At 42.1% G+C, this 144,179-nt stretch overlaps 3 protein-coding genes across 3 annotated transcripts; 2 read left to right on the top strand and 1 right to left on the bottom strand.

Moving 5' to 3' along the window:
- Positions 1 to 33,816: 33,816 nt before the first annotated feature.
- Positions 33,817 to 34,131, bottom strand: Fez1 (fasciculation and elongation protein zeta 1). The gene has a single exon (XM_035444761.1). The coding sequence runs from the start codon at positions 34,129 to 34,131 to the stop codon at positions 33,817 to 33,819; it is 315 nt and encodes a 104-aa protein (XP_035300652.1).
- A 42,896-nt stretch (positions 34,132 to 77,027) lies between these two features.
- Ei24 (EI24 autophagy associated transmembrane protein) lies at positions 77,028 to 98,502 on the top strand. Its single transcript, XM_027411800.2, has 11 exons — positions 77,028 to 77,184; positions 81,422 to 81,528; positions 87,275 to 87,420; positions 88,872 to 88,932; positions 90,827 to 90,893; positions 91,573 to 91,697; positions 91,976 to 92,095; positions 93,255 to 93,366; positions 94,830 to 94,941; positions 95,338 to 95,412; positions 97,330 to 98,502. The coding sequence occupies exons 2-11, from the start codon at positions 81,487 to 81,489 to the stop codon at positions 97,493 to 97,495; spliced, it is 1,026 nt and encodes a 341-aa protein (XP_027267601.1). The 5' UTR covers positions 77,028 to 77,184; positions 81,422 to 81,486; the 3' UTR covers positions 97,496 to 98,502.
- An 11,063-nt stretch (positions 98,503 to 109,565) lies between these two features.
- Stt3a (STT3 oligosaccharyltransferase complex catalytic subunit A) lies at positions 109,566 to 139,929 on the top strand. Its single transcript, XM_027411795.2, has 18 exons — positions 109,566 to 109,715; positions 112,131 to 112,257; positions 113,541 to 113,601; positions 117,760 to 117,881; positions 118,238 to 118,383; positions 121,132 to 121,222; positions 121,533 to 121,639; positions 122,300 to 122,464; positions 123,761 to 123,941; positions 125,159 to 125,314; positions 126,468 to 126,559; positions 128,545 to 128,700; positions 128,972 to 129,160; positions 130,649 to 130,765; positions 130,882 to 130,984; positions 136,086 to 136,274; positions 137,740 to 137,855; positions 139,026 to 139,929. Exons 1-18 carry the CDS (start codon positions 109,611 to 109,613, stop codon positions 139,062 to 139,064), a joined length of 2,262 nt encoding a protein of 753 aa, XP_027267596.1. The 5' UTR covers positions 109,566 to 109,610; the 3' UTR covers positions 139,065 to 139,929.
- The last annotated feature ends 4,250 nt before the right edge of the window (positions 139,930 to 144,179 follow it).

Raw genomic sequence — 144,179 nt, 5'->3', positions numbered from 1 at the left:
ATGTTTTTGGATATATAGTCATTTCAATGGAATTAGACACTGGGGATCCTGGTTTCTTCTGTTTGCTTTCTGCTGTATCTTAAAAATGTTCAATTACCTGTACTGTGGCGGGTGGGTGTGTACACTAGGGCATGCACGTGGAAGTTAGAGGACAACTTTCAGGAGAACTTGGTTCTCTCCTTTGACCATGTGGTCTCAGGGATGGAACTCAGGTCCCCAGACTTGGTGGCAAAGGCCTTTACCTGCTGAGCCATCTTTCTGGCTCTGTGCTGTATTTTTAGATGCAAATTCAAGGAGAGATGGTTCAGCATTTAAAAGCATAGACTACTTTTCCAGAGGACTCAATTTCAATTCCCAGGACCCACATGTTGGCTCACAACCATCTGCAACTCCAAGTTCAAGGATCTGATGCTCTCCTCCATCTAATGCATGCAAGTGCTGCACAGCCATGCAGGTAGGCAAAACACCCACACACATCAATTAATAAAATAAGCCTCTGTAGCTCATAAAATTGCAACTATCTGGAAAGCTTGTAAAATACAGTTAAAGTACCATAGTAGTAACCATGATGATGGAGGAAATGAATGCTATGGTTTGATCTGAAAAGTCCCCCAAATGTTCATGCATTGAGATTTGGTTTCTAATTCAGTAATGTTCAGAGCTGGGGCTGTGGGGGACGTGACTGGAGCATGAGGGGTCTCAAGTCATCCATGGACTGATAGGTCCACAGTTTGATGGGCTATCCACAGTGATAGAAACTTAGGAGGTGAGACCTAGATAGAGTGTTGAGTCCTTGAGGGCATGCCAGTGGGGCTCTCTGCTTTCCCGGCAGCCATGAGACAGCAGCTCGGGGTCACTGTACCCTCTCCTCCATGACACTCTTGTCTCACCATGGATCCAGAAACAGTCAGCCAAGCAAGTGGACTGACACACTGAAGCGCTAAGTCAAAACAAACCTTCACGCCTTAAAGATGTTTCCTCGGGCATCTTGCCACAGTTACGTAAAACTGACCAGTACACCGAACTGCTTTGTTTTCTTTTCCATACTCCTATAGTATTCTAATGGTGGGTACACTGGTTATAATTTTAAATAACTTTTATTTAGTGTGTGTGCATGTGCATGTGTGTGCATTCGGGCCATGGGTCCTATGTGGAGATCAGAGGTTCCGTCCTTGTACCTTTATGTAGGTTCTGGGGATTGAACTCAGATCTCCAGGCTTGCACAGCAAGTGCTTTACCCACTGAGCCATCTCACTGGCACTATACTTTTTTAATGAATTGAAAAACAAAAAACTAAAATAATAATAATAATAATAATAATAATAATAATAATAATAATAATAATAATAATAAATAAATAAATAAATAAAAAAAGCGGGCAGTGGTGGTGCACGCCTTTATTCCCAGTACTCGGGAGGCAGAGGCAAGTGGATCTCTGTGAGTTCAAGACCAGCCTGGTCTACACGAGTTAGTTCCAGGACAGCCTCCAAAGGCACAGAGAAACCCTGTTTCGAAAAACCAAAAGGAAAAAAGGAAAAAGAAAAAGAAAAAGAAAAGACTGTTTTACAAGAGAGAGACTCGCACTAGCTTTCTATACATGGGTCAATGAGGAATGAAGAATGAATAGTTCTTTCTTCCCTTTTTCAAGAGCCTGGTTAAGAACTTCACATACAGCAACCTTTGAAATTTGCCCAAGTTATCTTTCAAATATTTACTACTGTGAAAAGATAAGCACCTGTAAATGCTGGCTCTCTCTCTCTCTCTCTCTCTCTCTCTCTCTCTCTCTCTCTCTCTCTCTCTCTCTCTCTCTCTCCTCTCTCTTCTCTCTCTCTCTCTCTCTCTCTCTCTCTGTGTGTGTGTGTGTGTGTGTGTGTGTGTGTGTGTGCATATTTATACAAATGGAGAAATCTAAACTGAGCAGACAAAAGCACTTTGAAGTTAAAATTCCTGATTTTCAAGGATGATAGGTATGGTTGCTGGCAAGATCTGTTTGCTGCACACTTCTGCTCTTGATCTCTAGATGGATAAAAAGAAAGAGTTTCTTTACACTTAACTTTTTTGGGGGGGGTGAGATTTGAGGCAGGGTTTCTCTGTGGCTTTGGAGGCTGTCCTGGAACTAGCTCTTGTAGACCAGGCTGGTCTCGAACTCACAGAAATCTGCCTGCCTTTGCCTTCGGAGTGCTGGGATTAAAGGCGTGTGCCACCCACCCTTAACTTTGGGATGGGGACAGTTGTCTTCCTAGGCTGAGCAAAGGTCCTCTCCCTTCCTCTAGCATAGCCAATAGCCTTGCACTGGTCCATCCCCTCCAGGGAAGCCACAGTGCATTGAACAGCTTTGTGAGCTGACCTTTGGCAGGCTTGGTTGCCTGGAAAAATGGAATTCCTATCTGATGCACTGAGCGTGTCACAAAGTCTCAGTATAGGATTTGCTCTTCCTATGAAAGCTGAGAAGATACTGCTATGGATGCTGGCCCTTTGGGGGCTGTTCTGTTTCATATACATACACAGGTAGATGGACTCTGCCTACAAAAAGTGCTTTATCACACATTGCTTCTGCCCCACAGCTCAAAATATCTATCAATGCCGAACAAAGCAGCTTAAGTGGAGAAGGGGCAGTCACTTCCTGGGAGGAAAACTATACCGGATTCTTTCCAAGCAGCCTTGTCCGACCCCAAAAGTCTTGCTTCACATGAACAGTACAAAAAGTACAGCAAGGCCCCACTGACAGAGCGCTCTGATCCAAGGGGCCCAGGTGTGGACAGCTGAGGTAGAAAAGATAAAGCCCAGGGAACTAAAGGGAAAACAGAAAACCCTGCTCATCCCACCCCTCTAGTCCCTCCACACACACCCCCAAAACCTGGGGGCCACAGCAGACAATTGCAATTTTTGCCTTGTTCAAGAGGATATAGATAGATAATATGTAGAGAATTTTGCCCCCATGCAAAGTCATCCTAGAGAAACCTGGGAACTGATGACAAGAGGGGCTCAGGCAAGATGGGTGACATCCTAGACCTGGGGCTGAGGAAGAGGTACTCACTGTTTGTTAACATCTGCAGGTCTTCCACGGAGGGAGGAGAGGATTTCTTCTCGTAAGGGATGACTGTGTTCAGATACTGCCAAGACAAACAGGGTGAGCAGAGCCTGAGTCACTGGAACCTCTTGGGTTGAGGCACAGTGGGCAACTTTCACAGAGACCATGCTTTTCTTTACAAACTGGCTAATACTCATCGTCACTAGCACACCGATACTTCAAAACTTTCTTCTGCCTCCTCATGTATTATCTCTAAAGTAAGGCTTTCCCCATATTAAATTTCCCTTGCCCTAATTTGTACGTTCTTTGTTTGTTTGGTTGGTTTTTGGTTTTTTTCAAGACAGGGTTTCTCTTTGTAGCTGTCTTGGAACTAGCTTTGTAGCCCAGGCTAGTCTCGAACTCACAGAGATCTACCTGCCTCTGCCTCCTGGAGCTGGGATTAAAGGTGTGAGCCACCACCACCCAGCTCATTCTTAATATTCTAACATCCTTTTGGTTCTCAGAACCCTAGAGAGCTTTTCCCCTCCTGGATGATAATAGCAGCAGCAGTGGGTATGGTTTTAGTCTTCGTAGTGCAATTTGAGAAGAAATTATTTGTCTTTTGTCAAATGACATATCCACCCCACCCAAGATCTTGACTGTCAGATATGTTCCCTCCTAAGACATAGCAAACCCTGAGAAACCCACACAGTGGGCATCAAAGACCAGAAAACCAGAGAGACCTTGTCAGGCCCCAAAGGAGCCCAAAGTGATAAGTTCAAGGCCAGGAGTCCTGTCACTGGCAATGGGGCCCTGGAAAGCTGCCTATAACTCTGGGCCTCAGCTCTCCCAGGAACAGAAAGGGCTGTTTAGATGTTCCTAGGCTATGGAATTCTAACCTTTAGGATTCAGCCTCAGCCATTGAAACAGCACACATACTTCATGATCACTTATCCCACAGTTTCAAAGTTGTCAGTGCACACTCTGTCAAGTCCACTACATTTTGTACTCTGTGGGGGTAGGTGGGGAGGCCTTGGACTTCTCCTTTACACCTAGCAACAGATCACAGGACATAACAGGCAAAGGTGTTGAGCTCTGCCTTAATAGCCAGAGCTGCAAGCTGCATCACAGATGCTGGAGTCTGGATGTAATGTGTCTTCCAAGGGTCTATATGCAAAGCCTTGTTCCCCAGGGATCATGGTACTGGTAGGCACCATGGCCCTTTAAGGGATAGGGCCCAGGGGGAGATCATTATGCTGGTCCTTAAAGGATATTAAGTGTTCTCTCTAACTCTTATGTGTCCCACCACATTCTGTCTCTGTTTCTTCTCTCTGTCAAGTTTAACATGGGGCTGCTTGTTCCTATACACAGATGCGACCTTACCAAATGCTAAACCAATGAGTCCACCCAATAAAAACAAATAAGCAAAACTTTTCTCTTTCTAAAGTTAATTGCCTAGGGTATTTCATCGCAGTACCTCAAAGCTGACTACAAGTTACTGACAAATGGGAGGCAAGAAAGAGATGTCACAGTGTGACTTACAATCAGAGCTGGAGGTTGAAGAGGCAGTATTGGTGGCACTCTCAGCTGGCTGTCCAATATGATAGAGCTGACTAAACTCTAAGATGGGATCTATTATGAAACATTTCCCCCAATACACTTTATTCTTGTATATTTAGTTATGAGCTGAGCCACCTCTCCAGCCTGCATTTCATTCCTAAAGCAAACTAATTTCTTAGGTCTACATTTGGTGCTGAGTTTTACTTATGTCCCAGAATAAAAGATCTAAAAACAAAATGGCCTTTGAAAGACATTTCCTGTGTCTTCCTTAAGAGTGGAAGAAAATGTTAGGGCACCTCCCGCTTGCCCAAATTCTAGGGTAACTCTGTTGTTGCTCCACCCCCCTCATTTCTGGTGAGGAAGCTGAGCTGTTAGCTGTCTAGAAGAATAAAAGAGCAAATGGGCTGCACATACCTGTCTGTCGGCTCCTGAGGAGCCAAAGGTCTGGCGGATGCCACTCTGCAGGATGTTGGAGATTCCTTCCATGCTGAAGCGCTAAGGAAGAAACACACTCAAGATGGTCAAAGGCTTCCTGCTCCAATGTCACCACCCCAGGGACTTCTGTGTCCTTGCTCAAATGCTCATCAGCTATCCTATCACACTGTCCTAGATAAATGGCCACAATGACTAGAGAGCAATGTAAGTCAATGGCTTGCACACATAGGCCAGAATTTAAGCAAGAAGAGTTAACAGTCTCAAAGATTCATCTTGGTAAGTCCTTAAAGGTTACAAGACTCCTTTGTGACCGACCCTCTAGATGTCCTCATTTCACCCTGTATCATGTAAAGAAGAATAAGATGGAACAGTGCAACTCTGGAGAACTATGATTCGAAGACGGTAGGGGAAAACAAATAATGCAGCTATCAAGAAGGGTAAGCATCCAAAGTGGCCTGGTCCAGGAAAACTTCAAGAGCCACACGGCCCAGGCCTCATTCAACAGATCAGTGATAGATCTAGGCAAAGATGTGTTGAAAGCAACTTAGATAGTTCTATGGATTCCATCCAGTCAATAACCAATGGACCATCCGGTCACTTTCTGGCATGGACTGCATGGTGACCATTGCTGCTTCACAAAGTTCCAGCATTTCGACTTTGTGGATCACGATTTTCTAGCACCCTTTGGCTTTGGTGTTTAATGATTCTCACTATGTGCTGTGGGAGTTCCCTTATGTCTTCCTTTTGGGAAATTCTGGGCGGGCTTTGAAGGATGAAAATGTATAAAATGGCAGCTTCTTTAAGCAATCCTATGGAAATTACTCTCTAAGTAATTCTCTGTAGACCAGACTGGCCTCGAACTCACAGAGATCCACCTGCCTCTGCTTCCGGAGTGCTGGGATTAAAAGCCTGCACCACCAACGCCTGGCTTCTGTGGAAAAAAATCCCCACCACTGTGGAATCATATAGTGTGATGATTCTGCCAACTCCCATGCAAGTTAACACCAAGCTGCTAGAGAATTTAGATAAGTAACATATACTAGATAAATAAAGGTATATTTTAATAATCAAGATTTATAAATTCCTAAGGTCTACTCAGGCTCACAGTAATGGTTGTCTAGCTTCATCTTTGGTCACTTTAAGCTTTAGTATTTGGATAAACTAAGTCATACAAAAAACTTCAATGTCATATAATAGAGTGTCTGCTCCCTAAAGAAAGTCCTTTCCCAAGGTCAGGCGTTTAGGCAACTCTCCATTCTGTGGAGGGCTTAAAGGAATTTCCTGCTTGCTAAAAAGGGAGGCATCCCTATCTCTGGTAGGAGGAACTTGTGGCCCTTTCAATAACATATGACTGGTGTCTATTCCCATGTCAAGGTCAATGCCAGCTTCCTCAACCCCTGATCTCAAGCCATACCCCAGCTCCCATTTAATTCTATGTGCAACTATAGAGTATAAAAGGTGTATCCTTTTTTTCAATAAACACACTGGCAGTCATCCTGATTTGACCTTAGATCCTGTCTGGCTCCCCTCTCCCTCCACCCTGTCCACACTCTCCACACATCCTCTTGGGGACCTGAATCCCACCTGAGCAGGTCCCCAGCAATTTTCAGCCATTCAAACAGCCCAGCAACAGCCTACACATGCCTCAAAGGGACCAGCCTGGGAAATAATCCATGCCAAGGGCACAGATTCTGAGCTCCATCTTTTCAAGGACCAGCCTGGGGAACTTACTAATGTTTATACAGTATGTCCTCCACTTAGACCAGAGGCCTTCGGGGAAGCTGGGCAAACAGGTGATATCCCCTCCCTTCCTGACCCACTATTTGTCACAGTGTTCTGCACACAGTTGGAACTCAGTAACTGTTTAGGGGTTCGCTGCAGGGTAGGTACCAGGATATGCAATGGTTAGGGCCCAAGGCTGGCTGTGCCTAGTTTTCTGGTTGCTCACATACCTTGAGAGGCATCTGGTTTCCCTTCTCTATTCGGCTGCTCTGCAGGCTCAGCCCCTTCTCTTTCCGCCTCTTTTTCATCAGTTCCCGTTGCTCCTTCTGCTTGTTCTGAACTTCAATGAGCACCGTGATGAAGGAATTCTTCACTTCCTTCTCAAACTCCAGCTCATCTCTGCGGGCCAGCTGGTGGACCAGCTCCTCTGAGAAGTCACGAATGGCACCCTCCACCTGGTCCAGCAGCTCTGTCAGCTCAGACCCAGACATGTGCCTCAGCCCTAGAGAGGAAGATGGATTTGGTAGGTGAGATCTGCTAACAAGCATGAACCTGCTAGAGATGGGACCATTCTTAGAGGGGTCCCCCTCCAACTCTTAGGAGTTTCTCTGAAAGACCATCACAATTTAGGGAAAAGGTCAGGAAGAAAGGACATTATATCATGTATAGAAGAGAAAAACCCAACTCAAAAAGCGGAGGAGAAAAAAATGTCCACAAGGAAGCATGGGAAATCTGTCCTGTGAAGGACATGTCTGGCTGTGATACCTTGCTCTGTCTTTGTGTCTGTCTTCTGTCTCTGTCACATTCACATAGAATATGTTGACAAGGGAAATACTGAGGCTTTGGTATCTGTGATGAGCACTGATATAAGACGTAGTGTTTTTTCCCAAGTAGTCATGGAGACAGCTGACACCAAAATGAACATGACCTGAGCGGGTATGGTCTCATGTCTCAGTCTACACTGTAAACTATGGGAGACCCAGGGAAGACTGGGGAAAGGGAGTGAAAAATGAAGCCTTATCAATCTATAAGTTACAGACATGGATACCTTTAACGTCGTGTCTCTTAAGGCTGTCTGATGTATAATATCTTTAGATCACTGTAGATTGATTGACTGCTTCAAAAAGGGTAGGAGAGCCAGGTATGGCAGCACATGCCTTTAATTCTGGCACTTGGGTATAAGAGGCAGGTCAACCTCTGTGAGTTCAAAGACAGCCTGGCTTACATAGAGAGTTCTAGGACAGCAGTCAGAGCTACATAATGAGTCATTGTCTACTAATAAACAAACAAACAAAATAAAGCAGTAGAGAGATTTAAAATATATATATATATATATATATATATATATATATAGTTGTTTTACCTGCATGTATGTCTGTGTACCTTGTATGTAGCTCGTACCCACAGAGGCCATAAGATGGCATCAGATCCCCTAGAACTGGAGTTACGGGTGGTTGTAAGTAGCCATGTGGGTGCTGGGGAATTGAACTTGGGTCCTCTCCAAGAACAGTCAGTGCTCTTAACTGCTGAGCCATCCTTCCCGCCTAGCTATTTTGTATTTTGAGACAAGGTCTCAGTATTCAGCCAAGGATGGCCTCTAGCTCTCACTCCTGCCTCAACCTCCTGCATGCTGGTATTGCATGTTTGTGCTACCCCATCCAGTGAGCAGAAGGGATTTAAATCTTCCTGACCCAGGGCTGAGGATGGAGTGGGTGATAGAACATTTGCTTAGCATGGAGGAAGCCCTGGGTTCAATCGAGAGAGAGAGAGAGAGAGAGAGAGAGAGAGAGAGAGAGAGAGAGAGAGAGAGAGAGAGACCCATCAGAAAGAAATGATTATGTGTTAGAAGACAGAGAAGCCAGTACCTAGATATTTGCATTGCATGTTGTACATAATGTATTGGAATGTTTCAAATGACACTGTATTCTATAAACACATAAATTTGTCATATGCAGATTAGGCCTGTTAGTAAAATACATATAATAGAGTTAGAGAGCATCTTTAGTTTCACCCCACTGCCCTCCTTCCCTTCTCATTTCTCCTCAGCCTGGGTGTCTGGCTCACTCGGTTGGCTCTTCCTGCTCTGTTTTGCTCTTTGAATTGTCCTCCTCCTTGTGTATTTTGCCATTTCAGTCTGTTTTGCTGAGTGCTTCTATGTTTGGGCCCTTTGTGTGTCTGAGAATGGCCTGACTGGGCGGGTGGTGAATGCAGCTAGGCATCCAAACCCACTCCATCACCCTATTGGCTTCCTTTAGCGGCCCTGCCCTGCCTGCCTCTTCTCCTCAGGACCAGGCAGTTTTGCTTTCAGGATGCGGTGCTTGGTTTTTGTCTTCATTTTTGCCACCTCCACCCAAAACTTAGACCCAAGTTCCCTGACAGACACGCCTTCTCTTTCAGCCCCACCACCCCTATTCATAGAAACCTGGCTGCAAGAGTAGGCCTCCTCCTGGGGTGCAGCGTGCACATAGTCATCCCTAGGACTGCTGCTGATTTTATACTACTTTTCATTTCATGATTCATCTAGCCTGCTCTTTGTATAGCCAGTCATCACTATAACCCTATGTAATGTGAGACAGGCATCAAAAGACTGGCCTCCAGAGTTAACCTCCCTGGTTTCAAGAGCTATTTGCAGTGCCCCTTATAAGGTACAGGAGGTTTGAGGAAAGTGTCGGTTGAAAATGGGGTCTTCACTCTCTCCACTGAAAGAAAGGAAGAGTGCTGAGGACATAGCTCAGTGAGAGTGTATGCATGAAGCCCTGGGTTCAATTTTTAGCCCTAAACAACACACACACACACACACACACACACAGAGAGAGAGAGAGAGAGAGAGAGAGAGAGAGAGAGAGAGAGAATTTCTCTGTCCTCAAACATATATTAAACATTCAAAGATTGAATAAGCCTCCTCTATCTCCACAGTTCAGGAAGGTTTCCTTCAGGGATGTAGGAGCCACTGCTTTGAAATGGAATCATCAAGGCAGATAAAACCTAATCTCCCACTGTTCTGGAAGCACAGGGCCTAACTCAACCACCTGACTCCAAATTGCAAAACCCACTTAAGGTAATGGGTTCCATTCACTTAGTTATAACAAGAGTACAATTTCCTTCAGTGTTTGCTGTCCTTTGGAGGACTGCCTGTGCCGTGCAGCCTGTTCTCATTTAATGCTTACTCAGAAATAAAATTGTTCCCCACCATACTTTTGTGGGGAGGACTTTCTGAGTGGCAAGGAGTTTTTGTTTATAGTTCTATTTCTCCAACTGTAGGTTTGGACAAGTCCCTTAACCTCCAGACAATATAGGTATGGTGTGAAGTTGGTTTCAGGATGGCACACAGAAAACATTAAGACTACTAGCTCTTAGTGTGTGTGTGTGTGTGTGTGTGTGTGTGTGTGTGTCTGTCTGTCTGTCTGTCTGTCTGTCTGTCTGTCTCTGTGTGTGTGTGTCTCTCTCTCTCTCTCTCTCTCTCTCTCTCTCTCTCTCTCTCTCTCTCTCCCTCTCACGCACGCACGCACGCACGCACGCACGCACGCACACGCGCGCGCGCGATACTGGAACTTGAACCTAGGACACTAGGGTATCAGGCATGAACGCAAGGCAAATGCTCTGTCCATTGGTTTTATGGTAGCACCATTGATTGCATGATTGCATCTTGTCAGCTTCAGAGGCCTATTTATTTACTTTAGTCTTGTTTGGTTAGCTTTAGCACATAATTTTTTTTTCTGGAAAATGCTGACTCTTCTCCTGATACCAAATCAGGAAGGTGTTGCTTTTCTCCTGGATTTGCAAACTCTGCTCTAGGACAAAGACCGAGTTCTGTAGTCATATGTAAACAGTAGCTGGTCAGGGCACAGTAGCATAGTCTTTTAAGACTATGGCAGAGCTCTGTGGGATCAAGACCAGTCTGGTCTATATACTGAGTTCCAGGCCAGTCAAAGCATCAAAGTGAGACCCTTCTAAAAAACAATCAATCAGTACCTGGCACTAAGGAGGTGTTTGGTCCTTAGTAAATCCTGCCCAGGGGCCCTCACCTTCATAGGACCAGTTGTTGTTGAATGTCTGTGTCAAGGCCTGCATCTCTTGCAGCAGGACTGAGTCTGCCTGGGATGAGATTTCTCCTCCATCGTCCTCTTCCAGCACCTCCTCCTCTTCCTCCTCAGGATCTGGGGAGTTCTGCATCATTTCTTCGATCTCCTCAATCACCTACGGATAAAGTACAAAACTCCATTCCCTCCTGGGGTTGTTCTAGCTCATTTGAGCACTCAGCAGCATTCCTAATTTGTTCTCTGTCTTCATAAATATTGGATAATAATAAAAATAGACCCCACCAAAGGCTTGCATATGTTCTGTCTTTGATGTAAAGCACTCTCATGTAAACCTCTTCCAAGTGCTCCATTTAGATGAATGCATTATTGGAAATTAGCCACTCTTTCAGGAAATGAAGCAGGGCTGCCTGGAAGTAAACATTTACTTCAGTTTGCTAAGCATTTGGCTTCTAAGTGGGAAAGTATTTTATCTGCCCAACTACAACACAAAACCCAGTCCATTAATTGTCACACTTCTTGTAACAGGGGAGTGAATTGTGGAAAGGGAGGAACACACACATTCCCAGAACAACCCGAATTGGGGAGGAAAACAACTGTTTCTCCAGAACTCTCCTGGACAGGAACCGAAGCTGTCCAGTAAAAAGTGAAACTAAAGACCATAGAATGGCAGAAGGACAGGTAATGTTGGGGAGAAAAAAAACAAAAACAAAAACAAAACAAAACAAAACAATAAGAACCCCAGCTCTAAACTTGACTGTTTTGTTTTTTGGTTGGTTGGTTTGGATTTTTTGTTGTTGTTTTTTGGGGGTTTTGTCTGTCTGTTTGGTTTGGTTTTTGAGACAGGGTTTCTCCGTGGCTTTGGAGGCTATCCTGGAATTAGCTCTGGTAGATCTCTGTGAGTTCGAGGCCAGCCTGGTCTACAGAGTGAGTTCCAGGACAACCTCCAAAGCAATACAGAGAAACTCTGGGGGGAGGGGCGACTTTTAGTCCTTGCTGAGTATGTTAGTTTGAAGCCAGCCTTGTCTACATAACAAGTTCCAGACCAGCCAAGAACAAAGTAAGTCTTAGACATGTTCTTTTATTTTGTGTTTATTTGTTTTGTTGGGGTTGGGGGGGTATTTTGTTTTGTTTTTCAAGACAGGGTTTCTCTGTGTAGCTTGGAAGTCTGTCCTGGAACTCCCTCTGTAGCCTGGTGGCGGGGGGGGGGGGGGGGGGGGGTGAGAGGGACGGGGGAGGGGGGCAGACATTCACAGAGCTCCACCTACCTCTGTCTCCCTACTGCTGGGATTAAAGGCTCGAATCACCACTGCCCAACATTCTGTTGTGTTTTTGAGACAGGGTCTCATTCAACAAGGCTGGTCAAGAACTCCTGACCCTCCTACACCTCCCAAGCACTGTGTTTTCAAGCATGGATGTGGTACCTGTTCTTGACATGATTTCCTTCAATTCCCTATTCTTTTTTTTTTTTTTTTTTTAAGATTTACTTATTTATGTATTTTTTGTTCAAGAGTGCTCTGTCTTAATGCATACCAGAAGAGGGCACCAGATCTCACTACAGATGATTGTGAGCCACCATGTGTTTGCTGGGAATTGAACTCAGGACTTCTGCAAGAGCAGTCAGTGCTCTTAACCGCTGAGCCACCTCTTCAGTCCCAATTCCCTATTATTTACCCATAGTAAATCCTACTTTATAAAATAAAGAGACTAAAAGAAAAAAAAAAATAAACGAATCCCACTTTCACCAGTAGGCACAAAGATGCAATACTACTAAGATGCTCTGGCTCTGCTGGTTTCCAGTGGGATGCATTCAGAACAGCTCGTGAAAGTTTGTATGGTGTCCAGCCCAAATAAGCACTTATTTGTTGACTAAGAAGGCAAATAAAGAGACTCAACACTTCTGAATGAAGAAATCACTAAAACTACAACATAACGAACTCTGTCCCCCAAAGTGAAACATGGTTCTCCCCCTCACCTCCCAAAAAGAGACAGAAGTGTCTCTAAGACTCCTTTTGGAAGCCTAAAACACAGGAACCTCATCTTGTTACTTCTTCTAAAAAAAAAAAAAAAAAAAAAAAAGCTTTTAAGACCTCTCCTCCTGGGGAAAGGAACAAGATCTTCTAAGCAAATTGGGAGCATGGGGGTGGGGAGAGGGAGTTAGGAGAAGGGAAGAAGAGGAGGGAAGAGGAGGACATGAGGGAGCAGGAAGGTTGAGTGGGGGAAGAATAGAGGAGAGCAAGAAAAGTGATTCCACAAGAGAGGGAGCCATTATAGGTTTAAAGAGACATCTGGCAATAGGGAAATGTCCAGGGATCTACAAGGATGACACCAACTAACAATCTAAGCAATAGTGGAGAGGCTACCTTAAAAGCCCTTTCCCCACAATGAGATTGATGACTACTTTATATGCCATCCTAGAGCCTTCATCTAGTAACTGATGGAAGCAGAAGCAGACACCCACAGCTAAACACTGAACTCAACTCCTGGAATTCAGTTGTAGAGAGGAAGGAGTGATGAGCAAAGGGGTGAAGACCAGGCTGGAGAAACCCACAGAAACCGCTGACCTGAACAAGGGTGAGCTCATGGACCCCATACTGATAGCTGGGAAACCAGCATAGGACCAACCCAGGCTCGCTGAATGTGGGTGTCAGTTAGAAGGCCTGGGCAATCTATGGGGCCTCTGGTAGTGGATCAGTATTTATCCCTATTATATGAATGGACTTTGGGAGCCCATTTCACATAGAGGGAATACTCTCTCAGTCTAGACACAAGGGGGATGGTCTAGGCCCTGATCCAAATGATATGACAGACTTTGAAGATTGACCCATGGAAGACCTCACCCTCCCTGGGAAGCAGAAAGGGGATGGGATGGGGGGTTAGTAGGGAGCAGGGGAGGTGGGGAGAGAGAGGGAACTGGGATTGACATGTAAAACAAGCTTGTTTCTAATTTAAATTTTAAAAAAATCTGAGAGGAAAAAAAATCCTCCTCCCTTAAGTGTCCAAGCTCCAGGTATAAGAAATCTACAGAGAGCTGGGCATGATGTCACATTCCTTTAATCCAAGCACTTGGGAGGCAGAGGCAGGGAGATCTCTGAGTTCTGGGACAGTCTGGTCTACAGAGCAAGTTCTAGGACAGCCAAGGGCTCTACAGAGATATCCTGTACAGAAAACCAGAATTATGAAACAGAAACAAACAAAAAAAGCATTATGAAAGAAATCTACTGAGGCTTCACAGACAAGTAAAGCCAGGAAACTAAACACAGTTCCAGGTCTCATCATCAACTGCTACAACTAACCTAGCTTTTAGGAATTGTGTCCATGTAAAACAAACTGAGGCATGAAGAGAAATCAAATCGCTTATCAAAGATACAGAACTTATCAACAAAGCACCACAAGACTGTGCATCTTTCTTCTGACTTGGATGGATGTACCAAGTATGCTCTCTTCCATCTTTTCCCTGTTAGGACAAAAGGTTCCAGGAACATGGGAAGGGGTTCTCATTTGTACCTGATCAGCTGTGAGCAGAGGCTCTTCATTGATGCCAGAATCATTTTCACTCTTCTCGTTGAACTCCTCCTCTTCCTTCTCGTGGATCTGAAGGAGAAGGGAAGTGGCATTCTAACCGTCAGCATTAGATCCTCTACCTCTAGACTAGCTAACTGAAGGGCCCTGCTAGCCTCCCACTGTCTGAAGAGGGGATATGGAGAGAAGTCTGAGTTTCATCTTGTTTCAAATCTGCGCCATCACACAACAGGCATTGCCAGCATGGCCAGAAGACAATAGGGTAGGGGTGAGCAGCGCCATTTGGACTCAAGGGAGTCAGCAGTGTTCTCTAACGCACAGGCAGGTTCTCCTTGGACGAAGCAGGAACCTTCTCACAGTGAGTAACATTACAACCAGCTTATGCAGCAAATACAATTCTTTAAGTAGTGTCAGTCGGGCAGGGGAAAGGGGTGTCCAGATGTTTATCTTAGTGGGTACTTTAAGGGGTTGGTTGTTTCCATTCAAATAGTCACAGCTTTTAGAATGTGATAAAATCCATCTGCTGCTGGAATCCAGGTGTAGTTTCATGGCGGATGAATCAACATGGGGTATATCACATGAACTAAAAGAAAAACTGAACCAGGATGTGATGGCACATGCCTATGATCCCTGTGTTGGGCTAGAACCTCCAAAGCCCCATTCCTCTTTCTCTCAAAATGCCACCCTCTCAGAGAATCTCCCAGAAAGAAAAGGCGACACAAAACCCAGTTCCAAATTCTTGGCAGCTAAGGCAGCTCCTCCCCTGAAGTTGCCAGCAGCCCAAGTCCCCACCTAAAGTGCTCAGTTTTGGCCATACTTGGGCACAAACCTAGCTTACAGTGGACATATCATCACCCCTCTACTACAAGCTATATAAGCTCCCTGCTTTGGTTCAGGCATGTGACTCCTCCAGTATGGACCTCTGGGGCTGGAGAACTCACTCGGGAGTTGCTTTACTCAAATAAACCTGTTCTTTTACGTTTTCAGTTCGACTTGATCTGGCTGGCTTACTGCATTGGAGAAACCCATTATCTTGATACGGAAAACCTATTACCCAGCACTTAGCAAGTAGCCCCAAGGTGATCAGGAATTTAAGACCATCCTTGCCGGGGGTTGGTGGCACACACCTTTAAACCCAGCACTTGAGAGGCAGAGGCAGGCAGATCTCTGTGAGTTCGAGGCCAGCCTAGTCTACAGAGTGAGTTCCAGGACAGCCTCCAAAGCTACAGAGAAACTTTGTCTTGAAACAAACAAACAAACAAACAAACAAACAAAAAGACCATCCTCCTACTATCCCTACCTAGCAACTTGAAGGCCAGCCTAGGTTACATGAGATACTGTTTAAAAACAAAGGAACAACAACAACAAAGCCAGGTGTGGGTGCTACATGGCTTGTAAGCCCAGCTTTGCAAAGGCAGAGGCAGGAGAATTACAGAAAGTCCAATGCTGTCCAGGGTCATAGAGTAAGATATCAAAAAAAGAAAAGAAAGAAAAGGAAGGAAGGAGAAAAAAGTAGGGAGGGATAGAGGGAAGGAAGAAGGCAAAGAGGAGAGATGAAGAGAACGAACAAAAGGAAGGAACAAAAGAAAAGAAAAGAACAAAAAGAGCAAACTAAAGCCTGAGAAAGGAGAATTCTGTTTAGCTCATTTGTCTCATGTCCCCTAAGCACTATAATCCTAAGATTCTAGAAGTTTACAATTATTGAGACTCCAGAAGGTGTCTACATCCAAAAAGATAGTTGTAACAATTAACAGCTCTGGCCTCACTGGCCACATTGCAAATTGTTAACAGTCCAGAGTTCACATTCACATCCTGCACACATTCAGTCAATCAACCTAAGAACCTTTTCTTCCAGGAACCCAGCTGAAAATCACAGGAGTTGGCAAGAGAGATACAGGAAATCCCTCCACAGTGCCACCTCCCATGCAGGAGCCACTCTTCTTTGGTCTCTAAGAACTAACCTGTTGATTGCTCTGTCCCCCAGGACACATCTTCCTATTCTAACAGGAAACCTGGGGTAAGGTCCCAGCTGTCATATAGTCTAGCCTCAAAACTTCCATCTCTGAGCTCTACTTTGGCAGGTACCCTCTAACCATGCACATCCCCTCCTATCTCTGCTTAAAGTCAGGGCGTTGTCATTATTAAAAAAAAAATTAAGCAAATATATCTTGAATGCCATCTGTTCTCACGTGGAGAAGGGACAAGGCAGAGAGGAGAGGGAATCACCAGAGGCAGCAGAGGCAGCAGATGGCAGCATCTATTTCTGCAGTGGAATCCATATGCTTGTGTCTCTGCCAAGACTACCACCTGTGGTACCGCTTGTTTCCACGGCTCCCCACTGGGCAGAACAAAACTCCTGGGGCCACACTTTGTTCACAGCGACATTGACAAGGCCCTGGATTTCATCCCCAGCAATAAAAAAAGTTGATGACCTAGAACTACAGTTCAGGTGTAGAGTGCTTGCCTAACAAGTCGGAATTGATCCTCAGCGCTGAAAACCAACAACAAAAGGCCAAGTGTGCTGGTGCCAGCCTGTAATCCCAGCACAGGAGGGGCTGGGGCGGGGGGGGGGGGGCAGAAGATCAAGAGTTCAGGACATCCTCAAACCATTTCTACCCCAGGAGTTCAAGGCCCAAGCTCCAGGAGACCAAAACCAAACACACAAAAAGGGGTTGCTTACATTTTCTGAAACTGGACAGTTTCATTGCTTTTACTTCACTAATTCAATATTGCGCCTTTGACCCAGATCATATTTCTTCCACAGGTGCAGGGCAGGCTTGTAGGGAAGGAAGGCTCCTAATGGCTAGGCAGCAGTTAAAGAACCCCAGCTGTGGCCCGAGTGCTCCCAGAGTGCTGTTTCCTGTTGCCCTCTCAGGTACAAAGTTTATGGGTCTGAGTCTAAATTGTTAGAATAAGGTAAAGAGATCTGGCCAGGAGGTGGTGGCCATTAATACCAGCACTTGGGAGGTGGAGGCCAGCCTGGTCTACAAAGTGAATTTGAGGAGAGCCAGCACTGTTGCACAGAGAAACCCTGTCTGAGAAAAACCAAACCAAACAAACAAAAAGATGAAGAGGCCAGGTGGTGGTGGCGCATGCCTTTATTCCCAGCACTTGGGAGACAGGCGGATCTCTGTGAGTTCAAGACCAGCCTGGTCTACAAGAGAGAGTTCCAGGACAGCCTCCAAAGCCACAGAGAAACCCTGTCTTGAAAAACCAAAAAAAAAAAAAAAAAAAAAAAAAAAAAGAAAAAAAAAAAAAAAAAAGAGATCTGAAAGGCAATTATAGTCTTAGAAAAGCCATGATGAGCGTTGTCACTGTCGAGAGTACTATAAACATTCCTTGTTTTCTAATTTCTCAGAAATCAGCCATGGGGAGAAAAATAAAACAAGAGGCTCAGCACACACAATGCACCCCAAGAGAGCCCCGACTTCTCCCTTCTCCTCTGCTCAGTCACAGGCTTCACCACATCCGCCCTATTTCAGGTCCCCCTCTTCTGTCTGGCTTCAGTTCTAACTCTCCATCTTGTCTCGCCTCAACCTGGTTCCATCAAGCCTGTGGTCTTTTCCCCTCAACCCTCTCAGACTCTGCTTTGCTGACAGCTTCTGTCACTTCTCAACAAACCTTTTCCCTTCACTCTGGCTGTCACAGACTCCACTTTTCCCCCAAACAGAGGTAATGTCTTGAGCAAAAAGCTTAAGGGAACAAGAGAGGAAGGGTCTTGGAAAACAACAGTACTGAATACTATGGCTTGGTGATGCTCTTCGTCCTATTACGTGACACAGACAAGAGCGTCGCTTCCTTGGCTACTTGGTGGTGATGAGTACAGTATCTGCCCCAAATGATCCACAAGTCTGTCACATGCTGTCCACTTCCTTGAGGGCTAAACCTGACACATAGATCCAGAATGGGCGCTGACCACAGCAAACTTTTCTCCATCTTGCTCTGAGGGAAAGGTGTGCATCAGGATTGCCACCGTGCAATCTAAAGCTAACACAGAGCCCTAACACTTAGACCCCCTCATGCAGCAGTCCACGAAAGCCTTAAGAGTCTGTTGAGTCCTTGTGTCCAACAGCAATTATAAGCTAGGGCCTTTTGCTGAAGCATTCCAGTTTATCCTGTTCCTAGGGAAAAAATTTCTACTTCATAGTTAGCCCCTATACATATTTCCCTCCCCTTCCTCCACTGATTCAAATGTGTGGCTGCTGCAACAACATTAAGAGAACAAAGATACATTTACCTCCAGACAAAAAAGTAGGGAGAATAAAAGAAACCCAACAGTGTGTGCTCAGCCCCAGGAAAGGGCACTATGTCCCTTTTGTGCTTGTGAACAACCAGGAACCATCTGTGTGGGCTAAGTCAAGGGCTCTGTATTCTCATAGCAAGATGTTCCACTGTATTTGGTCAACAAACACTTATTGAAAGAATTATTGAACAAACAACAAAGGGAGGACTGAAGTACAACCAGGGCCTAGATTCAGTCCCATCTCCAGATAATGTAGCCTTTTTGTTGCCTGGAGATGAAAAAGATGGATGAATCTTTCTGTCTTAAATGTCTGTCTCCTCTTGTCTTACAGTCAGTCACTGTCTGCTTTTAAGAAAAGGTTGCCAGGCATTGGTGGCACATGCCTTTAATCCCAGCACTCAGGCGGCAGAGGCAGGCGGATCTCTGTGAGTTCCAAACCAGCCTGGTCTACAAGAGCTAGTTCCAGGACAACCTCCAAAGCCACAGAGAAACCCTGTCTCGAAAAACAAAACAAACAAACAGACAAAAAAGGTTTTGGAGGTCAAAAGATGGTCTTTATGTTATAGCCAGGAACAGAAAAGAATGATTCATTAAAAAACCCAACTAGAGTGGGTAACTGTTAAATAGTAATAGTTACATGTATAATTCAAGGATATAACTTTGACCTAAATATAAGTGCACACTTAGTCACTAAGCATCATCTATGTACAGCTAAGCCACAATGGGCCTCTAAGTGGAGCCCCACATAGTCTTTCTTGAAGTTCCCACATTATATTTAAACCACCTCCTGTTTCCATTTATTCGCAGCAGAAGGAAGGCACACTGAATATTGCTCACACAGTTACCTCTTTTTCCTTCCCAGGCTCTAATAAAATGAGAGTAACTGGATTTAAAATAAGAGTATCTCACAGGGGCGAAATGAGTTCGAGAAAGAGAGCAACCAAAAAAGTGCTTGCTGGGAAGCAGCTGCTGGCCCAGGGGCTGGAGAACCATATTCTCTCCAAGTAGAGCTTCAAAGGTAAATAAATGGATTCACACTGAATACGTCGGAAAGCATGGGAGCGAGGACCCTCAGGTTGGCAGTGTGAATGAGGCTAAGAAGATGAGGACTTGTTATGGTGCTTCCTTGGGGGGTATCTGGACCTCAGCTGTCTTCTAGCAGCCATGTAGAACGGCTACTACAATCAATCCTGTTACCCTCAGGAGAGCTGGTGGCTTCACCGGTGAAGTTGAATCGGTGAGGCTCCTGCCTCAGACACACCAGACAACTTGACAAGCCTAGGGTGGGGGAATCTTAAAAACAAAAACAAAAACAAAAAACAAAGAGCAAACAAACAAACAAACAAACAAAAACAGAGGAAGAGCAGGGCACGGTGGCCCATGCCATTAAATCCAGCACTTGAGAGGCAGAGGCAGGTGGATCTCTGTGAGTTCGAGGCCAGCCTGGTCTACAGAGTGAGTTCCTTGACAGGCTCCAAAGCTACTTAAAGAAACCCTGTCTCAAAACAAAACAAAACAAAACAAAACAAAACAAAACAAAAACCCCTCAGACTCCTGGTGGTCTCTAAGGAGAGGGGCACTTATGACTCAGACATAACAAAAACATTCCCCAATAAGCTTATGTGTTTGATTACTTGGTCCCCAGCTGTTGGGGAAGGTTTAGGAGTTGTAGCCTTGCTGGAGGAAGGATGTCACTGAGAGATTTTATAGCCTACCCTACTTCTGGTTTCTCTTCTCTCTCCCTCTCTCTGTCTCTCACTCTAGCTCTTCTTCCAGCCTGCCAATGCAATGTCATGGGCCTGGCTCAAGCTTCTGCAGCCATACCTTCCCCAACAAATGAACTGCATTCCCTTTGAAACTCTAAACCAAAACAATCCCTTCCTCCCTCAGGTTGCTTTTGTCAGGGTAATTTAATCACAGTAACAGAAAACAAGACAACCATGGAGAAAAGAGGATATCCTTACCAAGAAGCTATGGAGACTGCCCTCAAGCAGGATGGCAGAACGCACTGTCTTGGACACGTGACTTGCTTATAAGATTCCATCAGAAACCTAGAAGGAGCTCCTGGATATTAAAAACGTAAGAACTGTGGTGGTTTGAATAGGCTCACATTTGAATGTGTGGTTCTCAGTTGTTGGACTGTTTAGGAAGGGTTAGGAGGTATAGCCTTGTTAGAGAAGGTGTGTCATGGAGTGGACTTTGTAGGTTTCAAAAGTCCATGTCAGAACTAGTCTCTCTCTCCACTTTCTGCCTTTGGATCAAGATATATGCTCTGACCTACTGCTTCTGTGCCTGCCTGTATGTTGCTATGGTCCCACCTTGATGATCATAGACTAACACTCTGAAACTGTAAGCAACCCCACAATTAAATGCTTTCTTCTGTAAGATACCTTGGCCATTGTGTCTCTTCACAGCAATAGAACAGTGACTAAGGCAATAATAATAAAATTCAGATTTTCTAATGAGGCTGAAGGTTGAGAAAAATACTTTATGGGTAAAATAAATAGGTAGAGAGTGGGTGTGGGGAGTTACAAAGGTTACCACAAGAAATACAACACCTGCATATAAGAATCCCACAAAATGGTGGCATGAGCCTCTAATTCAGCATTTTGGAAGTGGAGCCAGGCAGTTCAGGAGTTCAAAACTAGACTGGGCTCTAAGAGAGCCTGGCCCAAACATTTTCCCCTCCTGCTATAGATAAATAAATACTATACATGCCTCCAGAAAACAAAGACACAAGATCAGGCCTCTTCAAGGCCTTCAGAGCAAACATCATTGGAACCACCCCTCCTGCCAGAGCAACTACACATCTGGACAAAATCTATGAGGCAATTGTTTCCAGGCACTGTATGCAGGCAGTGAAAGGTTTTGGACTAGAAAGAAGTGAGGAAAACTTGGGTCCACTAAGAAGCATAGGAATACCATAAGTAGCAAGTAGCAAGAATTTTATTTGTTTGCTTTTGAGTTTTATTTGATTGGTTGGTTTTGCTGCTGTTTTGAGGCTAGAGGCCCATGTTGGGTATCTTCTGCTATTCATTTTTGAGCCAAGTGAACCTGAAGCTCATGATTCAGTTAGACTGGCTAGCTGGGTAAGTCCCCTCTGACTACACTCCCCATTCCTGAGAATATAGGTGCACAGGCCATGCCCAGCTTTTTACATGGGTGCTGGGGACTTGAACTCAGGTCTTCATGCTTGTGCAGTGAGCATATAGCCCATTGAGTGATCTCCCCAGACCTCTGCATCATATATTTCAAGTAATTTATCCATTTAATCTATGAATGTATTAACCATGAATTTATCTGTACTCTTTTAATTTTTTTTATATTAACTTACTTTCTGTGTTGGGGTGGGACGTACATGTGTGGAAGTCAGAGAACAACTTGGGAGAGTCAGTTCTTTCCTTTCTACCGTGTGGTTTCTGGATATTGAACTTAGGTCGTCAAGGATGACGGTGAGTGCCTTTACCCGCAGAACCCTTACCTGCTGAGTAGTCAGTCTTACAAACTCTGTAATTTTTCTATTTTGTAGTAAGGTTTGTGAGGTCTATAATGCATTTCCTTCCTCACTCCTGGTAGCACAAATGCATCTCCTTTCTCCCTTTCTATAGGTTTATTACTTTTTTCAAACTTTTTAGGGAGACACTTTTGGTTTCTTTGGCTTTTCTCTATTGTTTATTTTTTAGTTGATTCATTTTCTTTATTTTTAAAAGGAGTTACTTATTTGTATTTTATTTGTATGGTTGCTTTGCTTGCATGTTTGTCTGTACTTATGTGCTTGGTGCCTGAAGAGGTCAAAAGAGGATATTAGTTACCCTGGAACTGGAGTTACTCTTGGCTCTTAGCTACCATGTGGGTGCTTGGAATTGAACCTGGGTCCTCTGGAAGAGCAGCTAGTGCTCTTAAACATTGAGAAATCTCTCCAGCCTTCTTAGTTTCTTTTTTCCATTTTCTTTGTTTGTTACATTTCTTTGTTACATTTACATTTTGTTCCTTGTAACGGGCTTTTATCTATACCTCTTCACTTTTTTTTTTTTTTTTTGAGACAGGGTCTCATTATGTGCCCTGGATGTCCTGGAACTTACTATGTAGACCTTGCTGGCCTTGAACTCACAGAGCTCAATCCTCCTGCCTATGCCCCAAAATACTGAGATTAAAGATGAGCAACACTATGCCTGGCTTTTGTTTTGTTTTGTTTCATTTGAGAAGGGAGTAGGAGGATCTCACTAACTTGTCAACCAGTCTTCAGCCTTGAAATTCTGCTCAGCCTCCTAGATCTCTGGAATTATAGGCCTGTGTTATCAAGCTCCTGGTATTTTTATAGAGTGTTTTCTCCAGAGTGCACTGTAAATTTCAGCTATCATAATCTACTTAGAAGAAATATTTTGCCTCTTCAGATAAAGAATTAAACTTGAAAGTTTGTCTATTCCCTCCATTCTTGTGCTATTGTCATGTATTTTATTTCAATTTATATTTATATTTATACTCCACAATAAAAAAATGATTTTTCTGCCAGAAAGGGAAAAAAAGATAATTAAAAATTGTTCTCAGACTGATCAGGCTAACCCCAGAAGTTGGAAACTTGGAAGACAAAGACAAGAGAAGGCTGTGAGTTCAAGGACAGCCTGGCCAGCATAGTGAGTTACACACACACACACACACACACACACACACACAGATTCAGGAAAAAAATTAGAAAATCCAAAGGCCTATCTTTGTTACAGAAATTAAATTCACAATAACTGATGCTGGAGAGATGGCCCAGATGTTAAGAGCACTTACTCTTCTTCAAGAGGACTTCAGTTCAGTTCCCAGCACCCATGTTGCGAGGCTCACAACTGCTTGCAACTCTAGCTCCAAGACAAAACTATTCCCCACCTTTGGCCTCCATGAGCACCTACACACACACACACACACACACACACACACACACACACACACACACAACCTTCTAAAGAAAAGTTCAGGCCCAATGGTTTCATTGCAGTAGCCTATCAAACATTTAAGGAGGGAACAATAGCAATCTAACATAAATTCTTTCACAAAACAGGATAACATCCGCTATATAAATTTATGACCTTATGTTGTATACGTTTGCTCTGAATTAAAACATTCCCTTTGAGAGGGAAGAGGGAGACTTACAAGACTCAGGAACTAAATAAAAAGTATCCTAAGAAATAAATGATATTTGCAAGACTCAGGGAGCTCCCAAAAGTTACAAGAGTCACATGACCCCTCCCTAAGGCCACATAATCAGTAAGGATTGCTGTAGAGGGGATACTCTAGTTGTTCAAGGAGCTCCAAGGATGAAGTTTTCACCAGTCTTCACCCATGCTGGGCTGGGATGCGCTGTTCAAGGATGCAGTTACTTTTGTCGTCCATGCTCCTGTAAGTAACCTCAATAAATGCACTGCCTCACTAAGTTAGACTGGGCTATAATAATTTCTTTGGTTTGTCATCAATGCCCTATCAAAGGTAAATAGACATTTATCCATGTTTCCCTGAAAAAGTCACATGATAGCTTAGAACAAAAGAAAGCTACAAAAAAGGAAAGAGAGACAGAGGAAGGAAGGGAGGGAGGGAGGGAGGAGGGAGGGAGGGAGGGAGGGAGGGAAGATAGAATTGGGCCCTATTGGCCCACAACCTATTATAATCCCTGCCCATACAGGCTGAAATGGCAAAACTGGAAGTTTGGAGGCCAGCCTAAGCTGCAAATTGAGTTCGAGGCCAACCTAGGCTACATAGTGAGACTTGGCCTCAAGCAGGTAACAAAACTTGTCCATAATAGTTCATAACCCATTGCCAGTCCTTAAAAGTTAAATATAGATCTGCCATATGGCTCAACCTTGCAGCCCCCCTGCCCCCTGCCAGGTTTTCCTAAAGAGAAATGGAAGCACGTGTCCCTACAATGATGTAGATAAGAATGTCCAAAGCAGCTTTGTTTGCAATTCTAAAGAACTAGAAACAGCCCAGTATTAATCTATAGATAAGTGAATAAATTTAATGTAGTGTATCTATACAAGTGACTACTATTTAGCAATAAAAAAGAGTCTGGCGGTGGTGGCATACACATTTATTCCCAGCACCTGGGAGGCAGAGGCAGGAGGATCTCTGTGAGTTCAAGACCAGCTTGGTCTACAGAGTGAGTTCCAGGGCAGCCAGGGCTGTTACATAGAGAAACCCTGTTTCAGAAAAACAACAATAACTTTATTTACTTTTAAAAAGTAGTTGCTATTAGACAATGGAAATCAAGGAAGGCCCACCTGCTTGAACTTTTTGTTTATTTGTGGCTTTGTTTTGTGTTTTTTGTTTTCAAGACAGAGTTTCACTGTGTAGCCCCAGCTGTCCTGGAACTCACTCGGTAGACCAGGCTGGCCTTGAATGCATAGAGATCAGCTTGTCTCTGCCTCCTAAATACTGGGAATAAAGGAATATGCCACCACCACTGAGCAGATTGATCTTTTAGAACTATATAAATGCATCACCTTGATTTTTTAACAAAGCCCAAATCATTCTCAATACAGTCAGGATTGAACAGTGTCTATGATATTTAATTCAATTACTTATTTTAGTCACAAAGACAAGCATGAGCAGATAGAGAAACAAACAACTGATTCTTGGCACTGTCCACACAGTGGGAGATTTCGAGGGCTTGAGAAATTGAGACTACCCAGCTGTGTGCATCTACCATGCTAGTGCTTGGTTGGCCAGGCAAACAGAAGAAATTCAGAGTACAAGTCATTTAAACTGGGGTCAGCTAAAGTCCTTCTACTATAATAAAGCCTGGTGATAAAGAAGGATGAGATAAAGCAGACTTCCTCCATCCACTCTCATCATCTGTCCTGTGCTAGACTTAGATAAGAACAATGCCACTGAGCAGAGCTCAAGGCTACCCTTCCCCGAGTCTCTCAACTCTCCCAGAACTATCAGCCCCCTTGAGGGGAATCTATAAGTAAACATGAACTAGGGCAGCTTGTCTTATATATCCATTGGTTTAATTCACAAAATAAGCCGGAAAAGTGGCCAGAGAGATAGCACAGCAAAATCTGCCTCTTGTATCATGACAATTTGATTTGATTTCTATAATTGGACTCACTGCATTATTGCAACCTTCTCCCTTTCATTGTAGGTAACTACGGGGTACTGTTCTTTCACGTGCAGCAACAGAAAATGCCCAGGCAGGAGTTCAAAGAGGACCTGAAACCCACACTCCAGTGTCAGTGTCGATTGTTCTCGAAGTAAATCATAGCCTTGAAGTCACTGTCTTGTCTGCCAATGAAGCCTTCAGGTCCTGAGTATTCTGTATTGTTCATGATTAGAAAACTAAAGAAGGATCTGCAGCCACTTTTTCAACAAATGCTGATCCCTTCACTGAGATATTTTGAGCAGTAATCTGCAGACACAGAGCCCAGTTAGGAAAATACTCTTCCTGCTCTTTTACTCGGGACCAGTTGTTGAGATCCTGGGAAGATTCGATCCACCACTATACCAAAAGCCTGAATTTCATCATTTGCTGAGTCCCCAGGGCTGTGCCAGCACTTCCTGAATACAAAATTGTCAAATTTTCTTCATGACTGAAACTAGAAAGCCAAACAAGGTAGAAATTGTCTTTTAACACAAATAGAGCCATTAAGTGATTTGACCTTTTACTATGAGAAGGCCTCTTGACCATTGTGTAGCCATTTCACCTGGACATCAGCTAAGTGTTTGTATATGTCTCCTCCCACCCACGACCCCTCAATTTTTGTGGAAACTGACCTCCAAAGTGACAAGGGTGGTAGCACCTTGGGATTTCGATTAGACATCGAAATCATGAATGGTATTAATTCCTTATAAAAGAACTTATTTTGTCCCTTCTACCATGTGTGGACCTCACAAGAAAGTGCCACCTATGAACAGCAACTGGGCCCTCACCACAGACTCAATCTGCCAGCAACTTGATCTTAGACTTCCAGTCTCTAGAACTATAGGAAATAAATATCTGCTGCTTTTAAGTCAGTCAGAGATACCCTGCTTTGCTGACTAAAATACCACTACATATAGAGTACATATATAGTCAGCCACCAGGAGCAATCTGGATTTTCTGAGAGAATATACAATCAACTCAAAAAAAGGTATCCAACCTCCTTTTTTTAAAAAAAGTTTTTTTAAAGTGTGTGTGTGTGTGTGTGTGTGTGTGTGTGTGTGTGTGTGTGTGTGTGTGTGTTTATATGAGTGAATGCCATTTGCATGAGGGTACCCTCAGAGGCTGAAGAGGGTATCAGATCCCTTGGAGCTGGAGTTACAGGCAGTTGTAAGCCATCTGACATGGGTGCTAGGAACTGACCTTGGGTCCTCTGCAAGAGCAGCAAGTGCTCTTAACCCATGAGCCATCTCTCCAACCCCACTGAAGTCCTAAGTTATTCTCTGCACTTGAAAAGGAACAAACACAGCACCTTCCTACCCACTGTATATGGGTTCACCAGAGCCCTAGCTTTAACCAGCAGGTTGGAAGGTCCACCAGCGCTTGATAAAAGCATCGCTTCTGATGAGACTATGATGTTCATTTTAGACCGCAAACCCTGATTCTTAAAAATGTTTTTGTTTGTACATCTGGTGAGACGAGTGTCTCACTCTGAAGTCTAGACTTGCTCGAACTTGTGGTATTTCTCCTCCCTCAGCCTCCTGAGTTCCAGGGTTACAGGTATGCCACCAGATTGCCTGATTACCTGATTTAAATATATATATGAAGAGAAGCCTGTGATAGTCACTCTTTTCCAACTTGCTATGTAGATCATGATACAGAGATCAGTAGAAGTCATTTTGGGTTCCAGGAGTGCAGTCACTGGCAGTGTGCTTAACATGTTCATGGTCCTGATTCCAGACCCAGCACCATAAAGATGGAGCAGGAAGAAGGGGAGAGCCTGGGGAAGTGGGTAGCCATTTGTGATGGTTTGAATAAAAATGACCCCAATAGGTTCACAGGGAGTGGCACTAGGAGTTGTAGCCTTGTTGGAGAAGTTGTGGCCTCATTGGAGGAAGTGTTTTAGCTCTTTTGCTGCTGTCTGCAGATGAAGATGTAGTTTTCTCAACTCCTTTTCCAGCACCATGTCTGCCTGCTAGCTGCCATGGTTTCAAACCAGCCCTAATTAAATGTTTTCCTCTTAAGTTGCTGTGGTCACTGTGTCACTTCACAGCAAGAGAAATCCTAACTAAGACACCATTCTTACTCTTTTTATACATAACCATCTCAATTACCTCAGACACACTGGTCTCCTTCCTACCTTATGTTTTATCTTCCTCAATAGCATGTCAAGAGACATTGAGTCTGATGATGCTATATATTGCCCACAATGACTCTGAGCTATGGCTTTAGAAGGCTACTGAGTTGTTGGACATTTCCCTATGGATATGGATTCCATATCTTCCTAATCCTGACTAAATAGGGGGCCCCAGAGAGGTACCTCAGTGTCAGAGTTGTTGCCATTCAGAGCCTCAATGTTTGGGTCCCTCCAATCTTCTGAGAGTGAAGGGATGTAATTGTCTGTCAGAGCATCCCAAACCCTGTAAACAAAGAAAAGCTCTCATTAGCACACATCTGCGGCCTGACCCCGCCTGGAGGAAGGAAGAGCCAAGCCAGGCAAGAGACAGGCTGCTGTGTGTGCCAGGCTGAGGTCATCTGCCTTCCAGCATGCAGGGGCAGCAGCTGAAACACAAAATTCAAGGCATGTCCAGAGGAGAAAGTCATGAGCATGGGGCCCTGTTCAGAGGCTTCAGATGGAAAGGTGTTTGGTTTTTGCTTAGAAATTAATCTATACCACAACCATACAGTTTGTTCCTTTCCCGTAGTCTGAGAGAACCAGAGGGTAGGGGGAGGGGTTGGGCAGATGCCCCGACTGAGTCTCATTAAGATTGAGTAACACATTCCAACTTCAGAGGCTTCCAATCTTCTCTCAGGAATCAGCTCCTTGATATCTAATGTAGGCAAGAGCAAAACACCAATTAACTGCTCACTTCTTTTCCAAAATGCTCCAGGGAGCCCACAGCAACACAACCGTGCCTCCTCCTGTAGAGTTTAAAGGTGCTGTGTTTCCATTATGGATATTAAGGCAAATGTACAAAAAAAAAAAAAAAAAAGCCGGACATGGTGACACTCACCTCAACCCCAGTACCTGGGAGGCACAAGGAGTGGATCTCTATGAGTTTGAGGCTAGTCTGGTTACACATTATGTTCCAGGCCAGCTGGGGCAAATACTCACACAATTAAAAGGGAAACCAGAGGATGACTTTGGGTATCTTCTATTGCTCTTCACCATACTTTTTGAGACAAAGTCTCTCATTGAACCTATCATTTTGGCTAGGCTGGCAGGGCCAGTGAGCCCCCATGCTCTACCTGTCTCTGCCCCAGAAACACTAAGATTCCACAGGAACTCTGCTGGTGCACCCAACTTTCAACACGGGTGCTGAACTCAACACGGGGATCCGAACTCAGGTCCTCATGCTTGTGAGGCAAGCACTTCATCCACTAAGCCACCTCCCCACCCCAGAGCCTGGATCCTAAACCATGGATACTATCCCAATTACTGTCAGACACTATTAACACTCTGTAAAGCCAAATCCCGCCGGCATTGTGGAACCAAGAAGAAAATGACTTTCTAACCACAGCCACTGGAAAGGTCGTGGGTCTGCTCTTAAATCACTGTTACATTAGTACTTCAGGAAAGAATACTCCTTCAACTGTTTCCCTACAGTGCTGGGATTAAGGCCACCACATCTGGCTACTTTGAGATTTAAAATCTTTCTTCTCAGGGACAAGGATGTAAAGCTTTAGTCTTATATGTGCATGGGCCTGGGCTCCCTCTCCAGAACAATAAACAAACAAACAAATGCCACTTTCTAGGAAGCATCCTGTCATTTACTCTTGGAGAAGGGGAGGCTTTGCCTCTTTGGAGGTTCTCAAAGGAGAGTGCAGCTACTTTTATATCCTTGACCAAAGAACAGCTTCATAGAGGACTTCTGGGAAGGTTCTCCTCATGACCAGTTGATTTATACAGTTTCTGGAGGGATCCATGTGGGTGGTGAAGGAGAAAGGGGGCACCACCTAGCTGGGCCAGATCGGCTTGGTTAATACTGGTGATCAGCGGGTGACAGATATCACAGACAGATTGCTTTCCCATCCAATTTTGCAAGCTCCCTTCACTTTCGTTTACCAAATATGCAAGATAAATCAGATTGTCTCTGTTCTTATCATGATGCTGTCTGAGTATGAGCAATCCCAATGAGGTAGATTTGTACAAAGACACATATACAAGTTGCAAGCCTGAAACTGGCAATATACCATCCTAATAAAGACAAAAGGTGGGTGAGAGCTATCCATCCCTGTTTTCCCTTTGCTTTGGCTTGGTTTTCCACTCTCAGTTTGTAGTGGCTTCAAAGAGGTTCTAAATTCCAGGCCCCTCTTTTACAAGAAGGGAAAAGACTGACAGCTTATATAAATAAAGAAGAGATTCTAGGTCAGTGGTGGAGGTGTAAAGCTATAATCTCAGTACTCAGGAGGCCGAGCAGGACGACTTTAGGCCAATATGGTCTACATAGCAAGATCCTGTTTTAAAAAGTAAAAGGATGCCAGGCAGTGGTGGCAAGTACTCTAGAGGCAAAGGCAGGCAGATCTCTGTGAGTTCAAGGCCAGCCTGGTCCACAGAGTGGGTTCCAGGATAGCCATGGCTACACAGAGAAACCCTGTCTCAGAAAACAAAAGACAAAAAAAAAAAAAACAACAACAACAAAACAAAACTGAAAGGGTAAGGAGATGAGGGGGAGAGGAAGAAAGGGAACAAATGAGAGGGAGTGGAGGAAAGGAGAAAGAGTAAGAGAGAGGAAAGGGGGAGATGATTCTGAAACAGTTTCTGAATTCAAAACCAATTAGATAGATAAAATAGATAGATGATAGATAGATAGATAGATAGATAGATAGATAGATGATATAATATATACTATTTAAATCTAGCTCTCCCTTTAAATTTTTTCAACGATGGTCTTGTACAAACAAGACTGTCCTTGAACTGATTATGTAGCATTGAGTTTGTCATCCTCTTGCCTCTTCCTCCAGAGTGCACACGTGTGTGCCACCATACATCTAGGCAGCTCTCCTTTAATACCAGAATCTCTATGCCTTGAATCAGAGAAACATTGATGACAAATCAATGAATTCGCTATTGGCCACATGGTTCCAAACTACAGACAGGAAGATTTGTGGGCAATTACTGCATTTCTTCTGTTTTGCACTATCTCAAGGAATTTCATTTAATTATGAATCCTCTTGTTTTTGTTTTACTCTTTATCTCTAATTCCACTCAAAACACTTGCAGCTTATTTGTGGCTGAGACATCCCTCTAAATAGTAAACCTGAGCAGGTTACCACAACACTAGAGGAGACTAAGGACCGGGTTAGCCTTTGAATCATCCTTTTCCTTTGCTTAGTCACAATTCCACAGCTGAAGAGATCTGGATAGTGTCTGCAAAACAAAGCATGCAACGTGATTCTGTCTTGTTTTGAGATTTACAGAGGTTCTATGTACACTATATGCCTAGAAAGTGCAGTGTTTCTCCCTTCCTCCCTTATACTCCCCCACATCCTCCTCTCCCTCTAGCTCTGTAATTATCCAACCCTAGTCTCTTAGCTGAGGCATCAATAAGGCAGTTAAGACAGAAAACCGTTGCTGAGAAGTCCAATAGTCCCATGTGATGGTAATTAACGTTGAGCGGCCTCTGCTAATGTGCCAGGTGGGAATGAGAAGCTGCTCACTGGGCTTTCACCTTTAATGGGCAGAAGAAGGTTTCGGATGCAAAGAGATGATTAGCTGGAAGCAATACAATAGGAACTGGACTCATTTTAAAATGCCATTTTCCAGAGCATGTCCTGAGTGAGGGCAAAAAAAACAGGCTCTCTGCAAGACCTTAGGTCTTGACCTACTTCATCAAGAGTTCTGGAGGTTTCAAAAATGAGGACCCATGCAATCTGCCACAGTTAAGTGACATGACCAAGGTCACACAGAGAGTATGAATATTAGAATTCATAGCTTCTTTGTTTTCTGGTGCTCGCGCGTGTGCGCGCGCGAGCACACACACACACACACACACACACAAATCTAATAAAGCCCAACAGCTTTTTTTTTTTCTAGCAAACTGTAACTGGCCCAGAATTTTGAAAGAATCAATTGGAAACATTAAAACTCAGCTGAAACATACAACCCACAGTTATAGCTCTGGTCATGAACTAGCATAAATTAAAGAAAAAGAGTGGCTTAGAAATACAGTGCATGGACCTACAAGGTTAGTGATTAGTGCTCATCCAGTACATTCACTAGTATGTTTCATTTAAAAGCACTATTTGATCGCTTACTGCACACTAAGCCCTGTGAGAAGGGGGAGGACATGTAACAATGAATAAGACAGATCACGCACAGCCCCTGTATTTTCAAGAGGGGCAGCCCTATTTGTTTTCAAGTAATCAAGCAAACCTTTCCCCATCAGGTTTCTCAATGTATTTATTACCCAATTACTATAGCTGGTTCTTTCTATTCAAGTCCACAGACGAAAGAGGGGACCTGGGAAACAGCTTAGAGGTAGCACAGTGGTCTAATATGTACAAAGCCCTGGCTTGGAGACTCCACAGGTGTGGGGAGGAAGGAAGCACAGTTGGTCCTGACAATCCAACTACTTGACATTTTTGGTGTTATTTGTAAAGAAGAATTGATGTATCTTTTATCCATACAGGAATTCATGCATTTCTTCTAAATCACTAAAACCCTTTAAATATGCTTTTCCCCCCTGAGATCTCATGCATTCAAGTTGGCCCCCAACTGTATATGCAGCTGAGGATGACCCTGTGCTTCTGATCCCCCTGCATTGAGTGCTGCCGTTACAGCCATGAGCCACAACACTCAATTTACTTGGTGCTGGGGATGGAACCCACCGCTTCATGCTGGCTAGGCAAGCATTCTACCAACAGAGCCAATTCCCAGCTGTAAAACGCTCTTCTTCATGTAACAGACTGCTTCTCTTCCTCACTTCTCCTCAGGTAATGCTTCCCTCCGACTCCTTTCCTTCACAGCTAAGGCCCTGGAACGTGGCTAGAATGCCCCACGGGAAATCGGCTCAAGCGCCCAAAAGCCACATCACCTAGTTCCAAGTTTCTCTTGTCCAGGGCTCTCAATCCGGATGCTGTCTAACTTGGACATATCTCAATATTTGTGAACTTTGCAGGTCTGGGACTTCTATTTTGAGATTTGTAATTCTGTAATTTAAGTGTTTCTTGAGGCAAACTGTCTAGTTTATGAATAGACCATCACAGTTAAATTCTCTTCTGGATCTTATTTTTAATGTCTGGGAAGGTTACCACAGGGAAGAGAGCCTGAAAGATGGCTCAGTGGGCAAAAGCACCTACCACCAACCCTGACAACCTGAGTTCAATCCCTGGGACCCACATGATAGAAACAGACCATTGTCCTCTAACCCCCACACATGCATGATGACACGTGTGTGCCCATACATATACAGAAATACATATAAAATAAATAAATATGTAAAAAGGAAAAGAGAGGGGCTAGAGAGATGGCTCAGCAGTCAAAAGAATTGGCTGATCTTCAGAGGAACATTGTTCAATTCCACACATCCAGTGGAAGCCCACAACTGTCAGTAACTCCAGTTTCAGGGGATTCCACACCCTTTTCTGGCCTCTATGGAGTAGGCACATGTGTGGTACACACATATACATGCAGGCAAAAATCCATCCACAAAATAAAAATAAATAAATCTTTAAAAAATAAAAAAAAGAGAGAGGTGGAGGGGGAGGGAGGAAGGTAGATAAGGGAAGCTAGATCCCCACATTTTTTGGGGGGTGGTTTGAGACAGGGTTTCTCTGTGGCTTTGGAGGCTGTCCTGGAACTAGCTCTTGTAGACCAGGCAGGTCTCGAACTCACAGAGATCCACCTGTCTCTCCCTCCTGAGTGCTGGGATTTAAGGCGTGGGCCACCACGCCTGCCTCTCATTTTCTTGTTCTTAAACATCTATTTTGTATTTAGGAAAACCTGAACCCTTTATTCCTCTAACATTTCAATCCAAGAAAGCTTTCTCCAGATGACTATAGAGAGACACCTAGAGAATAATGTCAGCTGTCACCGAGGCACTGGCTCACTGGTGACGGAAGAATGTGAGTCCTGCCCACGTGAACTTGCAGACAGCAGCTAGCTCTAGCTCAAGAAGCTCAACTATGGGCTTCGTCTGGTGCAGGAGAGGGGAGCTAAGGCTTCTTACTCCTCGTCCTGAAGAGTTTCCTCCTCCTCTTGGATCTGTAACTGGTTCTTCACCGGAGCCAGGTTCTCTGTCTTGGCGTTGTAGTTCCGAAAGCAGACATTGAGCTTTTCATCAAACTCATTCACCAGGTCCTCCATGGACTTGAAGCTGATTATTTCGGAGGAAAAATTCTCAAGCTCAGAGAGAGAAGGGTCCTCCAGGTGGTGAGGAGATGAGCCATAGAGAGACTGCGGCTTTTCCTCTGGGTCCTCAGAGCAACAGGGCCTCAGATCCTCAAACTCTTCGTCAAGACTCACCAGTGGGGCCTCCATTCTGGCACCACAGTACAATGACAACAACTGTCAAGCTCCGTTTCCCTGGAAGAAATACACAGAGCAGTGTGAGTTTGGACTGGGCTTTTGTGCCAGTTCTGCAAGGGACCCGATCACATCTTCCATTACTCTACATCCCCTGGTAAACAAAGACTTATTCTCTTCTGTGCAAAACCTACATTTAAAAAACGAATTATGAAAGTTGAAGGGGATAAGATAAGAGCTTGAAAGGGCCCAGTGGAAAAGTGACTGGGGACAGGGAAGATACAGGAGGGGGGACATGATCAAAGCACATTATATAAATGTGTAAAAAGATTGTGATTTTGTATAATTAATAAACGCTAATAAAATATGTCTAACAAAATAAGAAACAAATCCTGGGGCTGGAGAGACGGTTCAGAAAATAAAATGCTTGCATAAGCATACAACCCTGAGTTCGGATCCCTCAGCATCCACAGGAAATTGGAGTAGAGCAGTGTGTGTCTGTAACCCCACTGCTGTAGGGTGGTGATGGGCAGATGACTCACAGGCCAGACAGTCTAGCTGAAGTGGCAAGCATCAGCTCCAGTGAGAGATTCTGCTCTACAAGATAAGGCAGATGCCCTGAGTACCTTCAATGATGTGATGCTGTCATCTTGACAGGATATTTCTCATCTATACTATTGCTCTGCTTTGGACAAAGTTTCCTCCATTCTTTGGGGGAAAAAACAACAATAAAGTGGAGGAGGAATTGAGGGAGCCCTGTGGACATCAACCTCTGGCTTCCACATGCACCCACATAGGTGAGCACAGCTACACACATGCACACAAGGTTGCAGCTACACACATATCTGCACACATTCACACACACACACACTGTAAGCTTGTGCTATTATGCTACAAGAGCTAGTTTAGATGTTTTTTATTTGTTTAGTTTTTCACAACTTTTTGTATCAAAACCCAACATGACCTAAAATTATTTGACAATGAAACCTAACATGAATATAAAGCTGCTTATGATCTGAATTTATCCACTGAGAGTGTTGTACTGAAGAAATATTATTTTTTTAATTACACAAGGGAATGAGAATGTAAGTTAGTGACAGAGAAGAAGGTTAGATTCTTGAAGCCCTTGGGTTCCATCCCTAGCACCAAAAAATAAAAATGAATAACAGAGCTCACTACCTTGGACCACAGTGGATAAGATGCCAAATATGCAATTATGCCCATCCAAAATTTGATGTAATCTAAATTTTGAAACATGCCCAGGCCCACTGGTCAGGAAAAGGGATCCTGAATCTAGACATTACTCTTCTCATTAATAAATCCTAGAAATGCATAAATCACTGACAGACACTTTGCAACCCAACACTGGTGCTTGCACCTGTAGTCACAGCTGCTCAAGAGGCAGGATAACTTGAACCCAAGAATTTGGGGCTAGCTTTGGGTCTATTGTCTTCCAAGAAATAAAGCCCCAGGGCTATAGATCTTATATCTTATCTTATATGTGAAGATCCCTGTGTATAATCCCTATCACAGGTCTACTCACTTAAAAAAAAATCTACACAGAATATAACGAAGCTTTTAGTCAGGAATGGAAGCTCACAAATATAATTCTAGCACTTAGGAAACTGGGGTTGGAAACCCGCCTCAAGCTCCAGGCCAGCAGAGTTACAGAGTGAGTTCCAGGTCAACCAGGGATACAGAATGAGAAATACCCTGTTTAGAAGATGTGGGGAGGCAGAGAGGGAGGAAGGGAGGGAGGGAGGGAGGGAGGGAGGGAGGGGAGTTCAAATCCACATTCATCTTGGGTATTGCACAATGGCTACACATCTAGGCCTCCTTCTAAATCCCAGCAGCTGTGACTCCCACGCCCTCATCCAGCCCTCTTTAATACACTGCCTTCAACAGTGATGTATGCTTCAGTTTCCACATCCAGGGCCCTTCCCAATTTTAATTTCTTGAAGGCACAGATGTCCTTTGGATATCCTCCATGGCTTTAGCACACTAACTACCCTGCGGCCAAGCAACCAATCAATGTGTACTCATTGAGACGTGCTCTTCTGTCCCATATACAGTTTCCAACAGCATTATAGTCTGTCAGCCTTCTACACATGCCCAACTTCCTTCCTGGTAATGCAGAAAGGGAGCCCAGCTTTTCTCTTCTGGTCGTTATGATTCCTGGTCAATTAGATTCATAAACCAGAACCACACCCAACAGACACCAAAAGTCATGGGGTTTGCCCAGCAAGTGCTCACTCCCCACCTTTACTTATGAAACTAAACTCTATGCAAGGCAGAGTGCAAGCTGGGTGAGAACTGGCCCTTACTGTGATTTTGAGGGAGATCAAGCTAGTTACCATGGCATCAAAATACATCCTGAGCATTTCTAGTTTGTAAAGGAAACATGATGGGATAATTACATGAAAGGCCTAAAGCCAGAAATGGTAAGGCCTGTCTGTATACCCAGAACTCTGGGGACACAAGCAAGTAAATTGGTCCTGACTTCAATGCTATCCTGGTCTATGTAATGAGTTCAAGGCCAGTCAGGATTGCATATAAGACTACATCTCAAAACAAAAAAAAAAAACAAAAAACAAACAAAAAAACAGCAACAACAAACAGGAAGAAAAAGATAAAATAAACAAACAAAATTCTGGGGGAAAATACACTCAAAACTAGATTGAGAAAGGCTAGAGGTGTAAAGCAGTGCTGGAGACCTGATTTCTATCCTGTCCTGGCTAGTTTATTGCCAACTTGAGACACATTAGAGTTATTTGGGAAAGGGAACTCTCAGTTGAGAAAATAACCCCCATAAGATTTGCTTGTAGGCAAGTCTACAGTATATTTTCTTAACTAATAATTGATGTGAGAGGCCCTGCCCATTGTGGGCTGTGCCACATGTCCCTATCAGGCATGTGGAGGTCATATAGAAGCTAGGAGGCTGAGCAACCACGGATAACAAGCCAGTAAGCAATGCTCCCACAAGGCCTCTGCCCCAGCTCCTGCCTCCAGGCGCCTGCCTTGAGTTTCTTTCCTAACTTCCTTGATAATGGACTGTGATGTGGACGCATAAGCAAAAATAAGCCCTTCTCTCCCTAAGTTGCTTTTGATTATTGTGTTTCATCACAGCAATAGGAGCCCTGACTAAGACCATTCTCAACACGGAAAAATGAGATGCTGCCAAGACTCCCAAGTGCAGTGGCTGGTTGAGTGGCGCGTATCCCAGCATCTGATTTCCTCATGAATTACTACAAAAATGCTGGCAGTGAGCTAACACCTTTAGAAGCTCATTGTAATAGCTTTATATTTCTAACTATAGAAACATTTGCTTATATCCAAATATATCCAAAGCATGACTATATTAATATACAATTCATATTAAAATACAGAGATCACTATATTGTATACTAAGTCATTTGAAATGCAATGCACATTTTATAGTTACACTCTTTCTTTGGACTAGCCGCCTTGCAAGTACTCAACAGTCACATGTGTCTAGCCAACACAACCTTACAGCGATGCTCGACCAATTGTCAGTCAGAAGTTCTTCTTCTATGGTGTACGAACACCTACAATCTCTTTGGCAATACCTGCATTTCAGTAAAATTGGTTTCCCTTTTAAGTCACAGTATTTTGTTTTGTGGATTTAGAAACATCATTCGGTGGAGCATGGTGAGGCATATCTATAATACTAGCAGCAGAAGGTAGAGGCAGGAGGATCAGTTCAAGGCCAATCTTGCTACAGCCTGGGCCATGAAAGACCCTGTCTCAAATAAAGAAACAAACAAAAAAATAAACCGGGTATATCGGTACATGCATTCCTAAGTTCTAAGCCAGCCTGATCAACACAGTGAATTCTGGGCCATCTAGGGCTACATAGAGAGACCCTGTCTCAAGTAGACAAAAAAATGTTTTTTGAAGACAGGGTTTCTCTGTGTAGCCTTGGCTGTTCTGGAGCTCACAGAGATCTTCCTGCCTCTAAAGGCATGAGCCACTACTTCCTGACTAAAACTAAATTATTTAAAGGAGAACCCCATAAGTTCCTCCAATTTCCAAACCACTAAGGCATTTCATAGCATGCATGTGTGTGTGTGTGTGTGTGTGTGTGCGCGCACGCTCGTGAACGCGTGTTCGTGTGCCCCTCTTTAAAGAAAAAAGTTCCTGGCTGGGCAGTAGTGGTGAATGCCTTTAATCCCAGCACTCGGGAGGCAGAGGCAGGTGGATCCCTATGAATTCAAGGCCAGCCTGGTCTACAGAGCGAGTGCCAGGATAGGCTCCAAAGCTACATAGAGAAACCCTGTCTCAAAAACAAAACAAAACAACAACAACAACAAAACCCAAAAGCAGTCTTCAGAAGTGAGTATATAACTTGAGGTAGCCATTAAAAACCGGGAAAGCAAAAATGTACTGGGGCAAGGGAAAAGAATACTGGAAAGGACAATAGCAGGACACAAGTGACATGAGGAGAAAGGGGTGGGTCTAATTGGGAATGGAGGAAAGGAGGAGGCAAAAATAACACTAAGGGATGTTTGAAAAGGCCATAAGGAATCATTATGTTTTTATTTACCTAAAATTAATATAATACATGTAAGTATATGCATATACACATATGGTTTAAATAAAATAATGCTACTTGGGGTGACAATGATCCCCTCAAGAGACATAGACTATTTAACCAAAAACCTCAGTACCAGGTATATGAAACCCCCTTTTAAGTTGTTGGTCAAGAGTCCAGTAGATTTCCAAAACAATATAGGCTATCACTGTTGCCCTTGGTTGCCCATCAGAGGTTGAAGGTAAGTCCCTATTGCTGAAGACAGTATGTATTTCAGAAACTTGGGGCTTATGAGCTAGCTCTGACCTGAAAGCCTCCTCTTTGAGGGCTAGCTTTCATAGCACCAAAAGGTGTTATGCAAACTGTCAAGGGAGAAAAGCAACCAATAGTCCTACCTATGAACTGCAAACATAATCAACATAGCATCCTAAGGACGCAACAGTGGCACTCATATCTTGGTGGTAACCAACAGCTATCTAATTGAACTTAGGGCCTGGTCCATAGAAGGGAAATCCTGCCTGGTACTGAAAATCTGGCCAAGTAGCTAAAGACATTATGGATCTTAGAGATGAACCTGCTAGTGCCATTTTACTAAACCAACAGGAGGATCAAGGTCATCCTCAATTATATATCAAGTCTGAGGCCAGCCTGGCTTATATGAGACAATGTTGAAAGAAAGAAAAAGGGAAGAAAGGAAAAGAAAAAAAGGAGAGTGAGAGAGAAAAAATCATTGTTCAAAGGACAAAGATTCACCCAGCCTCAAAAAAAAAAAAAATTCACCCAGCCTCATGCAGTGGAGAAGGGGGAAAAAAAGGGTAAAAAAGTAAATTAATAAAAAAGTGGGAAAGGTGTGGCAATCCTAATGATGGGTCAGAAAGAGAAATTGGCTAGATATTCTGATGTCAGGTGTCTGAGATCTAGGATGACTGAAACTCAGCCTAGAAGAACATTTTAGACAGTGAATGTGAGCCAGGAATAACTCAAGGGTACCAAGAAAGGTGCAGAAAATTCAAAGGATGAAGATAGTGTATATGCCAATAAACACTTCTTCCAACAAGGTCATACCCACTCCAACAAGCCACACCTCCTAATAATGACTCTCCCTAGGAGATTATGGGGGTCAATTACATTCAGACTGCCACAGGAGTAGTCATTATGAAAGCTGCTATAAAATAAAGCCCTGAAATTTCAGACCAGGAGAGAGAGAGAGAGAGAGAGAGAGAGAGAGAGAGAGAGAGAGAGAGAGAGCTCACAGGCTCACATCAAAAGTAGAAAGATCTGTGTCAACTGAGACTATGGTCTGTGATGATATCTGAGTACGTAGACCCTCACTTCCACTTCCTGTCCCAGTCTTATGGACCTCAGCTGTGAGAATTTGGGCAAATGAGGCTCTTTGTGCCTCAATTTCTTCATCTACAAAATGAGATTTAAAATAGCATTTATGGGGCTGGAAGATGTCTCGGTGGTTAAGAGAGTACCTTGCTTTTCTAGAGTACCTCAATCTGTTCTCAGCACCCATATCAGGCAGCTCACCACTGCCTGCCTGTAACTCCAGCTCCAGGGACCCTGATGCTCTCTTAAACCTCCAAGGCCCCCCCCCACACGTGTGTGCATATCACTGTGCACAAACACACATGAGTAAAGCACTTAAAAATAATAATAAATAGGGGCTGAAGAGATGACTCAGTGGTTAGGAGCACTTAGTGTTCTTGCCCAACCCAGGTTTGATATCCAGCACCCACATGGCAGCTCACAATCTTCCATAACCCCATTTCCAGGGGATCCAACTCCCTCTTCTGACCTCCAAGGGGAGCAGGCGTGCAGGTGGTACACAGACATACATTTAAGAAAAGCACTCATACATACAAAATAAATAAGTCTAATTTTTTTAAATAATAATAAAGTTACAACTGAAGGTGATTTCACTTTGCTAAGAAAATCAGGATATACTACCCACATGGAAGTGTGGTTGCCAGGAGTGGTGGCTCTAGCTTTAATCCCAGCATTCAAGAGGTAGAAGCAGGCAGATCTCTGTGAGTGATTGAGACCAGCCTAGTTTACATAGTGAGTTCCAGGTCAGCCAGGGCTAGATAGTGAGAACTTGTCTCAAACAAATAAACAAAAACAAAAGCAAAAATTGTGGGTAAGCTTGTGTCAAATGAAAAATCATCCTCTTCATGATGCTCTGCGTGTGCTGCTTCCAAATGCATATCAAATGGGAAGAAAAATGCTGGGAGAATTTGGGCATCTTTTTCATCAAGGCCTCTTTTTAATTCATTGGGTCAAATTTTCCTGTATCACAGGTCCCAATTTAGAGAGATACAAAAGCTGGTCAATTGACTCCAGATATTTATTCTTCCTTGGAATGTGTGTTTCTCTCTGGGGTTTCTATCTAGCATAAGAAGGTGATGCTAGTTGGGGTGCTGATTCCATACTGCACAATTAATATTATCAACCAGCAGCAAAAGCCAATTCAACCAGACTAAGGCAACTTTAAGCCGTTTGTGGTGTGATGCAACACTGGGTTGATGGTGGCAGAAAGATTAGGAATCAATGGTCCTCCTTGGCTACATAGCAAGTTCCACGATAGCTTAGGCTACATGAAAGCCAGCTTCAAACAAGCAAGCAAATGAACATACTGGATGTTGGAAGATCATATAGATCTTAGGTGTGCTTAGGAATCGGAGAGATGGCTCAATGGTTAAGAGCACACGCTAACTTCAATTCCAAGCACCCATGTAGGATGGACTCACAGCTACTTTTGACTCTAGCCCCCCCTCCCTCAGCAGGGTTGGGGGTAGCAGGGGTATGGATCCAATGGCCTCTTGCTTTTATGGGCACCTGCACTCATGTGCACAAGCACACATAATTAAAAATAATCAAAATAAATCTAAAAAAAGGAGTGTCTATATTTGACTCAGACAACCCCTAGAGAAAAAAATAAAAGATTCATCTACAGAACTATAAAAGAAATGGGCTGTCTAGATGGCTCTGTGGGTTAAAAGTGCTTACTTTGCAAACCTGAGGGCCTAAGTTTGATCCCTGGATCCCACAAGGGAGCTAACTCCTGAAAGTTGACCTTTGACCTCCAAACTGTGCTGTAGCATTTTCATGTCGACACTCACACACACCACAAATACATAGTTGATAATAAAAAATCAAATAAAACAAAAAATATCATAAAAGAAGACATGACTAGCAAGGCTTAGAGTCCAGAAACAAAGCTGCTTGAAACAATCCATAATATATCCTGATTGATTTTCATCAACTCACTACCCAGAGCCTTGAGGTACAATATGGATGATCAGACAGAAGATGCTAAATCTGAGAGCATAATTGGGAATCTGTATCAATACAGTACCCTACCTTAACAGAGCCTTTGTATCTCGGGCTGTGGTAGAGGAAATGAGAGTCAAGCCTCAGGAAGGGATTCACTGGCTTGGAGTGTTGGCACATCCCTTTTAATGCCCCCCTTCCTTTTTTATTTCACTTTCTTTTGGACTCCTCTAGGTAGGCTGCCTTTATTTCCCAGCTGAAATGTCTGAAACCCTCCATCCTTCCATCCTGGCAAGCCTGCTGTGTCCTCAGCCTCAGCTTCTCTCCCAGCCCTCCTCCCTTAAAAGCTAGCGTTAAGGCTAGAGGAGCAATTCAGCTGCAGAGCACTTGCTTAGCGTGTGTGACACCTGGAGTTCTGTTTCCACCTCTCCCACACACATGAAAGTTAATGTTAAGACACATAGTAGTCATCTTCTTTGTGCATCCAAAATAAATAGCTACCCGAAAATTGCAGAGAGAGAATCACAGGAAAGCCATCTTTTTCTTTTTATTATAGAACATAGTACAGGACTATAAGTGTTTCATACAATCTATTCCACATATTCTGATTCGTGATGTAATTTGGAAGAGAAACGCACACACACAGAGAGAGAGCTCAATGGGCACTCGGTAGGAAGCACGTAAGCCTCTCCCTGCAGAAGCCACAGCTTGGATCTGCAGTACAAATCACCAGTCCCTGCTTCACTGAATCGAGTGAATGGTGGATGGGAGCGAGATTTCACGGTGCCTCCCCTGCTGGGCCTCTGTGCACCTCCACATATGCCTGTTCCATCTCCCTGTTCTTTCCAACACTTCCTCTATAGACCAGTTGACTCTGTGCATCCTCTTCCCTCCCCTACACACATAGATCCTTAAAATGTCCTCGGTTATCCACTTCCAGCCTCTCAATGCTCTTCTGCAAACCCTGGCTGGTGTTAGCTGTCCATTTTGCCAGAAAGAATAAATACTCATTTGCACATGGCTCAGCAACCCCTTCACTGGACTCCGTACCCTTCCCCCTTTTCTTCTATTCCATTCACCTCCATTTCAGACCTCCTCTCCCTCTTCTGTCAGAGTAAAGAAAGGCTCTTCTAGGCAGCACAATGGCTGGCACTCCGAGGAAGCCCAGCTCATCCCACGCAGCCCTTGTACATACTCCACTGTCCCTTTGCCAAATAAGACCTGGACGCCTGGAATGGTGAGTCGTGCCAGGAGACAGGATGCAAAGGGAAAGGCAAGAGGGCAGAAGAGCGGATTGTATAACACCCCTTAAGCTGAGCCCCCAATCTGCAGAGCCCAGGGCCCTGAGGACGACAGCCGACTCTGCACACACCAATCCTCTCTGCCACACTCGTCCTTTCTCCGACCTGCTCTGTGTAGTAAAACAATCGCTCCCCCAAGACTGCAGCCAGAGGTTCTGACACTGCGAGAATGCATCGTCTAGGGAAGCCTCCACACCCCGCGGAGGGGTACAAGTAGATTGCAGGGTCAGATTCTTAGGGACAAAGATGATTTTGCGACGCCTAAGATAACCGGACGGGATAACGGTCCTGGAATGATTTATGGGAGCCACATTGCTCCAGCACGATCAGGCAGGGGTTCCCGGCAGTGTGTTGCACAACACACACACACACACACACACACACGCGATACTCTGAGATGATGCTACCAGTACCCAGCATCTCATTCCGGGGCCCTGGTGCTGAGCTCCCGCAAGACTGGGTACTGCCAGAAAGACGGCCCATGGGCCCTTCTTTGGATGTGGATGGGACCCAGTGGGGATAAGAGTCCTGCATACCCCAGAAGTCCTATGAGAGAATCTGGACTCCTTTGGCCTCCTTCATCACCCGGATTCGACTCTCCGCCCGGAGCACCGGGTCTAGTGCAAACTAAGGCTGTCCTTGCCCCCTCCCTCACCTCGAGACCTCACCTGTGTGGGTCCTGGCGGAGGGACGCGGATCCCGGGGCTCAGCCGGACACCCCCATCCACGGCTGGCGGTAGCCGGGCGCAGCGCAGCGGCAAGCCAGCCAGCGAGCGCTCCCCCGCTGCTCCGGCTGCGCCCGGTCCCCACGCTCGTGCCCGGGCTCCCGGAGGCGCGCCCGCACTCGGGCACCCGCCGAACGGGCGCGCCCAGGGCCTGGACGTCATCCTTCTCGTGAACATTCATAGCTTTCCTTGGAGCACGTGGACCTGCCTTTATTAATATTTATGAATTGCCGTTTCTCCCTTCTTTGATAACGGCCCTTCTGCTTCCCACATGAATATTCAGAAGCTTCTAGATGTGGGTGGGGGAAGCGTGCAATCGCTACCAATATGGATTCTTCAGAAGGCCTAACACTATGTTTTGTATAAAAATGCAGGCAAATGGAGTAGATGGGCAGGCGGATGCTTACAGACACACTCAAAGAACCTCTGGCACTTTCCGGACTCCCCTTTCTATTCTTTAGGAGTTGACTTGGACAAGCCAAGGGGTGCACCCTAAACCAGAGTTGTTCATAGCTCAAGGTCAAGGTGAGGGGCTGGATGGTGGGAATGATTTTGTCACCCAAAACGGTGGGATGCAGGTGAGAGATTTGAGTGAGAGGGTTCCAGGAATAGAAAGACTTTAGATAATAGAGGGAAATTCAAGACATGAAAACAAGGACGATCCCCTAGGACCTCGTGAATATATATTCCTGTGCTGTGCATAAATCTGTGCTTATGGATGCTATCCATATGAAATTTAATAAGAAAGAATGCGTACCAAAAAAAGAGAGCACAAGAATGGCGCGTGTGCCTGACGACCCCTCCTACTTTTGGATGGAGCCAAAGGGGTGAAGAGGTAACTGTATGCACACTTATCACCAACAGATCAACATTATCTCTAATAAAATAAAAAGAGTTTTTAGCCATTCTGCCCTTCTGGTATTAGAAACATGAGCATTTTTTTTTCTTATTAGAAAAGGGGACAGTGGGGCTAGAGAGCAAGCTCAGTGGTTAAGAGCTCTTGGCTCCTCTTCCAGAGGACCCAGGTTCAATTCCCAGCACCCACATGGCAGCTCACAACTATCTGTAACTCCATTTCCTGGGGGGTCTGATACCAATGCACATAAAATAAGTTAAATTAATTATTTTAAAAGAAGAAATACAAGAAGAGGGGAGAGTGGTTAAAAGATCCTAAAATGAGAGCCAGTGAAACGGCTCAGCAGGTGGAAGGTGCTTGCTGCATAAACCTGAGAGCTGTGATCTGAGTTCAATTCTGGGACTCCACAGGAAGCTAGGAGAGAACTGAGTCTACAAATTTGTCCTCTATCCTCCACAAGCGCACACTGTCATAAGTGCACCCGTACTGTACACACCATACAACAATAATTAAAAAGTTTTTAATTCTATTTTTCTTTTTCTTCTTTTTTTTAAGCAATGCTTTTGGTTTTGTTTTAAAGATTTTATTTATTTATTTATTTATTATGCATACAATCTTCTGCCTGCACACCAGCAGAGGGCACCAGATCTCATTCAAGGTGGTTGTGAGCCACCTTGTGGTTGCTGGGAATTGAACTCAGGGTCTGTGGAAGAACAGTCAGTGCTCTTAACTGCTGAGCCATTTCTCCGGCCCCAGATTCTATTTTTCTGGTATCAAAAGTCATTTTGTGACCTTGGGAAAATGATTCTCACTGCAGCTCGTGTCCTCATCTACAATGAGGACAATCAGAGCTCCCATACCCGAGGGCTGTTGTGAAATGAAGGGAGTGAATTCATGCAAAGCACAGCTAGGCAAGTGGGAAGGAACAGTGAAACCTGGTTACTTTTCCTCTTTAGCAGAGGCTTTAGTGAAATCTTTTATGCTGGTTTTGTTTGTTTGTTTGGTGGTGGTGGTATCATGCAGAGTACCTTATAGATTAGGGTGGCCTCAAACTCTCTATGTAGCCAAGGGATGACCTTGAACTTCTGATACTCCTGTCTTCACTTCCTGAGGGCTGGAATTACAGATGTGTGCTATCATGCCTGGAATTTTATGTGGTGCTGGAGGTTGAACCCAGGGCTTTGCGCATGCTAGGCAAGCACTTTAGCAGCTGAGCCTCATTCTGAACCCCTAGAAAATTATTTCTTGGAGCCAGAGAGATGATTCAGCAGTTAAGAGCTCTAACTGCTCTTGGAGAGGACTTGGGCAATTAACTGAACCTACATCAGGCAGTTCAACAGCCTGTAATTTTAGTTTCAGGAGATCCAACACCCCCTTTTGGCTTCCAAGTGCTCCTGAAACTCAAGTGCTGTGCATATATACACTCAGGAATAAGCAGTTATTACACAAATAAATACATCTTTTTTAAAAAGTAGACTATGTAATTTTTAGAGTGTGAGAGAGGCTTGTAAGAAAGTCCTGGAACTGATTAACAGTTTGGTCTTTGAGAATACTCAGGTTTTTTGTTGTATTTTTTTGTTTTTTGTTTTTGTTTTTTCTCGAGAGGGTTTCTCTGTATAGCTCTGGCTGTCCTGGAACTCACTCGATAGGCCATGCTGGCCTCGAACTCACAGAGATCTGCCTGCCTCTACCTCTCCAGTGCTGGGATTAAAGGCATGCGCCACAAATGCCCAGCTAAATTAACATTTTCTACCCAACTCCAGGAGCAGAAACCTTCACAGACTTCACAATCTTTTGCTTAGGTGCTGCCCTGATGAGGGTCTTAGCAGCAGTCATTGCTGTCTTCTTTGATGCCTGCTTAGCCAATTTTTTGTTGTTGTTTTGGTTTTTTGTTACTGTTTGTTTGCTTGTTTTTTGTTTGTTTGTTTTGCTTTCTTGGCAGCCCTAACAACCTGCTGCTGTTGAGCTTTCCAAAGTTCTGGTTTCTGATATGTCTTGGCCATTTCATCAGCAAGAGAGAAACCAGCAATAGCTGGATAGAATTTGATTGCAGGGTGAGTTCTTTTCTTTTGAATTTCTTCCAGCTGCCCTCTTTGTGTTTTCTTTTGTAGAGGACAGTGTTCAGTTTATCTGCTGAGGATTCCTTTTGGAAAGGAATTCAGACTTGAATTTTGCATTAAGAAACTGGAAAATCTTCCAGATGGTCTGGCGTAGCAATGGGGAGTCCAGGGTAGGTCTTCTGCTGAAACAGCTCCACCCTCACGGTGAGGGCTGCTGGCTGACTGGAGGAAAGATGGTGAAGAGCTCCATTATCTTTTATTGTTGTTGTTATTTTGAGACAGGGTCTCTCTCACTGAATGTAGGGTTCATTGATTTGGCTAGGCTGGCTGACCAACAAGCTCCAAAAATCCATCTGTTCACTTGTCTTTCCCCTCAGCCCCAGCTATTGTTACAGTTATTCTCCAGTGTGGCCAGCTTTTGTGTGGATGCTGGGATCAAACCTCAAAACCTGGTGCTTGTGCTACAAGCACATTACTGACAGGGGCAATCTGCACATGCGCCCGAGTGCGCACACACACACACATACACACACACACACACACACACACACACACACACACACACACACACACAGGTTTATTTATTTATTTATTTATTTATTTATTGTAAATCTTTGTTCTGTTCTGGGGATCTGACCCAGGACCTGACACATCCTAGGCAAGTGCTCTACCACAGCACGTACTCGAGCCCCACAAATAGGAACTCTGTAGTTTCTTTGTTTTGTTTTTCGAGACAGGGTTTCTCTGTGGCTTTGGAGACTGTCCTAGAACTAGTTCTTGTAGACCAGGCTGGTCTCCAACACACAGAGATCCACCTGCCTCTGCCTCCCGAGTGCTGGGAATAAAGGCGTTCACCACCACCGCCCGGCGGAACTCTAGTTTTAAACAGTAACTTCCTACTACCCTCTCTGTCTTCCAGTAGCCATTTTTCTATCCTCAGCCAAATTCCTCTGAGATAAGCAACTCACTTCACTGTGTAGTCATTTAGGTAGAGTTGCTAATCTGCATAAAACTTTGGGTTCAATTGCCAATATCACATAAACCATGGGATATATGCCTGCAATTCCAGCACATGGTAGGGAGAGGTGAGGGGGATCAGAAGTTCAAGGCCATCCCTGGTTACTGTACTAGCTAGCTTTACTGTCAGTTTGACACAGCCTAAAGTCATCTGAAAGAGGAATTGGCTAGGTAAGATTAAGGGCTTGTTATGAGTGTTAAATATGTCGGAGGGCCAGCCTACTGGATGACACTGTTGTGGAATACTAATTTAAGATGTGATACATTTGCTTATGCTGTGGAGCATTTGTTTAATGGTGCAAAGATGTGTTGCATTCTTTTATGTTGCATTCGTTTAACTCAGTAAAGCTGTGTTACTTTGCCTGCCTAAAACACCTGATTGGTCTAATTAAGAGATGAACAGCCAATAGCTAGGTAGGGGAGAGGTAGGTGAGGCTGCCAGGCAGATGGTATAAATAGGAGGAGAACTCTAGGCTCCAGCAAAGAGTGAGGATTGAGAAAAGGAGGGGAGGAGGATGCCAGGGGCCAGCCACAGAGTAAGAAGGAATGAAAGGTATTTAAAATAAAGAAAGGTAAAAAGCCCAGAGGCAAAATGTAGTTAAAGAGAAACAGGATTATTTAAGTTAGAAAAGCTGGCTAGAAACAAGCCAAGCTAAGTCCAGGCAATAGTAAGAATAAGTAAGAATAAGTCTCCATGTATTTATTTGGGAGCCGAGTGGTGGGCACCCAAAGAGTTAAAAAAAAAAAAAAAAAAGCCAACCACATGGCACCATTCCCTTGATAGATAATCCCTCTTTGAGTTCTTGTCCTGACTTCCCTCAATGATGGACAGTAACCTGTAAGGTGAAATAAACTCCTTCCTACCCTAAACTGTTTTGGCCATGGTATTTGTCACAGCAACAGAATGAAACTAGAACAGCTACATAATGAGTTCTAGACCTCAATAAGGTCTAGAACCACACATGTTCATTCAAGCATGCATATACACACTCACAAAAAGAAGAAAAAGAAGAAAGGGAGGGAGGGGAGGAAGAGAAAGGGGGAAGGGGAAAACAATCCAAAGAATCTTCGAGCACAGCATTTAAAGGTCATCTAGTCTAACCACCTATCTGATACACAAACCAGCATTCCTGTTAGACAGCACTACTATACTACAGAAATTGATATCACAAGGCTGTCCTCAGATGTTCTCTTTTTAAATGGCCTTTAAGGCTACAGATTGGTTTTGAGATTAGAAAATCAATGACAATAGAATAGGAATTATAGGTCAGCATGTTTGATCTTCTTCAGAAACTTCCACGACATTCTGAAAAATGAGTCATCAAGTCTTTATTGAAAACCTATGTATGGATTGGGCATGTAGCTCAGTGGTAGAATATTTGCCTGACACGTGTATGCCCCTACATTCAACACACACTACAAAAAAAATAAACATATTTTCTTTTTTGTGTTGTTTTGTTTGAGACAAGGTTTCTCTGTATAACAGCCCTGACTGACCTGGAACTCATTTTGTAGGTCAGGTTGGCCTTGAACTCACAGAGATCCACCTGTTTCTGCCTCCTGAGTGCTGGGATTAAAGGTGTGTGCCACCATTGTCCTACAAAATTCATATTTTCTTTCCATTTGTTCTTCAGTCTTGTGAGGCAGGGAGGTCAAATTTTATGTATACCTGGTAAGTGTGTTATTTCTGAACTATATTCCCAGCTATCTTTTCAGATAAACACACTATAGGCCAGGCTTGAAATCACCCTGCCTCAACCTCCTAAGTAGCTGAAAAGTACAAATTTATGCCACAGGTCCAGATTCAACTCCATCTTTTTTTTTTTTTTTTTTTTTTTTTTTTTGTCTATGTGACTGAGTCTCACTATGTATCTCCAGCTGGGCTGAAACTCACCATATAAACCAGGCTGGCCTTGAACTCAACAGAGATTGGTCTGCTTCTGCCTCCTGAGTGCTAGGATTAAAAGTGTGTGACACCATGTCTGGCTATCTCCATTTTTAATCTCTCTTTCCTTGTCTCTCTAGTTCTCCCTCTCTAGTTTCTCTCTCCTTCCCTTTCTTCCTTCCCCCCTCCTTCCTTAAGTCAGGGTCTCAGACTATAGCCCATGCTGACCTTGAACTCACTATATAGCATTCTTTGAACTCACAGTAATTCTCCTATCTCAGTCTTCCATGCACTGAGATGTTGTGTAGGTATTTCCTCTGAATTAAAGGATTCTCTCTTGAAGCAAGGAGAGAAGCAGTGAATCAGGAAGTAAATGAAATATCCAAGGCTCAGGAAGTTCCTGAAAGTCACAAGATTCATAAGCCCCCTCTTCAAGTTATATAAGCATTAACAATTGCTGGAGAGGAGACTGACCAGCTACACTGTCTATGAATCATTCAGGGAGCTCCAGGGATACAGCTTTTGGTCACCCACACTGGAGTGAGCTTTTCAGTGACCTTTATCCATGTTCCTACAAGTAACCGTTCATCTGTACCCCAAATAAGTAAATAACCCCAATTGTGCTGGCTCACTGAGCTAGAGGTGTGTGGAATTGTTTCTCTGGTCTGTTGCTGGTCCTCACCTTGGGTGAATAGACCTTGTTCACATCTCCCCGGAAAAGTTACCATATGGGATTACAGGCATGAATCACTACATCAGCTCATCTTCAATCTCTTGTGCTGATTAAAACTCCCTGGTTTGTTATCACAAGGGAGATAGCATATTCCCTAAGTTTCAAAATCTATTCTTAGCTACCTCATCAGCAAGCAATTACTCTCAACCACAAAGCAAATGTGCTGACATGCAGACCATATTACTTTCAAAGAGAATAAACAGTTACATAGACATTGATAGCAAGTCATTGCAGAATAGTCACCTGGTGGAAGCATAAAATACCTGAGCGTAATGACACATGCCTGTGATCTCAGTCCTTAAGAGGCTGGGAAGCAGGAGGACCAGGTTATCCTCAGATACACAGTAATTTTCCTACCTGGGTTACATGAGAACATGCCTCTAAAAACAAACAACAACACCCTCCTCCCCAAAATACACAAACTAGCTAACAAAGTCACATTCCCCAAGAGAATGGAAATTCCTATAGCACAAGTGTAATATTTTTCTTTGGGTTTTGGGAGGGGTCCTTTTTTTTCCCCCTTGTTTTTTGTTTGTTTGTTTGTTTTTTGTTTTGTTTGTTTGTTTGTTTTTGAGGTGGACTTTCTCTACATACCCTAGACTATGTAGCCCAGTCTGGCATCAAACTCAAAGTGATCCTCTTGCCCCAGCCTTCCAAGTGCTCAGATTTCACACACTTGCTGCCACATCTCTCAGAGTTTGGGGCTGGAGATACAGTTTAGTTGTAGATTGTTTACCTACGCACAGAGCCTGGGTTTGATCCTCAGTACTGTGAGAGTTGGGGAGCAGCAGGGGTGGCAGCTAGAAGCTAGAAGGCAGGATCACCAAGAGTTCCGGTCTGGCCAGGCTGAGGGAGACCCTGTATCAAATAAGCCAAATAAAAAGAAAGGGAAACTATGTTTCCCATTGTTTGGGAAACTCTTAGACCTATAGTTGTCAAAAAGAAATCTTCTATGTCCTGTGGCTAAGTGACTTACCAATGTAGATCAGCCTGTGCCCTAGCTGAATAAGACTCAAGATGTCCTAGACAATAGTGTCATGGAGATGGGGCACCTCGTTTAATTAGAGATTCCGTTTATATTAAACCCCAGGACCAACTCCCACTATTTCCAGCCTTAGGCTCATCTATTTCTGCTGCCTTCTACATGCTCAGGTATCACAAATGTAATGATTCAGAAATGAACTTGAAGAAATGAAAATGACATAGAATATTACCATTCCATTGCACTTATCTAGCCAAATAAAAATCACTTCACCACCAGCAAATCTGCAGAGCCCAGCATGCCATGAAAATGCTGCTCCAGGCCACAGCTGTCCCATTAAAGTCCTCAACTTTGAGTCATGACAGTGTTCAGCACTTGAAAATGATGAGAAGAGAGCTCACATTTTCCCTAAAGTCTCATTTGTGGCAGTTAGTGTTACCCACAAAGTCATTTCAGGCAGGGTTTAAGCAGGCCAATCTCTTCTGGTTGTCATACCCTATCAGGTGTGCGCTTACCAACCCTGAACTCCAAACCTTGAAGGAAAGGTGTTCTGAATAGGTCGTGAATACAGTTGCTCTGATAAACACTGCTTGACCAAACTCCCATCAGCCTCCTAAACCTCTCTTAGCTCCATTTATGCACTTCTTTATAAAAATCTAGTTTTAGCAAAAATCCTGCTAAGTCATTTTTTGCAGAGCCCCCTCTTCAATGTCTGTGGACCCTTGATACCTAAGCAAGTTCCTTGTTCTCCGCTCTCCAGATGCTGTCCAGTCACTGTGACTAATCTCCAGCAATAACCCTGTTAGGCCAGGTTACCCAGAACCCCCATGTATCCGTCCATCCTCACCTTCCCTTGTCTGATTCCCACCCTGTTTCTCAGCTATAAATTCCCTCTTGCTTTTGCTATTTTGTGGCCTGAGATGAATTTCTTTTCTCCTACTGCAGAAATACCACTGTCATCCCTACATCTATTAAGATGGCCCTAAAGAAACTCTTCCTTTAACAAGTACTGCAATAAGTATCACTGAATTGCTAAAATTGTGCGTCTGCATGGGAGTGTGTGTGTATGTGTGGCAGGTTCCAGGATTGAGCTCCAGGAATCATTAGACTTAGAGGCAAGTGTTCTTACCTGGACAATTTTTAAGTTCTCTTAAAAATACGAGAGAAGAGAAACTGAGACAGAGACTGGGGGGTGGCGGGAGGGGGCAAGTGATGTCCAAAAATTCTTGACATGGCATGGCATTGAAGCTGGGTTTTGGCGAGCTCTAAGAGGAAAGATCACTGTTGGCTGTTGATGGGATGCCTGGGCCATGAGAGAAGGCAATGTTGCCGAACTGCTGTCTTAGAGACACACAAAGCAGCTGGGCACAAATGAATAGAAAGCCAGAAGCGTTGGGAGGCTTGCCAACCTCCGACTGTTGAAATCTGCATATGCAAATAAATCCAGATTCCTTCCAGGTTAAGAATCCATTCACTGAGTCTAATAGTGGGACAAGAACGAGACACAGAACACATAAATCAAAGGGAGCTCATGCTTTACCTCTTAGAAAAGGCTCCCTGCAAGCCTGAGAATAGCAACCTTCTTTAAAGCCAAAAGAAATGAGTAAAAATCACTCTCAAATCCTTTCCTTACCTTGTTTAGAACAGAAACCTCTACTACTACTTTTGAGACTTGGAAGAAGTCCCAGTGTGGTGTTTCATGTGTTGTGTGATCGTGGGTGATCTAACCGGATCACATAAAAAAGCTTTCCTGAACTGAAGGGGAAGGACTCATTGGCAAAGCTCCAGGAGTCAAGAGTCTGGGCTTCAATCTGGGTAACCTGTGGAAACCCACCTTTTTTTTTGAGACAAAGTCCGACCCTGTGGCCCAAGTTGACCTGGAACTAGCTATATCCACCAAACTGGCCTCAAACTTGGAACAAACTTTCTGCTAAGATTTTGATTTTGTTTTGTTTTGTTTTCCAAGACAGGGTTTCTCTGTGGCTTTGGAGGCTGTCCTGGAACTAGGTCTGTAGACCAGGCTGGTGTCGAACTCACAGAGATCCACCTGCCTCTACCTCCCGAGTGCTGGGATTAAAGGCATGTTTGGCTTTGTTTCTGTTTTTTTTTTTTTTTAAGAGAGAGAGAGAGCATAAAGTTGGGTAGGTAGGGAGGTTGGGATGATTTTGGAATAGCTGGGGGAGGGAAAACATATTGCATGAAAAAAATTTCATTAAAATAGTAAAAAACAAGTGTGAGACATCATACCTAGATGAAAGTTTTCTAAACTTTAGTTTCCTTAAATATATTACAAAAAACTAAAACTTGTGCCTGTTATTTTAAAAATCCATGAATTTAAACTCTATATTTTCCTTCTCTTGCATTTATTAATTAATGGTGTGTGTGTATACATGCTCTTGAGAGGCATGTGTGCACACACACACACATGAGCATACACACATGAGGACACACACATGAGCACACACACACACATGAGCACACACACACACACACACACACACACACACACACACAAAATGGGCATGTGGAGAGCAGAGTAGCAGTTTTCTTCTTCCACTAAGTGGATCCTGGGTGTTGAACTCTAGTCATCAGGCTTGGTAACAAGGACCTTATCCTCCTGAGACATCTCACTTGTCCTAATTTTTCTGTGTTTTGTTGTTGTTGTTGTTGTTGTTGTTGTTTTCAAGACAGGGTTTCTCTATGTAGCCCAAGCTGTCCTGGAAGTAGCTTTGTAGACCAGGCTGGCCTCTAACTCACAGAGATTCTCTAGCCTCTGCCACCCAAGTAGTGGAATTAAAGGTGTGCACCACCACTACCTGGCCCATAGTTTGTTTTTTTTTTTTTATTTAAAAAGGGACTCCAGACTAGTAGTTCAGTTGACAGAGTGCTTACCTCATTAGTGTATACAAAGCCTGAATCCCCACACCACATAAAATCAGGCAAAATGATTGAGGCAGGAGGATCAGAAATCCAAGATCAGTGAGGTCACGGCCAGCTAGGGCTACATGAGATTCTGTCAAATAAAATAAACCTGATCCCAACTTGCCTCCCAACTTTGTTTAAATTTTATTTTTTTACTGTATTTTATTTTATTTTTGTTTTTGCAGTGCTGAGCATTGAACACAGGGCCTTTCAGCAAGCTAAGCAATACTACCACAGAGCTACATCCTTAGCACTGTTTGAAAGGATTAGAAGGATTAGGAGGTATGGACTTTTTGGAGGAAGTGTGTCACTTGGGAGTGGGCTTTGATATTTCAAAAGCCTATGACAAGCCCAGGGTCTCTCTCTTGGCCTGTGGATCAGGATGTAGCTCTCAGCTATTGCTTCAACACAATGCCTACCTGCTGCCATGTTCCCTGCCATGATGATTATGGCCTAACTGCTTAAACTGTAAGCTGTAAGTGAGCCCTCAATTAAATGTTTTATTTTATGAGTTGCCTTGGTCACAGTGTCTCTTCACATCAATAGAACAGTGACTAAGACATCCCCCCAATTTATTTTTTATGATAGTCTTGTGGGATTGGAGAGATAGATCATTGGTTGAAAGCACAGGCTGCCCTTCCAGAGAAATTGAACTCAATTTCAAGCACCCACATTCATGTGGGCAAAACACCAATACTCACAAAATAAAGTAAAACAAATAATAATAAAGTAAGGGTGGAGAAGTGGCTCAGCAGTGAAAAGCACTCAACTGCTCTTCTAGGGGACCTGAATTCAATTTCTAGCACCCAGATAGGACATCTTACCACTGCTTATAACTCCAACTCTAACTCCTGGGGACTCAACACCTACCTCTGGCCCCTGTCGGTACCTACACCTACATGCACACACGAATATGATTAAAAATAATGAATCTGGAAAAAATAATATAAGTCTTTAAAAGGGATAGAATTTCATGTGCCCAGGCTGGCCTTGAACTTTCTGTGCAACTGAATGTGAGCTTGAACTTCTGGTCTTCCTTCCTTCACTGCCCAAGGGTGGGGTTTGCATGAGTATAGCACCATCCCTGGCCTTCACAGGCACCATTTATTTACCTGATCATACTGTGCAGACTGTGACACTGATATGCCATAAGAAAAAGCTTGATCTACACACACACACACACACACACACACACACACACACACACACACTTAAGGGCTAAAGAGATGGCTCAGTGGTTAAGAGCATGTACTGATCTTACAGAGGACTAGGGTTCAGTTCTCAGCACCCTCATGACACTCACAGCTATGGGTAACTCAAGTTCTGAGGAATCTGATGCCTTCTTTTGGCCTGCGAAGGCACCAGGCATGCATTCATGCACATACCACTACACATATGCACGGGCAAAGCATTCATACACAAGAAAAAAAAAGACCTTAAAACAGAAAAGTAGGAATAACCCCAATGTCTACCAAGAAGTGAGCCAAGATATATTGGTATAATCTCTGGCACTTGGGAGGCTAAGGTCTCCAGAGTATAAAGCCACCCTGGGAATATGTAGGGAAGACTCTAAACACTTCTTCAAAAAAGTAATGTTATGTCATTCTGGTGAGTTCTTAGTTCCTTTATTTGTTTTACCTTTACCACATCACCAGCCATTCTCAAAACCTGTCAAAAGATTAATTTCCTACTTAAGTGCTCCTTAGAGATTTCCTCATCCCTAGAAACTATAATAAAAGATGCTTTTTATTTGGCAACGAAAATTATGAATTACACTAGAGGTATAGTTCAGTAGTAGAGAGCACTCCCCTAGCCAGCATGAGGCCCTAGGTTCTGTCTGCAGCATTTGCAAAAGGAGAACAGAAGTTACAAAAGGATGTGTCTAGTTATAATCCAAGCACTGCAAAGATGCTTGGGCTCATTGCCTTCCACAGTGCTGCTTGGTATCTGCCTTAATCTGAGCTTAGAAGGAGCCTATCTGTTCATGTGCTGTGAGATCCTTCATTCTGTTTGCTAGACTCTACTCATTGTCTTGTGCAACCAAGTCTCACTTCAGAACCAAAGAACCTTCAGTAGGTTTAGGTCTCCATGCTCAGGTTGGCATATAGCTCTCCTACACCAACCTCCTGAACAGGATGAAGGAATGAGGGTTGAATTCATGCCAGATTTCTCCTCAGACCAACCAGAGAGCTAAAGGACCAGCTGGACATTTTTTTCTCCTTTTCTCTCCTCAGCAGGATGGAAAGCTGCACCCCCTCCCCTCTTTCTCAGGACTACAGCACCTCCCACTGCTTTCTCCCTTTCCACCCCCTGGCAGCCTCTCTCAGGGCTGCCGGGTTGCCATGCCAATAAGGTTCCCATGGTTACTAGGAGGCACTGCTACATTCCCATAGGCAGCTTCTATCTATTCAAAGAAAAGGGAAACCGTTATTGCCTCTAGGGTCAAACAAATAAATATATAAGTAAAAAGGGACAGAGGCGGTCTCAGCCCAAGAGCCACTGGAGCTTCAAAGAATGTTGTAAAAGTCTGCTGTCTCCAGGCTAGACCTTGGACAGAGTCCTGCTGACTCTCCTAAACCTAGGGAGAGAGGTGCCTGGCACTAGTTCAAGCCCATTGTTTTGCCTATTGTGGGGTCTAAATAGACACCACATTGTGAGGATCATGTTAATATGTAAATAATGGATACATCTGTGCTTTCTGTGTGTCAAGGAAGCTGGGAAAATGCAAAGCAGGCCCTGCCCTCTCCTCAGTTGGAGACAACAATCTTGTCTGATTTTCTCTACAAGGTGCTGTGTGGTTTTCTTCCCGGCAATGGCAGTCTCGGGTTGCACCTTGTTTCTGTTTCTTTTTAAACACAAAATTTCTTTTCTTAAAATAGAAACATGTGACTTTAGTGCAAAATTTAAGTGAAAGAAAATAGGAAAAAAATTTACAGTTTCAAAATTAGAGTATGTTTCCCAGCCCTTGGGAGGTGGAGGCAAGGGTCTCTGAGGGTCAGTTATCCTGGGCTACATAGTGAGTTCAAGGCCAGTGTGAACTATAGGAGACCTTGTCTTAGAAAGAAAAATAAACAAACACATATAATATGTAGCTTAAATGCTTTAATTTTTTTAAAAGATTTTATTTATTTATTATGTATACAGTCTTCAGCCTGCATGCCAGCAGAGGGCACAAGATCTCATTCAAGGTGGTTGTGAGCCAACATGTGGTTGCCGGGAATTGAACTCAGGACCTCTGGAAGAACAGTCAGTGCTCCTAACCGCTAAGCCATCTCTCCAGCCCTTTACTTTATATTTAATTAACATAATTGTATATGTTTGTGGGATATAGCATGATGTTTTGACATACATACGCAATATATATATATATATATATATATATATATATATATATATATATATATAATTTTGAACCCCCAAACCCACACAGTGGAGAGAACTGACCCCCCAAAGTTTTCCTCCAACCCTTCACAAATGGGCCCTGGAATATACCCACCTACTTACCTCTCTTACACACAAATAAATAAATGTAATTTTTAAAATGTAGAAGCTGTAGCTTCAGCTCAGTGGTAGAGCTCTTTAAAACAATACTTTATTTTTATGTGTGTTTGTGTCTGTCTGTATGCATTCATGTATGGAGGTACCCACAAAGACCAAGAGAGGGTGTCAGAGCTCCTAGAGCTGGAATTTGAAGTCTTTGTGAGCTTTGGGACATGGCTCTAGGAACTAAATTTGTTGTTGTTTTGCAAGAGTAGCAAGTATTCTGAAGCAGTAAGCACTCCTAACCACCAGCCAGTCCTCCAGCACTCCAGAAGATTGCTTGACTCAGAGGTTTGCCATTATGAAAAATTTCTCTCTTTTATCAGCAATAAAGAAAAGAAATGGAAGCTGGGACAGTGGCTCACGCCTTTAATCCCAGCCGGGAAGCAGAGGCAAGTTGATTTCTGTGAGTTCAAAGCCAGCCTGGATACAAAATGAGTTCCAGGACAGGTTCCAAAGCTACATAGAGAAACCCTGTCTTGAAAAACAAAACAAAACAAACAACAACAAAAGGACAGGAAAAAGAGAAAAAGAAAAAAAATACCACATGACTCTGACTATTACTCAAAAACAACAACAACAAAAATAGAGTTGCTTGTTACCAAAATCAAAGGTATGGGCTTCCAGCCATTCAAAATGATCAAATTTGGGAAAAGAGAATTGATAGGAAAAATAAAATCAGATGTATTCAAAACTGACCCAGAAGAAGGCAGAGGAAAAATAAAATCAGATGTATTCAAAACTGACCCAGAAGAAGGCAGAGGGTCCAGCTTCTCAGAGCTCTATGGTGAGAGCCTCAGACTGAAGTGTAGGGGAAGGAGGTACAGTGAGGTTGCAGATGGAACTAGAACATGACAACAGACCTGGACTTCAGCAGCTATTTGGGTTAGGTGGCTAAAAACTGATTTGGCAGTTAACACCTTAACCATAGGGGCAACCAGAGGATTAGGAATGGCAGGAGGCAAAAAAAAAAAAAAAAAAAAAAAAAAAAAAAAAAGGGTGAAGGCCCATTTCAAGGCAGCCTTTTGTTACATTACTATATCTGCTGGCTTCGATGTCAATTTGGTACAAGCCAGAGTCATCTGAGCGGAAGGGGACCTCAACTGATAAATTGCCTCCAAAAGATTGGGCTCCGTAGGCCACTCTGTATAGCATTCTCCTAGTTAATGATTGATGTGGGAGCCCTAACCCGTTATGGGTGGTGCCACTCTGGGTTGATGGTCTTGGGTGTTGTGAAAAGTCAATAAGCAGCACTCCTCTGTGGCCTCTGCATCAGCTCCTGTCTCCAGATTCGTGCTCCGCTTGAGTTCCTGTCCTGATTCCCTTGAATGATGAATCGTGAGGTAGAAATGTAAGCAAAACAAACTCTTCCCTCCTCAACTTGGTCATGGAGTTGCATCACAGCAATAGTAAGCCTAAGACAGTTGCTATCTGACCTAGTAATTCTATTATTGGGCAAGTATATACCCATGCCAAATGAAAATTTGTGTCAACATCAAAACTCATACCTAACACCGGGTGTGGTGTGGTAGTTTATGCTTATAATCCTATCACTTGGGAGGTTGCAGAGGGATGTGTCTGGAGACCAGCCTTGGGCTATATAGTGAGTTCAAGGCCAGCCTGGGTTACTTTTCTATCTCAGGAAAAGGGGTGGTGGTGGCGGCAAAAAGCAGGCAACAACAGCTATTGAACTGACAAGTAAAGTGTGGTATATTTACAGTAAAATAGTACTCGATCATAAAAACGAGTTAAATATGGACACGAACTACAACACAGACAAACCTGAAAGTATCATGCAAGTGAAAGAAACCAGACATAAAAGGCTTATTGTATGACTCCATGATATGAAATATCTAGAATAAACAGAAAAAAATCTCAGCATGGTGGCATGCACCTATAACCCTCAGAACTGGGGGTGGGGCTGAAGCAGGAGGATCTTGAGCTTATTAGGGTCAGTCTGGAAAACTTAACATGACCTTGTCTCAAAAACAACATAGGCATAAGACAGGGCGGCAGGGAGTGGAAAAGGACTGAAATCCATCATATCCACGTATGAAAATATCAAATAATAAAATGTAAACAAATAAAGCCAGGCATTGGTGGCGCACACCTTTAATCCCAGAACTCGGGAGGCAGAGGCAGGCAGATCTCTGTGAGTTCGAGACCAGCCTGGTCTACAAGAGCTAGTTCCAGGACAGCCTCCAAAGCCAGAGAAACCCTGTCTCTAAAAACCAAAAAAAAAAAAAAAAAAAAAAAAAAAAAAAAAAAGTAAACAAATAAAACAAAAAAATTTGGAATGGATTTTCTCAGTGTCAAGGAACTTGCCTAACAAGCACAAGACCCTGAGTCTAATCCCCAGCATTGTAAAACAACAACAACAAAAGAAGTAAAATTGGGTAAAACAGGTACACTACCAAAAATCACACATTTTTGGAAGTAATTTCTAGCTCGATAAAACTGATCTTGAGAGGTGAGCATAGTAGTATTTGGTTTTTATCCCCAGCTCCTGGCACAGTGCCCTCAATGCTTTGGAATTTACTGAATAATAGGGGCATCTTTTGTTAGTTATAAGTGTTCATAATCTGCTTCTTTCAATCATATGAGAGTTTGTATAAAGACAATATGAGGGGATTGGAGAGGTGGCTCAGTGTAGAGGAGACTTTGGTACTCTTCCAAAGGGCTCTAGTTTCGTTCCCAGCACCCATGTGGGCAGTTTACAACTAACTGTTAATTCCAGTTCCAAGCATCAACATCCTCCTCTGGCCTCCACAGGCACCCCACACACATATCACACACACACACACACACACACACACACACACACACACACACACACACCCCTCATGAATAAAAGAAAAATCTAAAATTAACCTTATCACAGGTTTAAAAACACACATGAGAGCTAGGATTGGTGACTCACACTGTTAATCCCATCATTCAGGAGGCAAAGGCAGGTAGATCTCTATGAATTTGAGAGTAGTCTGATCTATGTCAAGTTCTAGGCCAAGCAGGGCTATAGAGTGAGGCCTTATCTAAAAAAGAGGGACTAACACAATGGTTCAGGATGTAAAGGGACTTTCTCTGATGCCTGACCTGAGCTCAATTCCTGGAACCTACATGGTAGGGTGGAGCCCTGAGAGTTAGTGTCTGACCTCCATGTGTTCCCAGTGATATTCCTGAATGCATACAGGTACTTTTAAGAAATGTATAAAGTTAGAAAATATGATGTATACAAGTTATAACACATATTAACATATAAATAGAATAAATAGAAATTATGTATATATATATATATATATATATATATCATAATTTGATGTGTGATAAGATTTCTCTTGGTGGAGCCCTAGATAGCTTCAGGATGGTCACCAGAAAGACCAAATCATACTGACTGGGCTGGAATTTTCAGCTCACCCCACTCTCCTCCAGGAACAGGAAAGGGGCTAGAGACTGCCTTTATTACCAATGATTTAATAAATTCTAAATAACAGGATTCATAAAATCTTCTAGGTTAATGAGCATGGCCACATGCCAGCAGGTGGCATCCCAGAGGGGTGTGGGAGCTGGGAGGGAACCTCTCCCTTTACCTCTTTCTTTGCATCTGTTCCACCTGTTTAGGATTTTTATTTTTTTATTTTTAATTTTTATTTTGTCTTTTGAAGCAGGTGTCTCATCCTGTAGACCAGGCTGGAACTCAGTGTGTAACCGAGGTTAGCCCTGACTGGTCATCAGTCCTTGTTCAGCCTCCTAACTGCTGGGATTTCCTACATGAGCCACCATGCCCACTTTCAATTTGCTAAATGTTACTAAGTTATACACACCCCCACCCTCAGCCCTACCTCCACTCCACCCCCTGGTCCCCGAGGCCGATCTTGATCTTGCTATTTCTCTGAGGATGACCTTAAACTCCTGATCCTCCTGTCTCCAGGTTATTACTTTGTTTACTTGGAGACACAGCCCTGCCATGCCTCTTAGGCTGGTGACAAACTCTGACCCTACTGCCTCAGTCTTCTGGGTGCTGGCAGGAATTACAGGAGTGTATCACCCTCCCAGGCAGTGTTTTATACTTCATAATAACCTAGCATACACAAGGTTCCCTTGAGTCCTGTGAAATATTCTAGCAATTATCAACCCTGAGGAGAATGTCACAAGAACCGGGAAATTTGTAGCTGGTTAGCTGGAAATACAGGTGTTTGGGATGTTAACTGACCTCACAAGTGACTCTGTCTCATGGGACTGATCTTGACTAATGGCATCTGACATTAAGTCTAGGTGCAAAGTGTCAGAACTTAATTGAATGTTTGAGCCCAGTTGGTGTCAGGGGGCTGGAAAGGCAATGTGAAAACAGACACATATTTAGTACTACAAAGAACACCAGCATAACTTTATGGATATCTGATTCTAAACTATCACTGTTCTGGGGTACTTTACAATGCTGTGAGTTGTAAGCAACTGATAGTCTCATGGATTAATACATACAAATTAATTCTATGAGAGTCAAGTTCAACTTCCTCATCTCTAACCTTAAAAATGGTGGATTAAGTTGGCCTGGTAGTTCACACCTATGATCTCAGCAAATGAATAGTGGAGACAGGAAAACTGAGAATTCCAGGCCAAAACCAAGCACAGTGCTTCATACTTGCCACCTCTGCTCTTGGGAGGCTGAGCAGGAGGATCACAAGTTCAAGACCAGCCTGGGCCACACAGAGACCCAGTCTCAACAAAATAAAACAAAACAAATAGTAAATATTACTGTCTCTTATAAATTCATTCCAATGGGGTGAGAGACATTGCTCAGTAGTATAACACTAGCCTGTCAGTTTTTTGTTTCATATAAATCCCTAGGGTTTTTTTTTTTTTCTCTCTGAACTGCTTATAGTACCATACTGGTTTTCTCACTAATAATTTATCAAACCTTAAAGTTAAAAAATCTGCATGAAAACTAGGTATGGTGGCTCACACTTACCATCCTACGGCCCAGGAGACTGAAATAGGAGGGCCACCACCACCACCAGCCTGTGCCAGTGAGTTCAAGGCCAGCATGGGCTAGAGAATGAAACCCTGTCTCAAAAGAGAATAAGCAAGCCAAACAACAATGAAACAGACTTATTTTTACTTTCATTAGCTCGTAAGTACAGGACAATTACTGTTGATACCTACTGTTCAGGATGCTTTTGTAGATCAAAGGAGGAATAGGGAAGTAGTTGGGGAGTGTCTTAGTTACTGTTCTGTTGCTGTGATGAAATACCACGACGAAGGCAACTTATAAAAGAAGCATTTAATTGGGGGCTTGCTTACAGTTTCAGAGGGTTAGTCTATGACCATCAGAGCATAGAGCATGATCACAGGCAGATAGACATGGTGTTGAAAGTTGTGTCTGAGAGTGCATGTCTAATCTGGAAATTGCAGGCAGAGAGTGAGACTGGGCCTTGCTTGGGCTTTTGAAACCTCAAAGTGACACACCTTCTCCAACAAGGCCACAACTCCTAATCTTTCCCAAACAGGTTCACTAACTGGGACCAAACATTTAAATATATGAGCCTATGGGAATTATTCTTATTCAAACCACCACAGGAAGGGATCTATAGCTCATGTGTGATGGATGGGATAAAAGTGTATGAGTAGAAGAAATAAAGGAAGGCAGAGAACATCCCTGTGGACATCTGTGAGAAGAGAACCATTGGTTCATCTTAGAAATCATGGTTAAAATATAGAGTTCAGGGGGGCATGTGGTCAAAGAGTTGTGAAGTTCTCCAAAGGCATAATAAGGATAGACAGGATGAGGAGTTTAGATATTATTCCTTTGGAGATATGGGAACCACTGAAGTATTTAAGGCAGAGAGACACGTACTGGCTTTCCACTTTTTAAAGCCCTGTGGTGTGTGTGTGGAGAATGGACTAGAGATAGCTGACTGATAGCAGGGAGACTTGCTATAATCTAGATGAAAGGCAATGGTGGCAGTAGAGTCAGAAAAAAGGGATGGACTTAAGGAGTGTGTGTGTGTATGTGTGTGTGTGTGTGTGTGTGTGTGTGTGTGAGAGAGAGAGAGAGAGAGAGACAGAGAGACAGAGAGACAGAGAGACAGAGAGAGAGAGAGAGAGAGAGAGAGTCAAAACTACTTGGTGATTGTGGATGCCAGTGGAAGTAAAAGAGGAAGCTGAGCAAGACTTGGTCGTGTTTGTAGCCACCTTGTGCTTGTTTCTGAGCTTGATATCTAGCAGGCAGATTTTGTCCTGGTTGTTTATTAGCACTCTCCATGTGGACCAGGCTGGACTCATACTCTGCTTCCTTAGTGTAGGGATTAAAGACTAGCACCACTACACCTGTTCTCAAATCTTTACGTGGCTGATCCCCTTTGTCCCCTGAATTCAGATCTTAACACAATCAGCTGTTCACCTTTGACCCTTTGGATTACCAATGGCAGTTACTCGAGTAGTCATTGGCTATCACTGAGCTCTCAGAAATCCTCCTGCCTCAGATCCAGATTTAATTTTATTCTGTTCTATCTTATCTCATTCTACTTGAGCATGACCTCTGTTACAGCAGACTTCTTGTCTGCTTTGCTTACCACTAAATCTTATTATTTGAAAAGAGCCTGGCAATTAGAGCCTGGCAATAAAAAGGATGTGAGTCTCTTGCCAATTTTCCTCCTATTCTAAGTCCCAGCCCCAGCAAATAGGTTCCAGTGCTCCAAATATGCCCAATAGCTTTCCTGGAACTGCCTATATGGAGTAGAGTTCCCTTTGTGTCTAGTCTTTGCTAACCTCCTTTCTCCTAACACTTTGTTTTCGTTTCATTACCTTGTCTGTTTCCCCACTGGAAGAAAACAAGTTGAGGACATCATGTGTCCCAAACACCTAGCCAAGAGAGATAGCAGCCAGTTAGTAAATGTTTACTGGGATCACTTGGGAAGCTGTTAGAACTACAGAATTTTGGCCCTCACCCCAGATGAACTGAATCAGAATCTGTGTTGCGCCAAGTCTCCAGGCAGTTCATTTTCACAATGAAACTAGAGAAACACTCCTTTAGTGATGACACACAAACTAGAAATTGATAGAAATAGTACTGACCCACAAGGGAAAGAAAGCAGATGTGCTAAGTAAAAGGGTGGCATTGGACACCAGGCAAACCTGCTTGTAAACAATACTTAGTAGACATGTGGTGCATGCCTTATCCCAGCACTTGGGAAGTAGAGACAGGATTGCGAGTTCAAGATCATCTTCAGTAACATAGCAAATTTGAGGCTATCCTGTGCTATATGAGACCCTGTGTTTAAAAAAAACAAAACAAAACAAAACTACTAAAAGGGGGAGGAGAGGAGGAGGAAAAAAAGAAGGAAGAAGGAAAGAAGGAAGGAAGGAAGAAGAAGATAAGAAAGAAGAAAAGAGCCAGGCATTGATGGCACATGCCTTTAATCCCAGCACTTGGGAGGCAGAGGCAGGCAGATCTCTGTGAGTTCCAGACCATCCTGGTCTACAAGAGTGAGTTCCAAGACAGCCTTCGAAGCCACAGAGAAACCCTGCCTCATAACACCCCTCCCCCACAAAAAAAGAAGAAAAGGAGGAGGAGGAGGTGGTGGTGAATGTAGGGTTTGGTGGCAAAAGCCTATAATTCCAGGTACTCTGAAATCTGAGGTAACAAGAGCACAAGATCACAAGTTCAAGGCCTGCCTGGGCTAAAGAGTGAAATTTTGGCTAGCCTGGGCAATTTAGTGAAACGTTGTATAAAAACAAATAAATAAAAAGTAAAAAGAAGGCTGGGGATATAGTTTAGTGGTAGATTGCCTGCCTAGGGCCCTATATTCAGTCCCCATAACGAGGGCGCACGTGTGCGCGCACGCTCGCATGCACACACACACACACACACACACACACACACACACACACACACACACGAGATTGTAAACTAGGAAATGTGAAAGGCCTGATAAAAGTTAGATGCTTAATAAATCACAGAATCATTCTCCTTTGGAAGAGTCCAAGCTTAGAAGCTAGAGTATCTGGGTCCTAGATCTGGTATTATTGACAGGTTGTATGTCACAAAGCCAAAGTAGAAGAGAACGTCCAGATTCTATACATTTTAGCAGCTTAGTGGGGATCTATATCTATATCTTGTTTCTATGTTGAGTTTTGACTATTTTTTAGATTTTTAAATTTCTACACTGGATTATATGAGCCGTTTTCATGACAATATGTAATATATTTTGAGTATATTTCCCTCCATAAATGGCTCCCTTCCCTTTTTGCCCTCTTGCCTACATTAGTCCTTTGTTCCAGTTTTGTTTCTCTTTTCATGTCATCTCTACATGTATTATTTTATGAATGTTTTGTCTAGGATCCATAGATGAGAGAAAATATATTACATACCTGACTTTTGGAGACTGTTAATATGGTTATCTGTAGTTGTCTCCATTTTTCCTGTAAATGGCATAAAACCGATTCTTTACGGCTGAGAAAGTTTCATTGTGTATGTGAATGAACTCCATTTTCTTTTCCATTCCTCTGTTGGTGGACACCTAGGTTGTGGACAGTGCAAAATGGTGTGCAAGAATCTCTGTGATATGGTGACATGGAGTCATCTGGGTAAATTCCAAGGTGTGGCATAGCCGGGTCCTGTGGTAGGTCTATTTTTAAGAAAGTTTGTTCATTTTTTGTTTGGAAGGGTTTCCTAGACTCACAGATGATGTCCTTTAACATCAGATTTCTGAAAGCTCCTAAGGGCTGGAATTACAGACACGCAGCACCATGTGCATTTTGTGAGGTGCTTGAGATGGAAGCTAGGGCCTTATGTACGGTAGACAAGCACTCTGTCAACTGAATTAATCTTCAGCCCTATTTTTATTTTTTCTTGAGGTGCTCCATATTGATTTTCACAGTGGATGGGCTAATTTACATTCTCACCAGCAATGTATAAGAGCACCTTTCTGTCCATTTCCCTGCTTGCATCTTGCCTTATTTGTTGTTGGTTGCCTTGGAGTCACTATGTAGCCTGGGCTGTCCTTGAACTTGAAGCTGTCCTCTGCCTCAGCTGCCCAAGGGCTGGCATTAGGGAGAGTGAGCCACTGTACCCAGCAGCCTTGTATTTTCAGGACAATCAATCTAAATTAAAAACATGAGAAACTTTCCAGTGAATACTGCTGTTTATTTGAGAATAGCATTACAATTGAAATAGAGCATTGCAATGGGAATATGTGTACTGTCAACTGTGTCTGTATTCAAGGCAGTGGGGGCAAATTCACACTCCTCTCTCTCTCCTTTTTTACCCTGTCCCCCATGCCCAAGATTTGTTTGTTTGTTTGTTTGTTTGGTTTGTTTGAGACAAAGTCTTCTTCTGTCATCCCTCCCCACAGGGCTGGCCTAGAATTTGCTTCAACCCTCCTGCCTCAGCCTCTCAAATGCTGAGGTTACAAGCAGGCAGTATCACACTTGGATGAATGGGTTGCTTTTAAAGAGAAATGGAAAGGATTGTGTTGTGTATGTTGAAAAGCAATCCTTGGTCACAATGACTAATAACAAGAGAGGAATCTTAATCCCATCACTGGGGATGCAGAGGCGGGACTATCTCAAGTTACAAGCCAGCTAGGGCTACATGATGAGCCTCATTTGGGGGAAAAAGTGCTGTCAGTCTGAAATTGAGCCAGTAGTTGCTGAGCATAAGTACTTTTCATCTAGGGCTCTGGCAGTCTTGTGATATAGAAATATTCTCAGGAAATGTATAAGAACTTTCCCTTCATAACATTCCAGATAGTTTGCCTGCTTGCTTGATTCTTCCCTCCCTCCCTCCCTTCCTCCCTGCCTGCCTCCCTCTCTGCCTCCCTTCCTTCCTATTAGGAATAAAGTGCAACAGGTTGGGATCGCAGATGGCAGGTCCCCAGTCTTGCGGCAGGTGATAGAGTGTGGTTGGATGGGGAAACAGAGATCTGTAGATGTGACTCATATTGAAAGTTTTATTGACAAGGAGGTAAGAAAATAAGGTAGACACAGAGACAGGACAGAAGAGAAGGGGGAAGGGGAGGAGGAGACAGGAAAGGTCCTGAATGCCCTCTAGAGGAATGGGGGTGGGGTGGGGTGGGAGGGGATGGAAGTGGGTGGACTTTTCTTTTTAAGATCCAGGGTACAGCTGGGCAGTGGTGGCACATGCCTTTAATCCCAGCACTCAGGAGTCAGAGGCAGGTGGATCTCTGTGAGTTTGAGACCAGCCTGGTCTACAAGAGTTAGTTTTAGGACAGCCTCCAAAGCCACACAGAAACCCTGTCTCGGAAAACCAAAACAAAAAACAAAACAAAACAAAACAAAATCCAGGGTACATATACTTGCCATGAGCAGGTGGGTGAGAGGCAGGGCCAGGTTTGCCTGGATTACTTACAACTTTCCTTCCTTTTTGTGAGGGTTGACAAAAGCAACTTCATCTTTATTTTGACAACTTTCACATTCTTTTGGTTTGTTCGTTGTTTTGTTTTGTTTTTGTTTTTGTTTTTTGAGACAGGGTTTCTCTGTGTAGCTTTGGAGCCTATCCTGGCACTCGCTCTGGAGACCAGGCTGGCCTCGAACTCACAGAGATCCACCTGCCTCTGCCTCCTATGTGCTGGGATTAAAGGCGTGCATCACCTGGCCTGCCTGTCTTTCTTATGTTTCCATTCCAACGAGGCCTTGCACTGTTTCACTCTCTCCCTCCCCCAATAAACCCCTTGCACTAACTCTGTTGCCCATGATGGTGTGTTTGCTTAGTGGTATACCTTGGCAGGGCCGGCTGAAATGTACCCATTTTGCCCCTTCCTTCCTTCCTTCCTTCCTTCCTTCCTTCCTTCCTTCCTTCCTTCTTTCTTCCCTCCCTCCCTCCCCCCTCTTTCTTTCTCCATTTTTTTGTTTTTTTTGTTTTGTTGTTGTTTGTTTTTTCAAACAGGGTTTCTCTGTGTTACAGCTCTGGCTGTCCTGGAACTCGCTTTGTAGACCAGGCTGGCCTTGAATTCACAGAGATCTACCTGCCTCTGCCTCCCATGTGCTGGGATTAAAGGCGTGCATCACCACCACTATCTTTCTTTTTCCCTTTCAAAAATGCTCTTCCCTTGTCTGACAGTGGTGTCTATCTTACAGCAGTATTTGAATGCTCTTTGAAAATGAAAGGTATTGAGGAAAGGTAGAAAAACAGAAAAAAAGGAGCACAAGAAAAAGAAACCTCTCACCTTGGGAATAGTTTATCTTTCTGTTGACTTAGAGTCAAGAAATTTCAACATAGAATCTCAGCACAGGAAAGACAGTGGCAGGTGGATCATTGTGAATTCAAGGTCAGCTTGATATATATAGTGAATCCAGGACAGCCAGACCTACATAATTAGAGCCTGTTTCAAAACAAAAACAACATAAAGGAGAGAAAGAACAAAAAATTCAACACAATTAAGAAGGTCTACATAGACAATGAGTGTTTTCCTAAAGAAAACTTGAATGAAGATATTTAAAAACACAACCAATTCATGTTATTCTGGACCTGAACACTTATATTAATAATGCTCTTCTCTCATCCCTACATCTAAAAATGCCCTTTAGGCGCAGTTAGATAATTCAAAGGGTAAAACACCTGTTGCTAAGACCTGAGTTCAGTCCCCAGGACCCACAAGATGGTAGGAAAAAGCCAACTCTGACCTCTGCTTGAAGTGCAGGGGACTAACCCACAGCCTCCTTCACACTAGGCAAGTGCTGTAGCATAGGTCTTTGGTCCTATCTTCATTCTTTGTTTTTCTTTCATCTCTCTCTCCCTCCCTCCCTTCCTTTCTCTTTCTCTTTTTCTTTCTTTTGAGGCAGGGTTTCTCTGCAGCTTTGGAACTTATCTTGGAACTCACTCTGTAGACCAGGCTGGCCTCAAACTTACAGAAATCTGCCTGCTTCTGCCTCCTGAGTGCTTGGATTAAAGGCGTGTGTCGCCACCGCCTCGCTTCTTTCTTTTTTCTTTTAAAGATAAGTTTCTCTGTGTAATCCTGGCTGTCCTGGAACTCATTCTGTAGACCAGGCTGGCCTTGAACTCAGAGACACACCTGCTCCTGCTAGAATTAGAGGCATGTACCAGCATCCAGTTTATTCTTTCTTTTTCAAGATTTGGTCTTGCTACATTATTCTGGCTAGACTTAAACTTGTGGTAGTAAGCCTCAAGCCTCAGTCTCCCAGGTGCTAGAACTAAGAAGCAACAAGCAACTGGCTAGAAAGTCAGAATTTTTTTTTAGAAATAATAAAGTTTGAACAAAGAGCTACTTTATAACTGATAATTACAAGAACCAGATTATTATTAAACCACTTAAATTTTCTTATAATAATAAGATTTCTAAGCATCAGCAGATGAATTGCTTGTTTTAATTAAAAAATAAAATCCCTACAGTATCTTTTCTATGTAGTTCTTTCTAATAAACAGTTGAAGAGATTTACTCACAGAGGACAAAAAAAAAAAAAAAAGTTCGAGAATGTCCCTTCTAGGGCTATCTCTGACTCTGTTGCTTGCTTTTGGGACTCTTTCCTCTTACCAGGTTGCCTTGTCCAGCCTTAACAGGAAAGGGGATGTCTAACCTAACTACAACTTGATATATACCATGGCTGGTGGATATCCATGGGAGGCCAGACATTGTCTGAAGGGAAGGAGGAGTAGGAATGGATGGGGGGGATGGGGCATAGGAAAAGGGACTGGGAGGAGAGGAGAGAGGGGAAACAGTGGTTGGGATGTAAAGACAGAAAACAAGTAAATACAAAAATGTCTCTTCTTGGGCTGGAGAGATAGCTCAGAGCTTAAGAGCACTGGCTGCTCTTCTGGAGGACCAGGGTTCAATTCCCAATACCCACATGGCAGCCCTCAACTGTCTGTAACTCCAGTTTCAAGGGATCTGACACCCTCATACAAATAAACATAAAATAAAATTAAATAAATTATCTAAAAATGGATGTCCCATCTTAATCATGATTTTGTTTGTGTTTTTGATACAGAGTCTTTCTATGTAGCCTATGCTGGTTAAGAACTAACTATGTAGCCCAGGTTGGCCTCACTTTTGCCACAATCCTCCTGCTTGGGCCTCCTGATTGCTGGGATTTAAGTGTTCCCACACATGCCTGGTTTATAGCTTATAACCATCTGAGTGGCAGAGTCAATGGATCAGAAGACTTTTATGAGAATAGAGGCTTTGAGCAGAGATCCTCAGATCCAGATCCATTTTCATCAAAGAAGAGGTTGTTGGCCATGACTGAATCAAATAAGAAGACAAGAGATCTTCCTCCATGGGAGTTTCCATATGTCAATCTAGAATGATGATCATTACCATTATTATTTTGAATCAGGATCTCACTATGTATCCCTGGCTGGCCTGGAACTTACTATATAGACCAGGCTAGCTTCGAACTCACTTGCCTCTGCCTCTGTCTCCCAAGTGCAGTGCTAAATTTTGGACCACTACCATCAGGATTTTTTTTTTTAAAGCAGGGAATATATATAATTTTCCAGGCTGGCTTTGAACTTAGAATCCTCCCTTCTTGATCTTTCTAGTGCTGTGATTACAGGTTTGCACCAAGTACTGAACTCAGCAAGGACTTCTCTTTTCCTGGGGGCTTTGTTCCCTTCTCCATTTTACTGATTTGAACTTTTGAGTTCCCTCTTTTTAAAAGAGAAGCTAAGAATCAGCATGCTGTGGGAAAGGGGGACTTTATTCTGAAATGGTTCTTGAACTTGGTCCAGTGAACTGGAAGAGAGCTGTAGTTTGTCATCTTGACACAAGCTAGAAAATCACTTGGGAAGAGGGCCCTATGAAGAATACGCCTCCAGAGGATTGCCTGTAGCTAAGTCTACAGGGCTTGATTTTCTTGATCAATGTTTGACATGGAAGATCCCAGCCCACTGAGGGCAATGCCATGCCTGGGCATCTGGACCTGGGTGGTATAAGCAGGCCAAACAAGTTTTGGAAAGCAAGTCAGTAAGCAGGGTTCCTTCATGCTTCACTTCCTGCTTCCGGGGCTCTGCCTTGAGTTCCTGTCCTGACTTACCTCAGTGACAGAGTGAAACATAAAAATGTAGGCCAAATAAATTCCTCTTCAAGTTGCTTTCGGACATGGTGTTTTATATAAAAATGTAAGCCAAATAAATTCCCCTTCAAGTTGCTTTCGGACATGGTGTTTTATTGTAGCAATAGCAACCTGACTGATATAAGAGCCAAGAGGTCTGCGTATTTGTTTTGCCACTGACCTTGATATCTGGGTTTCAGGTTCTTTCCACTTAAAAAGCTCCACTAAATAGCTTATAATTATAATCATTTGATTCTACAGGTGACACTATCAATAGCAGCTCTAAGCATTGGCAGAGAGAAAGGGAAATAGGAAGTGAAAAGAAATGAAGAGCTATGGAAGAGGTTGGGACTAGGGAAGAAAAGGCTTCTAGATGAGGCGGATAATTGAGAGAGTAAACAAACAGGCCATTCTAAATCATGCCACTTTCCTGTAAGGGTAATTTTGAGCTAAGAACACTTTAAAAATGAAGCAAAACCAGCAGGTCCTTGTCTTGGGAAAATGCAATCTTTTCCCAACCAAATCTAAAGAAATCCATGCATTGCCTTGCCTTGCCTTGCCTTGCATTTCCTTACCTTGCCTTTCCTAAATGAGACTCTCTCTCCCCACCAATAAGAAAGATTATTCATGCATTGTGTTGCCTTGCCTTGAACCTAGGGCCTAAGACATATTAGACAGGTCTCTACCACTGAGCTACTCTATCAGGTCATGAGGCACTGTTATCCTCCTCTTTCCTTCCCCAAGGCAAGGAGTTGATGCTCTTTAACTATAAGGAAGGTAAGTTGAATAGGAATCTGAAGGGGATGGGAATTTAGCTCAATGATAAAGCACCTGCCCAACATACATGTGTTTAGATTTAAAAAACAAAACAACAGACTATATACAAAACAAACCTTATTAAAATTGAGATTTTTTCTTTAGTTCCCCCACTTCTCCACACTGCCTTTCATTGCACAATGTAGTATAAAAACATTTCGGCTGCAGTCACAAAAAGACAAACATGGTGTGTACTCACTCATATATGAATTTTAGACATAGAGCAAAGGATTACCAGCCTATAATCCTCTTCACCAAAGGTACTAAGAAACAAGAAGGACTCTAAGAGAAAAATGCACGGTCTCCAGAGAATGGGAAGGTCCAGGATCTCCTGAGCTAATTGGAGGCATGAGGGTAGGGGAGAGGGAGCTGGCAGAACGAAAGGAGGAGAAAAGGAGGGGAGAGGAGGAAATGGAGGAGCAGAAAGGTTGAGTTGGGGGAAGAATAGAGGAGAGCAGGATGAGAGATATCATAACAGAGGGAGCCATTATAAGTCCCAGGAGAGATCTGGCACTAGGGAGATTTCCAGAGATCTACAAGGATGACACCAACAATCTGACAATCTAGGCAATGGTGGAGAGGCTACCCTAAATGCCCTTCCCCTATAATGAGACTGATGACTACTTTTTTTTTTTTTAAGATTTTATTTATTTACTATGTATACAACATTCTGCTTCCATGTATATCTGCACACCAGAAGAGGGCACCAGATCTCATAACGGATGGTTGTGAGCCACCATGTGGTTGCTGGGAATTGAACTCAGGACCCCTGGAAGAGCAGATGGTGCTCTTAGCCTCTGAGCCATCTCACCAGCCCTGATGACTACTTTTTATGCCATCCTAGAGCCCTCGTTCAGTGGCTGATGGAAGCAGAGGCAGACTAAATTGAACTCTGGAACCCAGTTGTAGAGAGGGAGGAATGAAGATCAAAGGGGTCGGGACCAGGCTGGTGAATCCCACAGAAACAGCTGGCCTGAACAAGGGGGAGCACATGGACCCCAGACTGCTGTCTGGGAGGCTATCACGGGACTGATCCAGACCCCTGAAAGTGGATGTCAACGAGGAGGCATCGGCACTCTATGGGGCCTCTGGTAGTGGATCAGTATTTTTCCCTGGTGTAAGAAGGAACTTTGAGAGCCCATCCCACGTGAAGGGATGCTCTCTTGGCCTGGACACACGGGGGAGGGCCTAGGCCCTACCCAGGATGATGTTGTGGAATTTGGGGAGCGCCCCTCTGTGGAGGGCCCTACCCTCCATGGGGAGTGGAGGGGAGAGGGGGGAGGGACTGGTGGGGGGGAGGTTGGGAGGAGGGGAGGAGAGGGAGAAGGGATTGACATGTGAAGCAAGTTTGTTCCTAATTTGAACTAAGAAAAAATAAAAAAAATTAAAAAAAAAACATTTGGGCTGGGCTGCAGAGATGGCTCATTGGTTAAGAACACTGGCTACCCTTCCAGAGGTCATGAGTTCAATTCCCAGCAACCACAACTATCTATAATGAGATCTGATGCTCTCTTCTTCATGTATGTAGGCTCTATGTGTAGATGTATACAATAAATATATATATATATATATATATATATATATTATATTTAAAATTTGGGCTGGGCAGTAGTGGCACACTCCTTTAGTCCCAGCATTGGGGAGGCAGAGAGATCTTTAAGTTCAAGGCTAGACAGGTCTACAAAGCAAGTTTTAGGACAGCCAGAGCTCCACAGAGAAACCTTGTCACAAAAAAACAAAACAAAGCCACAACAACAAAAAACAAATCACAAAAAAGCCCCACAATATATATTTGGGTTTTGCTATACTTGGGTATTTTATGCTCTAACTCTTAGGCATATACATCCTATGATGTCTATTCTTGATTGTCAACCTGACTACATATGGAATTAATGAAAGCCCAAATTGCTGGGCACACCTTAAGGGACTTCTTTCTTTCTTTCTTTCTTTCTTTCTTTCTTTCTTTCTTTCTTTCTTTCTTTCTCCCTCCCTCCCTCCCTTCCTTCCTTTCTTTTTTTTTTGTTTTTGTTTGTTTGTTTTGTTTTGAGGCAGGGTTTCTCTGTGGCTTTGGAGGCTGTCCTGGAACTAGCTCTTGTAGACCAGGCTGGCCTCGAACTCACAGAGATCTGCCTGCCTCTGCCTCCCAAGTGCTGGGATTAAAGGCGTGCGCTACCAGCACCCTGCTTAGCCTAAGTGGTTGATGGCTCATATTTTGAGTAATTTTGATGTAAACCTGGCATTGTTTAGTATTTTTTTTTTTGAGATAAGGTCTCTTGTAGTCAAATCTGGCCTTAAACTTGTTATGTAGTCAAAGATAACCTCAAACTTCTCATCCTCCTGCCTCCAACTCCCAAGTGCTGAGACTGCACTGCCATGTTGTGGTGATATATTATTTATGATTTATTAAAGGTTGCTTGAGGATACAGAAAGCAAAGCCAGTCACACTAGTTACCTATAGAAGCCAGGAGGTGGTGGTACACACCTTTAATTCTACCACCTGGGAGGAAGAGGTAGAAGGATCTCTGTTAGTTCAAGGCCACACTGAGCTACACAAATCCATCCAGTCCTAAAGAGAAACTGAAAGACCCCTGTCCCTTAGCCCTTTCTTTCTCAAGTTTGTCTCCTCTTCCTCCTGTCGGCGGCTTCCCCGATCCCCACCCCCGGTGGCCTTTCCCCGCCCGGCCCGAGAACAAACACCGGGTGGGGCCGGCACGAGAATGAGCACCAGGTGGGCCAGCCCGAGAACGAGCACCTGGTGGGCCGGCACGAGGGCAAGCACCAGGTGGGGCACGAGAACAAACACCGAGTGAGCCGGCCTGGAGCCCTGCCCCTGAGCCCCCGCCCCGCCCGAAGAGAAACACTCCGTCCCAAGGTCTCCGCCCCCAAGGTCAGCCATCAGGAAGGGGGGGGAATTGAGTCTGCTGTACCAGACACCAGACCTTGAGAATATGCTGATCTGGAATGGCTCTGTGTCTCATTTGAACCATCCAATGGAAATGATTCTGTATTTCGCCTCATTTGAAAGACTCTGTGTTTCACCTCATTTGAATAACTCTGTACTTTGCCTTATTTGAATAACCCTGTATAGCGCCTCATATACATTGACCAATGGGAATAGCTCTGTATAATGCCTCATTAGAATTATCCAATAGAATCCCTGCTCCTAGCTTGCGCCTTTTTCCCTATATAAGGACCCCTTTCCCTTGGCTCGGGGCGCTTAGCCACACAAAGGCTAAGTCGCCCCGGGTACCTGCGTCTCCAATAAAGCCTCTTGTTTTTTGCATCCAGTTCGTGGCCTCGCTGGTTCCTGGGTGTGTGGGTCTCCCTCTACAAAAGTATCCCTTCGGGGGTCTTTCAAAACAACTCACATAAAGATGATCTCAGCACTTGGGATCTCATGCCTTTAATCCCAGGACTAGGGAGGTACAAAGGGTCTCATGAGAAGCAATTATTCTCCAGCCACATTGAGGAAAGCATAGCAGTCTCAGTGAATCAGAGGAGCAGTGAAGTCTGAAGCAGTCTGAAGATAGCCCCTTTGGTCTGAGCATAGGAAGAGGTAAGAGCTAGTGACTGCTTGCTTTGCTTCTCCCATCTTCAGCTTGAAGCCTGAGCTCCAATATCAGTCCTGGGTCTCTTATTTTTTGAGCTACACCATGTCCTGTGTATTTGGTGCTTTCTGGGAATTGAACACAGGACCTTGTGCATGATAAGTGATTACTCTATTGAGTTATTTTGTTTGTTTTGTTTTTCTGAGATGGGGTCTTCTTATGTAGCTCTTCCTTCCTGGTACTTACTATGTAGCCCAAGCTGGCCTCGAATTCGCCACAATTCTACTCCTCGGTTTTCGAAAGGCTGGGATTACATCCATACCTGGTTTGAATCCATACCTGGTTTATTAGTCTTTAATTAGAAAGCCTCCAAATTAATCAAGGTGACCCCTATTTTAATGTTTCCATCATTTGTTCTTAAAGGATTTTAGAAAGATCAGCATTGCTGCAGATTGAGGAGCCTGGGGAACAGGACTACTGATCAGTGAGAAAGGGGTTTGGAGTGGCGGCAATAGGGGCTAGAAGCCTGAAGCTGTACAACCAGGACGAGCACAGAATCTCAGGTCCCGCCAACTACAATTCCCAGGCTCCCTGGCCACGCCCCTCCTGGGTGGCCCCTCCCTGCCTGCTGGCCCCGCCCCCGCCCAGCGACCAGCAGGGTGTCCGCCCGACTTCCCAGCTGCCCCGTGCAGCTCGGGCATGCCCAGTGTGGGCGCAGCCCCGGCTGTGGGAACGCCGGGGCAGAGCGGGCAGCCAGGCGCGGAGCAGGCGAACCAAGCCTCGGTGGGCGAGCTCCCGGGCCGGAGCCGCCGCGGCAGGGCTGCGGGGTAGGTGTGGGCCGCGGCAGACGGGGTGTCGAGTCGCTTGCATGTCTGGGCCTGAGCGGCAGGGCCCTGGGGGCAACCGAGAGCTGTCAGGCCAGAGCTGGTTGGTGAGGTTTTGGCGGGGGCTGCGGCAGGGACCCCGGCCCAAGGGCCCGGGACGTGAAGGGTGGCGAGGGCAGGCCCTGCGGCGCGCGGCGCCCAAGGCTCGCTCTTCCTAGGTGCGGTGGGGCTATCTTTAGCTCCCGTGACCCGCGGTGAGCGTGGTTCGCACCGTATGCGCGGCGGTAGCTGGGGAGAAAGACGGGTTCTCAAACCAGTTGCCCAGAAGCTCCGGGAGAGAAGGGATCCAGCACTCCCTGGGGCCCAGGAGGCATTCTGCGGCCCGGTGATGAGTGAGGGTGTTTACCTTCTCCCTACCTGGAGTGGGAAACGCCGGCTTTCTGCCTTCCGGGACTTGGGTTTGGTGGCTTGGAAATGAAAGTGCAGGAATATGTCTCAGTAGATGCTTAGTCGGTTCTAAAGACTGTCAAGAATTTAGTGGCCCTCAGCATTTCAAGGTTTAAGAAAGGTGATTCGTCCATGGGATGCTTGGGCTAAATAAAAATCCTCGTTGCAAAGCTTAAGCAAAAAAAAAAAAAAAAAAAAAAAAGTCCTGACTGTGTTGGAACACTGAAGTTCTGAAGTTTGCCGTAATTAGCTTTCACTTGCTGTTGGACAAACAGTTTAAGTTGTCCATCTGTAAATTATTGTGAACCATAAGACGCATCTTCTGTGTTGTAGGAGCCCTTTGTAAATGGTGTGTTCTTAAATTGTGGCAGGTTATTTTTTTCTGAATGCCTCAGCAATTTGTTAAACAGGCTAATTCATACCAAATGTTCTCTCCCATAGGAAAGATGTTAGGCCTACAGTATAAAATTGAAATGGCCAGTCCTTCAAAGGCTCTATTTGGTCAGTAGGTCCTTTGCTGGTTGCTACATGCAGAAGCTGGATATTAATCTGCCAGGAGTCAAATGACAGTGGTTCTGGGCTAGGATAGATAGGAAGCTCTCTGTCTGGGCTCTGAGAGAAAACTAGACCAAGTAATAAGTTTCCTCAAACCTCAAATCGGGTGCATTCTTTAATAGGATTACATTTATACAGAATTTTTATTCTGTTGTACTCCATCCTCAAAAACTCTGTGAAGAATTTTACCATCCTTTATTTGTAGGTGAGCAAGTCATTGGTTAAGAGGGTGTATCTGTGACAGTCTTTACACACTTAGTGCCTTTCCCATCATTAGACATTTACTATTCTGGCCACGGGCTGCTTTCACCACAACTCTTAGAACACTGTCTGCTAGAAAACACATTCAGAAAACTCTGAGGCTTTTTTTTTTTTTTTTTTTTTTTTTTGGAGGGAGGAGTGGGAGTAATGACAGATGTTTCTTAACTCTAGAAACTTCTCCAAGTGAGCACATTTGACTAGGATTTGACCTAAGGAGCAGATGATGTACATGGTGTTGTGCAGGTAGCCTTCGGATTCTGATCTCCCTGTTCGTCCAGTTCTGAGTGGCATTAGTCCAGTTGGGTCAGTGTGCTGCTACTTGATGAGGTGGCCAAAGGTCAAAGTCTCTTTTATGTTTTGTAGCTGAGTTGTATACAAGCTGCCCGTGAAATTAGTGTATTATTATGTCTCTTAAATTGGAGATTCTCAGCTTGATTTAGTAGGGCTTGAGAACTTTGAAATCCTAAATTCTTATATTTTTGCAAGTATATTTTTCCATTTACCTTAGAGTTCCCTTTAAAGAAATAAATGAGAGACTAGTAAAATTATTTATAATATGAACTCTCTTGCCCTTTTCAGTACTGGGAGCCAAACTTAGAACTTCAGAGCTTCATGTATGTTTGTTTTGTTTTTCAAGACAGGGTTTCTCTGTAGCTTCGGAGCCTGTCCTGGAACACTGTAGACCAGGCTGGCCTTGAATTCACATATTGGCTTACCTCTGCCTCCTGAGGGCTGGGGCTAAGGTGTGTGTCACCACCACTCGGCTTGTTTTGTTTTTGAGACATGAAATGAAATGAAATGTCATGAAATTACTCAGGCTGGCCTTGAATTCAGTTTATGCAGACTTTGAATTGGGATTGTAGGATTGCACCATCAGACCTCCCTTTCTCCCTCCCTCCCTGCCCCTCCTCAAAAATTTTCTTCAGTGTTGGGAATTGAACATGCCATACAAGCACTGTATCACTAAGTTATAGTTCTTTCTTTTTCAACATTTATTATGTGTGTTTGTGTGAACATACATGTGCCCTAATGTGAGTGTGCTGTGTTGTCATATGAAGTCAGAGGACAACCCATGTGAGTCCTGAGGATTAAACTTAGGTGGTTTGACATAGCAGAAGGCTCCCTTACCTGCTCAGCCACCTCCCTAGCCCTGACTGAATTTTATTTGCAACCCGATCAGTTTCTCAGTTGTTGGAGCTGGGTTTCCCATTTATCTGAGAAATAAAATGAGAAACCCTTACAGTTTTTTTGTTTTTGTTTTTTGTTTTTTGTTTTTTGTTTTGAGATGGTCTCATGTACCCTACATACCCCAAACTTCCAGTTTAGCTGAGAATGACCTTGAACTGATTATCTTACCTCCATTTCCCAAATGGTATAGGTATGTACCACCATACCTAACCCTTACTGTTCTAAATGTGAACTTCATGAGTTTTTTTTTGTTTTGTTCTGTTTTGTAATGGGGAATGAACCCTGGCTGTCATACATATTGAGCATACAGCCTACCTTTGAACTTGACCCCTCCCAAGCCTTAGTCAATTTTAAAATTCATTGTTTCCTACATGATTATTAAAATACATGCACAGGATCTGGAGAGATGGCCCAGTGGTTAAGAGCACTGGAGGTCCTGAGTTCAATTCCCAGAAACCACATGGTAGCTCACAACCATCTATGAAATCTGGTGCCCTCTTCTGACCTGCAGGCATAATGCATTCAGAACACTATACATAATAAATACATCTTTAAAAAATATATATACATTTTTAAAAGATTTAAAATTACAAAATGGTGCTGTAGGTCACTAGATTTTATCTCCAGGACTATGCTGGTGATGGGGATGAAGTTAGAAAACAGAAAGACCTAATTAGAGGGCTTGGTAGTTATGTCTTAAACTTTTCTGTGTATTTGAGGAGTATGCATGATTAAAGTGAATCAAAACAAATTATTATTGTACGAAATAGGGTTTCCCTAGAAAGCCCTAGCAGGTGTGAAACTCAATGTGTGGACAGCCTGTTGTAAAAATTGTGGTTATCCTCCTGCCTCTGCCTCCTACCCAGTAGTAGAATTACAGTATATTGTAGTGCCTAGTTCCTTCAAGTATTTTGTTTGTTTTTGGTTGTTTAGCATGTATGTATGTATGTATGTATGTTTGTTTGTTTGTTTGTTTGTTAGTAAGTTAGTGTCTGTGCATGTGAATTCGGATGCCTGTGTAGCCCAGAAAAGGGTATTGACTACCCTGGAGCTGGAGTTCAGATGGTTGACAGAGGTCTGACACAGGTATTAGGAATTGATCTTTGGTCTTCTGAAAGAGCAGTAAGTGATTTTAACCGTTGAGCCATCCCTCCGGTCCCACCTTCAAGTGTTTGAGAATCCATAGCCAGCATAAAAGTGGCTTATAAGGGGGCTGGAGAGATGGCTCAGAGGTTAAGAGCACTGACTGCTCTTCCAGAGGTCCTGAATTCAATTCCCAGCAACTACATGGTGGCTCACAACCATCTATAATGATGCCCTCTTCTGGCCTGCAGGCATACATGCAGGCAGAACATTGTATACATAATAAAAAAAAAATCTTTAAAAAATGGCTTATAAGGCTATTCAAACATTATTACCACCCATCTCCAAATCCTCAACAGTGTTTGAAGTGTTTAGGAGTAGTTGGGACACCAAAGCTTAGGGGAGACCACTTGTCCAGGAGCACATTTGTTCCCTTTTTATTTACTAGGGAAGCTGAGGCAGGGAGATCTGTTGCACCCCAGAGTGTGGGGCTATCTGGGACAACTTACCAAGACCTCACATCTCAAATGGAAAAATAAGCATCTTAGGTTTCATCAGTTACAGGTATAGTCTCATAGTTTATTGTATTAGTGCTACAGTCTCTTACTCTTGTATTAGGGCTACTAGAATGTGGAGTCATTTTGTAGAAACAGGTCATGCGGTAACTTATCTTTAACCTAAGTATTTTTTCTCCATTTGTTTCCAGGCCCTCCATGATGAGAAATTTGGGGGTACTTCCTCTCTGTAATTGATAGTCTGGGCAGTGAAGAGATGGCTGACAGTGTCAAAACCTTTCTGCAGGACCTTGGAAGGGTGAGTATATTTTCATGGAATTTGTACCCCCCCTTTTCTTTTTGCTAAAGAACTGACTAGGAAATCCTTCAGTTTCATAAATTTTATCATGTTTGTTGGGTCTTTTACATAGAAAGTAGGTTTTCAGTGTAGTCTACTCAGTAAACAGGCATTTTTCATACTTTTGAGATAGTCTCAGGTTAACCTTGAACACATGGTGGTGCTCTTGTCTCAGTATGCCAAGTACTAAGAATGTAGGTATACACTATCCAGAGTCTTTTTTATTTTGCTATGCAGCCCTGGCTGGTTTGAGTTAATTTCAGTCCTGTCTCTCCTTCAAGTATAAGCCTTTGCCTTGTTATATCCTGTATCTTTTTTTTTTTTTTTTTTGTGTTGTGTGTGTGTGTGTGTGTGTGTGTGTGTGTGTGTGGTGTGTGTGAGAGAGAGAGAGAGAGAGAGAGAGAGAGAGAGAGAGAGAGAGATAAAGAGAGAGAGAGTGTGTGTGTATGTGTCATCTGTCTTTTTGTGTCTGTGTCTGTGTCTGTGTCGTCTGTCTTTCTGTGTCTGTGTGTGTAGTTGGAATTTTTTTGGGCTGCCAACTAGCTCCCAAATAAAGACACAGAGACTTACTACTATTATGAATTCTCGGCCCTAGCTTAGGCTTGTCCCATTAGCTCTTTTAATGTAATTTAACCTGTTTCTATTCATCTATGTTTTGCATGGAACTTTTTACCTTTCTTTCATTCTGTATGTCCTATTTTCCTGCATCCTCATGGCTGGCTGGCTGGCAGGCTCCTGGCGTCTCCATGGCGTCTCTTTTTTCTTTCTTCCTCCAACCCTAAATTCCTCCTCCTAATTACTCTCTCTGCCCTGAAGTCCCACCTATACCTCCTCCCTTACTATTGGCTGCTTAGCTTTTATTAGACCAATCTGGTACTTTAGGCAGGCAAGGTAAAACACTAATACAATAATTAAACAAATGCAACACCTTTGCATAGTTAAACAAATATTCCTAAGTGTATATATGTGTGTGTGTGTTTGTGTGGTACATTCCTGTGGGTGTGCAGGTAACAGTCTGATTCTCATGTGGAGGCCAAAGAAGAACTTTGATGTCTTCCTCTATCCCCTCTATTGCTGTCTGCTTTACTGTCTTGAGACAGGGTCTCTTACTGAACCTGAGTTTGCCTATTTGGCAAGTGTGGCTGGCCAGGGAATTCTCAGGATCCAGCAGCCATGCCTAGCTTTTTACAAGACGGCATTGGATTTGAACTCATGTCCTCATGCTTGCAGAGAAAATGCTCTTACATACTGATCGATTCCCAGCCCTTCTATCCTGAATCCTATGGAAGTTGGGAGACCTATCTATTGAGTCCATTATCTAGTGTTAGGATTCTTTCTGTTTAGCTTGGCTAGAGAGCCTTTTTTGTTTGTTTTGAGAAACGTTAGTCTCCAACTGGCTGTGTAGTCCAGGATGACATTGAACTCCTGATCCCTTGCCTTGATAGAAAATTCTGGGATTATAAGCTTGTGTCACTGTTTAGTTTGAGCCAGATGTACACACACATCTGTAATCACAGCACTCATCTGAGGCAGGAGGATCATAATAAGTTCTTGGCCATCTTGGGTTGTATAGTGAGACCCATCTCAAAAATGAAATAGCAAACCAACAAAAAAACCAAAAACCACTTGAGAGATAGAGCAAAAGGATGATAGTTCAACTCCAGAATTGGCTACATAGGAAGTTTGAGCCCCCCCCCCCCCGCCCCCCGCCCGCCCCCCGCCACACACACACACACCAGGCTACATGAGACCCTGTCTCAGAAAGAAAGAAGAGAAACAGATTTTGAAAATGACCATCTAGGTTTAAGGGTGACATTCTAACTGCCTGTTAATCAAAATCAGTTTTAGAAGTAATAACCCTGGGTTTATGAGATGGCTTACAGAGAGGGAAGTGACCTCAAGTCACTCATCATGGAGAGCCTGGAAACAGGAAAAAGACTTACATTAGAGACTATTACTTTGCGCCGGGCGGTGGTGGCGCACACAATCAGATCTCTGTGAGTTCAAGGCCAGCCTAGTCTACAAAGCTACACAGAGAAACCCTGTCACTCCCCCTAAAAAAGATAATACTTGATGATATTTCTACAAAATGACTTCACATTCTTGTATCCCTAATATAATCAGGTAACAAAACCTGACACCAAGTTCAATCCCCAGGGTTTTCTTGGCCTTCTGACTGAGGCACAGCCGTGCTTTTGTTTTTATTAGCTTTATTTAGTATATGTGTGCTTGGACAGTATGTCAGGTTTCCCCTTCTACATGTAGTCACATGGCTGTCAACCTGGAGGCAAGTACCTTTACCTGTTGAGACATCTTGTTGGTCTTTGTTTTTATGTTTTTATTTTATTTTTTAAAGATGTTCTTTTAAAAAAAGATGTATCCTAGACTGGGTTCAAATTTGTGGTGATCAGCTTGCCTCAGTGTCTCAGGTGCCCTAGTCTTATAAGAATATACCACCACACTTGGCTCTGCTTTTTTTTGTCTTTTTATAAAGTTGACTATACTGGTAAAATTATTCTACTTTGGACATAATATGGTTTTATTAAACTCTAATGTGTGTGTATTACATTTTTCGTCTAATTTGTCTGATTTTTCTGTTTTCCTTTCAATAATGGGGATTGAACCCAAGGCCTCTCACATGATAGACAAGCACTCTGCTGAATCCCTAGCCTTATCTTGCCTTTATTTTGAGGTAGTCTCTTACATTGTAAGCCCAGGCTGACCTAATTTGAGGCAATTATCCTACCCGTCTCCCATGTTGGTGGGATTACACTATCTTCTTGAGTGTTTCCATCTGACCAAAGATTGTGTGAAGTTGCACAATATGCGATTGGTTGCAGGGATGGATGCATGAATGCAGTTCTTTGAACTGGGTTACAGGTAATTCTGGAGTGGTCAGCACTAGCAGTAACTTGGAATTCTTCAGATACGGTTGGCAGGTGCGTTTGTCACTGTCTGTATGCTTTCTATACAAACTCAACAGCAACTACCATGATGCTTCTGTTTGATGTGGCACTCCCTTACTTACTACAGAGGTTTGTTTAAATTTTGCAGCAATTATTTCTTTCCCCTCCCTCTTTCCCCCTTCTTTCTCTCCTTTTAAAACAGTAATTGTGTCTTTCTCCAAATTTGATATAGTGTAGTCCTTTCTTGACTGGTGTTTAGAGCTAGAATAGAATTCAAGGAATACTGTAGCAATTTAATTGGTACTGAAAGGGAGTAGGGAAGATAATAACGTGTTTTCATAGTATTGGTAAATGTAAAAGTGTTGGTAAACTACTAGTTAGTGCTCATATATAATTCAAGATTGGTATAGGCAAGAATGGTGGAAGGATGCTAAATTTGGGAGAAATTCATGGGCATGGCATCAGAAATGTTTCCCACTTACTACTTTCTAGTTACTAGAGGAAAAAGTTTGAAACCATGGAATTAATATCACCACAAGGGCAAACAGTTACTGTGTGCCATTGTTTTAGGGAGCAAGGGTAGATATGATCTCCTTGGACAGGACAGGCTGGCTGTGTATCCCTGGCTGGCCTTGGATTTGGGATTTTTCCTGCCTCAACCTTGAATTTTGGAAAAAGAGGCATGTGCCACGATGCCTAGCTTATGTGTTTCTTGGCGTGATATCATCAGTTCTGTGATATTTTTGTTCAAAATGCTTAACCTGGGTAATCGTGGGGAAACTTAAATCTTAAAATTCCATGAAGTAGCTAGCCTATATTCTTAAAAAACAAAGGCAAAAAGACTAGGGCTAGTGAGACGGCTTAGAAGCAAAGATTTTTTGTTTTGGTGGGGGGTTGTTTTTTTCTTGTTCTTTTTTAGTTTTTCAAGACAGGGTTTCTCTGTATTGTTTTGGAGGGAGGTTGTCCTGGAACTCTGTAGCCCTGGTTGGCCTTGAACTCATAGAGATCAACCTGCCTCTGCCTCCCAGTATGGGGATTAAAGGTGTGAACATTTTTTTTTTTGAGAAGTAAAGATTCTTATCATCACACCTGATGACTTGAGCGTGGTGATCCCAGAAACCCACCTGATGGAAGGAGAGAACTGACTCTTACAAGTTGTCCTCTGATTGCCATGCATGGTGACATACTCACACATAAATAAAATGGAAAAAGCAAAAGTATAAAGAACTGTTCTTACCAGGCGTTGGTGGCTCGAGCCTTTAATCACAGTACTCAGGAGGCAGAGGCAGGTGAATCTCTGTGAGTTGGAGGCCAGCCTGGTCTCCAGAGCAAGTGACAGGATAGGCTCCAAAGCTACACAGAGAAACCCTGTCTCGAAAAACCAAAACCAAACCAAACCAAAACAAAACAAACAAACAAACAAAAACTGTTCTTGATTTGAAAATACTAAGGAGACATATGAAATGCATTATTTGATTCTGGATTAAACTTTCCAGGTGCAAAATGCCATGAACTTCATTGTTGTGATGAATGGAAAAATTGGAATGTGGACTATGAAGTATTTTAGTATTAAGTTTCTTGAATTGATAACTACCCTATGGTTATGTAAAGAGTATTGTTCTTAGGATACCTCCTGAAAAATGACCATACAAGGGCCTGATAAACTAGTCATGTTGGCCACTATACTTTTGTTCCCAGTATTTGGGAGCTGGAGCAAGAAAATCAAGAGTTTGAAGTCAGTTTGACTTATGTGGTGAGACCCTGTTTCAGCCTCTGCCCAAGGGAGCGTGATAAAAAAAACTACTTGAATGGTTTGGATAAGAGTATATATTAATATGGAAAAAAAATACTAACTAGAGATTCTGGTCTAAAGGAGTTTTGAGGTTCTCTACTGTTGCAGTTCTTTTGTAAATTAAGGATTGTAGTTGAAAATTTTCTTTGGGCCACCAACCAGGTCCAAAATAAAGATGTGTAGACTTAATATTCCTTATGAATTCTCAGCCTTCATTTAGGCTTGTCCCACTACTTCTTATAACTTACTTTAACTTTCTCTTCATCTGTGTTTTGCATTGGGCCTTTTTACCTTTCTTTCATTCTGTATGTCCTACTTTCTTGCTTCTTCTATGTCTGTCTGTCTGTTGGCTGGCTGACCCTGGGCAGCTCCTTGGTTCTCTCCCCCCTCCCTTCCCCTCCCTCCTTCTCCCCTCCCAGATTCCTTCTCTGATTTATTCTCTCTGCCTGCTAGCCCTGTCTATCCCTCTACTGCCTAGCTGTTGGCCATTCAGCCTTTGTTTGTTTGTTTGTTTGTTTTTTAAGACAATTTCTCTGTGTAGCTTTGGCTGTCCTGGAACTTATTCTGTAGACCAGGTTGGCTTCAAACTCACAGAGAGCTGCCTGCCTCTGCCCAACTCAGCCATTCAGCTTTTTATTAAACCAATCAGGTGCCTTAGCAGGCAAGTTGAAACAAGTGTAGCATACCTTTACATAGTTTAACAAATGCAGCATAAACAAATGCAACATACCTTTACATAGCTAAAGTAATATTCTACAATATAAACAAATGTAACACATGTTTACATAGTTAAAGTAATATTATACAAAAATAAAGAATGCATAAAGGGTGAGGGTATAGTTCAGTGGCAGAGTGCTGAGTTCCATCACAGCACTGGAGGCACAAATCACTCTCCTTTTGCTCGGTAGCAAAATAAATGCTGTGGTTTCCATTGTTACTCACTTTCCTGTGTGTAATTTTGGAAAGTCTCCAGCCCACAATCTCTCTTTAAAAATGTCCTTATCTACAGGGAATCAAAGACTCAATCTGGGGCATCTGTACCATCTCAAAACTAGATGCTCGGATCCAGCAGAAGAGAGAGGAGCAGCGCCGAAGAAGGGCAAGTAGTGTCTTGGCCCAGAGGAGAGCCCAGAGTGTAGAGCGGAAACAAGAGAGGTGAGGAGTACAGGCCTGCATCCCAAGCTGTCACCAGAGGGGCATATACTAAGAACAGGAAATGAGAGTGAAGGCCATACATAATAAATTAGAATTTCAGCATCCTATTAGTGTTTTTTTTTAATAGGAAAATGTTATAGGTGATTCCCCCCACCTCAACACACACACACAGACTCTCTTAAACTCAGATTATTAAAAAATAAAATCTACTGGTGAGATAGCTCAGGGGCAAAAGGTGCCTGCTAAGCAAGTGTGATGGCCTGGGTTTGGTCCTTGGAACTCAAGGAAAGCTGGAGGAGGAACCAGCTCCAGAGGTGTCTTTGGACCTCTACATGGATCTTATACACACCACAATAAATTAAACAACAACAAAAATAAAATCAAGAGTGCTAAATAGGACTACAACAGTATTTGATTTGATGGATATTTATGGGAAAGTCTGTATGGATTTATATATTGATAGAGTAAACCCTACCTAGACTTTTTTATTTAATATGCTCTAACTTCAGACTTTAGAGGGAAGAACACACACACACACACACACACACACACACACACACACACACACACACACGTGTTACGTACGTATGTATGTACGTTTGTTTTATTTGGAGGCTGGAGAGATGGCTCAGTGGTTAAGAGTACTTACTGGTTTTCCAGAGTACCTGGATTCAGTTCCCAGCACCTGCATGGAGCTTAACAGCTGTCTACAATTCTGGTTCCAGGGCATCCAAGGCTCTCTTCTAGCCTGCATGGATAATGCACATAGGTGGTACACAGACACACATGCGGCAAAACACCCATATACATAAAAACATTTAAAAAATTATTTATCATTGGGAGATTATGTCCATTTCACAGCACATGTGTAGATGTCATAGGACAACTTCGTGGAATTAACTTCTCCTTCCACCTTTTACATGGATTCAGGGAATCAAACTCAGGTTGCCAGACTTGTGACACTTTTAGCAGTAAGCCATTTTATCAGCTCCTTTTTAGTTTTTAAAGCAAAGCTGGTGATGCATAGTTTTAATACCAGTGCTTAGGAGCAGAGGCAGGCAGTTTGAAGCCAAATAGTGAGTTCCAAGCCAGCCAGGGCTACATAGTGAAATCCTGTCTCAAACTGACAACAAAATATGAAAGCTGGTTTCTTCACCTGTGTGTGATGGCACATGCATGTAATTCCAGTACTGTGAAGACCGAGACGGGATGACTGCCAGGAGTTTGAGGCCAGTCTGGACTATATAATGAGGCCCTGTCTCTAAAACAAAAACACCTGGTTCCTTGGAAACATGGTAGCCTTTTCCTATGGACTGAATTAGAACATTGGGAGAACATTAGGTGCTCAAAGATAATATGGTGCCAATAGAAGCTGTAAAATGGAGAGTTATTAGATAACGTTAGAAACAGCCTGTGGGCCTTACAAGCTAAACTGATATGATCTTTTCCAGTGAGCCACGCATTGTTAGTAGAATCTTCCAGTGTTGTGCTTGGAACGGTGGAGTATTCTGGGTAAGTTCTTTTCCATCAAATTCTAGGTTCCTTATACATATCTTTAGATTGTTATTGGGTTAATATTTCTCAGCTGCTTCCTTAAAACACTAAGATGAATTATCTTTGATGTTTGAGCTGCTTATGTATGCTGATGACTATCACATGGATAGGGGATGGAGGAGGGAATCTGAGCAAGAAATAATTATATGTATGAAAATGTCAAAATGTTATTTTGTGTGATGTCTAAAAACAATAATTGCCATGTGTGATAGTACATGCCTATAATTCTAGTACTTGAGAGGCTGAGGCAGACAGATCTCTGAGACCAGGCCAATCTTGCCTACGTAACTGAATTTCAGGCCATCTAGGGACTGTATAGTGAGATGCTGTCTCAAGAAAAAAAAAAAAAGGAATAAAGAAAATTAAAGTTAAAGAAGATACCTGTGGGTTGGAGAGATGGACTAGTTGTTAAGAGCAGTTGTTGCTCTTGCAGAGGATCTGGGTTCAGTTCACAGCACTTATACCAGGCATTTTAAATCTGTTTTTTAATGCCATTTCCAGGGGATTTTATATACTCTTCTGGCCTCCATAGGTACCTATATGCATGTGCTGCATATACAGATAACCAGACATATATAAAATAATAAAAATAATAAATGATAATAAAATATATGAAAAGTAATAAAAATATATAAAATAATAAAAATAACCTTTAAAAAAATAACAATACTTATATCAGTACTTGGTGGTAAAAGCAGGAGGATCAGAAGTTCAAGGTCATCCTTGACTACATAGTAAGTTTGAGATAAGCCTGAGATACATGAGACCCCTGCCTCAAAAAAAAAAAAAAAAAAAAAAAAAAAAAAAAAAAACCAAGTAAATTTGAAGAAAAAAAAAACCAAATAAATATGAATCAGGCATAGTTGCACAGACCTTTAATCCCAGTACTTAGGAAGCATAGGCAGGTGGATCTCTGAGTTAGAGTTCAGCCTGATCTGTAGAGCAAGTTCCAGGACATCCAGGGCTACACAGAGAAACCCTATCTAGAAAAACATACGGAAAACCCTAAACAACAAACATGAATTTGGATTTTGTGCATCTTTAGTGAATTTTATTCCTATTCACAAATAATACTTATACATAAAGAGATATCTGGGAGAGCCCTGCATTATGTTTGTTTATTTATATGATCCATTGACAGGTTTTAGTATTGTTTTAAATAACTTGTATTAACACTGTTTGTTTAGACATTTTTGGTTATCTGTGGGATCAGAAAAAGATAGATGTTTCTGGTTGTAGCAATCAATTATTATTGAGACTCAGATCAAAAAAGTTACCTATAATTGAGAACTATCATAGTCTTTAGTGAAATCTAAATACTGTTCTTGACTTGGTATTTAGTGTAATTCAGTTTCTCTTAATATAAACATTTCACTAATGTTTTCAGATGGTAGCTTTAGATTTAATTAATAAACATCTTAGATGCTTAGTATATATCTTTGTATGTTTGCCTGAATGTTAGTTAAAATGTTTTCTCTGTCTCAGAAGTCTCACTGATAAATAGTATCAGTTTGCTGCACTGTCTTTGAGTTTTGGCAACTAGGAAAGGTGCTTCTTCTGGTCTCCTGATTTATAAACTAGCAGTCTTGACTGGAAAGTTATTATAGTGACTTGTTTTAATATACTGCTATTGTTATTATTATTATTATTACTACTACTATTTTTTTTTTGAGGTGGTTTCTCTGTGTAGTCCTGGCTGTCCTGAAACTGACAACTCACTCTATAGACCAGGCTGGCTTTGATCCACCTGCCTCTGCCTCTTTTGTGCTGTGATTAAAATCATCTGCCACCATCGCCTGATGCCTTGTTTTAATTTAAAGAAGGGTTTTTGATTATTGTCTCTTTCCTTCAGTTCAGTCTCCTCTTGTTTTATCGAGTGTTTATTCCTGTGCTTCAATCAGTAACAGCCCGGATTATTGGTGAGTATGTATGTATCTTGCTCCTGTTGGGGATAGGTAGAGCTTTGAGATACTTGTCTTCCTCAGTTTCATACGCACTAGCAATTTGATGTTTTTAGTTTTTTTTTTTTCTTTTTTTGAGACAGGGTTTAGTTCTGGCTGTCCTGGAACTCACTCTGTAGACAAGGCTGGATTCTTAACTCAGAGATCCAGCTGCCTCTGCCTCCAGTTTTGTAGACCAGGCTGGCCTCAAACTCACTGAGATTGACCTGCCTCTGCCTCTGCCTCTGCCTCTGTCTCCCTTGTGCTGGGATTAAAGGCATGCCGGCCCCCTCCAGCCGATGTTTTTAATTTAGACTTCTCAATGGCTTTTTGATACAGGCATTGTTGGGCTATTTTATGGATAAGTAAATAGAAGTTAGTTAAGCCATACGTAAGTAACAGAACTGAGATTTAAATTCAGTTGGTTTCCTGATAGTTCTGTGGTTAGTCACTGTGACATCTCAGTAGTCCCCCTGTAAACAGGTTTGTTTTAAGATAAGCAGAACAACACTGTGATTACTATGAATAAGAGCTGTGGCCAGAATGTGAGGCAGAGGAATAGTCACAAAATAGTTCCATTTTTGGTCTTCTGGCATTCCATTTATCTAGCTAAACTAATAATTCTTGTTTTGTTTTTTTGTTTTTTTTTGTTTTTTAGGTGATCCGTCACTGCATGGAGATGTTTGGTCATGGCTGGAATTCTTCCTCACATCAATTTTCAGTGCTCTTTGGGTGCTCCCCCTGTTTGTGCTTAGCAAAGTTGTGAATGCCATTTGGTTCCAAGTAGGTCCAGGGCAGAATGGAGTCTGGATTCTATGTGGGTTCCCTAGATTATACTCTTTTTAGCTATAGAGAAAACAATTTTCAAGTCTTAACATTTTTTAAGCTAAGCAGCAAGTTTGGTAATCTTTGTGGTTTTGTAAAATGAAATGACTGTCTCAGGTTACTAAGGCAGACTTTTTTCACCTGGCTGCTCTGGTAGCCGAACAGTGGCATTAGCTCTGGGGATGGACATGGGACCATTAATTCATGTTTTGTTGTACTACTGTTCTCTGTTTCAGGATATAGCTGACCTGGCATTTGAAGTATCAGGGAGGAAACCTCATCCATTTCCCAGTGTCAGCAAGATAATTGCTGACATGCTCTTCAACCTTTTGCTACAGGCACTTTTCCTTATTCAGGTGAGAGACACATGGAAACATTTTTAAAAAGAAAAGAAAAAAGTTTAGGGAAAGGGACTTCAGAAAGATGAGTTTTGCATTTATACTGGAGCATGCATATATGCCTCATGGGAAGTAATGATTTTTAAAGCACTATTTGTGTGTGTGTACACTCTTCACCTTATTTTTTGAGAGGAGATCTCTCACTGAACCTGAAGGTCACTATTTTTGGCTAGGGTGCCTGGCTGACCAGCAACCTCCTAGAATTTGTCTGTCTCTGCCTCCTCTCAAGTGTTGGGGTTACTGGCATATACATCCATGCCTGGTGTTTATGGGAGTTCTGAGGATTTGAACTTAGTCCTCTTGCTTTCACAATAGCATTTTTACCCAATGAACATTTTTCTAAGAAGTTAAATTGAAATTTATTAATTAGAAATAAGAATTGGTACACAACTGAGATATAACAGCATGCATGGCTGTGTGTGCACACATGCACGCACGCACACACACACACACACACACACACTCTCTCTTATTTTAAAAAAGGAAAATGGAAGCTGAAGAAATGACTCAGTGGCTGTTTTCTAGTACCCACATAGTGACTCACAGCCATTCATAACGCCAGTTACAGTTGGTGCAACATTCTCTTATAACTACTGAGGGCACCAGGCACACATGTGATACATATCCATACATGTAGGCAGAATACTCAGACATGTGAAATTTAAATATCTAAAAAAATAAAAAAAATGAAAAAGGAAAGAACAATAGTGCCTACCCAAGGAATAGATATTGGGGAAGGGGAGGAAAGAAAGGAGAGAGACTTTAAAAGCAGCTAGAGAGTTTAAATATAAAATTATAAGAAATGGGCCCGGTGTTGGTGGCACATGCTTTTAATCCCAGCACTCGGGAGGCAGAGGCAGGTGGATCTCTGTGAGTTCGAGACCAGCCTGGTCTCCAGAGCAAGTTCCAGGACAGGCTCCAAAGCTACACAGAGAAACCCTGTCTTGAAAAACCAAAAAAAGAAAAAAGAAAGAAAGAAATGGGTTTGCCTCTTCTCTTGGAGATTCTGTTCCTACCATTGAACAACCAAGGCAGCTGAGAGGCCATCTCTGATTGGAGCAGTGATCGAGAAATGTCTGACATTCTGGAATTAAGATTTGTTGCATTTGTTCCTCAGGGGATGTTTGTGAGTCTCTTCCCCATCCATCTTGTGGGTCAGCTGGTTAGTCTGCTGCATATGTCTCTTCTCTACTCACTGTACTGCTTTGAGTACCGTTGGTTCAATAAAGGTAAGTCCATAAAAAGAAACCTGGGATATAGACGCCTTGTTCAGAAATGCTGGTGCTGCACACACTACGCTGTTCAATACTCAAGCTCTTTGCAGATTTCTGACAAGACGTGGCTCATTGGCAAGAGGGAGGTTACATTTGGCTTAGTGGGTTTATTAACCTTTGAGGCCAAGGAAAATGGCATTGTAGAATTAATTACCATTTTAGTACTTAATGTGGTGTAGCTCTGTCTAGGCCAGAAGTTGATAGAAAAGAACACAAATTGTTTCAGAGAAGTTAAATAGATGCTAGTGCATTTAGAATTACATTTTTTAAAATTTATTTTAAGACATGGTCTTGCTATGTAACCCAGGCTGACCTTGAGCGCTCACTCTTAGTTCAGGCTGGCCTTTCAACTTTCCAGCTTCCTGCTTCTACCTCCCAAGTACTGGGAATTCGTACATATACTATCAAGTCAAGCTCACTTGATTATTATCATTCTTTTTAGTTGTTTTCTTTTTAAATTACTCTTATTTTTTAAGTCAAGGTCTCATGTAGCTCATGCTAGCATTGAACTTGCTGTGGAGCTGAAGATGTGTCTTCTATTTCCAGAGCGCTGGGATTATAGGTGTGCACCATCACATCTAGCATTTTTTTTATTTTTTTGAGTTGGGTCTTGCTGTGTGTAGCCTTGCTGGCCTGCTATTTTTTATGGTTCAGGCTAGTTTCTAATTCTAGTCCTCTTGTTTTAGCATCTTAAATGTTGGGATTACAGGTATGTTCCACCATACCCAGCTGGAGATCATGTAAAAAGACTTTGATGCTTTATAAAGGGGTCCAGAACTTGTAATCCTTGCACTTTGAGGTAGAGAAAGAAGGGCTTTGAGTTTGAAACTAGCTTGGACCATATATAAAATCCTATATCAAAACATGCACACCCAAACAAACAAAACCGTTTGTATATTCATCTTGGTGAATAAATTTCAGTAGAGCTATCCCGCCACCCCCCAGGGTTCCCCTGGCTGTCCTGGAGCTTGCTCTGTGTAGACCAGGATGGCCTCCAACTCAGAGATCAGGCTGACCCTCCTCCCCCATGCCATCCTTTTTTGATATTTTGCTTTGTTCCAGACTGTCCTGAAAAACAGTGCTGGTGCTAAAATTGTTACTTTGAAATTATGATTACTGTAAAATCTTTGCATTGAAGCTTTATGTCAGATCTGTACAATTCTTTGAAACAGGGTCTTACTATCTAGTCCTGGCTGATCAGTAACTCCCTATGTAGACCAAATTGCCTCTGCTTTCCAAAGTCCTGTGACCAAAGGTTTGTACCATCATGAACCTGGTAGATTTATATGGTTTATATGCTGTATCTGTGTTTCAAATGGTAGCTTTGTGCCTAAAACCTAAGCCTCAAATAATTGTGTTTGCCAGTTAGTCATTTAAATAAGATATGAGTCTTAGGTGTACTGACTTCCTTGTTTTAGGAATTGAAATGCACCAGCGATTGTCAAACATAGAAAGGAACTGGCCTTACTACTTTGGATTTGGCTTGCCTTTGGCTTTCCTCACGGCAATGCAGTCCTCCTATATTATCAGGTAACTCATCTAGAGAAACTCCAAAGACCAGAAAAATAAAAACTTGGGTAGTAAGTATGTCTTAACAAGCATCTTTTATTGCTTTGCTTCTGACCTAGCATTTTACATCATTTGACCATCAGGAAGAGGGTTGTTTTTTTTTTTTTTTTCTGTTGTTGATAATAGTAATTGACATTTATCAGCATTAAAATGTAGTCTATCTTATTCTATGCTGTCTCCTGGAGGCAGATACTTAGAAATTCAGAAACTCTTCTGTTCATTTCCGAAGCTGTGTTTATATGCTATATTAACATTTCATCACATTATGCTGTTTGCAAAGCTGGAAAGGAGAAATGAGGCTTCCAGTACCTTTTCTAAAATCAAGTCTTGTGAAGTTGACCTTTTTGTTTTTAATAGTGGCTGCCTCTTCTCTATCCTGTTTCCTTTATTCATCATCAGCGCCAATGAAGCAAAGACTCCTGGAAAAGCATAGTAAGTGCCAGTGATGAGACTTCTGTTGTATAAATCTCTTATGCTAAAGAAAGACCTTATGCCTAGTTAGTTTTTATTGCTATGAACACCATGACCAAAAGCAGCTTGAGGAGAGGATTTATGTGGTTTGCATTTCTGTATTACTGTTGTTCACCCTTAAATGGAAGTCAGGATAGGAACTCAAATAAGGCAGGAACCTGAAGGCAGGATCAGATGGTAGAAGCCCTGGAAGGCTGCTGCTTACTGCCTTACTCCACATGGCTTGCTCAGCCTGCTTTCTAACAGAAATCAGGACCATCAGCCCAGGGACAGCCCCTCATCAATCACTAATAAGAAAATGTCTTACAGTTGTATCTTAGGGAGACATTTTTCTCAACTGAGGCTCTCTTCTCTCCAGTGACTAGAGTTTTTGTCAAGTTGACATCAAACTAGCCAGCACACCTTAATATATAGTTTATTTTTTAAGATTTTTATTAGTGTTTTGCTTACATGTCTGTCTGTGTACCATGTGCATTCAGTGACCTTGGAGGGCAGTAAATAGTGTTATATACCTTGGAACTGGGTCACAGGCTATTGTGAGTGCTAGGAACTCAGCCAGCCAGCCAGCCAGCCAGACACACAAGAGAGACAGAGAATGAGACATGAAATATATACCATGTTTTTTTTTGAGTGTGTGTGTGTGTGTATAAATATGTATATGTATATATATTTCCCAAATTGACAGTCTCACACATGCTCATTTTTATTTTTCCCTGTGTAGCATTGTTGTATCTTGAGCTTGTGATTCTGCTGCCTTGTCCCCCAGGGCTGAGACTGCAGGTGGATGCCACAATGCCTATCCATTTATACCTATTCTTAAAATTTAACAGTTGTACCAGGTATGGTATTTCATGCCTTAATCAGAAAACTTGGAAGCCTGTGGCAGAATGATTAAATGAGTTCAAGATCTGTCTGGGCTACAAAATGAGTTCTAAGCCAACAGTCACTAGATATAAGTCCTTTGTAAACATCCGAGTAAAGCCCATTTTTGTAATAATGGCCACTTTAAAAGAAAATAGTAGGCTCTGTGTGACCTGGCCACATAGAGAATTGCTTTTAAAATCTGGATTATGGGGCTAGAGATAAGGTCCAGCAGTTAAGAGTACTGGCTGTTCTTCCAGAGGACCTAGTTCAATTCCTAGCATCTTGGTGACTCACAGGCATTTGCAACTTTAGTTCTAGAGGATCCAACACCCTCTTCTGGCATTTGTGGTCAGCAGGCACACAGGTAGTGCACAGACAAACTTGTAGGCAAACACTCAATTCCATAAAATACTAAAATAAAAATTGAAAAATATGATATAAGTAACTTTATTTCCTTTAAAAGCTCCAGCCCTGATACTGAAACTGCTGACTGTAATGGATTTGTGGCAGCAGCAAGATATGCTACATTTCTTTTTCTTTTTGTTTTTTTCAAGACAGGATTTTCTGTGCTGGGATTAAAGGTGTGGGTCACCACCACCCAGCTACATTTCTTTTTTCCAGTGGTGGTTTTAACTCATGGCTTCAGGCCACTAGGCAAATAGTTTATTCTGCTGCTTGTTCTGCAGCCAGTATATTCTTTAGCTGATAAACGTATTTTTTTTTTTTTTTTTTTTTTTTTTGGTTTTTTGAGATGGAGTTTCCTGTGGCTTTTGGAGTCTGACCTGGAACTAGCTCTTGTAGTTCTAGCTGGTCTCAAACTCACAAGATCCACCAGCCTCTGCCTCCTGAGTGCTGGGATTAAAGGTGTGCGCCACCACCACCACCACCACCACCACCACCACCACCACCTGGCTCTATGTAGTTTTAAACTTAAAAGTCAGATAAGCTGTAATTTGCTTGAAGCAGTTATGTTGATCAACTGGGAACTAACGAGTAGGGTTTCTTGTCCTTTAGTCTTTTCCAGTTACGCCTCTTCTCCTTGGTGGTCTTTTTAAGCAACAGACTTTTCCACAAGACAGTCTACCTGCAGTCAGCCCTGAGCAGCTCATCCTCTGCAGAGAAGTTCCCTTCTCCACATCCTTCTCCTGCCAAACTGAAAGCTGCTGCTGCAGGCCACTGATTCTGTCCAAAGGGGATGGGTGGGTGGGATTGGGTGGAGGATGTGGCAGCTCTTTCTCTGTTTTCCGCCCCCTGCCTCGGAAGGCAGGACCCACTGCCAAGGCCCTCTGCATATTCCCCTCTCTTGGATGAATTGGAATTTTTGTCTCTGGTGCAGTAAGGCAGAATCTTCCTGACTCCAGTATGTGGTTTTTTTTTTTTTTTTTACCACCACCCTAGGTCTGAAAGGACTGGAGTTTTCCAGCTGTTTCTAGCATTTGCCAGCTCCTGTTCCTGGACTGACTGACTACATTTTTTTCTTTTCCTATTAGCCCCGTGTCATTTACCCTCCCACTTTTACTTGCCTTCCAGCACCCCTGGATGAATGGGCTTTGTAATTTTAACTGTTGTATTTTGTGAATTTGTTGTTACTGTTTTTCTGTGAAGCACATACATTGGATGTGGGAGGTAAAGGAGCATTCCAGTTGCTCCAGGTCACTCCTTCTATAGCCATCACTGTCTTGTTTTCTTGTAACTCAGGTTAGGTTTTGGTCTCTCTTGCTCTGCTGCAGAAAAGGAAAGAAAGAAGAAAAAAAATCAAAAATAGAGCCTGAAGAGATGGGACAGATAGATTGAGATAAACTAGCTGGGTTTTGAAGAGTTGTTTTTTTTTTTTCTTCCCCTTGAAGGGGAAACAGCTTTTTTCACTGGTACAAATTAAGTTCCCCAACTATGGGGCTGTACCAGTTCTGGACAAGTGCCACTGCATCACAGAGTGCTCAGAGGATCTGAGCTGTTTAACCCTGAAGATGAAATTCACTGTTGGCCACTGCCAGGTCTCATTGGTGTTTTAAGGAATATTGGGTGCTTCATATAGGAACTGAAGGGGTAAACTTATTAAACCCATTCAACCTGTGATTGGTGATGTTTTCCTGTCATTTTAAGAGTCTAAATATGGGGTGGGAGGGCAGATGTAAAAAACTTGTACAATTTTAAAATATCACAATTAAACGTGAGTTTCCCATAAAATGCCTGTTTGATCTTCCTTTCTTCCTTCCTTCCTTCCTTCCTTTCTTCCTTTCTTTTCTTTTTCTTTTTTTTTTTTTTTTTTTTTTTTTTTTCAAGTTAGGGTTTCTCTGTGTAGCCTTGGCTGTCCTGGAACTCATTCTGTAGACCAGGCTGGCATTGAACTCCCAGAGATCCAACTGCCTCTGCCTTCCCAGTGCTGGTATTATAGGTGTTTGTTGCCACCACCACTGGCCAATGATTGATTTCTAAATCCTGAGCCAGATATATTCATAGATTGAGTGACTTTGTCTTGAATAATCTGGTTATAGATTTTAGAAATTAGTTCTGAAAGATATTCTCAGAATGATCTTGGGTAATAATGTTAAAATTATGCTTACTTCTTATAAAAGACTTGATGATTGTTGGTTGTTTTGCTTGTTTGTTTTCTTGGTTAGAGTTTCTATTGTGTACTTATTCAGGGAGAAAATCCTCTAGATTTCAGTATATTAAATGCTGTAGTCCAAGGAAGAGGTTAGATATTTATAGAAACCGGTAATACATATACATGACAACTGCAATCAAAGTTTTAAGTGCTTATATAGTTGATGTACATGATTACAATTGTCAAATTGGACACAAAAGTTCTAACAAGTGCCCTTAACCACTGTGCCTTGTTTCTACTTCCTACTTTATGAAAGTTTCAAAAGGAGTTTCCAGGGCTGGATGATAGTTAGAAACACTGGCTGTTCTCACAGAGGACATAGGTTTTGGATCCTAGCACCCACATGATGGTTTACAACTGTCTGGAACTTCAGGGTGCACAGACACTAGGCAAAACACCCATACACATTTACTTATTTATTTATTTTTGTGGGGGTGGTATTCGAGGCAGGGTTTCTCTGTGGCTTTGGAGGATTACTTAGCAAACATCTCTCCCCACTGAGCTATCTTGTTAGCCTATTTTTTTTTAAGACTTATTTATTATGTGTACAGTGTTCTGTCTGCATGTTGTCTGCAGGCTAGAAAAGGGCACCAAATCCCATTACAGATGGTTGTGAGGCACCATGTGGTTGCTGGATATTGAACTCTGGACCTTTAGAAGAGCAGGCAGTGCTCTTAACCACTGAGCCATCTCTCCAGCCACCCCTCCCCCCATTTTGTTTTTAAGATAGGGGTCTCAATTTGTATGCTTTGCTAATCTGACACTCTAGACCATGCTGACCTTAAATTTGTGGCATCCTTTCAGCTTCTGCCTCCTGACTTCTGGGGTTTTAGGTATGTACCCACATGTCCACCCCAAAAAGTGTGTGAACCTTTCTTTTTTCACTCGGGCATAAGCATTGGGTAGTAATTAGGAAACTGGAGTCAGGGGGAAACTAGGCTCTGTTTTTTGTCAATTTCATAGTGCCAGTTTGAGGCAAACTAGTAATCAGCAACCAAATACAGGGGCACCTGTCTCACTAAAACTGAAAGTTGAAATTAAAAAAATGGATGTGCACACACATTTGCATATATGACACGTGTGGCAGGTAGATCTCTGAGTTCTAGATCTACATAATGAGTTCCAGGCCAGCCAGAGCTAGCTATAAAGTAAGACCCTGTCTCAATAACAACAAAAAAAAAGTGGTACTGAGGGAGAGATGGCTTATCACTTCAGAACACATAATGTTTTTGTAGAAAACCACAGTTTGGCTCCTAGCATCCAGGTTATGTGGGTCAAAGTCATCTGTAACTTCAGCTCTAGGGAATTTGACACCCTCTTCTAGACTTCATAGGCACTTGCACTCAAGTGCATACACATGTACATAATGATAAGGAGGATAATTTTAAAAAGTGCTATTGAGTAATAGGCTTTTCTGCTCCTCCTCCATAGTAGGTTTCTACACCAACACACCAACACAGTAAGCCAGATCAAGTCAAATTGAAAAAGTATAACATCAACCCGCCCCCACCTCACACCCCTCCCCCCAAAAAAGTATAATAACAGGTTTATTTGAGCAAAGCAGGGGGGGGGGCAGTTCTCCAGTCCCAGAGATCAAGGCCAGAGAAGCCGAATGCCCAAACTAGGTTCATGTCCACCACAAGCTGGGTTTGTGCTTAAGTATTGTCAAAAGCTGAGCACTTAGGCAGAGACTTGGGTGGAGGCAACTTCAAAGGAGGAAGATGCAGCAGCTGCCAAGAATGAAGAACCTGACTTTTTTTTTGGCACATCTCCTTTGTTTGGAGACTGAGTGAGTGGGTTTGGAGAAGGAGAGGAATAGGGCTATCTGGATCATGCAGGAGCGAGTTGGTTCCAACTGAACATTAAGGAGGTTAAATTGGTGTTAAAAGAACAAAAACAAAGAACATGGGGAGAATCAAGATGGTGCTGGTGGCTGCAGTGGCTTGAGTGTCATGCTCTGGGTTCTTGGTAGCAGCTATGGCTGCTGTAGCCTGGCTAGGGCCCTGTTCTCTCCCAAAAGTGAGCACAGCCTCTCCTCCGGTGGGACTGAGAAGTTTCCTTGAAGAGAAAAGACTGAGGAAAGGTGAGAAAGAACAGCAGGCACCATGATTGGGATCAAGAAACAGATTCTGGACACCAGGAGGCACCTAGACAACATAGTGGACCAGGCTGGCGTCCACAAAGGGCACAGGCACACTGGGAAGCACAAAGACGACACCTCAGTCCTATGCCTGGCTGGGTGCAATAGGAAGTGAGTAAGTAGATGGTGGAGTTCTGGGAAAGAAAGAAGCTAGCAAATAGGTGGCAGAAGAGTGGTTTGTGCTCTATGAAGTGGGGGAACAGGAGATGCAGGGCAGGTACTGTTTTTGTTCCCTGGGAAAAGTTGAATTGCACGGCCCATCAATAGAGCCAGTAACAAGCACAAGTGCTAGAACCTCTGCCTTCTTCCTTTAAGAAAACATACTACTGAATGAGTTTCTGTGGCTGCCAGAGCTGCATCCTAGTCCAGGAAGAAGAGCAGTACCTGCAGAATGGAGACCCACCATTGACTGGACAGGTTCTGCTGAGTTTACTTTTCATCATTGACCTATCTGCTAATCTCTCTAGTTGGTTGTACTGGTGGTTCAACCATGAAACTGGATGACTATATGTTGAATTAGTTTTACTGTGCTGAGTCAAACTTTGGCCAGAAATTTATTTTCTTTGGAAACTTAGGGTTGGACAAACTCTTGAAGATACCCAAAAGCCCTGCCCACCACCATAGAGAGTTGGCAGGAAAAAGACACACAGAGACCCTGCCCAAAGTGTAGCACACCCACAACAGATGTGCAAGTATGTCGTGGAGAGATGGGAGAGAAGTAGAACAGCTTGAGCACTATGAAGAGAGGGATGGAGATGCGTGGGTGGAGAGGAACAGCCTGATTGAGTCACCTGCAAAGCCACCTGGCCCATGCTGCTGCTGAGGGACATGGCTGGGTCCTTGGCCATGCAGTGATGGGAGTCTGTTTTGATGTTCATGTTACCACCAAAGGCCATGTGAATACCCCAGGTCTGGACTGCCATCTGAAATCATGTTGATATCCAAGGGTTGCATAGAGTTGGCCCCACCCTTACTGGCTGCAGTACTTGGGAGAACAGGTCATGCACCTCTCCTGGGCACAGGTGAGGGTTGTGTCATGGCTAGATGTCCCTCCGCCTGCTCCTCATCTGTGTGGGAGAGCCTTCCCTGCACTATACCTCTCCTAGACTGACACAGTGGAGCTGACACTATTAGTGGGGTGCGTGACAGCCTGCCCAAGGGCACTGGGAAAGCTGGCTCCACCCCTTGCTGCCTGCAGCAGTGGATGAGCTTGCCCTGGTGGTGAGGATGTGGGAGAGCTTTCTAGCTGACCAACTCAGCTACCACCCAGGTCCAGATCCAGGGTTATGAGTTGATCCACCCCATCTGTGAACTGCCAGATCATATGAAGGGGCCAGACCTGCAGATCTAAAGCTGCAGGATCTCCATGACAGAGGGCAACATTAGGATAGCCAAGGAAGTCCCAGTAAGGATCTAGTATAGCAGAAGCCAGAGGCCTCAAATCATACCAATGACACATTGTAATGAACATTTGCAAGTAAAGATGTATGGACTAAAGGGTATACTGTGTGACTCACTGTGTACATTACAGCTTCCATAAGGAGATATTTTCTTTTTAAACTTTTATTTTTTTGGGTGGGGGAAGATGCAAGGGCAGAGGGCAGATACAAAGGGACAGGGAGATGAATGGGATTGGAGTGCATGAAGTGAAATCCACAAAGAATCAATAAAAAGAATTGTAGTAACCAAGAACCAAGGGAGCCAACATTTCCCCCTAACAAACCAGAAAAATTGAAATGTATAAAATTACCCCAGGTTCAAAACCAGCATTTGGAGTCAGACCAAAAGGGTTAATTGTAAAGCAAAAAAAAAAAAAAAAAAAAGACTCATGAGATTACTAAGGATGACTTAGTCACCAGGTCTCGAAAGAATTGAAAACAAAGCCAAGCAGGGCGGTGGTGATGCACACCCTGGGAAGCACTCGGGAGGCAGAGGCAGGTGGATCTCTGTGAGACCAGCCTGGTCTACAAGAGCTACTTCCAGGACAGTCTCCAAAGCCACAGAGAAACCCTGCCTAAAAAAAAGAAAGAAAAGAAAAGAAATCCAAATTGAAAATAATCTATTATGAGAGGAAGGGAAGGTGGGGAAGAGAGGATACTTACTTTATTCCTAAAACTGTTTGGGGGTATGTTCTTTCTTTGAAAATATTTTAGATTTAGAACTTCATACATGAATAAAATGTATTTTGATGATATCCATCCTCCTTCCTCCATTTTGCTTTTTCAAGACAAGATCTCATGTAGCTCATCCTGGACCTTAACTTCCTCAGTAGCTTTGAGCTCCTGCTTCTCTTGCCTTCACCTTCTGTGTTCATAAAATTCTCAATGTATGCTATCAAGAGCAAAATATAGGCATTTTCAAACAAGCAAAGGCATTGCTTTTCTTTTTTTTTCCCCCATATTTTTTGCTTTCCAAATTCAGCTTTTCTGAATACATTACTTGAAAAAGAATCCAAGGGCTGGAGAGATGGCTCAGAGGTTAAGAGCACCAGCTGGTGCTCTTCCAAATGTGAGTTCAATTCTCAGAAACTACATGGTGGCTTACAACCATCTGTAATGAGATCTGGTGTCCTCTTCTGGCTTGCAGGCATACATGCAGGCAGAACACTGTATATATAATAAATCTTTAAAAAAAATTTAAAAAATGGACACACATATTTAAAAACACACAATCAGCATGAAGCAACAGTGTAATCTATAAGAACACTAACAGGCAAGATGGTACACACTGTCATTCCAGCACTTGGGAGGTGGAGGCAGAGGGGTCAAGAATTCAAGGTCATTCTCAGCTGCATAACCCAACTACATTAAACTGTCACAGAAATTGCAAAATTGGGCCAGAAAAATTGTTCAGTGTTAAGAGCACTTGCTGCATTTATAGAGGGTTCCAGTTCATTTCCTACCACCCAAATGATGGCTTACAACTATCTGTAGCTACAGTTCAAGGAAATCCAATCCTATCTTCTGGCCTCCATGGGCACCAAGCATGCATGTAGGGCATACACATCCAAGCAGTCAAAGCATATATGTAAAATAAAAACAAAGATTTAAAAAACAATCTCCTGAAACAAAACAAAATTCCCAAACAACAAAACCACTCCACCCCCACCCCCAGAAAAATAAAGTTGGGGGGAACCTCAATAATATAGCTTTGAGACACACTTAGAGAAATGGGTTCTGTGGCCAATTTTACGAAAGGGGATATACACCTGAAGCAGAGAAGCTTAAGTAGTGCGTGTGGGCAGCCTGTGGAGGTTAGGGGACACTCTTCGGGAGTAAGTTCTTGCCTTCTATTTGTTTGGGGGCAGGATTTGTCTTGTTTCTGCTGCTTTGATGTGCACTCCATGGCTAGCTAGCTTTTGAGATTTTGGACGATTCTCTTGTCTATCTCGCCTCTCTCATTTTATCAGAGGAATTCTGGGATTACAGGTGTGTGCCACTGCATCCAATATTTTTGTTTTAATCAATGACAATGCTATAGTTTAAGTTCCTTCCTTCTCTCTAGTTCTAGGGGTCACATGCGGGAAGGTCCTCATACATGTTAAGTAACTGCTCTACCACTGATTTACACCTAAGGCCTTTGAAGTTTGAATGTTAAATATTCCCCAAAGAGATAAGTATTTTTAATATAAGTATTGGAAGCTTAGTTTCCAGCCCATGACACTGTTATGAAATGGTGGAACCATTAGTAGGTAGGGTCTAGAGTATAGGGAGTCTCTCTGTCCCACCAGTCAGCTCCTGAATAATGACACGGACTTCTTATTAACCATGAAAGCTCAGCCTATAGTTTAGGCTTGTTTCTGACTATTTCTTATAACTTAAATGAACCCATTTCTATTCATTTATACCCTGCTGTGGCACGTGGCTGTTACCCCTCCTCCTGGACATCCTGCTTGCTCTGTGGCTGGAGACTCCCCCTTCTTCCCAGTGTCCCCTGTGCCTGGAAACCCTGCCTAGCTATTGGTCATTCAGCTTTTTATTAAACCAGCCAGAGTGACATATCTTTACACAGTGTAATCAAATATCTTGATTTGGAAGTTAAGTTGGGTCACTGGGAGTATGTTCTCAAAGGGGATATTAGAGCCCCAGTCTCTCTTCCTCTCTTTCTCAGCTGCCATGAAGTAAATAGGTCCATATGTTAGACTCTTTCCATGATATGTTGTGCCAGCATGGGCCAAAATAACACTGCCAAGTGATGAGCTCATTTCAGCCTTTCTTCCTTTTAAGTTGATTTTCATAGGGTTTTTTTTTTTTTTTTCATACTCACAAAAGTTAGCATGGACAGAAAGTCGAGGGCCAAAAGATGGCTCAGCAGATAAGGACATTGGCTGCCAAGCCTGAAAACCTGAGTTTGATCCCTGCATGGTAGAAGGAGAGAAGTGATTCCTAAAGTTGTCCTCTGATCTCCACATGCATGCCATGTGTCATCATACACATATATACACAGCAAATTAGTTTTTAAAATTAAAAAAATGTAAATATACACTTCAGGAAAGACAGCTCTATGTGAAAGTTCTAGCTCCTACAAACATGATTATATTGTACCATGTAGTTATATGAATTGAAGGGGTTTACTGTGGTATCTCCATACATGTGTACTTCTACAGAGTATATTCTCACACCCTTTTTAACCTCTCACCCTTAACAAAGTATTTGCAATTATTTGTATGTTCATGTGGGGGTATGTGCCCTTGAGTGTATGTGACTCTCAGCTGAGAGTCACATTAAGTGGGTACTAGGAACAAACTTGTGTCCTTTGCAAGATTAGCACACACCTTAGCTGATGGCCATCTCTCCAGTACCACTACCCTCACTTTTAAAGTTTCCACACAGGAGAGTACATATAATGCTCACCTTTCTGTGACTGGCTTACTTTATTTAACATGATGCTATCCAGTTCTTTTAATTTTCCTGCAAAGGATAGGACTTCATTCTTATAATGCTTCATTGTGTATGTCCTCCTTAGGATTACTATTGCTTTGATGAAACACCGAGACTGAACCAGCTTGGGGAGGAAAGGTTTATTTGGCTTACACTTCTGTATCAGTTTATCATCGAAGAAGTCACAGCAGAAACTCAAATAGGGCAGGAACCTGGAGGCAGGAGCTGATGCAGAGGCCATGGAGGAATGCTGCTTACTGGCTTATTCCCTGTGACTTTGCTCAGCCTGCTTTCTTTTCTTCTTCTTCCTCTTCCTCCTCCTCTTCTTCTTCCTTCTCCTTCTTCCTTCTCCTCCTCCTTCCTTCTCCCTCCTCCTCCTCTTCCCCCTCCTCCTCCTCCTCCTTCTTTTTTGGTTTTTGAGATAGGGTTTCCCTGTGTATCTTTGGAGCCTATCTTGGAACTAGCTCTTGTAGACCAGGCTGGGTCTCGAACTCACAGAGATTCATCTGCCTCTGCTTCCCAAGTTCTGGGATTAAAGTCGTTTGACACCACTTCCTGGCTCAGCCTGCATTCTTATAGAACACAGGATCACCAGCCCAGGGGTGGCACCACCCCCAGTGGTCTGAACCCTCCCACATCAATCATTACTTAAGAAAATGTCCTACAGGCTTGCCTACTGCCCAACCTTATGGAGGCATTTCCTAATTGAAGTTCCCTCCTTTTAGGTAACTTTAGCTTGTGTCAAGTTTACATAAAATTAGCTAGTATAGTGTACATATTGTGTTTTCCTTGCCCATTTATCTATTGGCAGGCAGTGAGGCTGATTCACTATCTAAGTTATTGCCAATAGTGTTGCCAACATTTTAATAACTGATAAAATCATTGCTTTCTAAAAGCACTATCCCAGAACTGAATTCATATGTAATCTGTAGGCTGATTTGTATTTTTCCTTTTCTGTGAGTTGATTTATAATAAAATTTTCTGCAACTCAGTTTTCCTGACGTCTCTGATATTTGTAGATTAGCTATAATTATACTATAACTATCATTAGCGGGCTGAAAGATGGCTCAGAGGTTAAAGCACTGGCTGCTCTTCTAGAGGTCCCGAGTTCAATTCCCAGCAACCACAAGGTGGCTCACAACCATGTGTAATGAGATGTGGTGCCCTCTTTTGGCCTGCAGGGATACATGTAGGCAGAACACTGTATACATGATAAAAAAAATAAATTTTTTCTAGTCTGGTATCAAAAACTCATCCTATTCTTTTGTTTTGTTTTTGAGAAGAGACAGGTCTTAATGTATTTCTCACTGACCTAGAACTCTTTATGTAGACCAAGCTGGCCTTCAACTCACAGAAATCTTCCTGTCTTTGCTCACTACCATGCCCAATTTCTCCTTATCAATAGGAATTTTACTCTTAAAAATGAGGACTTAGCTTCATCACCTAGAAACTTAAATGTAGTCTCTTAGAAGCATGTTTAAAAAAAAAGACAGCTTTCAATAATCTCCAATTTTTTTTCTCCCCTCAACAGTCTTTTTTTTTTAGTCCCCTTCAGGATGAATGCAGACTAATGAAAGGGGAAAAACTCCCGAGCGGGACAGGCTCTAAGGAAGGAACACTCTTTTAACATTTGTTTAGCTCCTCTTTTCCGTCTTTTTGCTTTGAGAGATTTAATCTAGGGCCTTATATATGCTAGGCAAGCATTCCACCACTGAATTACATCATCAGGCCTCAGTTTACTCTTTGAACTAGCTGGGATGGCAGGCCTTCCACCAGGCTGAGGTTAGCATCCTTTAAAAAGTTATTTCTCTCTCTCTCTCTCTCTCTCTCTCTCTCTCTCTCTCTCTCTCTCTCTCTCTCTGTGTGTGTGTGTGTGTGTGTGTGTGTGTGTACACGTGTGCAAGCATGCACATACATGCCACTGTGGAGGTGTGGAGGTCAGAGAACAACTTTGTGGAGTCAGTTCTTTTCTGCCACCTTTAGGTGGTTCTGGGGATCTAACTCAGATTGAAAGGCTGGCATGGTAAGGGGCAACTGTCACAACTGTCTTTACCCACCAAGTCATCTATCTCATTGGCCCCAGCATTTTTTTCAAAAATAAAAATTCTCATGCCATATGACGACGTGGTAAAGGTCTTTGCCGGATTCAGGCACTGTGATCTTGTGTTTCCAAGGCTCTGGAACTGTGAGAAATAATTTTTCTGTGAAAGAAATTAAGCTATGTTTTGAAGATATGTGCATTTGAAGGTATGTAAAATCCTTATGCTTATCTCCATCAGAACAGATTCCTGGAATTCAGCTCCTCCTGCTTCAGGTTTAGGGAGTACAAGCATCACAAGCCTATGTTTTACCTTTATTCTTGCTAAAATAAAACTACATGGGTTATTTACTATAAAAACAAAGGAGAGCTATTGAGTTGGGTTCTGGGGTAAAACTGATCATGAGAACTTTGAGGAGACACATTATTGCTTTGTTTTTGTTTTTATTTGTTTGTTTGTTTTTCGAGACAGGGTTTCTCTGTGTAGCTTTGGAGCCCATCCTGGCACTCGCTCTGGAGACCTGGCTGGCCTCGAACTCAAGAGATCCATCCACCTGTCTCTGCCTCCCGAGTGCTGGGATTAAAGGCGTGCGCCACCAAAGCCCGGCAAGACACATTATTATGCAAAGTACTGATTTCAAAACGTTGGTGGTTCCCTTCCTAGAAGAATAGAAGAAAAGCCAGCGTCACTGGAGCTAAGTGTGAACGGTGTCCAGATGGTCTGATCTGTTGGTTTGAGGTATGTAAGGAGTGGAAGTGCTCGTACACCCATGTACATGTATAAGTTTATATCCGAAAGATAGGCGTTTGGCTGCTGAAACCCTGCCCTGTGCCTGCTCTCCGAAACGTTCTCGGTGGGTCCGGGGGGAGAGAAAGCTGCTCTCGCAGGGACCCAGCGAAAGGCCAAATTGACAATACAAGGCTGCCTCCTGATTGCAAGAGCCACTCCAGGGCTTGGGGTGATTTCTGCAGGCCATCGCTGGCTCAGCGGCACGGACGGTTCTGGCAGCCTTCTAGGCCTAGTAGGCACTTTCACAAAGCCAGGCCTGAAGAAAGTGAGATGCCTCAGTGAAATCTGCCAGGGCTCCCTTTATGGAAGCTACTGGGACAGAGTGAAAAACAATTCTTGGGCTTATTAGCAGACCAAGCTGGGTTCTGGGGATCAAGCCTCAGAGTTTTCATAACATGTAGGACAGTCTTCTCTCCTCTCCTTTAACCGTTTACCAGGTAACGGGACACTTCTACCTTACAAACAAGCGGTTCGCAATTCAACTTTTCCGGACGTGGGGCGACCTCCGCTTTCCCTGCGTATTTCCGCTTCTGGTCATGTGGCTGGGGTACGGCGGCCGCTCCTTTCCACCACGACTCCTTCCTAGACCGCAGATCGACACGTCACTCCTCGGATCTCAACCAAACTGCTCATAGCACTCTCTCTCCGCGCGGTTCGCTCCCCTGCGCCGGCCTATCAGGACTCGGTGGGCGCCCTTTGCCCCACCTCTTAGTTGGCTAAATGATAGCTGAATTGGCCACTCAAAAAATAAGAACCTGGCTTGGTCTCCGCCTTCAAAATGACAGACAGGGCCGTCATCCTATCGTTCCCCTGAAGTGATCATTGACCTGGGCCTGCCAATGCGGAGCGGGCAGGGAGGCGGGCCTTGGCTACTGTCAGGGTCGGGTGCACCACTGAACGGATGGCAGGGAGAGCCGAGTGGATTCCTGAAGAGCATCCGCCGGGTGAGAAGGACCTAGGGGAGTGCTTGAGGGTCAGCGGCAGGTGCAGGGCAGGGTGTCGGCGGGCTCGAACGAGGTGCTGGAGGCAGGCACGTAGCGGTGGGGAGCGCAGCCTGCCTGCGGCCTAGTTGAGGAGGGGGCGTGTGAAGGGGTGTGGGGACCTCCGGGTATAGGGGCACCGGCGTTCGGAGGAGGGGTCTTGGCAGGGCGGTGCATTCTGGCAGTGTGGGCATGGGACACGAAATCTTGTGACTGGCTTGTCGTGTGCTGAGGTGTTGGGGTCGGGTTCAGGGCGTCAGCTCGGTGAGGGTGTGCAGGAGGACGTGAAAATGCTTGTAGGAAAACGGGGCCGCTGAGGCTGCAGCTAGGGCTGGGTCAGGATATCAAGGCTTGCATGCATGGCTGAGAAGCAGAGAGGTGCGGAGCGGATACGAAAAGCGCCTTTCCCCTTTCTGTGCCCTGTCGGCGTGTGGAAATTACCAGAGATCAGAATGAAAACTAGCAGCGCTCGGCTTTAAATTACTAGCAACCTTACTCGGTTTTCAAGTCCAGGTTTTAGCACTCTGGCTTCCTCTGCTTACTTTTCAGGTGTGTGGATCACATCAGCTTAGTGCTGTTTTGTTCCGTTTCAGCCGTCTCCGGAGAACACCTACAAAACCCTGGAGATGGGACTGAGTTGTTCACTTCCCGGAGTTAGTGCATGATAGAGCCTCCCCTTTGTAATTATAGTTAAACACTGGCCCAAACTGCTCTTCTGGGACAGTTAATTAAAGAAAAGATGTTTGACTTCTCAGTGTTATTTTTCATATTTTCCACCTAGTCCAGTGTTACCCTTTCCCAACCTTTTCCTCCAGTAAAAAGGGCATAAGATAAGTAACAATGCAGTTTTCCTTCTCCCCCATAGTTTTGAACAATATTTTCTGTTGTTTCATTCTTTGTCCCTTAGACCTTAATACAACTCTTGTCTATAACTAATTACCAATCTGAACTGTTTGCAGATTGCTTCCCTCACCACCACTCCGATGTTCTGGTCTGTTTCAGCAGGGAAAAAAATATATTTTCCCTCTAGATTATCATTTGGTGCTATGAGCTGTCCATGGGTCATGGAATGAGTTGTTTAAACCATCAGAGTCAGTTATGGAGATGCCTTGAAACATGATTTGACAGGGAAATAGATCTGAGCAATAGTTAAGAGTGTGAATTATGAAGATGAAAGTTCAGTGGGCTGTGCATGGATTGCTCTTGGATTAGTGGTCAGTCTGTACTTTAGTTGTCCAGGAAGTGTCCACATTGGGATTTGGAACAGAAAAAAGCTTGTAGCCAATCAATTGAAGCTTAGACTTAGGGCTGGAAATCATGTGCAGTCATGATTTCTAGTTTTCTACTTTCACTTCTGTAGGTCCTCTTTCATTTCCACCTTCCTATATTCCCTGCTTACCTCTCTCCCATTTCCTCCAGCTCCTGACCCACCCTCTTACTCCATTTGTGGCAGGGTCTCACGCTAACCCAAACTGACCTAGAACTTAACCTTGTATCCAGACTGAACTCACCTACACAATGATCCTCTTTCCTCAGTGTCACCAAGTGTTGGATTGTGGACATGAGCTGTCCATGCCCGGCTTTTGTGTTTGTTCCCTCCCCCCATCTTTCATTTTCATGAATTCTTCCTTTTCCCTGTTAAGAAATAATCTTTGTTTGTTTTTTTTCCCTCTGTTTATTTTTGCATGCTTCTCTTCTACCACTCTCCCTGCCCCCCCCTTCTGTTTCTGCCTGATTCTTGAGTCATGCTTTTGCCAGTTGTGCTAGGTACTTGGTAGCTGTGGAAGGAGGAAACAGAATTGTGGGTAGAATATTTGTTTTTGTAGTACAGAAGATGGAAACCTGGGGCTTTTTGCCTTTTAGGCAAATGCCATGTTGTTGAATTACATGGGCAGCCCTTTTAAAGGTTTGTATTTTGAGACAGGCTGTCATGGAATTGGCTAGTCTGGTCTGGACCCTTTGATCCTTCTTCCTCTTGAGTAACTTGGATTATAGACATTATAGACATACTCAATTTTAGTCATTTTTGGTGGGGCAAGTAGTATCACTAGGTTACCAGGTAACCCTGACAAGCCTCGAACTTGCTGTGTAGATCAGCCTGGCCTGCCTCTGTGCCTCCTGAGTGCTGGGATTAAAGGCGTGTGCCACCAAGCCTGCTCTTATTCTTTTAGTCTTGACAAATAAACCTTGCTTCCTTGCTAGTACATCAATCTTTAGTCAGAGCTTGGAAATCAGTATTAGTTCTAACATCTCTGGTGTTTTTGTAGTTCATATGTACTTTCTGGTTCTTTCCCACCACAAAAGATTAAAGTTAATTTAAGTAAATTAAGTTAATTTAAGTAAATGAAATATCTTTGGTCTTGACTTTCCCCACTTTAGCTATTTGAATATCATCAGTTACCACCCGTTGATGTCAAGATGACTAAGCTTGGATTTTTGCGGTTGTCCTATGAGAAGCAGGACACACTTCTGAAGCTTCTCATCCTGTCGATGGCTGCTGTGTTATGTGAGTCTATGTGTGGGTTTCTCCTTGGAGTTGGAATGATGAAAAAAATTAAACATGGATTTTAAAAACATGGCTTATTCTTTTAGCAGATTGATGTTCTTTTTACCATTTCTTATTGATATAATTTTTAAAATAACTCAAGAAATATAAAACAGGGCTGTTGATCATAGGAAAAGTAGAAAGCATGCTCTGTTGGTTCTGTATTCTCATTGGCTGAAAGAAAGTGGGAGCTGTTGGGTGTTGTATTTTGTAAAAGAATTATCTTCAACTCTGGTGCCTGTGATGGTTGATATTGCCAAATTGATTGGATCTAGACTCACCTAGTAGACAAGCCCAGGGCACTAGATAAGGAATTTTCTGGATTAGGTTTATTGAGGTTGGAAAGATGATGCCCTTCTATAGGTAGGGTGACTGAACTGAATTAAAAGGAGAAAGTGAGCCGAACAGTAAGTGCCCTCTTCCAGACTGGATGCAGTGGGATCTGTTGCTTTGTACTCTGCCATTTCCCTTCTGTGCTCATAGCTCTTTCATCCTTGGACTATGAGCCAAAATAAACCTATTCTCCCTTCTACTTGTCTTGTCAGGGTATTTATCACAGCAATAGGAAAAGTAACTAGGTTGAGGCAGAGTTTTGCTGTGAACCCAGATGGGCCTCCTTTCTTCCCTCAGCTTCCCAAGAGCTGGCATTGTAAGTGTGCACTACACCTGAGAATTTCTGAGAGCCTTTTGAGGGCTTACTGGTTGTTCCCCCCCCACCCCCAGAGACAGGGTTTCTCTGTTGCTTTGTAGACCAGGCTGCCCTCGAACTCACAAAACTCACAGAGATCCACCTGCCTCTGCCTCCTGAGTGCTAGGAGTAAAGGTATGTACCACTACCATCCAGCCAAGGACTTACTGTTTTTAAAGCTTTCCCAGTGTTTCATGAGTCATAAGTATATCTCTATTTGACATATCTCTTTGTTTCAAGATCAAGGTAAGGTGTATGTGTATATGTAAAGGGGTCAGTTTATGTAAAAAAAAAAATGGCCAAATTCGATATTAGGCTTTGTGTAATACAACAAGTAGTTAAGTGTATCCCATGTAAGTGAACAATGTAGACAGTTTTGTCAGATTTGTTTCTTCTAGGTGGGGAGAAGTGGATGGAGACTATTTAAGAACTACCCTGCATTCTCTGTGATTCCAGTGCTAAATAATTTTGGTTTCTCCACAGTGCTACTGTTTATCTTCTGTTGTTCTTTAATGGAATGTTACCAATTGAAATATTCATTCTCTGGATTTTGCAGCATTTTCTACTCGTCTCTTTGCTGTCCTGAGATTTGAAAGTGTTATCCATGAGTTTGACCCGTGAGTACTTTTGCTCTGATAGTTCCTTCTGGAGGTGTTAAAGGTTGTGGGTTTTTATCAGTAATGGAGGTGCATTTTGAGTACATTTAAAGGAAGGCTCCTTCAGGCTTTCCAAGTGAGTCTTGTCAGCTCAGAAAATGCAATAATATTTGCTGTTAAGCCTGCTTATTTGAGGTCTGGCTAAGCTTGGAGAAATCTGGCTTTTCATTTTGATCAGGAGCAGTGATACACATTAAGGGAAGAGTCCTAGGATATATTGAAGACTAAGACTATCACAAGTCCTGAGTTTGAGATCATAACTCCCTTTTCTGTTTATTTATATAGTAGAAATTGGGCTCAATAAGCCTGCAAATTTAATATTGTTAATATTAAATTTAACAATATTAAATTTGAAGGCATTAAAAACATTAAAGCTATGAGAACTGAGTATTGTGACAAATGCCTATAATCCTGGGCTGTATAGTGAGACTCTACCTAAAAAGTACTGAGAAAAACAACAAATTAAAAATAAAAAACAAAACTGAACATGGTGGCACATTTCTTTAATCCTAGCACTTGGGAGAAAGAGGCAGGTGGATCTCTGTGAGTTTAAGATCAGCCTGGTTGACATGGTGGGTCCCAGGCTAGCTAAGGCTACAAGGTTATCATAAAACAGCAAAACAACAACAAAACAAAACAAAACAAAAAAATCCCCCAAAACAAACCAAACCAATGTTGGGCTGGAGAGATGGCTCTGTGGTTAAGAGCACATACTGCTTTTACAGAGGATCCAAATTTAGTTCCCAGCCCCCATGTCAGATGGCTCACTACCACTTGTAACTCCAGCTCCAGGGGATCTGAGACCTCTGACATCCTCAGACACATGCATAAACATATAATAAGTCTAAATTTTTTTATTAGATTGAAAAAGATATGGTAAAACCCTCAGTAGTATTAATATTGGGCGTGATGGTACATGCCTAAAAACCTCAGTATTCCTGGGGCCAAGAGGCAAAAGGATTGTGGCAAGTTAGAGGCCATTTGTGGTCACATAGTAAGTACTAGGCCATCTAGGACTACATAGGAAGACCATAACTCAAAAAAACCAAAAAAACCCCAAAAAACCTCAAATGGGACAGTGGTATGGCTCAGTGGGTAAAGGCACTTGCTGTTAGGATTGAGTTAGGGCTGGCGGTGGTGGCATAAGCCTTTAATCCTAGCACTTGAGAGGTAGAGTGAGGTGGATCTTTGAGTTCCAGGTCAGCCAGGACTGTTACACAGAGAAACTGTCTCTAAAACCAAAAAAAAAAAAAAAAAAAAAAAAAGGATTGAGTTAGATCCCCAGAACTCACATTGTGGAAGAAAGAGTTAATTCTCAAAAGTCCTCTACCCTCCACACACATGGCAAGATACCACCTTCCACATTCCCTTAAATAAAGAAAACTTTTTTTTTTTAACCTAGCATTTTTCTAAGCAGCTTTCTTTTCTTTTCTTTTGAGCACTATTTTACAGATTGACTTTAGATCCTTAAAATAACCCTGTGAAACACAGGTACAGTTTTTTCTGTTGATGAGAAGAATGGGATTGTGTCTAAAGTTACTCATTTACTAGGTGGGAACCTAGATTTGGATTGGATGTGGATTTGTCTGATTCTACAGACTGGAGTCATTGTCAGTATTGCCTAAAGTTGAGGCTTATGAAAAATGTAGAAACCAGAGTCATAGATTCTTGAGTTGCTGAATACTTAAAAATAGCATGTTCATATTTGGTGACACTGCTTAAATAGTCCAAGGCCTGTACTTGGTTTAAAGGCTTGTCATTTTGTTTTGTGTGGCTAATATTACATATATTTTCTTTGGGGAGCTCTGAAATCAATCTATATGTTTTTTTCTCATAAATGAGAAGATTTGCTGTGCTGGTTTATTTTGACTGTCAACTTGACTAGAATCGCCTGAGAAGAGAGGCTTTTTGTTGTTTGCTTGTTCTTTTGAGACAGGGTCTTTCTTTGTAGCCCTATCTGTCCTAGAACTCTCTAGGCCAGGCTGGTCTTGAAACTCACAGGGGCCTGCCTCTCAAACACTGGAACTAAACATATGTGTACCACCACACCAGGCCTGGGAAGAGAGTCTTGATGAATTGTCTAGATCAGGTTGGCTTGTGGGAGTATTTGTAGGGGGTTGTCTTGATTGTTCATTAAAGAGGAAGACCCAGCCCCTTTGTAAGTGGAATCATTCCTGAACAGTTTAAGAGAAAGATAGCTAAGAGCAAGCAAGCAAGCAAGCAAGCAAGCAAGCAAGCAAGCAAAGCAAGCAAGTGACTGGCAGGCAGGCTGGCCTGTATGTGTTCATTTAATTCTCTGCTGTTGATTATGGATGTGACCAGCTATTTCAGCTTCTTTGCTAACATGTACTGTAACCTGGAATTGTAAACTTGCTTTTTCTCCTGTGTTATTTTTGTCTTAATCTAAGTACATTGCTGTTTTTGTTTTGTTTTGTAATTCAAAAAAAAATAAAAGTTAAATCATTTCTCCATTCCCCTTTCTCACTCAAACCCCTACTTTTTTTTTTTTTTTTTTTTTCCAAGACAGGGTTTCCCTGTGTCCTGGAACTCACTCTGTAGATCAAGATGGCCTTGAACTCACAGAGATCCACTTGCCTCTGCTTTCCTAGTGCTGGTGTTAAAGGTGTGGGTCAGTCCAGCACTCGGGAAGCAGAGGCAGGCAGATCTCTGTGAGTTCGAGGCCAGCCTCATCTCCAGAGCGAGTGCCAGGATAGGCTCCAAAGCTACACAGAGAAACCCTGTCAAGAAAAAGAAAGAAAAAAAAAAAAAAAAAAAAAAAGGCGTGGGTCACCACCGCCTGGCTCACCCCTTTGTTTTTTGTCAGGGTATTTTATCATAGCAACAGAAATGAAAACACAACACTTATATCATTTTCTTTCTTTTTGAGAGAGAGTTTTATGTAGTTCAGGGTAGCTTCTAATCCACTGTGTAGCTGGCTGAGGATAACCTAGAGCTTAGGATAGTCCTGCCTCCATCTCTCAAGTGTTAGAATTACAGGTATGTGCCACCATGCCCACATCTTTCTTTTGTTTCTTGATCAAACTGTTAGCGCTTCATTCGTAGACTCCCCATATAGGTAAATACTGAGATGAGATTGATTATTTCTTTTCTAAGAAGGAACCATGCCCAGAGCTTGACCCTCGTCCACTAATTTATACTTCCTCTTTCTTAGTCTGCCTCCTACTGGTAGGTAGTGGACATGATTATGATACATGCTGACTGCCTTCTGTATATGCTGACAGTTACCAAAATAACATTTCTTCATGAGGAACAGAAGGGTAGAGCTTATGCCATCTGCTGCTTCTCCTTACCCCAGCTGCCAAAACTTGACTGACCAAGGAGAAAAATAGTGTTAGGCAGGTGAGCTGGGAGTGATTATCCATAGTTGGAGACCCCATTTATCTCTTTGGTTTTGCTCCACCTCTCTTTGTCATTTAGGGAATTGCTTACACAGCCTGGCTCTAAAACACTAATTTTCCATGTATAGTTCTTAACATTTCTTGTCCAATACTTTTTATGTAATGTATAATGTTATGCTGCAGTGTAGGTGGTGTTCAGACATATTTGGAATAACATGAGAGGACCTTGTTAGAAGTTTAAACACTCATTAGGAAGTTCTTGTTATCATTTGGGTTAAATTTTTTCCCATCTTGCATATGGTGTTATACCAATATCTTTATAGATGTTTATTACTTAGAGGTATCCATGTGTTCTTGTATGTGGTAGAGGAACAAAATGTATTCTTATCACTTGAAAAAGGTCAAACCTCATGCTCAGGAGGGCTTGTTTTCTGGGTGCTTGAATTCTTTTGCTGGCTTTATTTTCTAGCACAGGTTAGCCTGCTGATGTATCCTGTTTCAGTGCTTTGTATGGACATTAGATTTCAAGTTCATTTCCTTCAGAGAAAAGCAGTGCTTTAATTGATACAAGTGTAGAATAGAAGTAGACACTTAAGTTATTATAAATGATTTTCATTGACATAATTTTTGGTTATAAACTTTATTCAAGTAATGCTGTGTTCCTTAGTGACATAATCTGAAAATCAAGTTCTTTGCAAAGTAGGATACATTTGAGTACAGAGAGGTGAGGGGACATGGTGCTTTTTCTTTCTTGTTCTAGGTACTTTAATTATCGTACTACCCGGTTTCTGGCTGAGGAGGGGTTTTATAAATTCCATAACTGGTTTGATGACCGGGCCTGGTACCCTTTGGGCCGAATCATTGGAGGAACAATTTACCCAGGTGAGGGGGGAACAGGATTTGTTGTGTTTGTAAGGACAGTATGTGCTGTGAAATAGCTTCATTTCTATTTGCTTCATTTCAGGATACTTGTAATTTTACTCTGATTATAGATTTCCAAAAGTGGATCTTATAGAGAACATGTGTGGGACAGTGGAAATGTGGGGAGGGGAGGATGTCTTACATATTCTGGATAGAATCCTTACAGAGAGGTGTAGAAACAGTACAATTGCTATGATAGTATTTCTAGTGCTTTGTCAAGACCTGGGTTGTTGTTGTTCTATTGAAATTTGGATTGACACTTTTCTTTTTATTTTCTTACCAGGACAACCTAATGTGATTGCTTTTTCCTGTTTCAGGCTTAATGATCACCTCTGCTGCAATCTACCACGTACTCCATTTTTTCCATATCACCATTGACATTCGGAATGTCTGTGTTTTCCTGGCCCCTCTCTTCTCCTCCTTCACCACCATCGTTACATACCACCTTACCAAAGAGCTCAAGGTAAAGGATTTGAATGACAGGAAGCTTAGGACTGAATGTTGTTGAGTCTTTAATAGACACTGGAGGGGTGGAGGAGTATAGAGCCTTACATGGTCAGGGAGTTTTGTGACACTTACAGGGGATATGTACAAACATCTTACTCCAGTTGGGAACCAATGACAGACCAAAGTAAGGATACCCCCCCAAAGTTCAACTTGGTGAACTGATAAATTTTTGTTGGGGTTACTTAAAGGAACATGGCTTAAGGGTTACTTAAAAAAGCAGAAATGACTCAAAATGACAGCTACATCACCAAAAGTCTACCTCAGCATGAGTGACAGGTCGCAAAAGCTGGAATGCCAGAGCTTACTGCGTGACTTGCAAGCAGTTTGTCGGATTGGAGAAAGTCTCTTCCAAGCAGCTCAGTTTGTTTGGGCCTCTTCCATGCAGCTTAGTGGGTCTGAGCCCCTTCTAGGCTGCTATACTTATCTGAAAGTGTCTCTGAGCAGTTCTTACTATTTTTATATAAAATGGGTAGCCAGGGGCCTAGTGAATCTGGTTTGTTTAAGGGACTTCCTAAAGCTGTTGAGTTGTTTCCTTTCTGCAGGGTGGAATATTTCCTTTTATAACAGGTTCTTAACCTGTTGGTTGTGACTCCTTTGGCAAACCATAGCCAAATTACAGTTATGAAATAGCAATGAAAATAATTTTATGATTGGGGGTTACCACAACATGAGGAACTGTATTAAAGAGTCGCAGCATTAGGAAGATTGAAAACCACTGTTTTAGAACATCCTTAGTCTTAAGGAGCTTCCCTTTATGGTGGCTTGTTAGATCTTGAAGGAAATTGGAAAGTGTTACACAGTGTGGAGCCAGAGATTAAAGACAATATTTGTTGAAACTGAATCAGTGGAGAATATGTGCTTTATTATCATTTGCAGCTGTTTGCCCCTTTAAGGGAAAATTGCTAGCAAAGAGAAAAATCAACAGTCAACACTTAAAATTGACATGTTTAGATTTTGAATTCCTCAGCAATGTAAGGAAGAAGGGGAAAAAAGTACCTGTTTTGCAAAGTGGTTTAGTAATTATTTGTTGATACACTAAAAAAACAAACAAACAAACAAACAAAAACGTTTTGGTTGGGCTGTGGTGGAGCAGGCCTTTAGTCCCAGCATTCTGGGAGGCAGAGGCAGGCGGATCTCTACAAGAGCTAGTACCAGGACAACCTCCAAAGCCATAGAGAAACCCTGCCTCAAATCTCCCCCCTTCCCCCTCCCCCCAAAAAATAAAAAAAAAAAAAAAGTTTTGAAATTCTTAAGCATGTGGCTTGATAATGCTGATCCCCTTTCTAGGTTTCTTGTTGACCTTGATTCTTTCTTTGGACTCTCATTTTGTGGCTGTACTGTTAGGGATGTACCCGAGAGGTGACAGTCTAGTAGGAGGGCTTGAGAAGCCAGTTTCAGCTTGGAAGACTTTATATCCTTCTGTGTGATGATCAACAAACAAATCTCTTTATTTATTTTTTGGATATGGTTTTATTTTGTTTCTTTTTTTCTGACCTTAAAGGTTGTCTGGTAACCCTCCAGCTGTATGGTCTTAAGTTTCTGACATTTCAGTGTGGGTAGATTGTCACTTACTGGTTTTTCAAGAAAGGATTTCTCTGTCTGGAAGTAGCTCTTGTTGAGGAGGCTGGTCTCAAACTCACAGAGATCATCCTTTCTCTGCCTCCTGAGTGCTGTATTAAAGGTGTGTGCCACCACTGCCCGGTTGCGAATTGTTGTTTTTGAGACAGGTTTTCCTATGGAGCCCAGGCTGGCCTCAGAATTGCTATCTTCCCATCTCCACTTTCCAAGTGCTGGAATTACATACCTTTTCTATCATGCCCAGTTCTTTGTTTTCTTTTAAAGTTAAATAATAACTTATTCTTTTGCTGTAGAACTGGCAATTTTGTGATTTTGTAGTCACTGTTAGAGAAGGGAACTAATAAGTGTGGTGATACTGTATAGCTTTGCATTCTGATGCAAACTCTAGGTTTTATTTAATTATTTTTAGACAGAGTCTCACTATATAGTCCTGACCCCAAACTCAGAGACTTAACCTGCCTCTGCCTCTGCCTCTGCCTCTGGAGATTAAAGATGTGTGCCATCACACCCAGCAGGCTCTGTTTTTGATAGTTCGTGTGATTGTTGTGATTGTCATTATTATTACTTTTGGGGGGCAGGCTGTCATGTAGTCCAAGCTGGTCTTGAACTTATTGTGTTGTCAAGAATGATCTTGAATGTCTGATCTTATTTAATTCCACTATCTTCCAAATGCTGGGATTATAGGCCTGTGCCACTTTATGTGGTGCTAGGGATCAAACTAGGGCTTTGTGCTTGATAGTCACTTAAGTGCCCTCTCAGCTGAACTATATCCCTAGTTATTCTCCTTCTACTCAAGTTTTTGTTTTTAGAAAGGATCATGCTGTTTAACCCAAGTTGGTCTTGGGTTTGTAATCCTCTTGCCTCTACCTGCTAAGATTACAGGTCCTTTCTATTATACCAAGCAGCTCATAAGATGTACCTGTCTCAGCATATTTGTATTAGATTTGGTGTCCTCATTTGAAATTGACCATGAAGTTTTGGGCTTTGTTGTGCTGGGTGCATTTCTAGCATCTGATACTGACCTTGGGAATTTCTGAATGCTCTCTGGGCCCCTTATAAACAGAATAGACTAGTAGGTCCTCAGTACTCCTAGAGGTGTATCCATGTTAACTTCTGTTTTTTCCAGGATGCAGGAGCTGGGCTTCTTGCTGCTGCCATGATTGCTGTAGTTCCTGGGTATATTTCTCGATCTGTAGCTGGCTCCTATGATAACGAAGGTAAGATTTAAAATGTTGAATCCTGGCTGTCCTGGAGCTCTCTCTCTCTCTCTCTCTTTCTTTTTTTTTTTTTTTTGTATCTACAATATAATTTTTATTCACTTAGCAATTGATGAACACTAAGATTGCTTACATTTTTTGGATTTTTATAGACTATGGATAACTGTGTATATTTCTGTCTTCAATTTCCTCAAGGACTAACATATCACTTAAATTCTCCTACATCTTCCAGAGATTAAAGACCCAGCTCCTAGAAAAGTGTTTTTTAAAACTGTGTTAGTGTGGCTTCTGAATGTCTTGTTTTCTGCAGGAATTGCTATCTTTTGTATGCTGCTTACTTATTACATGTGGATCAAAGCAGTGAAGACTGGTTCCATCTATTGGGCTGCCAAGTGTGCCCTTGCTTATTTCTACATGGTAACTATACACGTGTATTCTCTGTGTCTCTTTGTCTTTCTCCTTTTCTTTTCTTTTTATGCAGGGGCTTGAGCTCATTCTGGGGATCTGATTTACTTCTGAGCCACTTCTCTACAAATTTTAATTTCAAAATTGTCTTGCCTCCCCCTTCTAAGTTCTTTCTGAGATTCGGTCTCATGTATTCCAGGTTGGCCTCAAACTCTGTGTAGTCGAGTATGATCTCTGATCTTCCTGCCTTTATTTCTTGATAGCTGGGATTACAGATTTGTACCATAATACCTGGATTATACAACAATCCTTGGGATTGAATTGAGGGCTTTGTGTATGCAAGGCATGCACTCTACCAACTAAGTTATATCCCCTCTTTTTCAGCCTGGTAATAAAAAAGGTTTTCAAAATCTGTATTACTGTTTTCAAATGGGTACATGTTGGTTGTACCATATTTTTGTCATATTCCCCTTAAAAATTCCTTTTCTAAGACAGTCTTTTTTCTGTGTAATTTTACATCTGTCTCTTGGCTTTCTTTGCTTTTGTGCTTCTACTTAGATTCTGTGTGTAACACTATGATTGGCATCTAGATTAACACTGTAGCTTGGTCACCTTATTATCAGGATAGTGTGAGTTGTGCTCAAAGGGACTGTTTTTCCTGTCTTGTCACAGGTCTCTTCATGGGGAGGTTATGTGTTCCTGATCAACTTGATCCCTCTTCACGTCCTGGTGCTAATGTTAACAGGCCGTTTTTCTCATCGGATCTATGTAGCCTACTGTACTGTTTACTGCCTGGGTACTATTCTTTCTATGCAGATCTCCTTCGTGGGCTTCCAGGTAAGTCTGAGACTTTGTAGAGTTTTCTGCAGCCAAATGTTTCTAAGTAGCTCCAACCAGGTTAACTTAGGTTAAAGTCTCTTAAGAGTATGAATTAATTTTTATTTTGGGCTTGCTTACTAATTAAAACAACAGAGTTGTTGGTTATAAATCTGCTTCTAATAGCACATCACTATTTGTTGCATGCTGTTTGAATTTAATGACTCTTTGGTTTATTTTTGTGTGAGGAGGAGGGCCAGTTTAGCTAATCAGAGTTGGTTTGAGTGATCAAAGTTACAATTTTGAAAAAGTTTAAAATTCTAGCCCTTTTAGTAGAAATGACCCCATTTAATTGCAGTGAGCCCTGATAATCTTAATTGGGGCATTAGGTGAGCCCTTGAGGAAGCAAAGCACAAACTTTTTACCCAGATTATTATGTACAGTGAATAGGAAATTGTGTGTAAGGTTTCTTTTGTAAAGATCTCATCTTTATTTAGAGATAAGCAAATACTTTTAGTCATATAATATATGAAATTTGCTATTCTCTGGAAGATGTAGGAGAATGTAAGTGATATGTTAGTACTTGAGGAAGTTGAAGACAGAAATATACATGGTTATCCATAGTCTATAGTTCAGTAGTTCTAGAAAGTTGTTTTCAGAATATTAACATTAATAGTGTCTGGACACATGTTAGAAATGCACATTCTGTAGAAGAAGGAAGATTAAGAATTCAAAATCACCCTTGACTTTAGTCAGGTTCAAACTCAGCTTGGCATACATGAAACCCTGTCTCAACAAACAGATCAGAATAAACAAAAAAGATCTCACACTGAACCAAACCAACCCAAGTGAATCAGGGACTCTGGAGTGGGGCTCAGCCACCTACTTTAACATTTCCATTGGTTACGATGCCCACTAGAGTTAGAGCCCACTGTCTATGGAAAAGAATAATTGCACACTAAAGGAAACATACTAGTGCTCGAGACATAGGAGCCATTGATTTGTCAGGTTGGAGGGTTACATTGAATTTTAAATGATGAGTTTTAATGAATGGGAATTGGGAGAAAATTGCAGTCCGCACTAAGGAAGTAACTGGAGCAAATGGTAAAGATGTGATTGTGATGGTGTATGATATGCTTTGTTAGACTTCAGACGAAGTATATTTGGTAAATCCTCCTTGTTCATTTTGGAACTTTAGAACTCATTTGACTCCTTGAGCCAAAGTAGATCAGGAAAATGCCAATCTTGGATGAACTCATTCTGTTTGTTTGTTTTAGCTCCTAATATTACCATATATGATTGCCTTCTTCCCCTCAGCCTGTCCTTTCTTCAGAACACATGGCAGCCTTTGGAGTATTTGGTCTCTGTCAGATCCATGCCTTCGTAGATTACCTGCGCAGCAAGTTGAATCCACAGCAATTTGAAGTTCTTTTCCGAAGTGTTATCTCCCTGGTTGGCTTTGTCCTCCTCACAGTGGGAGCACTCCTCATGCTGACAGGTAGAGGGGCATATCTTTTATACACGGATACAGATGTAGAATAAAAACCAAAAAGATAGACTGCTCACCACAGAAAATTCTGTCTTCTATTTCTCTTTAATTTAAAGCACTAAAGTTAAGTACTTAAAAAAGATAAATTTTATGTGAATGGGTGTTTTCTCTGCATATATGTCTGTGTACCACATGTGTGCCTGGTCCCTGAGGATACCAGAAGAAGGCATCAGATCCCCTGGAACTGGAGTTGCAGACAATTGTGAGCCACCACATGGGTACTGGGAACTGAACCCATGTCCTCTGCAAGAGCAGCAAGTGCTCTTAACTGCTGAGCCATCTCTTCAGCCTCAAAGTCCTACTTTTGAAAAGATTCATTCTGTTTGTCAGCTGGTTTGGATTCAGCATGGCAGAGTGTCTTTGTAGAGCTGCTAACAGGACTATTTAGCCTCACCAGTCTTTTTGCAGTTTTCTTTTTTCTTTCTAATTGGTTGGCTTGTGGAAATTCTCAAACTCTTTATCATACTTTAAGTCATGGCACTCATCTCATTCTGTGGAAGTTAAATCATGGCTATTTAGTTTAATTGATATTCTCTTTTTAAAAAAAAAAAAAAACTAGTCAGAAGCTAATTTGATTTTTCTAATTCATAGCAATATGGAGGACCTGGTTCACTTAGATTTGGAGTTGGCCTTGATTTCTTGATTTGACCAGATTAAGTCTAAGACCCTCCTTTCCAGTAGGCAACTCTGAACCCTTTTCCCCCTGTGAATTTATATGTAGCCCAATTATTATGTGACAAAAATACTCTCACGTTTGAAAGGAGTAAAACTCTGTAAATATTACCGATGGTGGTAACTGGAAACAGTGCTTTTTTATCTCAGAAGTTTACTAAAATTCAATGTTGTGGATAAAAGTGTTTTTAGCATAATCTCACACTAGTGGGGTGAAATGGGTAACTAAGACAGTACAATCACTGAGAAGCTTGGAGGTAAGTTAGTCTAGAATATGCAGTGAGGCAGAAACAATAAAGGAGATCCTGCCTCAGACAAGATGGAAGGCAAGAACCAGCTCCCACGATTTGCCCTTTGACTTCAACGCTTCTGTACATATTAAGACACTACAGAGGCACACTAATAATAAAAATAAAGTGGGATGTTGTGATTACTTAGCATTTTAGTTTTATGTTTTAGAACTATATGTGAAATTTTATTGCCTTTTCTTCCAGGAAAAATTTCTCCCTGGACAGGGCGTTTCTACTCATTGCTGGATCCTTCTTATGCTAAAAACAACATCCCCATCATTGCATCTGTGTCTGAGCACCAGCCCACAACCTGGTCCTCCTACTATTTTGATCTGCAGCTCCTCGTCTTCATGTTTCCAGGTCTGTCTTGCATTTTGAAGTTACCTTCATACGAATCATCCTTTGATTCCAAATATATTAGCTACCCTCATCCTTACTTTTTAAATATTTATTTTTTGTTAGGTTTTAAAAAAAAGAGGCCAGAAGAGGGTGTCCAATACCTGGAGGTGGAGTTATAAGCAGTTGTGAGCTGCCCCGTGTGGGTACTTATACTTAGTACTCATAGCATATTCCTTTCCCTTTTACCCAGTTTTCTTCTTGGCTATATTGAAGTTCTATGTTGAGTTTTTATAGTTAAAATCATTTTTATATAGTAAGAACAATAGAGATAAGTTAAAAACACACAAGAAGGTATATTTTCACTAGTCCTAACATCCATTAACATTTTAAATCAGATACAGTGATAAATGTCTATAATTCTAGTAGTTGGAAGCCTGAGGCAGGAGGATTGTGAGTTTGAGTTCTGGGCTACATAGTGAAACTTTCTCAAAAAGCTTTAGCTAAAATCCATCTTCAGTATTAATTAATTTTGAGACAGGGTTTATTGGGTATTTGTGGCTAACCTGGAACTTGCAATGTAGGGCAGGCTGGCTTCAAACTTACAGAGATCTGCCTGACTCTACCTTCCTTGAATGTCCTGGGATTATAGGGGCATGATGCCACATCCAGCCTAAACAACCTGTCTTTATAGGTACATTCATTTTTGAGTGTGAATGAGATCATTCATTTTTTTTCTCCTAGTTGTAAAGAGTCATGATTAGACATGGGGCTAAGAGTATGTCAGGAGTAGGACACTTGCCTTAGCGTGACTGAGGCCTGGGGAAAAATAATCAAAATTTCTGCTGATTTAGAATTTATGGAAATGTTTTTTTGTCTATAGAAGTGTGTGAAGATGTGGAAGAGGAAAGGGACCTGTAACTTCTTATAGCAGTATCTTAATGTATTTTATACTTAAGGTATAATTAACCCTCCCTTGTACTAGACATATCAATTATTTGTTGTTTGGTATTAAGGATACTATAGTAAGCATCTTTGAATAATTTTATTTAGGATAGATTCCTAGAATTATTGAGGTAAATGTGTGAAGTCATCCAGTCATATAATGAAGATACTTTCCCTTGTAGGTTTCTGACTACAGGGCTCAGCTGCTTACTTTTCTTTCCATCTTTTGTAGTTGGCCTCTATTACTGCTTTAGTAACCTGTCTGATGCTCGGATTTTTATCATCATGTATGGTGTGACCAGCATGTACTTTTCAGCTGTAATGGTGAGGAATTCCCTCAGTTCTAGCCAAACTTTATCCTTGACTCTGAAGTGCTTTCTTGTTTGTTCTTTTTTGCTTGGCCGAATTAAAAAATACTGGTGATTTTGCAAAGCTGCTTGCTGTTGTTAATCCTTTTTTGGAATACACTGACACTTATATTCCGTTTGTGGAGTCTAATTTTCTTGAGTACATAGCCTTGTGTTAGGCACTGTTGTACTTCATTGAATTTGGAGCAGATTAAAGAAAAATATTTATATGGAACTGGAGTTAACAGGCAGTTGTGAGCCACCTGATGTGGATGCTGGAAACCAAACTCGGTTCCTTAGAAGAGCCAGAAGTTAACCACTAAGCCAACTCTGTAGCTCCTGGAGTGTGAATTTTTTTTATCTTAAAGCCTAGGGAGTAGTCTACTGCTTTGTTAAGACAGAGAAGGATTTTATGTAAGGTACTAATATATTTCTTACACTATTTTGAAACTATGGTTTTTTTTTTTTTTTTTTTGGTTTTCAAGACAGGGTTTATCTGTGTAACAGTCCTGGCTGGCCTGGAACTCATAGAGATCCTCCTGCTGAGTGCTGAGATTAAAGGCATGCGCCACTATGGCCCTGCTTTTGCAATGTTTTTATTTTATTTATTTTTATGTGTATGGGTGTTTGTCTGAGTATGTGTCTGTATACCATGTGCATACTTGACACTCTTAGAGTCCAGAAGAGGGAGTTGGGTACTCTGGAACTGGACTATAAATTGCTGTATTGGGAATTGAACCAGGTCCTTTGGAAGAGTAGCTAGTATTCCTAACTGCTGGGCCATCTTTCCAGCCCTTTTTATAATTTGTAAAATCAGAAACAGTAACAGCAATTTACTGTTATAAATAAATAGAAATATATTTAATTGGGGATGGTGGCATATACCTGTAGTCCCAGCACTTGGGAAGTAGAACCATGAGTTCAAGAATGGTCTGGCCAACATGGCTCTCTATCAAAAACCAAAATGAACAAAAATAAATATATAAAAAAGTAAAAGTTTCATAGTATCATTCACAACATAGACACATTTAGATCTGCAGCAGTTTGTTATTTATATTTAATGGTTTTTGAGACAAGATCTTTTCCCCGCCAAGTTTTAATTATTTGTGTGTGTGTCTGTGTGTCTGTGTCTGTGTGTCTGTGTTTGTATGTGCATGTTAGTGAAGGTGCCATGGAGGCTAGAGGCAGTCTATTGTGAGCCACCCAGTGTGTTTGCTGGGAACTAGACTCAGTTCCTCTGAAGAGCAGTAGATGATCTTAAACCACTGAGTCATTTCTTCAGCTCCAAAGATTATCATTTATTATGTTTACTTATATGTATGTGTTTGTGTCTGTGTGTATGCTACATGCTAGTAGGTGCTTCCAGAGTCCAGAAGAGGGAATCAGGTCTCCTTGAGTTGCCTAATTTGGGTATTGGGAACTGAACTCCAGTCCTCTGGAAAATCAATACATGCTCTTAAACTGCTTAGCCAATACGGCAGTTTATAGTCCAGTTGCTTTAAAAAACAAAACAAAACAACTTTTAATTATGTGTATATGTATACATTCATATGTGCAGGTACAGGTTCCCACAGGGTCCAGAAGAGGATGACAGATCTGGAATTTTAGGCAGTTGTGAACTGTTTAACATGGGTAAACTTAGGTCCTCTAGAAGAGGATGTATGTGTTTAGAAGCCATTGAGCCATCTCTCTAGTCCTGGCCTTAAGCTTTTAATTCTCCTTTCTTAGCGTCTTGATTGGTGGAATTACAGATTTGCACTGCATCTGGCTCAACTCCAATGAAGTTTAAGAAATACTTCTGTTATGCTGTAGCTATACCACAAATTTTCTATTTCGCTTTTGCTGAAGTAGAATATTTGTTGAAAATGGCTGAATTGGTGTCATGGTCAGTCTATTAGTAGACTGAAATCTTGTCATTTGTGAAAGACTGATTATGCTAACTCTGCTTCTTGTTCCTTTCAGGTGCGTCTGATGCTGGTGTTGGCACCTGTTATGTGCATTCTTTCTGGCATTGGTGTCTCCCAGGTGCTGTCCACATATATGAAGAATCTGGATATAAGTCGCCCAGACAAGAAGAGCAAGAAGCAACAGGATTCTACTTACCCTATTAAGAATGAGGTGTGATTTAAGTAACATGTTGGCTTGAGAAAGTGTGTGTGTGTGTGTGTGTGTGTGTGTGTGTGTGTCTGTGTGTACTTGCCTGTGCTCCCGCGAGTGCGCGCATGTGTATGTACATGCCTGTGTATGTTTGATATGAATATTAGAGCAGTGTCTTGGATGGTCAGAGTTAACTTGTGCAGCCCGACATATTTTGATCTCACATAAGAAGCTGTGTCTGGTTTACTGTACAATTCTGAAGGCGGGGTTTAAACAATTCTTTCTTCTGTAGGTGGCAAGTGGAATGATACTGGTCATGGCTTTTTTTCTCATCACCTATACTTTTCATTCAACTTGGGTAACCAGTGAAGCCTACTCTTCACCCTCCATTGTACTGTCTGCCCGTGGTGGGGATGGCAGTAGGATCATTTTTGATGACTTCCGGGAAGCATATTACTGGCTTCGTCACAATACTCCAGAGGTAAAAATTTGAGAGAAGTTGGATAGTCAGATAGTGGTGAAGTCACTTGATATTGTAGCGAATCTGACATATTTTAGATGGATAGGAAGCTTAGAAGAATTAGAAATTTAGAAACTCAGTTTTTAATAAGTTTTAAGACCAACCTCCATTGAGGGCTTTTGTCTAAAGTAGTGTTTCTCAACTGTGAGTTGTGGCCCTTTGGCAAACCTCTTCTTCTCTCCAAAAAATATTTATATTACAATTTGTAACAGTAGCAAAATTCCAGTTATGAGTAGCAACAAAAATAATTTTATGGTTGGTGTCACCACACCATGAAGTGTCCTAGAAGCATTAGGAAGGTTGAGAACTGCTGTTCTAGAGTATCTCTTAAATTCTGTATTCTCTTTTACACTTATATTGATATGGCAGTGGTTTTAATATAAGGTAGATCAACCCAGTTACAGAAGAAGAAAATGTTAAATATGTTTGCTATAAAAAAATAGCAACTAGAATCAGAATCAAGGTAAACAGTTACTACCCTAATAATAATATTTAACTTTGGAAGTTATGTGTTTTGAGGATTTGAAGTGATTTCTTTGCAGTAGCTATTGGAAATAGTATTTCTAAGTCAGATTTGCTAACCCAAACTAAGAATTATTTTAAAAGTAGTGTTGAGAATTGAACCCAGAACCTTAATACATGCTAGGTATATACTCTAACACTGAACTGTGTACTCAGCCCCCAAACTAAGAATCTTAATCCTTTCCATCATGTTTTGTGGCTTGTGTTTTCCCTTTTATCTCTGTAATAATTTTATAATGTTTTATAAAGATTTTATAATGTTATTAAGGATCAGTTATTCAAAATTACCTAATGACAAACCAGGAGTGTTGGCACATGCCTTTAATTGCAGCGTTGAGGATGCAGAGGCAAGTGAACCTCTTGAGTTTGGGGCCAGCCTGATGTGCATGGTGATACCCTATCTCTAAAGAAAACAATTTAAGGGACTGGAGAGATGGCTTAGAGGTTAAGAGCACTGGCTGCTTTTTCAGAGGTCCTGAGTTCAATATTCTCAGCAACCACCTGGTGGCTCACAACCATCTATAATGAGATCTGGTACCTTCTTCTGGTGTGCAAGCATACATGCGGACAGAACACTGTATACATAATTTACAAATCTTAAAAAAAATTTTAAATTACCTGATGACACTAAGCTGTCATAGCTGTACTTCATAGTCCCCCATACCTCTTGATCCATTGTGCTTGTTTCAGTGATCTGGAATTAGGCTATTTGGGAATGTTGGATTGTATGTAATATAAGATATTTCCTGATTATAGATGAGTGGAGGAGCAGTTGCCCCAATTTTACTTTCTTGTTAGGATTACCTTACTTTGTAAAGAGGTTGATTAATTAGGCAAGTCTTATCACAAATGTCCTTCCACATATCTTAGCATTTGGTTTTGAAGAGCAGTGAGATGAACATTTTCCTATTTTCATTCTTGTTTTAGGATGCAAAGGTCATGTCATGGTGGGATTATGGCTACCAAATTACTGCAATGGCAAATCGGACAATTTTAGTAGATAATAACACGTGGAATAATACTCATATTTCTCGAGTAGGACAGGTAAGGTAAAAGGGTCCCTTGAGTGTCTGATATATGAGGTCTACTGGGAAATATGTTACTAGGAGAGGAGGTTGATTTGAGATTTTTCTTTGAGAATTGTACATTTGTTTTTCTAGGCAATGGCATCCACAGAAGAAAAAGCCTATGAAATCATGAGGGAGCTTGATGTCAGCTATGTGCTTGTCATTTTTGGAGGCCTTACTGGGTATTCCTCTGATGGTAATATACTTGATGTTATATCTACCTGTGGGGCATTCTTAGATTCTTAGAAAATGTAGTGAGTTGGTTATTGTTTTATTTATTTATATTTGTTTTTGAGAAGCTGGCCTTGAACTTGCTGTGTCCATAAGGGTGACCTTGAACTATTGATTTTCCTGCTTCTACCTCCCTGGTGTAACTACAGGCCTCCACCATCTGTCTTTATTTTCTCTTTTTAAAGAAAAATTGTGTGTGTGTGTGTGTGTGTGTGTGTGTGTGTGTGTGTGTGTGTGTGTATACAAAGTAAAAGTAACTTTCACAAACTGAAGTTAATAATGCATGTTTGTATTTCTAAAAGTAAACAATTCTGGAAGTTTAAAGTAAGTGGTTGTCTCTTGGCCCTGAATTTAAATTAGCATCTTTAACATTAGTGCCCAGAAGCAGTAATTCCTATCTTCAGTTACTTAGGTTGTTTGGTTTGTTTGTTTTTGCAGTGCTGGGGACTGATCCCTGGAGCTTACATGTGCGAGGCAAGCACTTTACCACTAAGCTATACTCTTAAAATTTTTTTATTTTAAAATTCCTGCTTTTCTGTGATTGATTAGTTTTAGTTGTACTATATCAACATCTCTTTAAAAAGTTGTTTTATTACATTTATTTGTTTGTGTGTATGTTGGGGGGAGTTGGTTCTCTCCTTCCACTATGTGGGAATCAAGCATTGTTTACCTGTGGAGCCATCTCATTGGTTTTTATCAACTTCTTACAGTTGATGAAATATTTTACCCTTCATCTCGAATTTCTCTTTTCTGTTCTTAGTATAGTTAATTTGCAACTTTTGATTTAAGTCTAGGTAGGTGTTTTGAAATCATGAATGTAGATACTGCTCAGTTAGTCAATACTCTGGTTACATTTTATCCCAGATATTTTCTTTTCCTTCAGCTAGTGAGTACCTTGTATTTCTATGTTAATTTTCTTTGAATGTGTGGTTGATTCTACACAACTTGCTTCTTCAAATCCAGTCCTATGGCAGCCTGTCCTGAAACTCAATCAATAGACTTCGAACTCACAGAGATCCGCCTGCCTTTGCCTCCTGAGTGCTGGGATTAAAGGTGTGCAATACCACCGACCGGTCCTATGGCTGTTTTTTAAAGATGCTTTCAAATGTATCCTGTAAAAGCAAAGTAAAATCGATAATAGCAGGAACAACAAACAACTGCCTCAGCAGTATTTGGTAGTAATTATCAAAATATCTATTTAAGTACAAATATATATTTGTATATATGCATATCTGCTTACTTGTGTGTATGTGTATGATATATGTATAAGTATAGTTGAAGGGATAGCTCTATAGGGTGTGATGGTGCACATCTGTAATCTTAGCACTTGGTGTGCAGGAAGATTGCCAAGTTTGAGTTTACCTTGGTCTGAATAGCAAGACCTTGTGTATTGAAAAAACAAAACAAAACAAAACAAAACAAAAAAACACAAGTAGTTTCTTGAAATCTTTCCACTGTTACTAAGTAACAGTGTAAACTGTAAACTGAGTAGAATATGTTTGATGTTGGAATAAAAGTGTCATTATTTGTACTATATTGGAAATTTTTTTATGAAATTCAGGAGGTAAGCAGTTATCATTAGTAAATTATCATGAAAAGAAATATTGCTTAGTGTCTTAGTTAGGGTTTCTGTTGGCTGTGATAAAAACACTGCTCAAAAGCAACATAGGGAGGAGAGCATTTCTTTCATCTTACAGCTTGTCCATCATCCAGGAAAATTAGGGAAGGAACTCTAGTCAGGAACACAGTGGTAGGAGCTGATACAGAAGCCATGGAGGAGTATTGCTTACAAGCTTGCATCTTGTGGCTTGCTCAGCCTGCTTTCTTGTAGTACCTTGAACCAACCAGCCCAGATGTGGCCCCACCCACAGTGAGCTGTCACACACTCCCCCCACCCCCACTAATCATCACTCAAGAAGTGTAACATTTAGAAAGGTGCAAATATTGTTAAATCTACAGTTTAATAAGTTTTCACAGAAAAAAACATACCCATATAACTACCACCCAAATTGTTACTAGTGTTCTAGAATACCTTGCACTGGCTTGTAGGATCTACTCCTGTTGCCTAAGAACACATGCTATCTGGACTTACAGTACATTTCTTCTTAAAGCAGATTAATATATACTTGACATATTGAATTGTTGAAGTCATACATCTAAACCTTTGTTAGTTCTTGACCTTGAAAATTCTACATGTATTCCTTTTATTTGCTCAGTCTCTGCAGATTTATTGTTAAGCAAACTTACCTTTATATAATATATGGCAGTGTTTTATTTTATGTGTATTGGCATTTTGCTTGCATGCTTGTCTCATTACCACTGGATGTCTGGTGTGCATGGAGGGCAGAAAAGGGTCTTGGCTCCACTGGAAATAGAATGATTATGAGCTACCATGTTGTTGCTGGGAATCAAACCTAGGTCCTCTGGAAGAATAGCCAGTGCTCTTAACTGCTAAGTTGTCTCTCCAAGCTCCTATAATACAGAGTAAAGCTAACCCAATAAAAAAGATAAAGTCTGTTAGTTAAACATATAGGTTTACATTAACCGTGTAGTTCAGCCAGTTGCTTGTTTTGTTTGTTTTGTTTTTCGAGACAGGGTTTCTCTGTGTAGCTTTGTAGCTTGTCCTGGAACTTGCTCTGTAGACCAGGCTGGCCTTGAACTCATATAGATCTGCCTGCCTCTGCCTCCCTCCTTCATGCTGGCCTGGCTCAGCCAATTGTTGAAATTGCAGAAATAATACATATGATGTGTGCTCTGTTCATTCTGTTGTAGATTGTTTTTACTTGCTGCTCTTGTATACTTCTCCTGGTCTAGTGTACAGGCACGAGTTACCACACTGGCCTTTTTTGTTGTTTTTTTTTTTGTTTGTTTGTTTTCAAGACAGGATCTCTCTGTGACGCCTTGGCTGGCCTGGAACTCACTTAGATCTGCCTGCCTCTACCTCCCTAGTGCTGGGATTAACACCACCTGGTTTGGGCTTTATTGTTGTTGTTGTTAATGGATTGTTTAGCATCTGAATTTAGGCCCTTAGTTTGCAGGGCAGGCACTCTACAATTCTCAGTTGCTCTACATATTTGTCTGCACTTGAGTTTGTTTTTTTCATTTGGGCATATTTATAATGGTGATACAGATGTTTTATAATGACAATGGGGAAACTACTTCTTCCTTGTTTATTATACAGTACTATAAGAATGTGGTAAAAATCAGATTTTGTAAAGTCAAATTGCTGCTTACTAGCTAGTTGTATGCAAAAAAGAGACTTATTCAGAAAAAAAAACCAGGAAAACAAAAAAAAACCCTTAACTTCCTTTGGAACTGTCATATTTTTGAATTTTTTTTTTTTTTTTTTTTTTTGGTTTTTTGAGACAGAGTTTCTCTGTGGCTTTGGAGCTGTCCTGGAACTAGCTCTTGTAGACCAGGCTGGTCTCGAACTCACAGAGATCCACCTGCCTCTGCCTCCCGAGTGCTGGGATTAAAGGCGTGCACCACCACCGCCCAGCTATTTTTGAATTGTTTAAGGAATGATGATTTGACAATAATTGTTGGAACTAGACTTGTTTTTTTTAAGACAATAGAATACCTTTTAGAGACATTAAAAATAATGCAGAATATTCAATATCTAGCAATATGAAAACATGCCTATGACAGTCATGAAAGATAATTCCTCAAGACTATGTTATTAATCTGTATTAATAGGAGTCTTGAAAATTTGAGAGTGATTATTATTATTGCTGTAAATGTTGTCATTTATTAAATATTTCAGCTGGTCTGTTTGCGAATACTTTATGCATTTTAAAAATACCACCCTCCTCCCCACTAATATGTGTCAAAAGACAATCTCACTGCTGTTTGATTTTGCTTTAGTTGCTCATTCCCAACTCACCTTTAGTCTTTAGTTATTATTATCTTTTCTTGGTTCTATTAAAAAAGGTAGAGTAATGGATGGTAGAGTGTGCCTATGGCTATAATCTTAGCATTCTACATGCTGAGGCAGGAGGCCTTTGAATTTCAGGCCAGCATATGCTATATCATGAGTTCTTTTTTACCATAGAAACAAAATCAAAACCAAAAAATGCTCATGACTTGATCTTTTAAGATACTGCCTAGGTTGGCCTTGACCTCTTAGTCTACCCTTAATTTAGCATTTTCAATGTTTAGATTACAGGCATAGGCAAGATGATATTTTTTAAAGCAATTAGCAGGGCTTTGAATATAAATTTTCTGTTGCTTTTAGAAAAGTAGAGCTATCTGCCCTGGAACTCACTATGTAGACCAGGCCAGCCTTAAAACTAACAGAGATGGACCTGCCTCTGCCTCTCAGATGCTAGGGTTAAGGCATGTACCACTACACCTGGCTTCTAGTTTTATTTTTTATTGAGTGCTTATGAAGGCTTAAAATAAAATATTTGATCATAGTATAGATTCTTTTATATGAAAATTTGATGCTTTGTAGTCTAGGCTGCCCTTAAATACACGAAACTCCTCCCTCTGCCTCCTAGTGCTGGGATTACATTTAGGCCCCAGTGTGCCTAGTTCTCACTGCTATTATATTCTTACAACTCCTCTAAATTGGCATTAATAATACTTTGGGTGCTTACTTCAGTATATGTGGCTCCTGGCTACTGCTTGCAATAGCTTAGTGCTTCCTGATTTCTAGGAATACTTTTAGTTGTGGCTTAAGACTGGACCAATAGCATACAATTTCAGCCTTAAACAATTTCTAATAAAAGTTTTGTATTTTTAGGAAATTTTTTTCTTTTTTGGTTTTTGAGACAGGGTTTCTTTGTGTAGCTTTGGAGCCTATCTCTGTAGACCAGGCTGGCCTCAAACTTACAGAGATCTGCCTGCCTCTGCCTCCCGAGTGCTGGGATTAAAGGCGTGAGCCACTAACTCGGCTTTAGGAAATGTTTTGCTCACACACTATTTCCCGTTTTTACATAGTTAAATGATAGCATTCCTTATTAGAAAAGTGTGATAGAAATTTCCTTAGAAACAGTGACATTTTCATTGAGTTATTTAGATCCAGCAGCCTTTCTGATACAGCAGTCTTTTCCTTTTCCCTCCAGATATCAACAAGTTTCTTTGGATGGTCCGGATTGGAGGAAGCACAGATACAGGAAGACACATCAAGGAGAATGACTACTATACTCCAACTGGAGAATTCCGAGTGGATCGTGAGGGTTCTCCAGTGCTGCTCAACTGCCTTATGTACAAAATGTGTTACTACCGATTTGGGCAGGTCTACACAGAAGCCAGTGAGTGACTCATAATACTAACAATAGTGATGGCTAGCACAAACTGTTTCCCATGTTCTGCTTAGTCTTTTTAACTCATTTAGTCCTCACAGGAACCCAGAAGCTAGAAACTAATGTTAATGCCATTTTTTAAAAGATTTTATTTATTTATTATGTATACAATATTCTGCTTCCATGTATATGTGCACATCAGAAGAGGGCACCAGATCTCATAACGGATGGTTGTGAGCCACCATGTGGTTGCTGGGAATTGAACTCAGGACCTCTGGAAGAGCAGTCAGTGCTCTTAACCTCTGAGCCATCTCTCCAGCCCCCGTTAATGCCATTTTATATAAGGAAATTGAAATAACCAAACAGGTTACTGAGCCAACTAATATCACATGACAGGATTCAAACTCAGTCTGCCTCTGAATTATGTACTTTAAAATATTAACTTTTAGCTGGACATTGGTGGCACATGCCTTTAATCCCAGCACTCAGGAGGCAGAGGCAGGCAGATCTCTGTGAGTTCGAGGACAGCCTGGTCTCCAGAGCGAGTGCCAGGGTAGGCTCCAAAGCTACACAGAGAAATCCTGTCTCGAAAAACCAAAAAAGAATTAACTTTTGCTTGGGTGGTAGTGCACATCTTCAATCCCAGCACTTGGGAAGCAGAGACAGGTGGATCTCTGAGTTTCAGGCCAGCCTGGTCTACAGAGCAAGTTCCAGCACAGCCAGGGCTACACAGAGAAAGGCTGTCTTGAAAAACAAAACAAACAAAAAATTTTATCTTTTATTGTGAATTTCTCAATAAAGGATAATGTAGTGTGAGAAGGACTAAGGGATAAAGAAAAAAAAATACCTTCAATACTATACAAAAGTAAAAAAGCAAAAAAAAAAAAAAAAACACTTTTCTATTTTTTAGATGAATACATCAAGAAGGATTTGGCCAGGTTAGATCCTCTCCATTTGAGTTTTGTTCCTGTGTCTGGGAAAATTTTTGCAGTATATACAAGTCTTGGACTCATGATCCATGAAAGGATTACTGGTGTTAGGTCTCTGGATAACAGTCCTCAGGAGTAGAGAGCTTGAAAATCACCTTGTAGACTTATAAGAGATAAGGCCATGGGCTCTGCCAAGTATCATATTGGACAGGACTCAACTAGGGTAGCACTTTTTTTTTTTTTTTTTTTTTTGAGACAGGGTTTCTCTATAGCTTTGGAGGCTGTCCTGGAACTAGCTCTGTAGACCAGGCTGGTCTCGAACTCACAGAGATCCAACTGATTCTGCCTCCCAAGTGCTGTCATTAAAGGAGTGTGCCACCACCACCCTGGGATTTGCCATGTCTATCTAATTCTTTTTCTTGCAGACTCTAGTCAGAGTGCAGGCTGAGAAATAGCAATCAATGCAGTAGTTGGTGTGCAGCTTCCATCTCTTTAGGAAATCAACTTTCAGAATAGAAAGAAGCTTTCTTTCTTATTACTTTTAGAGCGTCCGCCAGGTTTTGACCGTGTTCGAAATGCTGAGATTGGTAATAAAGACTTTGAGCTTGATGTCCTGGAGGAAGCATATACCACAGAACATTGGCTGGTCAGGATATACAAGGTGAGTAGGTGGCTATATTTCAGATAACTCTTGTTCTAGTATACAATTTTCAGATAAGTACATTTTTAATGGCATCTGGTTTCAAAGTAGCTTGTTACTTGAAGTATTAATTATTTTTAAAGTGTGTGTGTGTGTGTGTGTACATCTTTGTGGATTCTCTCTTTACCTTTTTATAGGTTTGTGAGATTTAATTCAGGAAATCAGGCCTGTATGCAGTTTTACCTGCTAAGCCATCTGGCCAGGCCAAAATGTTACTAATTATATTTTTGATTATTCTTAGAAAGGAGACATCTCAGTTGGCAGTTGTTATGCCAACCTTTCTTTTTCTTTAAAAAAAAGTTTTTTTTTTTAACTACACTTTTATATGAAAGGAAGCATTATATATGCATGCTACATATGAGGACAGCTTGCTGGTGTCAGGTATTTTATCATATGGGTCCTGGAAATCAAAATCAAGTTACTAGGATTGATGGCAAGTGCTTCTACCCACTGAACCATTTTGCCAGATCAGTACTTTTTTTTTTTTTTTCCCCCTTTCTTTATGGTTGTGGGGATAGGGTCTCAGGATTCCATTCAGGCTGGCCTTAAAATTATTATTTATCCCAGGTTGGCTTTAAACTTAGATCCCATTTCTTCAGACTCTGGAATGGTAGTATTAAAGATGTAGACACTATACTTGGTTCAGCAATACTGTTCTAGGTAAGGTTTGAAATAGCCTGGGGGTTGGGGGAAATGCGTGTGTTTGTGTTTTGAACTATGTTTTCTTTTTGCTGAATTCTTAATACAGAATCACATGATGTCATGTATGAGTGTGTTACATTTTTTTGTATGAGAAAAGACTGAACCAGATATAACATGTGCCTGTATCCCAGAACTAGTGAAGCAAAGGCAGGGGGATTAAATTTGAGGCCAGCCTAGGCTACATAGCAAAACTCTCAAGTAACAGTGGGGAAAATAAGGAATGACTGAGATCTTATGGTCAATGCCAAAGTTAGTGTATACTTCTTCCTAAACGACAAGGACAGTAGGTAGGTTCTAATCCCTGCTTAGTTTTCACATTGTCAAACAGGCAACAGAGTCTAGTTTAATCCTTCCTGTTCTGGTGGAACTAGTAGGTCTCTCCAAAGTCGAACTTTGTGTACATACTAAACTGATGTCTTTATGTTGCAGGTAAAGGACCTGGATAATCGAGGCTTGTCAAGGACATAAATGTTACATTGTGCCCTGATATGCTTCGCACTGAGTGCGTCATATTGAGGACGCCGAAGATTTTTTTTTTATATGCAGTTTATAAGAACAGAGCCGGATGGGATTAGAATTGTCTGGAAGTTTTGCCCTGGACAGTTATGAGCTGGGCCAAATGAAATGATTTTTATAATTCTGAGCAGGTTACCAAATGAAATGTCATGGCTTTACTTTGGTCAATTAAAGGGGGGTATTTTTTTTTTTAAATGTGCCTTATTTGTTTTGACTTAAATCGGCTGATTTGAGAATCACAGAAGTGAATGGATGGAAGACCATATCCATGCTCTAGGTCCCCAGATGAACCAAACAGGAGCATTTTCTTTCTCCCATCAGCAAACTCAAGGACTAGCTGTGGTTTTACAAATATAAAAACTTTTGTCACATTTTTTGTTTTATAGCACCCTGGTACAATGCTTTGCATATAATGGGTGCATAATAAATTTTTAACAAATAAATAAATGCTTCTGGGACCAGAGGAGTGCTATTTCTGAGCAAGGAAGACAGCTTTCTTGCTGTTACGTCTATGTTCTCAATGTCTATTTCTTTAGAAGTTCTTTGGCTTTGTAAGGACAGAAAGTTGTTAAGTATTTCTGATCTCACCGGGATCTTTTCAAATAGTGTTTTTATTATTCTAAGCAGAAATGTGAACCAAATGTGACTAATTCAGTAGTTCTTAAGACTCAGTGAAACACATTAATCTGAGAGGAAGACACTCCTCTGACATACACATGTAGAGGTTGATGGTCAGTAAATGTTTCTGGAATCAGATATAATCATATGTACCTATATGAAATTTTGGTTTTCAGTACTTCACTAAATCTAAAACACAGTAAATGGCTCTTTGCTTGTTTCCTGTAGACTGCACTAAACCTCTTGGGGTTATCCACCATGAGCTTCTGTTTTTTTAGTGTCAGTCTGCTGTGTTCATATACCACTTAAGGCTTGATTACCTGGTTTTGAAGCCCTTGCAAAATATGTAACTAGGAAGTGGGAAGTGTTGCTACTAGCAGGTGCCTAGAGATCATTGACAGTCTGACTGTAAGAAAAAACTAAAAAACATTTTAACTTCAGAGCACAGAGGTCTCAGTTATTTTATGCCAGGATAAACAACTTTCTGTTCAATAGGACATTTCTTGTACTTTACAACATAGGTCATAATTACTGATGTATATAAACTGTCTTAAAGAAGTTAGTTGTACCTGTTTAAGAAAACAGGAGGAATTATATGACTTTTAGATGGTCACATTCGTACTCAGTGCATATATGCTTAGGTACACTTGTATGCCTAAGGACTTTACCTTCAAGCCAGTTTATGTACTGTGTACTTTAACTGTGGTTGAAATTTAGATTTAATAGAAGATTTGATTTCCTATATGTAAATATATTACTTGATTTATATACATAATTACTGCCTAGTGGGAAAGGTTAATCTGAGATTTATCAATACGATTATATTACAGGTTATTAGTAAGCTTTCTCTATAGTATGAATGGGATAACTCATATCATTTTAACTCCGGGGATTTTGATATTTTCTAGTTTACACAGATTTTTTTAATTGCTTTCATTTTCAGTTATATATAGTCCATTTAGTGTAAAAAAAAATCCATCTTAAAAAAAATACAATTTCACAATTATCCCTTCCCACATACCCATTGACTACTCTCCAGAGATTCCGTGTCCAGATATGCTGAACCTCCCATTATTGCCTCCTGCCTGATCATTATTAACTTGCTTTGTTATGTTTTGGTGTTAACCATCCCTGTATCAGTGGTTCTTAACTCGTGGGTTGTGACCCTTTGGTAAATCTCTATCTCCAAAAATATTTAACATTACAATTCCTAACAATAGCAGAATTACAGTTAGAAGTAGCAACAAAAATAATTTTATGGTTGGGGATTACCATGTGAAGAACTGTATTTTTAAAGGGTCTTGAAATAAGAAGATTGAGAACCACTGCCTTTGTGACACTATTTTTTACCATCTGCAATTACCTTTTACCTTCTGGCTATTCTCATTTAAGATGTGTTATATACTGTTACTTTTTGATTTTTTTTTTTTTTAAGGAAGTTTGATGTAGCTTAGGCTGGCTTTTTACTCTGATTGTCCTGCCTCTACCTCCCAGGTATTAAAATTAAAGATGTGGGTCACTATAGCCAGCTAGTTACTAATTTTTTCCTCTATAACTTCTTTTAGGAAGTACTTTTAAATTTTTAGTAATTACCTCCCTAGCCAGTTGTCTTTCATTTGTGCCTATTTCTCTCTCTCTCTCTCTCTCTCTCTCTCTCTCTCTCTCTCTCTCTTTTTTTTTGGTTTTTCGAGACGGTTTCTCTGTGTAGCTTTGGAGCCTATCCTGGCACTCGCTCTGGAGACCAGGCTGGCCTTGAACTCATAGAGATCTGACTGCCTCTGCCTCCTGAGTGCTAGGATTAAAGGCGTGAGCCACCAACGCCCGGCTGTGCCTATTTTCTCTTAATATGATCAAATACATTTGTTAGGACTTTGGCTTTTTACACAGGTTGTTTTGTAGCCGGGGGTGGCTTTGAATTTCTGCTGCTTCTTGCCTCTACTTGCCAAGTTTTGGGATTATAGGTGTATGCTACCACTCGTGATTACATTGTTAACTTTTAAGAATGTCTTTTATTTTTCAGCTTGAATTGGTTAAATCTCCAAGTTTGTTGAGTTGTATTATTTTGCCTTTTTATTGATTTGCCATTTCTAGGTATCTTCTCATGAAAGTGTATGGGGGAATATATTTCTGGAGCTCTTCTATACCATACTCAATGCATAGCTGGATACAGAATTCCAGACTGTCATTATTTTGCATTATAAAGGCACTAGCCTATTGTTCTCTATTTTCTTAATGTTGAGAAATGCAGAGTTATTCTGAAGAGTATTTGTCAATTTTTTATCTCAGACCTCTTTGTTGCATCTTTATTGTGGGTATCTACTGTTCTGGGTACTCTGGATTTTCATGTGTGCATAGTCAAGTTTTTTTCCTGTGTTTCTGAAAAAAACACTATATGTAGATTCCTCCAACTGTCTTTCTGATACAGTTAATTAAAATTTTAAATGTTAGGCAACACAGTATGACACTAAATATTTACTTTTATGTGTTTGGGTGTTTTGCCTGCAAAAGTATATATATCATGTGTATGCCTGGTGCCCACAGAGTCCAGAAGAAAACATCAGGTCCTTTGAAGAGCTGTCAGTGTTTTGACAGTTGAATCAATTCCCCAACCCTTGGTAAAGTTATTTTGATGTGGGGGGCTTCCTGAGTCAATTTCCTAAAATTTTCATAGTTGCTCTTTTATCTCTCATCTCCTGGGAGATTTTCTCAGCTGTGTTTTCTGTTTCCTCTTTCCTCCTTTGTGTGTGTGTGTGTGTGTGTGTGTGTGTGTGTGTGTAGTGTGTAGTGTGTGTGTGTTTTGCCTTGGGTCAAACCCAGGGTCCTAAGCACCTTTGTCAATTTCCATTTTCAACCATGTTTTCAGTTATTTTTGTCTTTTCTATTTCTAAAGTCTTAAGAGCCCTTTTGTCATCTGAATGTTCCATTGTTTTGCTGCCTTTCCAGTTAAAGACTTACCCAAATTCTTGGCTGACTGCTTTTTAAGGAAGTATATGTTTGTGCTTTTAGGTGTACTGTGATCAGTATACTGAGAGATCATTGATTTTGGTTAGATTTCCTTTTCTTTCATACATAAGATTCAAGGTTTGTCCTCTTATTCAAGGATATTGGCCAGGCTGCCACCTTTCTTGAGTAAAGCAGGAAAAGAAAGCTTATGGCTTCAATTCTCAGTACATACACTGAAATTGCTGCTTTTGTAGGATAGCCACACCTTTTACTGTGCTTACTCTACAAGCCAGCTTCCATTTATTTATTCTTAGATCTTATTACCAGCTTTGGAGTTGTTCCTTGGTTACACAAGAGGAAGAGTGTGTTGAGGTCTCTGCTTCATAGGTAGTCTTGTGACTGCCCCACTTTGACCTCCATATTCAGAATTGCCTGGTGTCATTGCAATTTGAATCTTCTGGGCTTCCCACGATGCAACTCAAGTCACTTTCCTGTACTTTGGGATTAATCTTTATTTTGTATTTGTTACCTTTTATCTGCAGTAGGCTTTCACTTTTCCAACATTTCCTCATACTCAGGAAGAGAGGCTATTGCTTATGCACCCCCTCCCACCTTTAAAAGACCTTCTTAATGTACTCTTTATGTGGCTTTAAGCTTAATGTGTAGCTAGGGTGGTTTTAAATTCCTGATCCTGTATCTGTTTCCAAGGAGCTGTGTCATAGGCAAGTATTATGAAACCTGTCTGTATACTACTATTCCCGTATAACTGTTTAGGAAGTTTTATCATGGTTTTGGTTTGTGTGTATACATTTGTTTAGCTACTCTTGTGGCAATTTTCTTTTAATCTGTTTAGATACATGAAGTTTTTGAGACAGTATTTCATTTAGCTCAGACTGTCCTTGTACTCTTGCCAGTGTGGTCCTGAACTGATCTCCTGCCTCCACCTCCCTAATGGCTGGTTAAGGTCATATATATAATAAGGCCATATACATATATAAAAGCACACAATCACACATATATGAGTGCTAATACTCCGACTGAATCTATTTTTCTTCCAGGTGATGACATTCCATTCATGAATATAGGAACTTCCTGGGTCTTCTTTATATTCTTTTATTTCAAAACACAGACAGGAAATTACAAAGGAATGGGAAATGATCTATAAACTTGTTTTCATTACATCATTCCTATAACTAATGTCATGGTTTATGCTTTTCATATATAAATATTTGCAGGTGTTTCACCCTTCACTTTTGACAGATTTTTGTAGAGAGAGAGATGTAGCTCGTGGCAAAGCCAGCACAAAGTTTCAGTTTGTACCCAAGTCTTTTCCTTGAGAATTGACATTTCTCACTGGGCCTTCTGCATGCTTGGCAAGTACTCTACCATTATGCCACATGCCTAGCCCAGTTACTCAAATATTTATTGTGCTACTCTACCCACCTCCTTTTAAAGACAGACAGAGTCATACTTTTTGTCTCAGGATGATGAACCTGAAGCAGGCCT

The sequence above is a fragment of the Cricetulus griseus genome, chromosome 4 (genome assembly GCF_003668045.3).
Source record: "Cricetulus griseus strain 17A/GY chromosome 4, alternate assembly CriGri-PICRH-1.0, whole genome shotgun sequence".
Classification (NCBI taxonomy): Eukaryota; Metazoa; Chordata; class Mammalia; order Rodentia; family Cricetidae; genus Cricetulus; species Cricetulus griseus.
Note: the sequence above shows the minus strand (reverse complement) of the source record. Positions and strands in the feature narration are given on the sequence as shown.

Coding starts and splice junctions, on each gene's coding strand:
- Fez1 (XM_035444761.1), bottom strand. CDS start 34,131: ATGGAGGCCCCACTGGTGAGTCTTGACGAAGAGTTTGAGGATCTGAGG.
- Ei24 (XM_027411800.2), top strand. CDS start 81,487: ATGGCTGACAGTGTCAAAACCTTTCTGCAGGACCTTGGAAGG. Junction 91,698..91,975: donor TGAATGCCATTTGGTTCCAA/GTAGGTCCAGGG, acceptor TCTCTGTTTCAG/GATATAGCTGACCTGGCATT. Junction 93,367..94,829: donor GTACCGTTGGTTCAATAAAG/GTAAGTCCATAA, acceptor TCCTTGTTTTAG/GAATTGAAATGCACCAGCGA.
- Stt3a (XM_027411795.2), top strand. CDS start 109,611: ATGCGGAGCGGGCAGGGAGGCGGGCCTTGGCTACTGTCAGGGTCGGGT. Junction 117,882..118,237: donor TGGAGGAACAATTTACCCAG/GTGAGGGGGGAA, acceptor TTCCTGTTTCAG/GCTTAATGATCACCTCTGCT. Junction 129,161..130,648: donor TTCGTCACAATACTCCAGAG/GTAAAAATTTGA, acceptor TTCTTGTTTTAG/GATGCAAAGGTCATGTCATG.